General features: G+C 32.7%; 3 protein-coding genes across 5 annotated transcripts; 2 read left to right on the top strand and 1 right to left on the bottom strand.

Annotated features, from left to right (window-relative positions):
• Nucleotides 1–6,217: 6,217 nt before the first annotated feature.
• LOC143231889 (ceramide synthase 1-like) lies at nucleotides 6,218–47,887 on the bottom strand. Of its 2 annotated transcripts, none has more exons than XM_076466665.1 (7): nucleotides 47,607–47,887; nucleotides 23,525–23,687; nucleotides 21,812–21,992; nucleotides 18,722–18,883; nucleotides 17,393–17,540; nucleotides 15,536–15,660; nucleotides 6,218–7,601 (listed from the first exon to the last, which is right to left on the bottom strand). In XM_076466665.1, the coding sequence occupies exons 1-7, from the start codon at nucleotides 47,859–47,861 to the stop codon at nucleotides 7,487–7,489; spliced, it is 1,149 nt and encodes a 382-aa protein (XP_076322780.1). In that variant the 5' UTR covers nucleotides 47,862–47,887; the 3' UTR covers nucleotides 6,218–7,486. The 2 variants fall into 2 exon arrangements, with proteins under 2 accessions (XP_076322780.1, XP_076322781.1); XM_076466666.1 differs by lacking the exon at nucleotides 47,607–47,887 and adding an exon at nucleotides 39,833–39,855.
• Nucleotides 47,888–57,096: 9,209 nt separating this feature from the next.
• On the top strand, nucleotides 57,097–93,101 carry LOC143231330 (zinc finger MYM-type protein 1-like). Its single transcript, XM_076465878.1, has 4 exons — nucleotides 57,097–57,384; nucleotides 89,524–90,369; nucleotides 90,542–91,075; nucleotides 93,021–93,101. Exons 1-4 carry the CDS (start codon nucleotides 57,097–57,099, stop codon nucleotides 93,099–93,101), a joined length of 1,749 nt encoding a protein of 582 aa, XP_076321993.1.
• Nucleotides 64,583–119,931, top strand: LOC143231890 (CTD small phosphatase-like protein 2-B). 2 transcript variants are annotated; one of them, XM_076466668.1, is made up of 13 exons: nucleotides 64,618–64,705; nucleotides 73,771–73,867; nucleotides 93,857–94,104; nucleotides 101,716–101,860; nucleotides 102,628–102,705; nucleotides 103,514–103,624; nucleotides 105,688–105,850; nucleotides 108,275–108,386; nucleotides 110,596–110,682; nucleotides 111,790–111,932; nucleotides 114,952–115,078; nucleotides 115,990–116,085; nucleotides 116,777–119,931. In XM_076466668.1, exons 3-13 carry the CDS (start codon nucleotides 93,904–93,906, stop codon nucleotides 116,840–116,842), a joined length of 1,329 nt encoding a protein of 442 aa, XP_076322783.1. In that variant the 5' UTR covers nucleotides 64,618–64,705; nucleotides 73,771–73,867; nucleotides 93,857–93,903; the 3' UTR covers nucleotides 116,843–119,931. The 2 variants fall into 2 exon arrangements, with proteins under 2 accessions (XP_076322782.1, XP_076322783.1); XM_076466667.1 differs by lacking the exon at nucleotides 73,771–73,867 and having other exon boundaries at nucleotides 64,583–64,705.
• The last annotated feature ends 1,965 nt before the right edge of the window (nucleotides 119,932–121,896 follow it).

Consider the following 121,896-nt stretch of genomic DNA (forward strand, 5'->3'; position numbering starts at 1 on the left):
GTAACACCTGCTAAAGAACAGGAAAATATGTTACTTTTACAGAAAATGAAATACAACCATCTCAAGAAGAGAACAAGTAAGACAGTTTATTTAAAAGTTACTAATAAAATAAGAGTCTAGCCACATTTATAAAGGAATAAAACAATATTGTCCTAATCCTGCTATTGTAATCGTCTAGCGAAAAAAACGTTGTAAGCAACTATCTGGTTAACAAAGAAAATCATGTTTTAGAAACTGTGCTACAAAACTAACTAGAATTATCAAGCTGTTTGTCCAGTAACTAACACTGAACTGTCTGAGATAACTGAAATAGGATTACTATTATAATAATAATGCAATGTTATTTTAAATTTTAAAAACATTTAATCATACACAAAAGTAACCATCAACCTGTTTTAAACTGGCAGTGGAGAAGGGAAAGGGGGAAGTCCATCTGGTGGTCAATTGAACTTTACTTTTTCAATTATGAAAATACAGATTCATTAAAATACGAACATTCTTTCCTAATACACTATTAGAAATGTCTGAGGAAGCCCACCACCAGGAGGCACTCTGCATTACTGCAAACATAATTCAAAGATAATTTACAGATATATCATTAAACTTATTTAATTATAGTAAAAGCTATTAAAGCAAATATTTTATCCACATATTCAACTAAGCCATTTAAAGCTACACAAGCTAAGGGAAATTAACAGCAGAATGAAAAAAAAAGTCTTAAACCAAATTACAACATTAAACCTATCCAATAACATGAACATATTGTCCAAACAAGACAATATTATGAGACAAAAAAAGAATGGATTAAAATAGGAAAAAAATAAAATATATTATTGTGTGGTAGAATGTTGATGTTACAGACATTATCACAAATTATTTATCCAGTTAGTGATAAATAACAGGTTATGTATCAGTAAAAATGTTTTAGTGGCATGTAGATACATTTATTCAGTATTGAACACAATATTTATATGCATTGGTCCCAAAGTTGGATTAGTTTATATGGACAGAATTGTTTTCACAGTGTACTAAACTCCAACAACAAAATTACTTCTTTGCTTTGCATACTGATGACAAAAGGTAGAAAACATCTGTAGACAGAGAGGTAAGCATATTTTTAAAGACTGTTTTTCAAAGATACCTGTTTTTATTTTAAAAATAACAATTACAAGTAATCAGTGTACTAGCAACATCCACCAAAAGTAAACAGATAATTCAGACTTCAATACTGATGCTGTAAAAGTATCAGGTAAACATTCTTGTGCAAGTTGTGGACCAGATGAACATCTCTTCACACGATACATTGATATTTTTACATCCTTGTCAGTATATAGTATAAAAATATATTTATTTTTAATTTTGTGTGTCCTCACCTTAGAATTAAGTTTAAACAAAACAACATTTCAACCATAATTCTTATACAAATTTTTTAAAACTAATCAGCTTATTAAAAATTCCAATTGCATGAATGTTTCTCTTGGTAACATCAGAGAGCCAACAAGTGCTTTGCTTTTCAGTTTACAGCTTACACAAGTCTTTCAATATGTAAAACATAAAAGTGAATGACACACCAAGTGTACATGGTCAAGTCAAAGCTCTGAAGTGCAGTTACAGCTGACCCCTCATTTTGAACAACTGACCAGAAGAAAGATGCCCAGAAGCATCCAATACCATACTGGTTATGCCCACTTCTTTGAAAATCAAGTAACACGACTGACAGTCACTTCCATAATGCAACCAGAGCTGAAAGTATGGAGAAGTATCAGCAGTTTCAGATATCGAAACACAGACTGACCATGGCCCAGTCAAGCATTTAATGTATTACACATTTATTTAAAAACTGAGTACTTGTTACAAGCTAAAAATATGAAATTTCACACAGCAGCACAATAAAATATTGAATGTTTAATTAGTTATGTATTTAGCTCTAATAACAGTCAATTTTCTAGCAACCTAACTTAACTCATTTAGCATAGTTTGAAATTAAATACATCTATGAAGAACTTTTAAACAAATAAATTAAAAAAAACAACAGAATAAATAAGAAAAACGATTTACATATAAAATCATGAGAAAGATTGTTTATCAGCCTAAAACCAAGTTTGGCTGAAAATGTTTCTCGAAATATAGCAGAAAATCAACCAGTGAAGCGTAAACCAACTGCACATTTGAAGTGGTGTTAATAAGTTAGAATATATCAGAATAGTTTCATACTTAACACTGAAGACCAATAAAAAAATATTCATGCATCTTGTACAAGTGTTTGCACGTTACTAAACACTAAATTCATGTGATATTAACCATTATTACGAGAAAATAGTTATTTGTAATATTGCTTAGATTGGAAATTATTATTCTTCAGAATTTCCCATGTGCACATGCCTGTTCAAATAATATAAAAATAATTATGGTTTATAAAGACTTCCTTACCATGTTGAAGCAATTTGTGGAAATTTTTCATCAGAAAAAAATGTTTGTTTATAGGCAAAGTTATTCACAATCTGTCTGCGCATAGTGAACATTGAAATTCACTCAGCATGCTTTTTGAGTACTCACTGCCTCAAAAGTATATAGCATGTTCATCTAAAGGCCATCAACCACAAGCCCTTTGCATGGCATACCAATCACTAGATCATTCTTATAAAATAAAACACTGTATTTTTGTCAGTGACTTAATGAATAATTAAAAGTATAACACATTTTGTAAATTTATGAAGATACATAATATGGGAACCATATTTCTGAGGGAAAAAAAAACAAACACTTGGTACATTACAGAAAAGTGAAAAAAAGGTCATGAAAAAAATGAATGGGAACTTTAAAAAATACTTCTTACAAAGCATATTTACATGATTTACTTGTTAAAGAATTTATCTCAAACTCAGAAGTCATCAAATTTATATTATGTTGGAGCATCTTTAAATTCAGTGCACAGAAGTCAGGTTATGAAAAAATAATGGAACTCACACCTTTTACATTCATTTCCACCACATTAGCTCAAGAATACCTCAATTTTGTCTTCATTAGGCCACTCATGATGTATGTATAAACATACTTCAATATAACAACATTTAATTTATAAACTTTGAGTTAAATAGCTCTTTACTGTTTTAAGTCACAATGACTTTTAGGCTAGTAATTGACATTTTCTGGTTTCTACGTGTTTTTTTATATTGTTAATAAATGAAATATTAGACAAGATAAATATAATAGTTAATTGTTACTAGAGACACAAGGAATTGTAATTTCTACCAATATAATCTAACTCGTATTTTTCACCATAATACTGTAGCAACATTAAAGATGTGTGAACTTAAGAATAAACTTGAAACAAAATACGTCCACATTATAAAAAAAACTGGATGTGGGAATGGGATGTACATATTACTCTCTGAGCTTTCTCTCTGAATTATTAAAAATTATTATATTAAAGAAGTGTTTTACACTTGAATTCTGCCTGTTGAACAAGGGTACATAATGTATCGGTCTCAGTGTCGAGAATTTCCTTCACTTCAGGTAAATTCAATCAATTAAACCTTCAAGTCCAGTACAGTTTGTTCTGTCTATAGCTCCTTTATCAAAAGAAGTTAATATAAAAGTTAACATTGCTTTTATTTTGAATATTTGTTTGACCAAACCAAGTATCACAATGATTCAATTCACTCACAGTATCAGTTAGCAGAAGTCCATTATAAAATATTATTTAAGTTTAAACTTCCTAGCACTTAACACTTAAAAAAAGAAAATTACTTTTCAATCAATAAATGATGACTTCACCAAAGTTAAAAACCAATTTTAAAAAATAATTAATAATAATTAAAAACCTCAAAAAATTTAAAATATTTTAGGAAAAACTGATATTTGATATTTACTTAATCAGAAATTGCCTTTTATAACTTATGAATGGAATTATAAAAAAACCTAAAATTTAATGGCATTTTTTTACATGAAAGTTCCTTAAACTGCAAACATTTCTATTTATGAAATACCCAATGTTTCAAGACCTTAAAAGCTCTTCAGTTTATATTTTTGTTATCCCTCTAATAAAAAACAACTAACCCATCTTAATTTTGCCAAAATTAGTAGTAAAACTTTAAAACTATTCAATGCTTGTGTGGAAAAATAAAAATACAAAAATAGGAAAAAAAACACTTCAGATTAATATGAAATATAAATGGTGGTGAAACTGTTGAATCTATTAAGCATATTATACAATTACTGAATGAGTTGCAGCATTCAATGTTATTAAATACAAAAACTTCCATTATTCAAACAGAGTCAATACAAATTTAAGAAAAAAAGTTCACCAAAACCCAAAAAGATTATTTAATATGGATTTTTTTTATTCCATTGTAAACATAAGCTAATTTATTTTTTATATATGTAAAAACGGCTTGTTTGGGTTGAGAAAATTTTTTTACATAGAGGAGCAAACAACATTTCGACCTTCTTGGTCATCGTCAGGTTCACAAAGAAAGAGAGAGGTAACTGACCAGAAGCTGACCACATGTTTGAAAGGGGTTGTGTAACTGAGTGTTGGAATGTAGAGGGCGGGCTAATATGTTTGAATATATAATTTTACATTATTTTATTATTATTATTTTAATTTTTAATATAGATATAAAGGTGTTCCTTTGTATTGGTTTATTTTGGGCTCAAGTTGTTCTATAAGTAAGGATTCTTTAATTTTGCATTTATGTTTGTTTCTTTATTTAGTATTTGAGTGTTTTATATGGTTATGTTGTGTTTATTTGACTTGCAGTGTTCGAAAACATGTGAAGGTGACTTATGTTCTTTAAATCTGGTTTCCATTTTTCTACTTGTTTCTCCAATACAGAAATCGTGGCAGTTATCACATTGTATTTTATAAATAATGTTGGTGTGATGTTTGTCAGTGTCGTTTTTGCATAATATAGGCCTTAGTTTTATACCTGTATTTGAATAAATTTGGTATTAACTGGAATGTCATATTTTGATACTAGTTTTTGCCAAATGTTGGTTATTTTTCTGCTGATGTCGGGAATATATGGTTTCGTGATTTTTTGATTCGTGAGATATATTTACTTTTGTTGGTTGATTTTGCTTTATGTCTAGGTGTGTGCGTATAATGTTTTCTACAGTTTGTGGAGGAAACTTATTGATGTTGATGAAGTATTGTTTTATTTTGTCTAATTCATTGTTAATTTTATCTGGTGAGCATAGTTTTATGGCTGTGTTTATTTGGTTTCTTAGTATGTTGAGTTTTTGTTTTGTTTCATGTGCTGAGTCCCAAGGAATGTATAGTCCAGTATGGGTGATTTTTCGGTGGATTTCTGTTTTGAACTGTGTGTCGGTTCTTGTAATTTTGAGGTTAAGAAATGATATTTGATTGCTTTCTTCCTGTTCACATGTGAAGTTAATGTTGGGATGTATAGAGTTAATGTGATTGAAAAAATTAGTATGTGTTCTGTAGATTTGAATCCATAACCGTGTCATCTACATATCTGTACCAGTATAGTGGTGGATGTAATGCTGTGTTAATTGCTTGTGTTTCAACTTGTGTCATAAAAAATAGCAGCAAGAACTAGTGATACTGGGTTGCCCATGCTTAGGCCATTTGTTTGTATATAGTTTTGGTTGTTGAACATGAAGTTTGTCTTTATCGTGGTGAATTCTATGAGGGTTGCTAACTTGTTACTGGGAATTTCTATAGTTGGGTTAGGGTCTCGGATATAGAGTTCTAAGGCTATCTTGCAGGCTTCAGTGGTTGGAAGTTCCAATATTTTTATGACACAAGTTGAAACACAAGCAATTAACACAGCATTACATCCACCACTATACTGGTACAGATATGTAGATGAAACGGCAAAACATTTGGCAAAAACTAGTAACAAAATATGACATTCCAGTTAATACCAAATTTATTCAAAAACCAGGCACAAAACTGAGGTCTATACTATGTAAAATCTACACTGACCAACACCACACCAATTGTATTACAAAATACAATGTGATAACTGCCACGATTTCTATATTGGAGAAACAAGTAGAAAAATGGAAACCAGATTTAAAGAACATAAAAAGTCACCTTCACATGTTTTCGAACACTGCAAGTCAAATAAACACAACATAACCATAGAAAACACTCAAATACTAAATAAAGAAACAAATGCAAAATTATAGAATCCTTACTTATACAACAACTTAAGCCCACAATAAACCAATACAAAGGAACACCTTTATACCTATATTAAAATACAATAAATAATAATAATAAAATTATATATTCAAACATCTAACACTGCCCTCTACATTCCGACACTCAGTTACACAATCCCTTTCAAACATATGGTCAGCTTCCGGTCAGTTACCTCTCTCTTCCTTTGTGAACCTGATGATGACCAAAGCAGGTCAAAACGTTGTTCATTCCTCTACGTAAAAAATTTTCTCAATCCAAACGAGCCGTTTTTGCATATATATTTCTCTACAAGTGGGTTTTCTCGACATCACTGATGATAATTTATTTTTTCGTGACACAGTTTCATCAGTTAAAAATACAAGCATGTTAACAAACACACACATATATATACACACATCTCAGCATATTAATTATATATGTATTTAACTAAAAACTATCAACTTTTGAATAACAGTATAAATTCCTTTATCGTATGTGATCTTGCTTTTTAGTGGCAGGATATTAGGGTAAATTACAGAAACTACAAAAAATAAAACAGCACCATCAATGCTCAAAAAGATAAAGACAATAATGGCATGCCTTCAGGACAGACATAAGATTCCATGCAAATTTGCTGTAAATGCATGACAATGTTATAAACACACACACACAATACTCACTCCAAAGTTCGCAAGTGTATACATACAAATGGTAAAATAACACCACACAAAAGTTTTGGGTAAATGATATGGTCAAGTTTTACACAATATCTTTACTGGTACTTGAAGACAGAGTATTATTTTTGACTGAACACATCAAATAAGCTGCATTAAGACACACAGCTACATTAATGTATATAGGTTGGCTGGTTTCACTCACTTTCACACAGCATAAACTGCTGGAATTTGTTGTTTTTAACCTGCTGTTGAAAGTAATTACAAAAACCAAACAGACAAGGAGTTAAAAAAAAAAAACAACGAAAAAATTCATCCAATATTGTTGTTAGTATCCAAAATAAGCAATCACACAAAACAAATTATACACACACAACTGCTTTATAAACTAAACACAATGATAATAATAACTGTTGAATTATTCAGATAAACAAGGGTAAATTTAAAACAGAATTTATCACCATTACTGGATTCCATGTTTGTATAATCTCATTTTATGCAAATTTTTTTAAAAATCTAAAAATGATACATTGCTTGTATTTTGCATACAAAAAAAACAAGATGCGAAAAACTGACTTGGTCTCACTTATTAGTTCACTGGAACTTGAGAAAAGTCAAAACAGTAATAATGTCAATAATAACAGGCCAGGAACATTTAATTTTCTACTTCTAACAGCTTTCCATTAGTGACTGCTTTTGCTTGCTTGGGCTTTCGTGAACGTACAGAAGGATTGAAACTGGTGTCCAACTGACCATTATGGTAGGTATTCCTAATACAAGAAATAAAAAAGGTTACTTCACTCACAGAACAAGTGCAATGTTTAGGTATACATAAACTGAAACTATATTATTATTAGTATTCATAACTGTTCTGTTAAAAGTTTTAAGGCAAAATGAAAATATTAAATTTTTTAAGTATTTTTTAAAACCCAGTTAACAGTTTTAACCTAAATCTTACATCACAAGTTACTTAAGTCTAGGATACAAATCACTGTCGTTGTTTTTTTCAATGGTATAATTAAATGTAACCATTAACAATCTACAATGCAAAATACTCTGAAGCTTATTCTTAAAATATGTTTGAGCTTGTCCACTTGCAACTGACAGTACAAAGATATACTTCTAATTTAAAGAAATGGGACTGTAAATATGTTGCATCAGGCATGCCTTTGAACTACACTTTAAAACATGATCATTCTTTCATATCTTGACATCAGAACAAAATTACTCAACAAACAGTCGCAGAACTTGAAAGAATGAGAGTAAATTAATCTACAGTACATTTTCTTTTTATGAATTTTACTTTTGTAAGCCAGTAATACCAAGCATGAGGTGTGCATACACCCAATTTGATTTCATTACTCATCATGATCTCAACCAGCCTGCCCTCAAAACGATGTTATTAGAGACAGTATTAAATTAAATTAATCTATGAGACCTTGGGTGTGGTCTTTCAAAAGTTGAGGTATGGTTGCCAGTTGTCACTTGAAAGCTTTTGCTAAAATTTCCTTTAGTACAAATAATATACTGTATTGTTGTTGGACTTATGATTCTTCCACAGTAGGTGTCTGTGAGTTGCTGGTGATAAATTCAAAGATAAATGAACAGCAAGCTCTCTGCTTGTTTTAAAATAATATGTATATATGTATACATATATTTGAAGTAGTTAAATGTATGTACAATAAATTCTATATACTCTAGGGATCATAGGTATATCATAAACACTATATTGTTCACTTCTTGTTGTCAAAATTCCACTTAGGTCAATTCAATTGTTTTAGAATTTCAGTTGAAAAGCCAAACTACTTTTCTCTATTCCTACTGCATTAGTTTTCTGTCTGTAATTCACTTACAATGTTGCTGAGTTACCACAGTCCCATAATGCCTTTCCCGTAATTGTCTGGTTGTCATACCTTAGACACCATTTGTTCCTTTTGATAAAGTGCACTTTGGTTAGTCCAATTACTTTAGAACTCACTATGATGGAATGAACTATACTTCTTACTTCTTTTAAAACTGTTAGTTTTCCTCTAAGACATTAGACTTATCACTTCTATCTCAGTTAATTTTGTCCCAAAATTTCCTTGGCCATGACTTTACTCTCTTCTACTATTGTCTTTGCCTGTGTGCTGTTTTCCACTCATCTCATACAATTTATGTTTATTAATAACTCATCTGCTCACTATATTCTCAATAAGTTACAAACACAATTTCCAATAATTATCTGCTTTAAATTCTCTTATGATTAAAAAAAAACTAAATAATCATACAATATTCATTTGCAAAATAAACTAAACAATATCTATACTAAACAATCTGTTATATCATGACATTTATCATAAAAGAGTTTGACCTTGAGTCCAAAACTGCAATCAGATCTCAAACTGGAACTAAAAGTTTGTATTTAAAGAAAAGCAAAAACTCAGAGCTGTTCTACAAGCTGCTGTGTTGTGGCTAAAAAATTATTAAAAATAACACTAATTATTATATCGCACATTAAGAACAAATTAATTAATTGAAAAAAAAATAACTTATTTAATTTTATACCTTTTTCTTCTTAAATGTTATTTCAGCAAACTTCTATTAAAATTATTAGTTTTTGTAAATTTCCCAAATGCTTTCTGAATATATAATACAAAATTTGATTGTCATGGATAGATGCAATTGTCCGTATCTCAGCAATGAAAAGTAATAGACTAGTTATCTAAACGCATAATGAAAGCTCTTTCTGTTCTTTTGAACTTCATAAGCCAACATGGTCTCAAGTTCCTAATAAATTTTGGAAGAAGCCAGAACAAAATGATAAAAGCTTAGTGTTGTTTCTAGAAGTAAAGATGTCTGTAAAGCATTTTTCACCATATTTACAGTCCTTAAGACAAACTTCACAGCTTAAGACAACTTGCTTTATCATTTTATTCTTTAATTGAACTAGTATGTTGCAGCACAGTATGGGTAAACATGTTTTTAATAGAAAAACATGAGGAAAGCTTAGTTAAATCATTCTTCATTCAACAATATCAAGTTTAGCTTCACCAACAAGACTAAAGTGTTAGGCCTTCTTTGTACTATAGCATATTGGCCTAAGTAACTGTTTGAATGAAAAAATTAAATCACTAACAAGAAATGTAGAGAAAAGATACATATGAATATGGAATGTGTTTAAAACTTATTGCATATAATGAATAAAATTAACAATTACAAAAACAGTATTTACTAATAATTTTGATAATTAAAAACGAGTTTTCCTTGTACACCTGTGATCATAAACAGTGAAATTGCATATGTCATTTTTCAAATCAAAACAAAGTTCACAGTTTTATAAAATAAAAATTACATCGAAAGTTTTTACAAGAATGTAGAAAGACAGGCAAAAGCAGAAATTGAAATTTAGAAAAAAAAAAAAAAAAAAATGGAATATTTTCAAATTTATGAATTTAAACAAATCTAAACAAAATAAAGTATTTCCAGGAACAACATAAACTACAAAAGACTCTTGAAGTTTCAATCTATTTATCCACTGTTGTTTTTTTTTGCTGCTGAATTCAATGAGAAGCTGAATTTTAAAAAATGGACATGAAGTTAAGGTTTAGTGATTCATTATTTGATAAAACAGTATTATAAACAGAAATTATCTTCTCACAATGAAAATAGATATTTAATACATACTTAACTTTTCTCACACAATAACTTTCCTTGATTTTCCATTGCTTTCTAAAGCATTGAAAAGAAATTTTTCTCCTTTGATGCAATAGCCTTTATTCCCCATAAGTACAGGCTGCTAATTCAACATGCACAGAGTATAGGACAACCTTCCACCAATACAACATATTCACCGAGAACAAATGGCTCCCTCTGTAGTATTTTATGTAAACTGCACTTTTGAGATTAGGCCCACAAAAAACAGTAGAGCACTGGAAATGCATAGGAAGAGTGAGAAGTATCTACTGGAAATTTATTTTTCATGTAAGAAAATGATAATTTCTAATACAATACATACACTGCTAGCCAAAATCTTAAGGCCAACAAACATAAAGGAAAAACATGCATTTTGCATTGTTGGACTCAATCACTTATTTGAGTAGAACTTCGAAAGATGAAAATAAGAAATGGGAAAATAAAAATAAAAACCTTTTTAGCATTTAATAGGGAAAATGTGAACACTATGAAACTAGCCTAAATACTAGCTGCTCAAAAGTTTAAACCATACTGAAACAAAGTGTTAATCAGTAAACACGTAATGAAATTTAGTCATTTGTGTTCAAGCATTAGCGTTGTCAACATCTCCTGTGTTACATTGGGTAAAAACATGGCAAAGGTGAAAAAATTGACAGAGATTGAATGTGGCAGAATTCTTGAGCTTTAAAAGCAAGGTCTCTCTAAACTTGTCAATGCTGGTGAGGTTGGGCATAGTAAAACTATTGTTGAAAATTTCTTAAAAGACCCTGAGGGATACATAACAAGAATTTCAAGTGGTCTGCCCAAGACAATTTTGCCGGTTTTGAGCAGGAGGAATCGACAGATTGTCTGGCAAGACACCAGCCGATCGTCAAACCAGATTAAGGTCTTACAGACGCAGACTGCAGCTCAAGAACAATAAGACGGCATCTACGAGAGAAAGGCCTTAAAAACTAAACGTCTTCAAAGGCCACACCTCCCTCCACACCACAAAACAGCTCAGTTAAACTTTACTTAGAAGCACCTAATGTGGGACGTAGAAAAGTAGACAAAGGTTTTGTTCTCTGATGAGAAAAAATTTAAGTTAGATGGTCCAGATGGCTTCCAACTGGGGACATTTTCTACACGACACAGTGGTGGAAGTTTCATTATGATCTGGGGTACTTTCTCCTTCTATGGAACAATGGGTCTTCAGGTTATACAGGGAGAGTCAAACAGCAGCTGGCTACATTGGCATGTTGGAGAGAGCATCCTTATTGACTGAAGGCCCTCACGTGTGTGGAAATGACTGGATCTTTCAGCAGGACAATGCTGCAATCCACAATGACTGCAGGACAAAGGACATTTTCATGGTGAATAATGTGATTCTTTTGGACCATTCAGCGTGTTTGCCCGAACTGAACCCCACTGAAAATGTTTGGGAGTTGATGGCAAGGGAAGTATATAGAAATGGACGTCAATTCCAAACAGTGCATGATCTTCGTGATATCTTCGTGAAAGTTAACACTGTTTCTGTCCATCCACCAAGCAAGGTCAGCCTGAAGGGAACGAAGAAGGACAACAGAGTGGTCCAAAGGATCCAAACTGAAGGCTCATTGATCATGGAATTCCCACTGGAGGAGTGTGCATTAGCAGGACCAAGGGGCTCGTAACAAGAGCCTCTAAGGAAGTCAACTTCTCTAAAAGAGATGGAACATCTTGAGCAACAAGAATGAAAATACAGGGCCATGATGAACAACGCTCCATATCCCAAAGGTGTAATGAAAAAACCTGGACTCAAATGAAGTGCAAGTTGAAGAAAAAAACTCCAGAGTGAATTAGATACTGTGTAGGAGGAAAGGTGGACTTCTCTAGCTTGATTAATCAACTCACACAAGCTGCCTCCTCCAGGAACAAACAGGAAGAAGTTGCACTGAAACCTGGCCTAATAGGACTTTAAACCACTGTGTAGACACCTATAAAATTGATGTTTTTGACAGGCAGGAGAAAACAAGGATAAGAATATCAAAATGTGAGTGAAGGATGAGGAATAACACCAGAAGCTATGGAGGAGGAGGGTGTGAAAAACAACAATCAAGAAAAGATAGTTAAGTACACAACCAATCCAAACCAACGAGACACCAATGAACCAGGATGGACTCTAAAAACAGCATCCTGCAAAACAGGGCCACCCTGAAGTCCCTGTAGGAAAACAGAGGGAGAAGAATCCCCACAAGCTGCATGTCTCTCTCTCTCAACAAGTTGCAACAACAAAGCATCAAGGTAAGCAGGAAAATGGCTTATGAAGAAAAGCCTCTCTGAAGTCATTAACAGAAAAGATCTTAAGTCCTCCACGAAAATCATCGGGAGAAGGGCAAAAGGCCTCAAACAAAATAGTCTGAAACTTGAACAGGTCAAAGCATAGTAACCCTTGACCTTGACAAAAATCTTTGTCAAAGAACCTCCACGTCAGGTGAAGGTGAAAACATCAAATTGTCCAAATTAGGTATCTACCACAAGAGAAGAGGAGAAGCACTATAGAAAAGAGAAAAAACATTTAAAATGTGACAATTCTGTGTAATTAATGGAAAGGAAAGAATTAGAAGGATGAACCTCCTCTACAAAGAGCAGAACATGGCCTTATGCAAAATGAAGGAGCAAGAAAAAGACAGTCTAAATCATGATCATCCTGAAGAGATGCTGGCCATTGTAGAGAAGAAGGTCCTACTTCATGTAAAAACCTAACTCCTGATATACCAAGGTTTGCAACTCCTTTATCAGTAACATCAATCCTGAGGTCCAGGTAACAGAAGTTCTTGTGTATCCAGTACTTTAGAAGCTGTAGCAGTAATTATGGTAAAACATAAATTTATAATTCACAATAACCTGTGTGAAAATAGATTATGGTCAGTAAAAGAAAATGGAGGTACAAGCTAAGCAAACTTATTTAAAAAAATAAAAATAAATATGAAGAAAGTCTGAAACATCTAGGAAAAAAATTATGGCAAACTGAAAGCAAGCATGAACGAGACCAATACATGTTACAACAATCCAGAAAGTGTGGTTCATGTAATGTAGTAAAGAGGGAGCCAGCTACTCTAGGAGGGTGTGTCATGCCCCTAATGGTAAAGGGTTGTCACATGAGGGCAATGGAAAATTGAGAAAACGTATTGTGAGAGAGTATGTTTTTTATCAAATTAAGCCTTTATTGATTTGTGTGTCTGTTTTTTTTATATAGTATCATATATTTCATAATATTGAAAACTTCTGATTTTCTATAATGAACAAGTATTTCATTAATACTGTCTTAACATATACAAGTAAATGTATCTCAGAACAGCTGGTATGGGTATTTACATTTTTACCGATAAGCAAAGAACAATGTTTTGACCTTTCTAGGTCATATTCTGGTTAACAGAGTTTGTACCTGGCCATTGATTGTAGTGGGCATTGTAGGTGGACGTTAGCTTATTAATTAGTATAGGTATAAAGTATAATGATACATTTTTATTTCAAGTGGGTTTCTCGTCATCAAGAATATACAACTAAACATACAGACATGCTCAACTATAATACATGTATGTATGAACAGCAGCAATGCATCTTTCCAGAACTTTCAACAGTATTTCATATTTGCATCAAAAACTTCTGATTACATTTTACCGTTTTTAATCTCAAAATAGATTATTGCTGGATACTTAGAAAGTAAGTGTATTCAATAAACAAATAATTTAATTACTTTGATTATTCTCATTGACAAAATAATTACACGAGTCAAAATATCCAATCATCATTCAAACTGATGTCATTAAAACTAATAATATCATAAACTGTGCCAAAGTTAATCAAAACTAATTATAATTGTAGACAGAAAAATAAGAGAACTAGATCTGGAATGCAAACGTGGCTAAAGTAAAATGTTTTTCAGAGTATATCTATTGATAGGTTTGTTTGTCTGTTTGTTTTGAATTTCACACATAGCTGCACGAGAGCTATTCATCCCTAATTTGACAGTGTAAGGTTAGAGGGAAGGCAGCTAATCATCACCACCCACCACCAACTCTTCAACTACTCTTTAATCAACAAATAGTGGTATTGGACCATTACATTATGCATAACACCCCATAGCTGAAAAGGTGAGCATGTTTGGTGTAATGGCAATTTGAATCTGTGACCCTGAGATTATGAGTTGAGTGCCCTAACCATCTGGCCATGCCAGGCCTATATTGGTAGAATTAACCAAATAATGAGGTTAAAAAACAGTACATTAATTAACTATAGTGGTTAGAAAATTACAAAAAAAAAACAAAAAAACTGAAGTCACCAATGTTAGATTTAATACCACAAAATGAGGACAAAATCTGAAATTCTTATATTTTGAAATAAAAACTTTTGTGTAAAAACAAAATTGTATGGTGTTGATAAAAGATAACTGAAGCACATATGATGACATAGAGACTAATTGTAAAGTTGTAAACCGGTGAAACAAGTATTGGCAGGTTACTACACAGCAGTAACAATGTAGTAAGTGTAGATTTTTTACAAAAAAATTTAATCATTCACACTTCCAAGTGCTGAAACAATGAGTCTGTGAAGAATATTTAGTCAATAATATTACAATGATGAAAAGAAAAAATAAAAGAGGTTTGGAAATCTGACATCATCAGAAATATTGTCCACCAACAACAGCACGACAGAAAGAACAAGATAATTTGGTTCTTCCATACATAGCTTTTGCAATATTTGATATAATTAACACATCTTGGAAAATGGTTTGGTTTGAATTTTGCACAAAGCACGAGGGCTATCCGCACTAGCCGTCCCTAATTTTGCAGCATAAGACTAGAGAGAACATAGGTTTGAACCCATAACCATTGGATTACGAGTCAAGTGCCTTAACCACCTGGACATGCCACTAGGCCCTTGGAAAATGATTCAGAAGACATTATCATTAGCAAGTAACCTTCAGTGAACATTGCAACTAACATATTAAGACAGATAAAAATAAGAAATGTCAGTACCCAGTACATAATTAAAAAGAAATCCCTACCCATTTTGTAACTTGGAATGCTGGGCAACTTTTTTCTCAATCTTCTCAAGGACGTCATATTCCCTTGTGTCATCGACCTCTTGCATCTGTCCTGTAGCCACTCTGAACAGGAAACCAAGCACAAGCTAAAAGAATTGAAGAGACACTGTTGACACTACAGAAATATATGTACATTTATACAATGTAAGCAGAGGACACAGCAGACATAGCATGGTTGATACACATTGCTATACTTTCTTATTTGCTTTCATACACAACTTCTTACAATAGCTAATACGCAGGCAGAAAACATGGGCAAGACATTGGCAAGAACACTTTTTAATGGTACGTTTATTCTTGATTTAAAATTGTACAATTTTAAATTTTCAAAATAATGTTAGTTTCTTTATGCATTTTGCAGGAAATGTACAAAATTAATGACCTTCGTGACTTTCCACTCATATCTCAAAAGTACGAAAAAAATGCTAATTTTTAACCAGTTGTAAAAAAATATGAATATTCAACTTGAAAACTCACCTTTACTTTAACTTGTTTGAAAATATTTATTTCTAAAAATAACAATGTGATGCCCTATAACAACTTTACTGATATTTAAAAAGCACATCTTATAATTATCACTAAACAAGCCAATTAGACATTTTACAAAATTAAAAACTAGTCTTAAGAAATGGAGGCAAATATGTTCTGTTACTCTAAAGAAAACAGACTTGCACACGTGAGCTTGGAATTCTGAATATGAAAAGAAATATACTGCAACAAAAATTCTTGTTCTATTAAAATATGTATTGTTATTATCAGACATACTTCTACAAGGTCCCCAAAAAGTGTTCTGTTTCAAAAGTAAATAAAATCAAAATTAAGAGTAATAAATATTTTTATTTCTTGTTTTTCAAATTAATGTTAAGCTTTCATAGCTTACTGAGTGCATAATTCTTCTTGTGATTCATGGCTTGTGCATGTTTTACTAACACAACGGTACAAATCACAACATTAATCAGTGATGTTGAGAACCTGACGATGACCGAAGGTCGAAACATTATTCGTTCCTCATCGCAAAATATTTTCTCAACCCAAACGAGCCATTTTTACATACATGAATCACAACATTAATCATGTGGCATCATTTTAGTGTCTACTGACTAACTAACAGTACACTATTGTACAAGTGGTTGTGAGTGACTAAACCAAGTGACTCCTCAAGAAATTTTCAGCTCCCTTTCGAGGATTTATTACTGTTATTTTTTTAATTCATATATATAAATGTAAAGCAATGTACAGTGAAGTTATAAGCAAATTTATTAAAGTGTCATCAAAAACACCTCACAGGTAGACTGTCTATTTTAATCCTACATTGTCTTGTATCTATAAATATTTCACAATATAAAATTAACACTTTTCAATTGGTTTTAGAACTTGAAGTGCATGCTGTAGGGATTTATACATTTTAGTAATAAAATAATGAAAACATTTCGTCTACTTTCCATGTCATAACAAAACAACACCTGCCATTGTAATTTCATCAGAGCTAATAATACAAGACATGAAAGAGTTCTTGTAGAACTTGTTTCTCAAGAGGTCACAATGGCAAAATGTTGGTTGAAATCTGTTTGTTTGTAGTTAAGCACAAAATTACACAATGGGCTTTCTGCACTGTGCCCTCTACAAGTACTGGAAACAAAGTTTGCTGACATATCTACTGAGTCACTGGAGGGGCTGGTTGAAAAAAAAAAAGTTGTTTTTTTTATTATCATTACCTAAAGACTGATAACTTTTTCTGACTTTATTGATAAAACGAATACAAATATTTTTATATAAAAATATGTATGACAACCTTCACGTACAATGACACTGACTTACCATGAACCAATAGATATTCATAGCCAAGAGAACCCATGTGAGAAAATTAAGAAATGTTGAGAATGGAATTGATAATTTCCTTTTTACTAGGTTTTCAGATGACGCATAAAGAGCTTTAAGTGGGAACCAATACAGTCGTGAAACAAACCTGAAATATTTAAAGGCCATTTATTAGAAGCAAATTTCACTGCTGTTCAAAATACTGTTTATAAATCTAAACATTATGTAATTAATAATATATATTCTAAACACTATCATGTTTAGGATATAAATTATTAAACCAAACTTCCAGGAATTTTTTTCTATTGAAATCAAAAATGGACATAACTAGGATAATCTAATAATAACATAATTGGAGAAAAACATGTCTTATCACTGGAGCTGAACTTAATTAAGCCAATTTTTTCTCATGACCAGCTTTAATTAGCTCTTTTCAAGGGTTATAATAATCTGATTGGTTATGCATTTATGCTCTTGAAGGTGCAAACATTGAAATTGTCTCTTGTGAGGAAATTCTGTGAATAATGTTTCTCAATATAAATTAAATAACCCTTAATTTTTGACCAGAGTTTGATTTATCACAACATTATATATTTTGTTGAATTTTGACACATTCTAATAGAATAACAATGTGTGAAAATGGACGTTTGTCTGTCATTGTGCATGAATAAATAAAAAGTTAAACGTGTAGGTGTAAGGTCTACTAAGAGTAATTTATGGATGCAAGTCAAGTTCTTTGTTACATACTGTTAAAATTTAACAAAAACCTTTTTATTACTGCAAAATTTATGTAATTTTGTAACACCAAAATTATGTTATAGAGTTTCATACTATTGTATTTATCATTTTACACTAATATGAAATATGCTAAATTTTTATATTTTAAAGAAAATACATATGAATTAAGCATGTTCCAACGTGTTTTCATTTGAGTTTCAGATAGATCTGGTGTGTAACTTTCTATAGTCTTAAATACCTAACTCACACTACTCAAGGAGTAGTTATATAATTATTCTGCTATTAACAACTGGACAACTAATTAAAACCTATGTAGGTGGGGTGCAAACTCACCGTCTCAACATTACTGTTTTAAAATAACGTTAGAAAGAACATACCTTAGCAACTAAATATTTGATTTTCTGTGATTAGATAAAAATGTGAACTGATGAAATACCATAATTATATATTTTGTTGCATTTATATATACTCTACTAACATATAACTAATGTAAGAAAACACCATTAATATCTTGAATTAAAATTCAAAACAAACTTTTTATTCCTTTTATAATACTTAAAAATTTTATTTGTTACTGAAATATTAACTTACCATGTCACAGCAAAAACAAAAAATGATATATTTGCAACATATTCATGATGTCTCTTCAGCTGGCCACCTTGATATTTAAAATATACATTCAGTTTAGTAAACTCCAACTGGACATCACAAATGTCATGAAGAAGAAGCACCAGGATACCAATGTTTTGATACCTAATATTAATTCAAATAATAATTAAGAACATCTGAACTAAATAATATACATGTACATAAAATTATATGTTGCTGACAGAAACGTATACAAAGGTGTTGAAACTTGAACAAAGCTTCAAATTGATATTAAAATCAGTATCGTATTTTTCTTTTAGACTTTTTTTTTCACATATGGATGTGGTACATCACAAAAACTGTAAATGTTTACGATTCATTATCTCACCCTTGAATAACTAAAGAATTGTAACTTGAGCATTACAAACAGAATTTTATTGCAAAGATAAAAAAGCACATACTTTTTAGTACCAGTTATTTTGTCCTGCACATGAAGAACATAACTATTAAGAACAGCAAATGCCAAGTATGAATGAATAACAGTTGTATTAAATTAAACATACGAGGTTTCTGATAGACAACCAAAGAGTATAATGTGATTTCAAGCAATAAAAGTAACATAGTATCATTTGTCATCTCAATTATGAATGAGAATATGCAAATTATAAAAGAATGAATCAGAGTAATAAAATAATCAAGTTAAGAAATCAATATGAATGTTAATCCTTGTAATACGACAAGCTGAGGACAGAGATGATTACAAGTCATATGAAACCCTTGACCAGTCTTTATAATGGCAATTCTGATTTGTCAAATGCCATTTAAGAGAAAATTAGGAACATAAATTCTTATTTGGAATAATGAGACAGGAAAGTAAAAAATAACCACTTGAGTTTCATTAAAGAGTACTCAAACTAATTACTTAATTATTGGGTGGATAAAAATTAAGGTAATGTCAAGAAAAATAATCACACAATTTTTTTTTCACATTTCAGCTTTAAATAGGGAATATATAAATTTCAACTAAAACAAAATGTAAATTAATTAATTATAATTAATTATTCTTATCTATAGGAATAGCCTCTGACGATAAAAACCGTGTACAACTACACAACTAAGTTAAGCCCACATTGTTCTTGTTACGTACACTCCTGAAAGCAAACTGCAGTGACACAGAGTAAAAAAATAAAAACATTAGTTGGCCCATTTAACTTAACACAGCTAATAATTTTCATTCTCAGTAAGTCAAACTGTAGAAACTTGATGATCAACCAGACGAATAAGACAGGAAATAAGTGACAACTTCTCGTTACTCACAATAACACAGCTGAAACACTACAGTTAATCATTTCCATAACTGCTTAATAAAAAATGAAAAAAAGAGTGCAAACTCAGATACACACAAAAAGTGTCAATATTTCTAAACAAAACAAAATGGATACTTGATAACAAAAAGAAGCAACAAGATATTAAGTTTTGAATGCATTTAATTTTGTTATAACAAGAACAAAATATGAGAAAAAATGATATATAAATGTAAAAGGGCTACAAGTCAATGTTTACAGCTCATTATGGGCAGACCTGTAAAATTACCAAAATCTTTGCAGTTAAGTCCCGTAACCTAAAGACCCTATCTTAATTTCTAGGGTTGGGAGATGTATACACCTTACTTCATATTAAATAAAACAAGCTTTAGTTTAACTTTATGCTTACAATATATATTATCTAATCAAAACATATTACTAAACAAAATAATTATTTTTATATAAATATTTGTTTTACCATACTCTGTATGGATAGAGGGATTTTGCAAATTGATAACTTTGTTTAAAATAGTTTCTATATGAGAAGCAGTAGTCTCTACACATTTTTGGAAAACCAAATAAACGGTAGGAATAAAGAAGTATAAGGCTTAAGAAACTTTGTTCACCGAATAATGATGGTAAATTAATATTCATGGTGTTTTATTTAAAAGTAGAAATGATGATTTCTGAAAAGTCTGTTTGATAAGGTATTTTCCTTATTCTAATCTTTAATGTTGTTTTATTAACTTGTTTTCAATGAAAATGAATGTTAAAAATATAAATATTTTTGTATTGTGTGCATAATATTTCTGTAGCACTGATTAGGTATCACATAAGCCTTGCCAATCCCAGTATTGGAATTCAGTCAATGGAAACGATTAGAAATAGTAGCACATTATCAAGAGATATTCATGCTTCATTCAGTTCTCTGTCTTGCATTTTACACAGATAAATAAATTTTCTAATTTTAACACAAGCATTCGACCATAAGAACTGGATGACTTCTGCAGTCAATACTGTGGGCTTTATAAAATGTCCAGATTCCACATATTTTTACTCACAGAACTACAACTAGTTTCACATTTAATTAAAAGCTACTCAATTTAAAATGATTAAATTTTCTGGTTGTTTTCATGCTTAACTTATTTTTAATCTAAATAACTCAATCTGTAATATTTATTGTATTTTATAACGTCACCACTTTCAGTCACCATTCCTGTGTTTGAAACAATCCTAAAAATATTTCTAGAAAAAAAAGAAGTTAAAGATGCTCTCTATATAAACTAGAATATTGTTTGTGCTTGTAATTATTAATGTTTCCACTAGCACTTCAATAAAACTAAGTAGATTTCTATATTTTAAGGAAAGCTTTGTCCATCTTTGAACAACAAGCTACCATATCATGGATGCTTATCTAAATGATCCAAAGATTAACAATCATCGACTAATGTTCTGTAGGAACATTCTTTTAAAAATTACAAGTTAAAAAAACAGTTTAATCATCTAGAAACTTCTTCACAACATAATAAGCAGTGATTTTCTCAACATGCTGTGTGTAATTTCTAAACCCAAGAAAAACAAGACAAATTATTCTAGATTAAGAAAAATTCACATTTGTGTGAAATTAACATGTATATCCATACACAGCCAAAACATTTTTCTATAGAAATTGACTTAATAAATTTTCTCATGACAAGAGAGTACTTGATACCACATTGCACACATGAAAACCTTACTTCTACATGTCAAGTACGCAGAAAAAAAAACAGTCTATCCAAAAATTACTGACCGGCAGGCAAGAGAACCAGACACAAGGACAAGAGTGATCAAATGATGAAGGAGAAGAACAACTGAATCTTTCCGCCATGTGTCCAGGAACAGCGTGGCATACAAAGAATGCAAGTAAAAGCTGCACTGTATAACATAGAGGATGTAAATGTCTGTTGGTATCGGACTGTTAATATTCCAATCTGAAAACAAAACAAGTACCGGTTTAAAACTTTAACAAGTTAAAACACTTCTACTGAGTATAATAATAATTTATTAGTATTCTCTTTATTGTGGGTTTTTCCTACTTTCAAAAAATAAAATCTTCTTAGGGTCCCATTGGTTGTGAAAAAAACTTTAAATTACAGGAACTTTACATTTAACACACTAAATACATACAAGCACAAATATTGTAACGTTTACAAGTGCCTCACATGTAAGCTTTTAAGAACTATGAAATGCATAAAAAGTAATTTAAGAAATTTGCTATTGTATATTTATATAGGTTTAAGAATACTAACAAGTATTTTATCTTGGACAGACACCAAAAATTTTCGAGATATGTTTTTAGAACTATTTTTTTAACAATGTTATCCTCACTTTACAAGACTTTTTCTTTCATGCATTAAAGATTGATGACTTCTTTTAATCAGTTCAAATACATTTGCAAAATACCAATATAGGACTTACAAATTTAATTTTTTTCTTTTCTGATAGTTCACTTTTAATGTTAGTTTTAAACTTAATCTGATTTTATATGATACCTTTTCACAACATTAACAGTTATCAATCTTAATTTCAAAGCCATTGAAGTGATTGACACTTAACCAATATTATTACCAAAAAGTTTAGCTGATGTAGTTTAACCTTTTGACTGCCAAGTATTTCAGCTGCTACAATACAACTCTAATGTTTCTTCATTTTATAACTTTTTTGTGATGCCATTTTGGATCGAAAGTGAAACAATTTTTAAGTAGGTCAAATGCATGTATGATGCTGACATCTAGCATTAAAGTTCAGTATCATCGAGAATGAATTAACTCATCCGTGGCACTGTGTTACCGATCGGCTTGGACAAGTTATCTCATCTACGGCACTGAACAGGTTAATTGGATGATTGGCTATTGATCTTACAAGGTTACTACACTTAGTGATTAATAAACAAATATAACTCAAATAATGCAGAATAAATTTATTTAAACTTTTTTTGTTGTTGTGAAGTTAAATTTACTGTTCATGGAACTGATTCATATTGCTAGGTAACATGCAAACAGAATAGTTCGTTATCATGATCACTTAGAAATTATCTTTGCTGGCACAAAGTTCTTGGAATGCGATACTTTTAAAACTGTCAGAAGTAACAACTGTAATAGCGATTTTAAGACAAAGTGGACAAGGGAATATGGTATACTGTATGGCACACGCATTGGGATAATAAAACTTTAACACGCAGATAACGGTTCAAGGCAGTGGAGGATGGAAATACATGAATATGGGAACTGACAGTCCTATTACACTGAAATTTGTAAAATTACATGTTTCTTTATGGTAAATCACATTTTGAAGTTATATTTTGTAGACATTTCACATTATGGAAATATTTTGTTTTGTATCTGTTTTCCCAAAGACGACCTAGCTTAAGTAACATTACCACTTTTCCTACTAACTTGATAAGAAATTTATGGATGATTTTTTTAAATACAAAAACAACATTTAAAACAAAAGTATTACTTACTATCCCACACAGTGCTAGGTCTCTGGAAGAACTGATACTTTCCAGAAAAGACCACCACATAAAGTGTACTCGTCCATGCAAAAGAGCTATAAAGAAACTTCCATGCACTTTCAGGCATTTTGGTTTGATTTAGAGAAGAAAGAGCACACCATCTTCCAACTGGCTGTAAAATATAAAGTTGCATCGAACATAGATCAAAATTGTGTATTTGTATCACAAAAACAAAAAGTTACTCATCAACTCACCCACCCAAAAAACATGAACTGGTTTCAAGTCATAAATTAACATTTTCCTAAACTGAAAAATGTATTTCCAATAATACTTTCCTCCACTGACAATATAGTTATTTCTTGGTCTCCAGGGTTTCCAGTCTCTGCCCATCTTAACACAGGAAATGCTGGCTCCAGTCTTTCAATTCAAATACAGTAGACAAATCGTAATTTGCAAAAATCTCCATCAACTTCAATGCACTCTCTATCTAGGTACCATATAGAAGCCCCTCATCCTAATAATACAATCACATTTTGAGATATAAACTAGCTTTTAGTAGGGAGGTAAAGTGGGAGTGTATCAGCTGAGGTAAATATTATTGAAAATACATTTTCAAGTTAGGAAAATTTTAGCTTCCAAAACATATTTACCTGTGCTTACAATACAGCCAGAATCCCACACTGAGAAGATGAAGGAGCCAGTGCCAGCATGATCCATACAAAGAGCATCTGTATAGGACAGATGTGTACCGAGATAAAAATGGTACAATAATGGGGAAGCTACACTACATCCAGAACAGGTGTGCCTTTCACCTGAATTTAGCTCCAATATCAAAGGTGAATAGAACATGAGTAATTGTCAATATAAACCAGCCCTAACCAGATAGCTGAGGTTCCACAACTTGAGATTGGAATTAAGGGGTCGTGGTACCTATATCCTACGTAGGATGGCTAGGGCTATTGAGCCACAATGTTACATACACACACACACACGTCCACTATTGATTGGATCCAAACCTGTAATCATCAGAATCATGACAAGAAAGAATGTAACATATAAGTGGACAGTCTTTTTCTTCCACCTGAAAAAATCCAGAAGTCAACACATCAGGCTCAGAATAACAGAACCACAAATGCCACACTCAATCAAAGGAGCAGAATGCATTTGGTCTGCAGTTATGAACATTCATCCTCCCTACTCAACCAAGTGGATTTATGGAGAGGATGTGGAACCAGTGCTTGACCAAGAGCATAGGATTGGACATAAATAACATAACACCAATGTTTACATCTAGTCTACAATGTCAAGAGAAAAACTACAGTAATTCAAGTTGTAAAGGACTTTCTGTAGCATAACGGTAATTATCACAACTCACCAGGAAAACTAACAGGTAAATACAAAAACCACCATCAGTCACCTGAAGTTGGCCTTTCCAGTTCTGGTTCCAAGTTATTTGATGTTATGGCCATTTTCAAAAAAGGAAAGTAATAAAAAGGTTTTAAGAGATGTGTAGCAAAATTATAATAACAGCTCACCAGGATGACTAACGGGTAGTTCAAACAGCAGCGTTAGTGACCTGAAGTTGGTCTTTCTAGTTCTGGTTTCAAGTTATTTAATGTTACGGCCAGTTTCTAATTTCAAATTGAACTAGATGAACTGTGATTTTTAAAAGGGAGCCACATTAAAAAGGTGTCTACTGTGACAACTAAAGGGTCCTATGCCTGCTCAAGGGATGCCTGCATTTCAAAAACAGAGAACCATCTGCACAGCAGAAGAAGGAGGCTAAGGAGTTGGTTAAGCATGACTTTAACGTGTATTGAAAAAACACACCCATATGGACAAGATATTACATACGTGAAAAAACAGATTTTTACAGTCTAAATGGGAAGCCTACTTTTGTGGCTTCTGAAAGAAGAATCTGATAGTTCTGTTCTGTTAATTGATGGGATGGAGCCAGAAAGAGCCAGTCACTTATATAAAGATGTGTGCACAGGCCCAAGGAATGCAGGTGACAAGGAAAGGCTCAAACAACTCTACAGAAAACATAAGATGCTGTTCCAAGACCAAAAGGTAGTCATGAACTGTAAAATTTGCCCCTTGTGCACAAACTTCAAAAACCTCCAGAAAGATTCTGCTATGGGAATATGGTGATAAGTATTGGTAACATCAAACTTTGTCATCCAGAGCCCTGGAGCAAAGTTTCATCACATGTTTTAAAAAAAGATTCCACTGTAAAGCAAGGAGGATCTAAAAAATGCTTCAGACAAACTGGTGACTAGACACCAATCTTCTGTCTCCTTGGGTACAACAAACAAATGGGAATAAGCTTCTCTACTGACTTTCTGACTATCACCTCTCTGATGGCTTGAAAACAGAACTCCACTCACCGTGAATCTGATGGAGATGAAAAGGCAAAAGATTGAGTAGACAATGATGGAAGTGATGTAAAGTGAATAACTAGCCTGAAGCCAGAACAAGAAATACCCATGAATCCCTAGTGAAAGAACTCCAAATGTACAAGAAGTGATGTACTCATGTTTCCACTGCTCCCCTGCTGATATGATAGTCACATCGTTGTTGTCAGTTCACTTGAACTGAATATACTTAAGAATACTGAAGACTATTATGAGAACCATACGAGGAGATCAGGACACACTGCAGGCTGATACTCTCAAATTAGTGCCAGGAAGGCAAGAAGCTAATGACAGTAAATAAGAATGTAAATGGACTGTATCAATTTGGGATTCTAACATCTCTGGAACTCCAGCAAATAACATGGGATGGAAAAAAAGGAGTTTTCCACAACTCCCTGAAGGAAGAAATTGGTAAACAATCCAACAAAGCATCTCTACTCAATAAATCCCAAGAACAACAAACCAGCCAGGAACCCAAAGAAAGAACTGAAGAAGAAAAATCTGGCTGAAGTATATGTTTGCAAAATTCCCAACACATCCCCAAGTTGCTAAAGGAAATGTTGATAGGCTTCAGACAAAAATTGGATTGAAGATACACACCTAAGTACAGTCATGAGAGTAAGATAAATCTCAGAAAATTGTGTTCTGTTTAAAGTGATCACAGGTTCCAATCTAGACACCCACAGATCCAAAACATGGCCTTTCATTGAGAAATTAAATAGACCTCCTCCTGGCAGGTGATGAGCCAAAGTATGTTGATATAATAAATGTGGGGGATACGGCATAGCTATCCCATCCTGTAACTGAGTGGAAACTGTCCCAGCATGAACAGCAATTTCAGGAAGATGAGGAAAATCCAAGTGTTCACGTGCTGTCCTTTTTGCTTAAGAGGAAGGAGTCAACTGCAATAAAAGAAACCTCATACCCCAAGTAACCAACTGAAGGTGTTTAATCAAACTGATTCTCTGTTGAGGCCAACCTAGTAAAAGAAGGAGCCAAAAAAAGCAGGTCTACATTCTTGCCGGTTGTTCCTGGATTATTTGCAAAAGCTGCCTTCAAACCCCCTGAGAAACATCCTAGGTTGCATATATGTCTCCATCTCAAATGGATCACATCAGAAGCAGCTTTGACTGAGAGTGACCCCATCCCTTGAATGTTGACAAATGTCAAGTAGCAGAGGTGGCCCAGAAGAGGTCTAGTTGAACTCTGTAAGAGAAACATTAATTCAGGAATTCATACGTGTCAGTAGGCAATTTTTTTGTAAAGTAATTTATAAACATAAATGAAAAGATTACTGCAGAAACACTAATCACATCTAAAGTCACAACATAAATAGTGCATAATCACAACAACTCCTATTGATAGAAACCCTTGTTGAATGGTTTGTCATGAAAAAATGGTTACTTTGTCAGAATGAGGCGCTTAAATACAGTACCTACATAGAAAGCACATTGAAGATGGTTGAAAATTTTGTATATTGAAATTTGCCTAGGGCATTTGAGTCCGGTATAAAAGACTGGAACAAGTGTTTTCAATGCTTAGACAGACAAAAAGTGAAAACCCTGAATATTGAGAATTACCTACCTTATCAATAGAGGTAGATATGTTTTGGAAGATATGGAATCCAAAGATGTTTCCTGTGAACGGAATTATTTAATTTCTATTGTGCATATTGGTGTATAAAGACATTAGAATAATGGGCAAAAAGTGGAAACCCTGAATATTGAGAAATACCTGTATTATCAATAGAAGTAAACATGCTTTGGAAGATATGGAATCCAAAGACATTTCTTGCATATAGAATTATTTAATTTCTATAGTGCATATTGGTGTATAAAAAGACATTTCAATACTAGCAATAAAAGACCTTATAACAACAAAACAAAAATAAATCTGGAATTACTTCTGCAGTACTTTCAAAGAATGAAGTGGGAAATAACAAAAGTAGACAAACACACAAACACTTACATATCTGTACAGCACTGTACGAAACAAGTGGATACTATTAATCATTTGTAAAATTAAACAAACTCAATTTATTTGATAGATTTAATTGGCAAAGTATCCATGATGAAATTTAGTTGAATGGATGGCAGCTGCCTATTGTAGAAACATAAATACAGAAGAGGACATTTCAAAAGTCTTCACCTTTCATCTTCAGAGTGCCCTCAGCTTATTGTAGAAATATGAGTTGATAACCAATTTAAAACAATTACCCAATGTACCTAAATTACCTAAATTTGGGGTTGTATGCATTACCAACATTTGAATTACTCGTCTGATAAGCAAACAACAACACTAGTAAACAGGCATTCTTTTTTTTTAATTTCAAAACCATTGAATAATGGTCCATTGTTCAATAATTATGTGGCATGAGACTGGTATAAAAAATTTTACAAAGTATCAGGTACATGCACTTAAAAACCACTGAGACCTTCAGTAAACAGAATATTAAAATATCTATAAAAAAGCATTATGAAGTAAATATGCAAACAACTTTTATACATAATGTATAAAGTAAATTTACATGTAAGTATGTTCTTCTACCATAAGAGCCTAAATAGAATCTGTCCTTGAAAAGTGGTTCAACAGAAAGAATAGGTTAGTACCACTACTACTACAGTTACTTCATGTACATGTTAGGTAAATATAAATATTTACGTTAAGGAGTTTATATCTAACAATTTATGCTTTTCATTGGTGGTAAAACTGGTTTGATAGTTTTACAAGAAATAAATATACATTTTTGTCATTCAAGAATTTGAGAAAAGAACAAAAAAACATAACAGGTATTAACAGCAATGACACAGTTTGGTGATTATACATTCCAAACTAGATAATGCAAGTTGTCTTTTTTCAATACCAACTTTCAACTGTTTTGTAGAAGTACTTACCCTTATTACCTCTTTCAACCAATGAACTTACAGATGTTAGAGGGAAAAGGTACATGAAAAGCAAACAGTTAATAAAGTAATCATTTCATTTAAACTACGATAAGAAATTTTCCTCATATATAATACTGCCGAAAGATATGTTTACTCTTAAGTCTTGCAAATTAGCTATAAATGATATAATAATGTCATAAAAGTACTTTAGGTTAGCTATTATGGCCTCTACATTAATAAAAAGCTACATAATATACAAGGTTGTAGTACACAAATTAGAGCTTAGCTTATAATGTTACGTGTTTACTAGCTAATCAATAACCCCATTCATTTTATTACTGCTTCATTATTGACATTTTAATATTTGAGACTTAAGCATAGTGACAACAGTGACATAACAGACAAGATGATCACTTTGAACAAACAGAAAAGTAGCAAACTAAAGAGTACAGACACTTAACTTGACAACAGTGACATAACAGACAAGATGATCACTTTGAACAAACAGAAAAGTAGCAAACTAAAGAGTACAGACACTTAACTTTTCATCATCCCAGTGATTATTGACCAAAAATATTTCAGAACATGAACATTCTAAATGAGAGATTAAAGAGAACAGATTTCCTCTGAATTAGTGTGTTTTGACTTCATTGCATTTGACGATATATAACATGCCTTAATGTTTATCATATGTTGGAGCATAACTAGGTCAGGAGCAGTACCTAGAGCTATGGGCATCATATTTGATAGGTACAAAATGACCTATTTTGGTCATTTTGTTACCTATCATTGCCATGGCTCTATACTAATTGCCTGTTCCTGACAACATATGATAAACATTAAGGCATGTTATATATCGTCAAATGCAATGAAGGTATGGTACTTTAAAATAAATACAGAAATTAGTCAAATGGAAATAGACTGAGGCTTTTAGATTTGAAAATAAAGATAAAACTTCATACTTTATAAAAGCTATATCTTTGTAATATCAGTTTTTATAGGCTTTCTTTTAGGTTACGTGATGGAAGAGTTTTTTTTGTTATTACACACAAATAAAACTCCTGTTATCTTTCTACACATTGATATTTTACACCTCATTTAAAATCCCAAATATGAAGGGATATTAACTGGCTTTAAAAGCATATAAAGCTGCCAAACAATTCTGAAATTAATACAAGACATGCAGACACCATAATCAAGAAAGTTTTGAAACCACAGTTTGATGAACATGGCAATTGTTTCTTCTGGTATCAACTGACAAAAAATTGTTGCTTGTAGACGACTATAAGTAACGGTAACACTCACATTGCACCATTCAAGAGCAACAGAACTAAGAATCTTCCCCAAATAAACAGCTTCACATTCTACTGTGGAAATATATAACACCATTTAGAAACGAAACTACTAAAATTGACTCAACTGCATACTGTTATTGAACAAATACCAGTGTTAAAACTTAAGATACAAAATAAATATTCATGTGCTAAAAAATGTTTTGGCATGGCTATAAAGAATAGAAATATTTATATATTACTAGTATTTGATATCTTTCTATGCTTCCCATTTTCTAGTGCTACATGAAGGACAATGTTGTTGTTGGTTTTGTTTCTTGTTGCTGTTTTTGTTTTGGTGGGGGGGGGGTAATATTTTAGAAAAGTTCTGCTCATGTACTTGTGTAAATTTTAAAAAATCTTAGTTATGTTACAAAATGTTACCAAAAACAACAACAATGTACTCTACCACTGTGGATAAATTACACTAAACAAACAGAGAGAATGATATGATATGCAAATTGAAAAGAGGGAAGGAAAACAAATGTCTCACTTACATATACAGTGAGACTACTACTAAACAAATATGTCTCACTTACATATACAGTGAGACTACTACTAAACAAATATGTCTCACTTACATATACAGTGAGACTACTACTAAACAAATATGTCTCACTTACATATACAGTGAGACTACTACTAAACAAATATGTCTCACTTACATATACAGTGAGACTACTACTAAATAAATGTCTCACTTACATATACAGTGAGACTACTACTAAACAAATATGTCTCACTTACATATACAGTGAGACTACTACTAAACAAATATGTCTCACTTACATATACAGTGAGACTACTACTAAACAAATATGTCTCACTTACATATACAGTGAGACTACTACTAAACAAATATGTCTCACTTACATATACAGTGAGACTACTACTAAACAAATATGTCTCACTTACATATACAGTGAGACTACTACTAAACAAATATGTCTCACTTACATATACAGTGAGACTACTACTAAACAAATATGTCTCACTTACATATACAGTGAGACTACAACTAAACAAATATGTCTCACTTACATATACAGTGAGACTACAACTAAACAAATATGTCTCACTTACATATACAGTGAGACTACTACTAAACAAATATGTCTCACTTACATATACAGTGAGACTACTACTAAACAAATATGTCTCACTTACATATACAGTGAGACTACTACTAAACAAATATGTCTCACTTACATATACAGTGAGACTACTACTAAACAAATATGTCTCACTTACATATACAGTGAGACTACTACTAAACAAATATGTCTCTCACTTACATATACAGTGAGACTACTACTAAACAAATATGTCTCACTTACATATACAGTGAGACTACTACTAAACAAATATGTCTCACTTACATATACAGTGAGACTACTACTAAACAAATATGTCTCACTTACATATACAGTGAGACTACTACTAAACAAATATGTCTCACTTACATATACAGTGAGACTACTACTAAACAAATATGTCTCACTTACATATACAGTGAGACTACTACTAAACAAATATGTCTCACTTACATATACAGTGAGACTACTACTAAACAAATATGTCTCACTTACATATACAGTGAGACTACTACTAAACAAATATGTCTCACTTACATATACAGTGAGACTACTACTAAACAAATATGTCTCACTTACATATACAGTGAGACTACTACTAAACAAATATGTCTCACTTACATATACAGTGAGACTACTACTAAACAAATATGTCTCACTTACATATACAGTGAGACTACTACTAAACAAATATGTCTCACTTACATATACAGTGAGACTACTACTAAACAAATATGTCTCACTTACATATACAGTGAGACTACTACAAATATGACTAACTCTCACTTACATATACAGTGAGACTACTACTAAACAAATATGTCTCACTTACATATACAGTGAGACTACTACTAACAAATATGTCTCACTTACATATACAGTGAGACTACTACTAAACAAATATGTCTCACTTACATATACAGTGAGACTACTACTAAACAAATATGTCTCACTTACATATACAGTGAGACTACTACTAAACAAATATGTCTCACTTACATATACAGTGAGACTACTACTAAACAAATATGTCTCACTTACATATACAGTGAGACTACTACTAAAAACAAATATGTCTACTACTTACATATACAGTGAGACTACTACTAAACAAATATGTCTCACTTACATATACAGTGAGACTACTACTAAACAAATATGTCTCACTTACATATACAGTGAGACTACTACTAAACAAATATGTCTCACTTACATATACAGTGAGACTACTACTAAACAAATATGTCTCACTTACATATACAGTGAGACTACTACTAAACAAATATGTCTCACTTACATATACAGTGAGACTACTACTAAACAAATATGTCTCACTTACATATACAGTGAGACTACTACTAAACAAATATGTCTCACTTACATATACAGTGAGACTACTACTAAACAAATATGTCTCACTTACATATACAGTGAGACTACTACTAAACAAATATGTCTCACTTACATATACAGTGAGACTACTACTAAACAAATATGTCTCACTTACATATACAGTGAGACTACTACTAAACAAATATGTCTCACTTACATATACAGTGAGACTACTACTAAACAAATATGTCTCACTTACATATACAGTGAGACTACTACTAACAAATATGTCTCACTTACATATACAGTGAGACTACTACTAAACAAATATGTCTCACTTACATATACAGTGAGACTACTACTAAACAAATATGTCTCACTTACATATACAGTGAGACTACTACTAAACAAATATGTCTCACTTACATATACAGTGAGACTACTACTAAACAAATATGTCTCACTTACATATACAGTGAGACTACTACTAAACAAATATGTCTCACTTACATATACAGTGAGACTACTACTAAACAAATATGTCTCACTTACATATACAGTGAGACTACTACTAAACAAATATGTCTCACTTACATATACAGTGAGACTACTACTAAACAAATATGTCTCACTTACATATACAGTGAGACTACTACTAACAAATATGTCTCACTTACATATACAGTGAGACTACTACTAAACAAATATGTCTCACTTACATATACAGTGAGACTACTACTAAACAAATATGTCTCACTTACATATACAGTGAGACTACTACTAAACAAATATGTCTCACTTACATATACAGTGAGACTACTACTAAACAAATATGTCTACATATACAGTTACATATACAGTGAGACTACTACTAAACAAATATGTCTCACTTACATATACAGTGAGACTACTACTAAACAAATATGTCTCACTTACATATACAGTGAGACTACTACTAAACAAATATGTCTCACTTACATATACAGTGAGACTACTACTAAACAAATATGTCTCACTTACATATACAGTGAGACTACTACTAAACAAATATGTCTCACTTACATATACAGTGAGACTACTACTAAACAAATATGTCTCACTTACATATACAGTGAGACTACTACTAAACAAATATGTCTCACTTACATATACAGTGAGACTACTACTAAACAAATATGTCTCACTTACATATACAGTGAGACTACTACTAAACAAATATGTCTCACTTACATATACAGTGAGACTACTACTAAACAAATATGTCTCACTTACATATACAGTGAGACTACTACTAAACAAATATGTCTCACTTACATATACAGTGAGACTACTACTAAACAAATATGTCTCACTTACATATACAGTGAGACTACTACTAAACAAATATGTCTCACTTACATATACAGTGAGACTACTACTAAACAAATATGTCTCACTTACATATACAGTGAGACTACTACTAAACAAATATGTCTCACTTACATATACAGTGAGACTACTACTAAACAAATATGTCTCACTTACATATACAGTGAGACTACTACTAAACAAATATGTCTCACTTACATATACAGTGAGACTACTACTAAACAAATATGTCTCACTTACATATACAGTGAGACTACTACTAAACAAATATGTCTCACTTACATATACAGTGAGACTACTACTAAACAAATATGTCTCACTTACATATACAGTGAGACTACTACTAAACAAATATGTCTCACTTACATATACAGTGAGACTACTACTAACAAATATGTCTCACTTACATATACAGTGAGACTACTACTAAACAAATATGTCTCACTTACATATACAGTGAGACTACTACTAAACAAATATGTCTCACTTACATATACAGTGAGACTACTACTAAACAAATATGTCTCACCTTACATATACAGTGAGACTACTACTAAACAAATATGTCTCACTTACATATACAGTGAGACTACTAAACAAATATGTCTCACTTACATATACAGTGAGACTACTACTAAACAAATATGTCTCACTTACATATACAGTGAGACTACTACTAAACAAATATGTCTCACTTACATATACAGTGAGACTACTACTAAACAAATATGTCTCACTTACATATACAGTGAGACTACTACTAAACAAATATGTCTCACTTACATATACAGTGAGACTACTACTAAACAAATATGTCTCACTTACATATACAGTGAGACTACTACTAAACAAATATGTCTACAGTGAGACTTACATATACAGTGAGACTACTACTAAACAAATATGTCTCACTTACATATACAGTGAGACTACTACTAAACAAATATGTCTCACTTACATATACAGTGAGACTACTACTAACAAATATGTCTCACTTACATATACAGTGAGACTACTACTAAACAAATATGTCTCACTTACATATACAGTGAGACTACTACTAAACAATGTCTCATATGTCTCACTTAAATACATACAGTGAGACTACAACTAAACAAATATGTCTCACTTACATATACAGTGAGACTACTACTAAACAAATATGTCTCACTTACATATACAGTGAGACTACTACTAAACAAATATGTCTCACTTACATATACAGTGAGACTACTACTAAACAAATATGTCTCACTTACATATACAGTGAGACTACTACTAAACAAATATGTCTCACTTACATATACAGTGAGACTACTACTAAACAAATATGTCTCACTTACATATACAGTGAGACTACTACTAAACAAATATGTCTCACTTACATATACAGTGAGACTACTACTAAACAAATATGTCTCACTTACATATACAGTGAGACTACTACTAAACAAATATGTCTCACTTACATATACAGTGAGACTACTACTAAACAAATATGTCTCACTTACATATACAGTGAGACTACTACTAAACAAATATGTCTCACTTACATATACAGTGAGACTACTACTAAACAAATATGTCTCACTTACATATACAGTGAGACTACTACTAAACAAATATGTCTCACTTACATATACAGTGAGACTACTACTAAACAAATATGTCTCACTTACATATACAGTGAGACTACTACTAAACAAATATGTCTCACTTACATATACAGTGAGACTACTACTAAACAAATATGTCTCACTTACATATACAGTGAGACTACTACTATAACAAATATGTCTCACTTACATATACAGTGAGACTACTACTAAACAAATATGTCTCACTTACATATACAGTGAGACTACTACTAAACAAATATGTCTCACTTACATATACAGTGAGACTACTACTAAACAAATATGTCTCACTTACATATACAGTGAGACTACTACTAAACAAATATGTCTCACTTACATATACAGTGAGACTACTACTAACAAATATGTCTCACTTACATATACAGTGAGACTACTACTAAACAAATATGTCTCACTTACATATACAGTGAGACTACTACTAAACAAATATGTCTCACTTACATATACAGTGAGACTACTACTAAACAAATATGTCTCACTTACATATACAGTGAGACTACTACTAAACAAATATGTCTCACTTACATATACAGTGAGACTACTACTAAACAAATATGTCTCACTTACATATACAGTGAGACTACTACTAAACAAATATGTCTCACTTACATATACAGTGAGACTACTACTAAACAAATATGTCTCACTTACATATACAGTGAGACTACTACTAAACAAATATGTCTCACTTACATATACAGTGAGACTACTACTAAACAAATATGTCTCACTTACATATACAGTGAGACTACTACTAAACAAATATGTCTCACTTACATATACAGTGAGACTACTACTAAACAAATATGTCTCACTTACATATACAGTGAGACTACTACTAACAAATATGTCTCACTTACATATACAGTGAGACTACTACTAAACAAATATGTCTCACTTACATATACAGTGAGACTACTACTAAACAAATATGTCTCACTTACATATACAGTGAGACTACTACTAAACAAATATGTCTCACTTACATATACAGTGAGACTACTACTAAACAAATATGTCTCACTTACATATACAGTGAGACTACTACTAAACAAATATGTCTCACTTACATATACAGTGAGACTACTACTAAACAAATATGTCTCACTTACATATACAGTGAGACTACTACTAAACAAATATGTCTCACTTACATATACAGTGAGACTACTACTAAACAAATATGTCTCACTTACATATACAGTGAGACTACTACTAAACAAATATGTCTCACTTACATATACAGTGAGACTACTACTAAACAAATATGTCTCACTTACATATACAGTGAGACTACTACTAAACAAATATGTCTCACTTACATATACAGTGAGACTACTACTAAACAAATATGTCTCACTTACATATACAGTGAGACTACTACTAAACAAATATGTCTCACTTACATATACAGTGAGACTACTACTAAACAAATATGTCTCACTTACATATACAGTGAGACTACTACTAAACAAATATGTCTCACTTACATATACAGTGAGACTACTACTAAACAAATATGTCTCACTTACATATACAGTGAGACTACTACTAAACAAATATGTCTCACTTACATATACAGTGAGACTACTACTAAACAAATATGTCTCAATAGTGAGACTACTACATGTCTTACATATACAGTGAGACTACTACTAAACAAATATGTCTCACTTACATATACAGTGAGACTACTACTAAACAAATAACAAATATGAGACTACTACTAAACAAATATGTCTACATACATATACAGTGAGACTACTACTAAACAAATATGTCTCACTTACATATACAGTGAGACTACTACTAAACAAATATGTCTCACTTACATATACAGTGAGACTACTACTAAACAAATATGTCTCACTTACATATACAGTGAGACTACTACTAAACAAATATGTCTCACTTACATATACAGTGAGACTACTACTAAACAAATATGTCTCACTTACATATACAGTGAGACTACTACTAACAAATATGTCTCACTTACATATACAGTGAGACTACTACTAAACAAATATGTCTCACTTACATATACAGTGAGACTACTACTAAACAAAACAAATATGTCTACACTTACAAATATACATATACAGTGAGACTACTACTAAACAAATATGTCTCACTTACATATACAGTGAGACTACTACTAAACAAATATGTCTCACTTACATATACAGTGAGACTACTACTAAACAAATATGTCTCACTTACATATACAGTGAGACTACTACTAAACAAATATGTCTCACTTACATATACAGTGAGACTACTACTAAACAAATATGTCTCACTTACATATACAGTGAGACTACTACTAAACAAATATGTCTCACTTACATATACAGTGAGACTACTACTAAACAAATATGTCTCACTTACATATACAGTGAGACTACTACTAAACAAATATGTCTCACTTACATATACAGTGAGACTACTACTAAACAAATATGTCTCACTTACATATACAGTGAGACTACTACTAAACAAATATGTCTCACTTACATATACAGTGAGACTACTACTAAACAAATATGTCTCACTTACATATACAGTGAGACTACTACTAAACAAATATGTCTCACTTACATATACAGTGAGACTACTACTAAACAAATATGTCTCACTTACATATACAGTGAGACTACTACTAAACAAATATGTCTCACTTACATATACAGTGAGACTACTACTAAACAAATATGTCTCACTTACATATACAGTGAGACTACTACTAAACAAATATGTCTCACTTACATATACAGTGAGACTACTACTAAACAAATATGTCTCACTTACATATACAGTGAGACTACTACTAAACAAATATGTCTCACTTACATATACAGTGAGACTACTACTAAACAAATATGTCTCACTTACATATACAGTGAGACTACTACTTATATATACAGTGAGACTACTACTAAACAAATATGTCTCACTTACATATACAGTGAGACTACTACTAAACAAATATGTCTCACTTACATATACAGTGAGACTACTACTAAATAAATATGTCTCACTTACATATACAGTGAGACTACTACTACTACTGAGATAATAAGCCACACTTCTAATTAGAATATACTTGCATTAAAGTTTTAAAACTTTTCAAGAAATGTATCGGACTTCTAATAACCACATTTAAAGATAGCACCAACTAAATTCTCTTTCAATACTTCAGCAACAATACATTGTTTTGAAATTACAGTAATTATTCACATCATCTTACAAGCCATGACTTAAACACAAGCTTCCTAAGAACAAAGATTAATTAAGTATTTTAAAATACTGTTCTCCCTTCAGCAAATGAGTTGAAAAAAAAACATATAATATTTATCAGAAATAACAAATAAGCGATGAAATGCAAAACTGTTGAAAATCATTGTTTTAGACTTTGCATTTTTTTTCCCAAACGTGGAAAACAAAAACGCTTTATGGCAGATGCAGCAGAGGGAAAATAATATTTTATTTTAAAGTTAGCCCAAATACTGAGAAGAGTTAATCAATTTTAGGCTTTGAATTTCAAAAAAAGGGTAAGAAAATAAATGAAACATGCATTTCTAAAGTCCTTTAATACATCAAGGAACTTTTCCATTATTAGTTAACACATGGCACTAAATACAGATCAGTTTCATTTCTAAATACTAGTAAATCCCTGCAAACAGTAAGATTACAAAATTAAATGAATTTTCTTAGTGGTACAATAAAAAAAAGGTTGAATTCAGTCTTAAAGTATTAAAATTTTATTAAATATAATTAAAAATCTGCACCATCTGCTCAGTTCAAATTCTCTCTGTTTCCATTTGTCACTTGATAAACATATCATGTACATGTAAATACACGAGTGAATTACAAAAAAAAATAGTCAAAATTCCAATACGTTTATTCACCCGTCTATTTCTTGATGAGGGTGTCTCACACACACAAAACACGTTAATGGGTGAAGAAAAATTTGTGTGATTTTTCTCTTACAGGCTTACAAGGTCCTCCTTATAAATCAAACCGTGCAAAACACTAGGAAAAATATTTTATTTCACTTCCCAAACCTTTGATCACACAATCACTTTAGGCTTTCTCACTTTCACACATAGACAAGTTTAACTAACAGAGCACATACCAGCTAAATCTAACAAGCTCACTAAATAAAAAGATAATTTGATAATTACATGGTGACATCTTTCAAGAAATATTTACATACAGTCTTTAAGGCTTACCGTGCAAAATATCCTATTTATGGAACAGCTGTAACAAATAGAAATAATCTAATAGTTGAGAATAATTTTATTCAATCTACACCCATCATGAAGAAAGGGTGCCCACAATCTCTACAGTAGCATCACTTTCTCTTTTTATTTTCCACAAGTCACAAGAATAAACTTCATTATAAACACAAGATCTCCAGTTAAACTTCATGAACCAAATTTAGGTCAACATCCTACACTTACAGTTTATTTCTTCACCCTGGGAAGACACACGTACACTTTTATGTAAGGACATAGATGATGGTACTTAATCACTTTAAAAAGATACAAGTTATGAAACTGAACAAATCAAGATCTATTTTGCTTGTTTACCACTATACAGATGAAAAGTTTTTCGATGAATGAAACAATGTATCATTATGGAATAGAATGGAATGGCATAGATTCATGATCAACACAACCATATTATCTTACGTCTATGTACATGTACAATGTATTAAATATACATACATCTACCTAATTAAAAAAACACTACCTCCTATTATTGCTTTAGATTACTATGAAATATAAAGGTCACAATAAAAAACTTAAGTCAAAAATAAGTGAAGTAATTCATACAAACTAGCTGAACTTTATCAGGGTACACTTAAAAATACAATGCATAATAATCATATATACAACAGTAACAAGATGCCTTTATGTCTAGACCATAAGAATGCAAACCAGCTACAAAAATACGTACCAGCTTAGCTACACGTATATGCAGCACTTACAATGAATTGTAAATGGTTCTTTTCTTTAAAAAAAACAACAAAAAACCTACAAAATTATTCAGTTTACTAGTATTTTTTTCTAAACAGTTTTTAGTATAATCTCCATGCACTCATTACAGGCACAGTGTATTATTCTTAGCTTCTTTACTAGGGTATATTGTTTCTTAATGATACTTTTCATGAACTGATTCAACCAATATTATTCCAATGAAAGTAAGTAAACTAAACTCCTGTAGGTGCCTTACACCCACAATGTGAAGCCACATGAAAACACAAGATCTATAAAAACTTATACATCTGGCTATTTTACAAAAATAATGCTATATATTTACAATCTAGTCATCTTTTTACATCACACTTACATACACACACACACACCAAAAAATATACAGATGTATCTTACAATACATATTTATAATATACATTTACCTATATATGTCAGACATGTACATTTAGTACATATGCCTACACATCTTATGTATACATATTACATGAACAAACCTCATAAAATGTTTTTGTTGGTTTTTTTTTTAATTAAATTTCTTCCCCGTTTACTATATATATTTATAAAAGCACATATATAGGTACAGCAGAAATGTAAAACTACTAACACAGTGACCCTCAAAAGTAAAGGGTGTTCGGAAAGTCACTGTGCACTTATATATGTATATGATTACAAAGCTGCACAGTGACTTTCCGAACACCCTGTACAATGAAGCCCTGAAATAAAGACAAAAAAAGCAAACAAGAAACACATCTCAAAAGAATTCAAATCATAACACAAAAGTACATATTTGTAGAAAACTTTCTTACCCCAAAAAATGCTAAGTAAAATGTTAAAAAAATTAAGAGATTTGTTTTCATATAAGCCTACAAGTTTCTAATACCCCATTTACTGATTTTTAATTACTAACTATTCTAACCACTAGAGATAGTTTTAATGCATTTTTAAATCTGATTAAACATTATGTGCTTTTCATGTGAGAAAAAAAACAACATGCAAGTCTCATTTATTTAAAAAAGTATATTATTTTCATTTCATTACTTTCAAACATCCCTTTCCACAATGACAGAAATTTGTAAATAATTGTAAGATAACAACAAAAGAGTAATAGAGGTTGTCAACAGCAACCTGAACTTTCAGTAGATACTCATATTTCCCAAGATTTATATTTGTGTGCTCCTAATAACAGCTCATAAAAATTCCTTCTCAATAACAACTTGATTCACTTGAATAAACAGTGTTTCAAAAGATCAAGCTGTGTCACATAATACTATTCCAACTTATAAATAAACACAGAGGTGTAACATTTGAAATTTATATTTGGAGAAAGGAAATTGAGAGAATTTGTCTCTCGTGAGACAAACAAAAACAAACTCTTGTGCTTCATTAAAAGAACTTATGATGTAGGTACGCTTACCAACTAATAAAACTACAAGTAGCGTAAAACCTTCGCTCCAATGTTTAGTTGTGGGAAGCAGTTCTTTGAAACTATATATAAATGAATTTTATGGTAAGAAAGTGTTGTCTCTCTGTATAAAACTACAGTGACACCATAAAACAATACCTAACTTTAACAAACAGATCCATGAGGATTAGTACTTTCAATTACTTGAACAATTTTGTACATTTTAATAAGGTCACCTCTTATCCCTCTTTTATTATTGTAAGAAATAAGAAATGTTAAACTGTTACCATGAGATAACCTTTAAATCCTCAGGAACCCATTCTAATAAGTTAATATCCTTTCTTAAATAAAGAAACTAAAACTCTACACGATATTCTAAATAAGGCATAACTAGTAATTTGTATGAAAATTACCTATTTTGAAAACTCAGCCATCTCAATAGAAACCTTCCGACTAGCATCCTTAAAGTCCTTGCTTTAATATACAGGCTGTGCAGTTTTGTAATCATATTTTATTCAGTCTATTTCAAGCCAGCAACTGATAGCGGTGTTTAAAAACAAAATAAGAAAGATCCATGCCTGTATTGATGCCAATGGGGTCACTTTCAACATTGTTTATAATTGTCATTCATATTTACCTCCTGTATTCTATATTGAAACATGTCTGTTAAGTGCACAGTGACTTTCTGAACACCCTGTATATTGCTTACTTAAAGAATGCTAAAATCTTTATTGTTCTGACAAATATCAGCTGTTTCTGACAAGTGTTTCAATGTTTTATCTTTTTTAAACAAATCCCTATAGTTCTATAAACCCACAATCCTATTTTTCAATTAAAACTTTTGGTACTTGCCTCCAGTTTTCTTCATTTCCTTAGTACACAAATTAATTTTATATTATTTATCCATTTTTTTCTGTTTCCTTAAGATTGTGTATCTTAAATTAAAAGTAACTTTTCTCTTCCTAAATCTGTCCTACACTCTACCTCATTACTGCATTTCATTGAACATAGAGCTAGGCCCATTGCTTCAAAATTGGCTTTGTGAAACTAGAAAATAAAACTTCACATAATTTCATCCACACATTTAGCCAGATGTTAAACCTAATTATGCAACAATCACTCTTCCTCAAGTGTTCTCCTACTTTAACTTTTATAACAGTATCACTATTTGTGGCAAAACTAATAGAAAATGGATCCTTCTGTGGTTGGTTCCATGCCTATATGACATAAAACCAATCTGAACCATTTCAAAAAACTTCTATTATATTTTAAACAATCTCAATCAATCTGTACAGGTCTCTCATGACTATAACATCAGTATCCTAATTTGTAAGAACTCAATAACATGATTTCTTATTAAAACACTGTCTGTTCAGGTGGCCTGTAACAAAAACCTTCTACTCATAAAACCTCTGACTGTAACCAGAATAAATCTATATTTACCATTTCTTTTCTTTAGTACAAACAGGCTATAGTTTATCTGTTCTCTTATATAGAATGTAATTTCACTTTTTTGTTTAAGTCTTATATTTGTTAAATAACTTACAATCTGAAATTTCAAAGTAACTCAATTATCAAATGTTATCTAAATCCAATCATATTTTGTTTACATGTATGTTTGAATGTTATTAAATACATTGAAGGCATTTACTTAATGAAATGAGTCTGATACATATACAACAATTATTTGTGCAGTGGCTGTTTTCAACATAGAAAGTAAAACTTATTAAGTTTAGTATTTTTAATAATAAAAACTTTTCAATAACTTATAAAGCCAATAAACATGTTTTTGGTATATATTTTAACTAAATATAAAAACTGAATTTTAGAACAAATCATAAAAAAATGTTCTGCTGAAGGTTATTTAGAATTTTTCCTTTGTATTAAAACAAATAGAAGAATAAGTGCAAATTTCATAAGCTTATCTTGTATTGCATTTTACATATAAACCTGTATATACTCTTAGTATTTTGTCAGATTCAATATTAATTTCAAATAGTAATTGCAATTATCTTTCAGCACAAAAAATCAGCTTGATTTATTCATGATCACTGAGTACATGACTAGTATACATGTAACAACTAAACACATATTGTGTTACTTATTATGTGCTGTATGCATTCTGAATGGAGATTTTTGCCATGGCCAACCAGATGCAAATATATTATTGGCTAATACAATTCATGAACTTGCAACATTTATACTATGAAACTTAATCTTGTCTGAAAAAAAACAAAAACTATGTAATATTAGTTAAACATCACGAAAACATTATGCAGTGAATAAAATTAGTCCTAAAGTAATCACTAAATCTCCAGAATAAGATACACAGGTAGGTTAGTGTTAACAAGTCAGAACAAATTTAGAATTATAACATAAGAAAAATATAACAATAAATCCTAAATTATTAGAAAGTCAAAGAAAGCGAGAGTCAGTAAATCTTGTGAAATGAAAATATACTTCTAGAGTAAGATAAAAAAGATGAACAAATTAGATCATTAGTTTGAATCACAAGTCTGTAACCCAAACAATATTCAACATACTGGATCTTACTATCATGAGATTCTTCCATTCACATTTTAACACACATTTAACTGCTATGTAAAAATGTGAACATAACAGAAATGATAATTTAAAAGTTTATTTCACATAAAGAAAACTTTACAACTGCTTCAATATTTTGGTATTTTCTTAAACATCTCTCACAAAGATGAGCAGAAAGTATCTTCTTGAATAAAAGATCACTTACAAGTAGACACTACTTATGTGTCACAAAGATGAGCAGAAAGTATCTTCTTGAATAAAAGATCACTTACAAGTAGACACTACTTATGTGTCACAAAGATGAGCAGAAAGTATCTTCTTGAATAAAAGATCACTTACAAGTAGACACTACTTATGTGTCACAAAGATGAGCAGAAAGTATCTTCTTGAATAAAAGATCACTTACAAGTAGACACTACTTATGTGTTTCACTTGAAAATTTTGTTTTTTTCAGTATATCATACTTTCATTCCAAAACTATATCACATTAGCATTTTTGTTACTCTCAATATGCTTAATGCAGCTAAAATTTTATTTCAACATACAGTCAAGGCTACCAATGAGTGCTACCACTTGCAGTGAATTCAAATTAGGTGTTTATAAATACATCTGTTGTGGCATTACACTGAATATTTTGTTGTTTATAAAATTAAGCTAGAACTTTGACAAGAGTAGTTCTCACACCTGTCAAAATGGGCAAAAATTTAAACAATTGAGATTTTAACATTTCCATAGCACTTAAGTTCTAAGGTAATAAAAATTTAACTAAAATTAAAAAGGAACAAAACTAACAAAAAACCGACCAAGTAATGATTCAGAAAATAATTACATTTATTTTACATAATGCACATCTTAATCTTCAGAGGAATGTTCAGATTAACATGATATTAATTATATTTAAGTAACACCAGCAAACTACACTATATACAAACAAAAAGTCCTGTCAACATTTATCCAACACTACATCATTAAAATTACTCTATTCTACATTTTCAATTACTTAAACTAATTTAAAGCATTTTAGCAAAATACAAATCCTTTACCATTAAAATATATTTCAATAAGCAACCTTAATATAACGCCATGAACAAAAATATCCATTAAGAACTTAAAACATGATTTTGAATTTTCAAACTAAAGCATTTAAGCTTACACACTGAGCATATTTTTTGTGACAAATTTAAATTTGCTGTAAAATTATAATTCCTTCATACAATGCCTTTCAAAAATACAACTTTTTTTTTTAAAGTATACAAGGCAAAATAACAAACATGATAGTACAAATACCCTTAAGGTGAAACAAGCTAATGTTGTGTTTATTCAGTGTATTTTAATTATATCAATAAAGAAATGACTATAAGATTGAAATTTTAAAATGAGCTGTTCTAGGTTAAAAGAAAATAAACAAATTTGGTCATTTTCCTCATACTACTATTACTACAGTATCTTTACATGAAAAACATACAGCAATACATGAAGTGTATCTGGCTATTGGATTTAGTGTTAGCTCCAGGATTTTTTTACATCCAGTGTGAACTATCTTGTGGTTGTGCAGATTTAAAAAGAAGCAGCTTTCAAGGATGTCATTAATATATTTTTTTCTATCTCCCCCACATGACAATACTATGTTCAGTTAATAACACAACTTTTTAAAGAATCATTTTAATGCGAAAGAAAAAGACTTACTGTTGAGCTACAATGTAACACATGCTAACTAGGTACCTTACACAATTCAAGTAAAAAAAAAAAAGAAGAAAAATACCCAATATTATAATATGTTTAATGAATCTGAATAATATTAAGCAGTCAATCAGTGCACCACTTGTATGTGGCAATACCACTGCTTTAAAGTTAAACCACCTGGCAAATGAAAATCAGACCATTATTAAAATTTCAGTTACAGTTTTTGAACATGATGGTATAATGGTGAACTGTGAAGCTATCTGGCTGATATTTTTCACAACAAAACATTGTGAAGATTCTTTATGGATTCTCAAATGTATTAGAAATATACTTGTCTTCAGAAAAACAATGGGTTGAAAAGAAGACAATGTATTACAGATACATTGTGTGTTTGTTCATCTTCACATTCCCTCTACAGTTTTAGAGCTGGCAGGACCAAACTTGACAGATGTACCCAGAGTGATTTCAGGTAACTTATCTAAATGTTGCAAACAGAAGATCACTAAGAAATGACAGGCTTAGGTGTAGGTTTTCAGAGTCACTGAACCTCTTTCTGGCATCAGGTATTATGCTCCTGTCCTCCTCCCAAGTCCTAGGAGCAACATATTTAAAACTAACCTGATCAAATTTGGCACACATGCTTGGGTACCATAAGATGCCCAACACCTCTCACTATTGTTTTATTTGAAGAGGAGTAACCCCTCTTGGGGTAGCAAATGGAAGCAATTCGAGATGATAAAAGAACTTCATCAGTACACTTGAGCCTCTATAAATAATCCCAGAACCTATGAACCCCACAGCAAGCCATAGGTATTTCATGCTAGTATGTATCTAACACTGAAATATATACATATATAGTTGTAAAATACATACTGAAATGTTCAGTTATTACTATCTTCAAAGTTCTCACATCTACAGCAAACATAATTTTTAAGCTTCCTTACAGTATCAAAATGTAAAAATACTATTGAGTAGGAAATATAAACTCTCCACTCATTTATAATAAAATAGATTATTAGTAATTATATTAAACTTAAGACTTAATCTTTAAAATCTCAGCTACGTGTTTAAAATAACAAAAATCTATCACTGTTACATTTAGTTTTACTTTTGTCCGATGTCAGACGCATATAGAAACATCTGATGTAGTGTTATATTTATTTACACATTTGTACATCAGTTATGTATATAAATCATAATTCGTAAAGATTAGAAAAACTTCCCTGTCTGCACTGATTTGTAGGAATCTTTACCACAGAATTTGTTCACAAGTAATACTAATAGTATCAAATAATTTCCCAGAAAAATATATTTATTACCTAAAATAAAAAAAGTTTTGTATCAGTAGCGTCACTAACTCTACACTATTGTAATCACCTTAAACATCAACTCGGTGCATATGTGGCGAACCAAGGTCCATGCTATTGCCAGAAGCAAAATCGTTAAGACACATGACAAATTAAAATGCCAGTAATTCTTGATGTCACGCCATGTCCCCACTGGAAAGTTATAATTTGGGTCTTTCAGTTGCTTATAACTTTCAATAATATAACTGTAAATACCAATAACAAACTCATAATAAGAAGGAATGCGTTCCCACTCAACCAGCTCTAACCCACAATCTGAAGCCATCTTTCATTACATTGTGAGCGCCCTCTTTCGACAGGTATTATTATCTTTATAAACCGAGGTAACAACAACATAAAACCAAGGCCATGAACTTCTTTTCGTCGCCTGAAGGGGATGGCTGAACTCGTCAAGTAGCTACCAAATTATTATTAAAGTTATATGGTGTTTCTTCAAATACTGGTAATGTGTACAACAAATAATATTTTAGATTTTCATATACAAATTCTTAATAAATGTTTTCTTAAATTAAGATTATGTGAATAGTTTTAAATATTTTTAGTAGTTTATATTGGCAAAAACCTAGATACAATATTAATTTAATGCATATGATAAGAATATGACTATTAACTTGATGGGTTTTACATCACTTGTAAAAATGTCGTGAAATAGCTACATGGTTATCAGATAGCAATGGTTTCAATATCCCCAAGCAATGTATTAACACGGTTATATATCACCAGGGATCAGTAACTTCACTACCTTAAAAAAAAACTATTAATGTTGAAATTAGTATTTGAAACACTAAATTGAAACACACATTGGTATGTTGTACATATTTAAAGAGGTCAAAACTGGTCCTTATTCAAACAAAACTTCTAATTAATAGTAAACTTTTGTAAGATGTGCCCACATAATTTACTAACAATATGCAGTTTTGAAACAGCTATTTGTGGGATAATAGAATTATTTCTGTACAACATTTTGCCTTAAACAGTGAAAAATGATCACGTATGACATTTAGGGTACGAAGTAAATTTATTTATCACCAAATTGATAAAAAACATACAATATAATGCAAAGTTAATTTAGATTTTGAATTAAATCCGTTGCTCACAGTTTATGATAGAAATAGATAAATCTCAAATATAATAGAAAATACCCGATTACAGAAGGGAAAATATTTCATTTTGAAAATGTTTAGTTAATAAACTTATTCTTTTTCACTTTGAGAACGTATACGCCTAGCGGTTGTCGTGCTCGTTCTGTGAAATGAGAGTTCGTGGCCTGTTGCCACAAAAACACCCTTTGCACCTTTGGTCATAAGAGAATTGTTGTTGTTTGTAATTAATCGCAAAGATATACAATAGGCTATCTGTGCTCTGTCCAGCACGGGTATCGAAATCCGGATTATAACGTTGTAAGTCCGTAGACATACCGCTGTGCCACTGGTGAGCTCTTGAGAGAGTCCCAAGAGTGAAAAATAAACATTATTTGTTCAGACAAGAGTTAGTGAGTGATAGACGATGTTGACTAACTGTTTCTTGTTGTTTGGTTTTTCTTCAAGTTCAACTATCAGGAGAAAACAAATAAAAGAAACTTCTCAAATAAATTCATTAGTAAATGCTTTCAAATTTTTACTAATTCTCAATTTTGTTCTAAATAGTAATGTAAAAACAAGTTTGACAAAGAATATATGTGTATTAGAAAACATATATCACGAGATTCGATAAATTTTCTGAATCTTACAGAAGGAAAAGTTATATTTTGATATTTATAAATATATAGTGTTTATACGGATTTTTTTGGGGAAAAAACTAGGCCAAAATGTTAATTTTTTTCTGACCATATTTTTCTCATACATAGTTATTTTATCTAAAGGATCTTTTACAATCATACACAGTTTGTTGTATTTGTGATAAAGAGCACGTACCGTACGAGCTACATGTTCATGCACGCGCACTTGGTTTTAACGGATCGAAACAAAAGTCTAATGTAGATACACTTTAGCAGATATTTTCTACCAAAAATATATTAAGAGCTATTTTTAATTATTGAGTATAACAAGTGGCAGTAGAATACCATTATAAGTGTATTTATTAATAGCATTAAGTACGGTAAAGTTTAGCTCTAACCAAGGCTGATGAGTGAGTCAAGAGGACAGCTGCCTGGGGCCTGGTATCTGTTAAGGGGCCGGCAATGGGATATCCAAAGCTTATTACAAATGCATACTACTTAATAAGTTAAAATGGCTACTGTTTTTTCGTGCATTCAGGAAGAAATTTGTCACAAAAATTTCTTTTATGAGAATCAGCAAAAGTTAATAAATAGGTTGAAAAGGAGGTGGTGGTGATGTTACTGACCCTGGGGCCTGGGCTGGCTCTCGATACCACTGGCTTTAATTAAAATAAAACCAAATATGACACTATATTAATTTGTAATTTTATCAAATGTAGGCCATGTTTAAGGCTTAACTAATGTTAGGCATAAGACAAGCGTCTGCGATTAGAATTATTTTGTATCATTTTAGAATTAGTATAAATCCTAAAGAAGTTTTATTGTAAGAAAAATATTAATTTAACCGTGTATGTTTTACGGGTATATGCTATTTTCTAAAATGTCCTGCAGAAAATATAGTTTGTTGATTTTTATTTAGCATTAAAATATTAATGAATCTGTTTTACTTTTATTGTTCTCAGTTTAGTATTTTCCGTTTTGTTTGATTGTTTATTATTAAGCACAAACATAAACAATTGTCTATCTGTGTTCTACCTATTGCAGATGTTGAAACTCAGTTTATGGCTTAATAAACCCTTAGTTATCGCATAACCACAGTCTGTTTATAATAAAGTTTTAATATTAAAAATTTTGTTCCTTGTTTTCCGAAGAAAAACTTTTCGAGAAAATAAATTGAGAATCGATTTGGAATATATTTTTGGATAAGAAATTGTGGTTCATATAGCGATATGGATTAATTCATTTCTTCAATAAATGTTTGTTACAACCACGTTCATTTGTAGATATAATATCGTAAATAAACTTTTCAATATAAACTACAAAACAAAAGTAGGCCTAGCTTCAAACGCTACGCTTTAAGGGAAATTCTGAGGCTAATAGTACATAGGTTTGATTTATTTACCTAACGTAATAGAAGATAAACAAGTGAAATCATCGAATAACTGAATAACAGAAAAGACGCGATAACTCTCCCTTCTAACACTGAACTAATTACTCATATTCATATATCGTGTTCTAGTTTTCACATACTCCACGTTTATAACAATAAACTCTGGATTTCTACAACCATGGTGCGTACAGCACAGATAATCTATTGTATGGCTTTGTGCTTAACACCAAACAAGTAAAAAAAAAAAAAATTATAATGCACGAAATTTCTAGATTCTAGAGGAAACTTAAATTTCAAGAACATTCTGGATATACTTTATCGTAATCATGATTACTCCTTTTCAGTAAAACATTCAAGTTGAAACGTTGAAAATAGAGCTCACAACAATATATTTTTCATTTCTATGTAATTTCCAATTACAGGTGAGAGTTGATAATCTCAGAATATGTTTTTTTTAAACACTCAGTGATATTTCTGGATAAATTTACTGAAACTAATGAAGTTATAACTGTTTTATAGCGCGAAGTTACGCAATGGTCTATTTTCAGCAAATAATCGAACCCCGGATTTTAGTTCATAATTTATTTTTGCGACAATCCTATCAGGTAACAACCGTCATAATGAGGAAAGTTAAATACTCTTGAACCATTTCACAAAATATGATATACGAACTTTATTTTATTGAATTTTTCATATCTTATGCGTCCCAGCATGGCCAGGTGGTTAAGGCACTCGACTCGTCTTACACTGCTAAATTAGGGACGGCTAGCGCAGATAGCCCTCGAGTAGCTTTTTGCGAAATTCAAAAACAAACAAACAAATCGAGACATAAAATTGTTTCATAATAATAATTTTTAAACTTGAAATGTAAATTTTTAAGGATGCTAATTTTGAATTTCTTATCCACATTTGAAATAAAAAAGAATTTTAAATGAAATTACCACACCTCAGTCTCCTTACGATATTTTGCATGAAGTGTTTAATCATAATATAGAAAACGTAAAGGTTTACCCTTTTTAACCACAGTGTGTGTATATACATGATTTCCTCAAAATTAAAATCCACAGTCTAATTTGTGAATAAATAGATTTACGTCTAATACCGTATTAAACTTATGTCAAACATAGATATCGAGTCTTAACAATAAATTTATTTTCAAAATAATGAAAAGCTCTATAAATACAATACTTATGTTTGCTGTACGCCCGTGTAACTATTTCACAGGGAGTGGATGGATATTCACCAAAATTGGTATGGTGGCTTATTAGGTTCGTGCGAGAGTACTTAAAAAAAATTCAGTTTTGGAGTCTGTTTGTTTTTTGACGTTTTCGCACTATTTCACCGCTACCCCATCCATGGATGGGTCTTCCCCAAATGTGGCATAAAGGTTTTTTTATTAGGTCCATCAGAGATATATGCAAATCTGTGACTTCTCGTTTTGCGTTCAGTATTTTTTATTAGCTTCTTTTTTTTTTCTTTTACAATTACATATGAGGGAAGCAACTTATGTCATAAAATGACCTTTCATTATTAATAACGAATGTACATAATTTCCGTCCAGGGGACGAGTACTCAAATTACTTCCTAATGTGTACCCTCCCGGGACAGTGGTAAGTCTCCGGATCTACAATGCTAAAATCAAGGGTTTGATTCCCTTCGCTCGACACAGCAGATAGCCCAAAATGGCTTTGCTATAAGAAACACACATATCTCTAATGTATGTATTTCGTTCAAAAGTATAAGCTTTCAGAAATTACTTCATAAGTTATTCACCCATAGAATTATAGATGGAATCCTTTGGCTGTTCAAACACTTTTTTTTTCTAAATCATTTAAACACAAAATTGGTTGTCGGTGCGTGACTTTGTTTATTATATAACAATTATAGTGAATATTGCATATTCTTTATAACACATAAGTCGTAAAAAACTCTAAATAAAAACCGTTAATATTTTACTAATCATTGTGAGGTTTACTGTGTATTTTACAAAGACATTGTATTATTTCACTTACTGTTGGTCAGTTTTTTTACACCGAATATTGTAATAGGCATAAATATTAATTACTCAATATTATGTAATACTAACTAATAATGAGTAATATATATATATGCATAAACAACATGGTAGTTTTAGGTTCAAAAATATATTAAGAAAGTCATGAATTCCTATTTATATAAGAACCGAGAGCTGCAAAATAACGTTTTAAAATATATAGTTTTTAGTGCTTTTTTATCGAAATAAAATGCATTGTGGTCCTCAGTATCGCTTGTTTCACCAGTTAAAAAATAATAGGCAGTTGTTACTTCGGTTGCTGCACCATGTCCTATGTCTACAATCCATAACAATAGCCCCTCAGTATAACAGTGGAATATCTGCGGAATTATACTGCTTAAAACCGGGTTTCAATACACGTGGTGAGCGCAGTACACATAACCCTCGTGTAGCTTTGCGCATAACAAAATAAACGAACAAACAAGCATGAAAATAAGTTTGATTGATTTTAATTTCGCGTAAAGTTACACGAGGGCTATCTGCGCTAGCCGTCCCGAAGTTAGCAGTATAAGACTATAGGGAAAACAGCTAGTCATCACCACCCACCGCCAACTCTTGGACTACTCTTTTACCAACGAATAGTGGGATTGACCGTCACATTATAACGCCCTCAGGTCTGAAAGGGCGAGCATGTTTGGTGCGACCAGGATTCGAACCCGCGACCCTCGGATTACCAGTCAAACGCCTTAACCCACCTGGCCATGCCGGTCCGCTTGAAAAGAAAGTATGCCAAAAACTGTAGACAAGTAAAACCAGAGTGACATAAGCTGTGAGTAGTTAAATATTCATATACTTTTACATTGCGATTGTGATTAAGAGAGAAATATATGCATATTTTTCAAAGGTTAAAAAAAGCATTCAGATGAAAAGTTTATATTGTTTCTTTGTTTTATATTTGATACTAGTGCCCTCTAGGATCCTGTATTAATATTTAGAATTAATTATTCATATCAAATAATACTCCATGAACGTAATAAGAGGTCACTATCTTTACACTTCTTTAGGGTAACTTTGAAGATATATATAAAAATATGGGATTTGAAATATCGTTATTGAACAACTTTAGCTACAATCAAAATCATGCAAATTTTTAGCTTCTGTCAAGTTAAGACAAATAAGACAAAAGCTTTCTAGAAATCAGCTTGGAAAGACTGAACAATTTAAGAATACCTAACATATATATTAGCAGTTCAGAATGATGCAAACGATTTATATGACTAGAACTCATATATGACAAATGAACATCCCATTCCGAATACCTGAAGTAATCGTGACTAGCAGCTGATTCATTCTAGGATTCCTACACTTCCACATGATGTTGAAAGGTTAATTAAATCAGAACAATATATTTATGTACCAGCCGGAGTACCTGTCGCCTTGGCGGAAATGATTTAAATACATAACTAATAAAAGGTTATCTTAGAACATAACAAGCTCTTATATGTAATCCTAAAAACTGCCTACAAAAACTGCAAAATACAAAACGTGGCCTGGCATGGCCAGATGGGTTAAGGCTTTCTTCTCGTAATCCGAGGGTCGCGGGTTCTAATCCTGGTCGTATCAAACATGCTCACCCTTTCAGCCGTGAAGGCGTTATAATGTCACGATCAATCCCCCTGTGGGGTCGCGAAGCCGTGGCAGGGGAGTCGCGTAACCTGGTTAGAAGTAGCTTGGGATAACAGTAATTTTATTTCATCAATTACATCTTCATGCTCTTACTTTTTTTTTTTTTTCGGTGCAAAGCAAAACGTGTGCTACGTTAGTTCAATGTCATCAGGTGATATTATGGATGTATGTATGCGTGCCTGTGATTGAATGTGCCTGTGTGAATGTGTATGTGTCTGCAACTGTATGTATGTGTGTACCAGTGAGTAGCGAGTATGTGAGTGCACGCGCATGTACGTATGCTTGTGTGTTTGTTTAGCTGTGATTAAGTGTGTGTGTGCTCGCTGTCGACACGTGAGTCACATGTCCGTTGCTAATTAGTGGATGACGAATCGCGCGACTGGCCACGCTCCCTTCCCTCCCAATACTTACCCCATCATTACTCTACCTGCACCCCCCACAAGTAGTCAGTGTAAGATCTACAGTTGCCAAAGCGTTCATTATTCAACATTTTTATTTTATTTTAACAAGGAGTTAAGTAAGCAGTAAAGGTGAGTTGTGTCCATGGCTAAACGGCGCAGATACTCAGAATGCTACCTCAACATTGGCTTCGCCACTGTGCTCGCCAACGACGGCATCGAGAAACCACAGTGTGTTTTGTGTCATGCTGTCCTGAGTGCAGAGTCAATGAAACCATCAAAACTCAAGCGTCATCTCGAGACGAAACATCCAGAACACGCAAAGAAAGGTTTGGATTTCTTCAAACGGCATGAACGGTGTCTTAAAAGCCAAAGAATCGATAGACGTGGGTCGTTTCAGCAGCAGAGTGCAGCCGTAGTGGAAGCTTCATATGAGATTGCATTCGAAATTGCTAAACAAAAAAAGCCTCACACGATTGGAGAAACACTTCTTAAACCCTGCATGATGAAAGCAGTAAATCTTATTCTTGGAGAAACCAGTGCAAAGAAGATGCAGCAAGTATCCCTGTCAAATAATACTATACAGAGGCGCATTTCTAAAATGTCTATGGATGTGAAGGAACAGGTTTTGACTGAAATCAAGGGTCCCCCTTTGTTCTCCTTTCAGCTCGACGAGTCAACAGATGTAAGTTCATGTTCTCAGTTGCTTGTCTTCGTGAGATACATTAATTCAGGTGACATCAAAGACGAATTCTTATTCTGCAGTGCACTTGAAACCACAACAAAAGCTGATGATGTCATGGAAAAAGTTTCAACTTTTTTTTCAAGACGAAGATCTTCAATGGGAAAACGTGTGTGGGGTTTGTACGGATGGGGCACCGGCTATGCTGGGATCGAAATCAGGATTCCAGTCGAGAGTGAAGAAGCTAGCACCTCAAGCAAATCATCCACTGCATGATTCACCGATATGCTCTCACCAGTAAGACTCTCCCTGCCTCTCTGCAGGAAGTGCTTGAATCTGTAATCAAAATTGTAAATTATGTGAAGACTCAAGCACTCAACACTCGCCTATTCAAAGAACTATGCAAAGACATGAATGCTGACCACGAAGTCCTTCTCTTCTACACAGCAGTGCGTTGGTTGTCGAAAGGAAACGTTATTAATCGTGTCTTTGAAATGGAAGATGAAATAAAGCTATTCCTGGAGACTCAAGAAAGTAAAGATCTTATAGCTCACTTCGAAGATGAAGCATGGAATAAAAGGGTTGCGTACCTAGCCGACATTTTTGACCAGCTGAACAAGCTCAATTTGAAGCTTCAAGGAAGGGAAACACATGTTCTCCTTTTTCAAGATAGTCTTCGGGCCTTTGTTTCCAAACTGCAGAACTGGCGTCGGAAAACCAATCTTGGAAACATCGCTATGTTTGAAAAACTTTGTGGAGTGACGGATGAGTCTCAGATCCAACTGGATCAGTTCCTCAAGGATGAGATTACCGAACATCTTCAATCTCTAGAAAAGGAAGTCGAGCGTTACTTTCCTGAACTATCACAGGAACAGGAGGCCCTGGTAAGGAACCCATTTTGTACTGAACTTGATGTATCCAGCATCCCAGATGATATCCAAGATGAATTTCTGGATCTAAGGAACGACTCTTCAGCTCGTGATCTCTTCAAGGTGAAATCCGTGACTCAGTTCTGGTGCGCTATGTATCAGTCATACTTCAAAGTCAGCATGATAGCTTTACGTGTCCTTGTTCCATTTGCTTCTACCTACTTGTGTGAGGCAGGATTTTCCACTCTTGTCAATATAAAAACAAAGAATAGGAACAGATTGGATGTTGGAGATGACATGAGACTGGCTCTAACAAACGCTCGGCCACGAATTTCAAAGCTTGCTGTTGAAATGCAACATCAGGCATCTCACTAGCTGGGTTGGATAGCTGTTCAAACCTATGTTAATATTATTTTAAGAAATATATGTTCTTTTTGTGAATACAGGTTAGACCAATGTGATTTAATTTGCTAATAAATAATTACAAAATTTTTAAATATTTTTTTTAGATGTTTCTTTCCCTCTCCTTCACAGAAAATAAAAGAAAAATTAAGCTGCTGATAGTAAGCCCTAAGTAGGGGGTCACATGGGTTTCAAACTTTTAGGTAAGGGGTCGCGAGTACCAAAAGGTTGGGAACCCCTGCTCTAGTCTTACACTGCTAAATTAGGGACGGCTGACGCAGATAGCCCTTGAGTAGCCTTGTGCGAAATTTAAAGCAAATAAACAAACAAAATGTGAGACCGCCAATTTGTATGCATTGTCCTATGAAGCCAATGAACCTCTATACCAAATTTGGTGGAAATCCATCTACAGGAGGTGACGTAGCTGTACTAAATGCCCATAGAATCGCAAAATGTAAAATTGAAATTTTAATGGACCCAACAAACATCCATACCAAATCTAGCGAAGGTCCGTCCACAGAGTACGAAGTCGTGGTAAAAATGCCAATAAAATCCACAATAAGAAAAACTGAAAACTTTACACACCCTTACATGAACTCAATGAATCTTCTTGTGAAGATCCACATCCTACGGCCCCCCGCTAGTATAACGGTATGTCTACGGATTTACAACGCTAAAATTAGGGGTTCGATTCCCCTCGGTGGGCTCAGCAGATAGCCCGATGTGGCTTTGCTTGAAGAATACACACACACTCTACGGGCCTCCAGTGGCACAGTAACATGTCTGTGGACTCACACTACTAGAATTCGGGTGTCAATACCCGTAGTGGGCAGAACATAGATAGTCCATTGTGTAGCTTGTGCTTAATCCCCCAAAACAACCCACACCTTGGGAAGTAGTTACATAGACAGAAAAGAGACAGAACTGTTATATTTATGAAGATTTATACAACTTTTGTACGTTAACTGGTAACAGACTAGGCAAGACGTCGTGTTTGGATATCGAGATACATCAAGGGGTTCGAAATCTTAGACAGTCTTTCCTGTTATTTGATTCAGCGAACTCGGTAAATCTCTTGTGGCGGTGTGTGGTTTTGGGTAACTATCTTCCGTTTCATCAGCAGTTTAAAATTAATAACGATTATACTTAAGTGTATGAAGTCTCTGAAGTAACCATTGAGCTCAGTGCTTCTCAACCTGTACCAATATGACTCATCCTTGTAAGTTTTTCGTAGTAGCTCACTAAGCCTAGTTCGAAAAAATAAAAAAACTATTAAATTAGTATCCACAATTATTTATTATGACTTAATTATACATCAGACAACAACTACATTAAATAATAATAGCTAATGACCTTTTGCTCTTGAATTTGTTGTATAATTGATAACACTCATTCTGAATACCTTTAAGAATCGTAATCTGAGGGACGCGGGTTCGAATCCCCGTCGCACCAAACATGCTCACCCTATCAGTCGTGGTGGCGTTATAATGTGACGGTCAATCCCACTATTCTTTGGTAAAAGGGTAGCCCAAGAGTTGGAGGTAGGTGGTGATGACTAGCTGCGTTCCCTCTAGTCTTACGTTGCTAAATTAGCGACGGCTAGTGCAGACATGTCTCGTGTAGCTTTACGCGAAATTCAAACAATTATTAGGCTAAAAAATCAAGTTTCCAATGCCCGTGTTAGGTACAACACAGACAGTTCTTTGGAGACTTTGTCTTTAACAAAAGATATCAAGATAAACTATATTATAATTTCGCTCGTAATTTAAATTGTTCGGATGTTATTTTTTTTTCTCGAAACTGTAAACTTTGAAAGATATTTTACTCAACAATGATATGAACATAGACTAAGTAAGACGCCTTTAAAATCGACTTAATCTTTAACTAAAGGTGATATTTATCTGGTCCATAGTTAAAGAACTATGTCTTTGATGAAAAACGTAAACATTAACCACAATAATAACTTCAAGAGGGTAGAAAACAACAACAAAATGAATCATAAGAAAACCAATATTTGGTACTAGCACTAACATTTTTAATCCAAACGACACCTTATATTACACAAGCACTGAAAGGGCAAGTTGGATATTTTAAGATTCAAGGATAATCACTCGTAATACAGAAGTTCTGAGCAAAGAGGAAGAACAGTCAATCAAATCCATTCACTGATTACTTTTGCCGAATATTGAAATTGACTGTCGAAATTATAATTCTCCTTCACGTTTGAAAATGTATATTTGACAATTTATTACCTTTCATATTTTCGTCAAAGCCTTATAATATTATTTTTATTTGACTTTGTTTCACGAAACTATCAAACACTTTGAAAATAAGCGAAATTCTAACACTATTCTAATTTTTGAAATAGTTTAGGTTAGCCAACAGCTAAAATATTTAACACATATATCAAGAGATGACGCTAAAGTCAAAGGAAAGGAAGCTATATTTAATTACAGTTATTTTTTAGAGTAGAAATTTTAGAAGTGATATGCTATGTTTTATTATTACAAATTTATGAACAGGTGGTAATGAAGTTGTGGATTTGAATATATGCGGTTTCAGACTTGTTTAATTGAGAAAACTTCTTACAGTAAAAGTAAATGGATTTTATGTAACAGTAAGATCAAATGAAGAATACAACTAAAATACACGTCTGAATATGTGATAAACAAAGACAGCTTTATAAGCCTTATCATAAGATATTTGCCATAATGATGATACGGTTTCAACAAAATTTTCTTAAAATGAGTGAAGACATTCAATAAACGCTTTTTACAATTGTTTTACACTAATGTTTACTTGTAAAATTTGCGCCCACATTAGAAATTATTTCTTTTTTAGAAAATTAACAGAAAACCTTGTTTGTTTGTTTTTTGAATTTCGCGCAGAGCAACACGAGGGCTATCCATGCTAGCTATCCCTTACTTAGCAGTGTAAGACTAGAAGAAGACAGCTAGTCATCACCACCCACCGCCAACTCTTGGGCTACTCATTTACCAATGAATAGTGGAATTGACCGTAACATTATAACGCCCAACGGCTGAAAGGGCGACCATGTTTAGTATGACGGGAATGCGAATCCGTGGCCCTCAGATTGCGAGTCGCACACCTTAACCCGCCTGACCATGCCGGACCAACAGTAAAGTCATCAGGCCTAATTGAATATCCGCCTTTGCTTGTTTTTAAAACGTAATTAAATTATTAAATTTATTTTTTAAAAATCGTTCTCTTGGACTATGGTGTAGTCTTGGTTACCTAATATGGTGTATTTTAATACACATGAAAGTACATCAGACATTTACCAGTCAAAAACAAATTCATGTTCAAAACTGGGCACGCACTAGTAGTAGTTACAAGTATCGATTAAATATACCGCAGTCTTTCTTACCTACCACATAAATTAAAATCAAAACTAAAGGTTTCTAGTACTTTCAACGGGCGAATCTGTTTTCTTTATTCTTTTTAACCTCTGAAAAAGACAGGTATACTTCTCAAAACTTTATTTTTGTGTCATTTTATGCTTTCTGTGTCATGAACTGTTTTCCTACCACATCCAAACATGTTCGCCCTTTCAGCCGTGGGGGCGTTATAATGTGACGGTCAATCCCACTATTCGTTGGTAAAAGAGTAGCCCAAGAGTTGGCGGTGGGTGGTGATGACTAGCCGCCTTCCCTCTAGTCTTACACTGCTAAATTAAGTACGGCTAGCACAGATAGCCCTCGAGTAGCTTTGTGCGAAATTCAAAAACAAACAAACAAATCCTACCACATGTCGGTTATAAAACATGATGTTAAATAAAATTCGTTCAAAATAATACACTCATGAACAATATCTTCCCTGAAGTAACTGAAAAATTGCAGCTAAATATTTCATTATTTTTCCACTTAAACTTAATTTAAAAAATATCGAAACATATATATAGAAAAATAAATTTTAATCGTGTTGTAGAATATTTATTAAAAATGCAACCCAATGTCAAAATATTCAAATATTTTATGAGACAATGGTATAGACAATATTAAATCCTATTTTTTTAACTTTAACTTAATTTATCAACATTACCATACCTTTCATTCTATAAAAGTTCAAAATTTTCGTGTCAATGTAATTTGTATCTTGGCCAGGCATGGCCAAGCGCGTAAGGCGTGCGACTCGTAATCCGAGGGTCGCGGGTTTGCACCCGCGTCGCGCTAAACATGCTCGCCCTCCTAGCCGTGGGGGCGTATAATGTGAGGGTCAATCCCACTATTCGTTGGTAAAAGAGTATCCTAAGAGTTGGCGGTGGGTGGTGATGACTAGCTGCCTTTCTTCTAGTCTTACACTGCTAAATTAGGGACGGCTAGCACAGATAGTCCTCGAGTAGCTTTGTGCGAAATTCCAAAACAAACCAAAACAAGTTGGTGTCTTGAGTTATTTCTAGGCCTAACCAAAACTTATCTTCCTCTTTCACTGTTTTCACATTCTTAAGTTTCGTATGCAAAACTACAATAATAACCATATATATTACAAATATCTTTTCTTTGAAGTGAGGTGAAAATGGTTCTAAATCCCATAGATTAGAAACATTTCATGGTTTTTACAAACTTTGAATCGTGAATAATTGGTTTTTATTCACCTGTTTTAGACGTTATATCACAACTAGAAAATTGGCAGTAATCACTTAAATTTGAATTAGTAGGTTTAGGGCTAGCATGGCCAAGTGGTTAGGGCACTCGATTTACAATCTGAGAGCCGTGGATTCGAATAACTGCTCATCAAATATGCTCGCCTTTTCAGCTGTGAGGGCGTTATAATAAATCGACGAATTCCACTATTTGGAGTTGGTGTTGGGTGGTTATAACTTCCCTTTAATCTTACCCTGTTAAATTAGGGATGGCTCTTGTAGCTTTGCGGCAAATTCAAAAAACAAACAAAGAGTGACTGTGATTTGTGTAGATGTACATATTATTAAGAACCCAATGCAACTTGACCTGACTTGACTACTTTTCTCATGACGCGCTGCTCCCCGCTAGTACAGCGGTTAGTCTACGGATTTACAATGCTAAAATCAGGGGTTCAGTTCCCCTCGGTGGGCACAGCAAAGAGCCAGATGTGGCTTTGCTATAAGAAAAAACACAAATACAATATACAAATACTCGTGACACGTATAATTACGACTTAGTTACAGCTTTGATTAACTTTTTCATTTGTTCTAGCGGACATTAAATTTTTAAAGTGGCATTTTCAGTATTAATCTTTGAACTTGTTTGTTCGTAGTTTAAACATAAAGCCTTATCTTTTAATTGTCAACCATTTCTAGAGATTTCAACGCTAATATCAGAGATTCGATTCCCCTCGGTAGTCACATTAGACAGCCCGATGTAGCTTTGCTCAAAGAAAAGATTAGGCCTAAGGTATAATTTGATAAAGGTGGAAGTCTATTTCTTTCTAAATTACTGTTGTTCAGACGGTGCGTTTAATCATTCGTAAATATCTTCAGCCGTTGATAGATTTTGGTTTAATGGTATATTGACTCCGTTTATTTGTTGTTTTTGAATAAAACTGGTTATAATTGCAAAATAAAAAATCGACATTCAGACACTACTCGTATCATTAATTTTTATATATTTTTGCACGATTTTATTTCGTAAACTGATTTCGTTTTCATAACATGGCGTTTTTTTTTTTAAAGTAACATACAGTGATATAAGATATGAGACAACATACAATCTTATCACAATTTATTTGTTCAGAAGCAGTCAAAACTTCTACCTGTGTGTATGTGTTATTGCAGGACTAAAATTAAATATTTCTTACTTCTACATAAAGTTAATTAGTTTAAAAATAACGTGTATTATAGCATCAACCATAGAAAGGTATTAATGTTAGACCAGTAAGTCTACTGGGTTTTAAAGCATTTGCAGTTTGCCTGCAAAAGTTTGTTAGGCCTTTTGCGTTATTTATTGTTGATTGTACAATTATTTCGAAGATCAATGTAAGCTGTGTCAACGACTCCGTAGATAGGTCTAATATTCCATGATGCATATTTAATTCCAAGTGAAGGTGAGAGGTAAAAATAAACGTGTGTAGGAGGCCATTGTCGATTTGTTGAATTTCACGCAAGCTACTCGGGGACAAAATGTGGTAGCTGTCCCTAATTTAGAAGTGATAGACTATAAATAAAGCAGTTTGTCAGTAATAACCACCGCCAATTCTTGGATTTCTCTAATCCAATAGTGGGATTGATCGTATCATATAACGTCCCCACAGCTGAAAAGGCAAGCACCTTTTTCACAACGGTGTTCCAATTCGAAGATTGCAGATTACGAGCCAATGTCCTAACCGCCAGGTCATGCCAGAGCATGAAAAAAAAGAGATTTGCTTTGGTGGATCGGAAATGAGTTATTTTCCAACATGATAATGCACATTTTTCAGAAAAATTAAAGAGCTTGATTGGGAGAAACTACCTTATTCCTCTTTTATCCAGATCTTGTTTCTTCAGATAACTATCCTTTCAGAAGCTTGAAACATCTTCTGAAAGGAAAAAAAACAAACAGTTTACTTCAATTGATGAATTAAAAATAAACTTTGTAACTTTTGTTTGTGTCAAACCATCTGATTTTTATAAGCGTGGAATTGAAAAGCTTTTGAGACGTTGGTAGACTGTTATTGAAAGTGATGGAAAATACGTAGTTGATTAAAGTTGTTATTTGAGTTATTTTCTCTCCTCTTAAATCTTAGTGTTATAAACGACATTAGTTATGGGATGACCTGATGCAATGGGCTCTCTGTGCTCTGTTCACCATGGGTATCGAAACCCGGTTTCACGTTGCAAATCTGCAGATATACAGCTGTGTGAAACTGGGGGGCCTTGTTAACATCAATGATAATCATACAAAAATGTTACTGTCTGATAATATACGTAGTATACAAGAGATGTTTGAAAGCTTAAAAACTATAAATAAAATTTACTCTAGTAAATGGGATTTTATTGCTAACACTTTTACTCGCACGGTAGCAACGTAAGAATAAACTGTTTTTCAATAAAGCCATCCAGAACTTGACTTGTTTCCAAAACTGCAAAGAAACAGGTTAAAGCACATAAACATACACACACACATATAATAACAACTTGAAAATGAGAAATGGATAAAATATCCTTAAAATATTTATTTAACAAAATTATGTGCTCCCCGATGGAACAGCAGTAAGTCTACGGATTTCAACTCGGCTTTGCTCTAAAACAAGTTAATGACCGAAATTATGTTACGTTTCTATCATATCTACATGAAATTGGTTTTAACTAGTAAAGTGGAAGGTTATATTTTATACAAATAACGTGTGAGTGTTTTTCTTATAGCAAAGCCACCATGGGCTATCTGCTGAGTCTACAGAGAGGAATCAAACCCCTGATTTTAGCATTGTAAATCCGTATACTTACCGCTGTACCAGCGTGTGCCATGTAATTAGTCAAAACAATCAAACAAGTTACCCCATACGTGTATGTAGGGAGGGTGCGATTGTATGCCCTGATTGCACCCGTATATGTATTAAATATATTCAAGTAAAATGTGTAAAAACAGGTTTAGATACCATCAAAATGCACCATTTTCAGTGAAAATTGTAAAATTTTGACGAGAGTACATGCCCCAATATAGTTTCGCCATTCATTTTTTTTTTTCCTTAAAAATTAGCACCCTTTTCCACATTTTTACCTACAACTAAGTACAAAAAGTAAGATAACATTTCGAAACCTAGATTATTTTATAGAAAACATCGATCGAAACGTGAATGATTCAAGCTGAGAATTCGTCTGGTTGCGACTTTACCGTGAAAAGAGCATGCGCAAACGAGATATTATGTCTATCATGGCCATCCGGGTTTTCTTCACGCTGGGCGGGAAAGCAACGTTACATATGGTTCGACAGCAAAAATGGAGGTGTACCTACTTGTACAGGAGTATTTCGTCATTAATTTCTCTCACATAACGAAGGTAAGATTGCTGTCCTTTTGTTTGTGTAAAACATTTTAAATGTTATGTTACAGAAAAAAACTGATACAAAAACTTTAAAAGTTTGGCTTCAAATTGTTATGTTTCTACCGCCAAAACTATTCCAGATTGCGTCAGCGCTTAAATAGTAAATATTCTATTTCAGTACTGCCAAATAGGGCTGCGGTTTCCATGGGCACGCGCGACTATGTTGTCGATATGTACATTAAAGTACGAGATTCGAGCTAGAATTAACTTGTTTATTTAATATATTCCTTCTTTTTATTGAATCAAATTATATTCGGTGCTGATTAACGAATATGCTCATTTTCTTTGTCTAAACATACAGTTTTGACATCAGTTTGACACCAAATTTCCAATACTCTAGTCCTACTCCTCGTTTTATGCGTAATGAAATTGGCTAAGTGCCATAACTTTGTTTATGATGGCAAAAGCCTAAGCCTAAAAAAGAATAATGTTAAAAATAAAATTCAAATAGTTTTGTTTGTTTTGTAAATTTCGCGCAAAGCTACACGTAGGCTATCTGCGCTAGCCGCCCCTAATTTAGTAGTGTAAGACTAGAGGGAAGGCAGTTAGTCATCACCACCCACCGCCAACTCTTGGGCTACTCCTTTACCAACGAATAGTGGGATTGATCGTTACTTTGTAACACCCCCGCAGCTGAAATGGCGAACATGTTTGGTGTGACGTGGATTCGAACCCATGAACCTCAGAGTATGAGTCGAACGCCTTAATCCAAATGGTGTAACACATTAGCAGGAAAATATTAACTCTGTGTGTGTGTAACATTTGGTGTCATATAGTTTATATTTATGACTATACCATTAAAAATATCACACTAATTTTCATTAAACTACAAGTATAGTTATTTTTTTTCATTTGTGTTTTTGTAAGTGTAATGATTTTAATAATTTCAACTGAAAATTTAATATTTATAGTTAATTTTGATAGATTGTAAAAGACTGCAACTGAATTAGAAAACATCTAATAATAGTTTTAGTATTTTCCACAAGAGGGGTTCATCAAATGTAATGGCTTTGTTTGAAATCTTCCACTGTCATTTTTCCTATAAACAAAACAACTACTGACAGTTTACATTTTATCATGGATAGAAAGTCAAAATGATCTCTCTTTCAAACAAATTAATATTCCACAACTAATATATTCTTGAATATATTTGATAAATATTAGACTGATTAAAAATATTTGTAGTCAAACCTAATGTAGTAATTTAAACACACAAGATGTAACTTGCTACTTTATTAAACAAAATTAAAAAAAAAAGTAGGTTTCAGTAAGTTCTCCTAACCCTTTTACACATGTTTTAAATTTAAAATAATATGGCAACAAAAATTAACCAAGTTATAGTTGGAATAATTTCCTATGTATTTAAGTGTGATTTGTTTATTATTATTTTTTATTCAAGTATACCTACTCAGCTACAACAACAAAACTGGAAAGATTTGATAGTGTTATTATGTTGCTATTGTCTATATTATTTTCTTCAACTTGTAAAGTTTACGGTGGTTCTTTGGGACATGTTGATACATTCAGTTTCACAAATAGATATATATGCTGCTTTTATGTTAAAATTATCACTCTGATATGCCTTGCACCTGTGTAAAGATGTGTGAACCAAATCGTATGAAAGTGTTCATTAAAATTATAAAAGCTTGTATGAATTCAGTTGATGTAAAATAGTAATATTTTTTATGATAAGTCTTGTGACAAAAAGAATCTAGCATCACCAACTCAGGCTTTTAAATTTACAGTGTTGTGAAAAGAACTTTTAATAACAGACTTAAGTTTTTCAGTGATTTGTATGTTAGGACAGGTTTATATCAAGGTTTTTTAAATAAAATGTCTAAAGTAAACTTAGCTTTAAAAGTATAAACTTTTGCTTGCATTCTGTGAAATGTTTGATAATATTAATAATACTTGCTCTTTCTTCTAATAATAACAATACAGATTTTCTTGGGAGTTTATGCACTTTGCTACAGTTAGTGTATCTTGACCTTTCTGGGACTGGTTTGAGTCTGTACACAGGAGATATTTAGAACAGTTTTACTTTATTCATGTAGAATGACTTGCTTGATCTGTCAAGACTGGTCAATTATTTTATGTTTCTTTAATGATTTGTACATTATTACACTGATGTGTTATTACTGTTTTTAATGATTTGTACATTATTATACTGATGTGTTATTACTGTTTTTAATGATTTGTACATTATTATACTGATGTGTTATTACTGTTTTTAATGATTTGTACATTATTATACTGATGTGTTATTACTGTTTTTAATGATTTTGTACAAAACACTTCTTAAACAAATGATCTGTAACTTTGAACAACAGCAGAAATGATAGGTACTTTGTTGGAAGCATATTTGGTATTTAGTTTGGTTTGGGATTTTTTAATCTACAGGCATATATGTTATTTTATGAGGAATCCAGAGTTTTATATCAACCTGTATAACTGGATAACATCCAAAGAAGTTATTATTGTTTTTTGTGAGTAGAGTTGTGGAATTTCTTTACCTAACTTTGGACAATAATTATGGTGGCCCAACAATGCCAGGGGCTAGAGTGCTCAACTCATAATCTGGTTTCCCACTGGTACAGCAGTATGTCTATGGATTTGCAATGCTAAAATCAGAGGTTTGATTCCACCTTGGTGGACTCAGCAGATAGCCTGATGTGGCTTTGCTGTAAGAAAATGCACACACTCATAATCTGAGGGTCACGAGTTCAAATCCCAGTCACATCAAACATGCTTGCCATTTTCGTCATGGGGACATTATAATGTGATGGTCAATTTCACTATTCATTGACAAAAGATTAGTCCAAGAGTTGGTGATGGGTCTTGATGACTAGCTGCATTCCTTCTGGTCTTACACTGCTAAATTAGGGATGGCTATTGCAGATAGCCCTTGTTTAGCTTTGCTCAAAATTAAAAAACAAACAGTGGTCACGGTATCGTTGTAACACATTGTTTGTGTAACTTTCACAGTTTTCAACATTCTTGTAAAGCTTGTGAGGAACTGCTATGACAGGTTCTCTGAGTTTGTTGAGATGGAAATGAAGTCACATTGAAAGATAACCTACAAATTTCAATGGGCAAACTGTCTGAATTCTTACAAGTGTAACAGGTGTGTGTATGATTAAGATGACATACCAGTTGCTCATAAAGTTAACCATGAAAAAAGATGAGAAAAGTCTCAGTAGTGTTGTTTTCCAGCTCCCATGGAAAGGTATGTGTGTCTCCAGGAGCTTTGAACTTAAAGATGTATTTGAAGTTTTACCCTCAAGCGTGAATGAAAATAATTGAAGACTGGGTAAAGGACGGAAAATATTATGTCTTTCCCATGTGAAGTGTAAAAATATTACAAGGATAAGGCGAGAGTATTAAAATAATGATGAAATTTTGTAACTATAGCATGTGGATGGTCCACTTTGGAAGATAGAAACATGTTAATGGCTACTTTGGTCATTTTTTATTTAGCTATGCACCTCACTATTAGTCTTCAGGATTTTTGGGTCTGATTAGATCATCTACCATCTACCTAAATAGTCAGATTTGTTGCTGTTGAGTCAGGGATTGCATGTCAAATATTTTTTCAGATGTTCTTTGATGTATTTAAAACATTCTTGACCCATTAGAATGAGTAAATGTTTTGCAATGTATTTTTGGTTCTCGCTAAGAACCAGCATTTATGGGGTCACTTTTGGACCTTAGGAGTCCTGATTAACTTGGGTATTATATTATTATTAATATATGTTTTGTCTTCAAATATTTCTGTTAAGATTTTGTAATGTTGTCTGATATAGTTATTTTCATTGGTTTTAATACAAGTATAAACAGAATTCTTTTACAATTCTTTAATTCAAGTTACAATGTTTGAAAATTGTAATTTGAATTCCTTGTATAGTGTAATAACATTTTTTTCCCAAATAAAAACCGAGTTATTGACTGGTATGTCTGACGGTGTTTTGTGATACTTTACGTAAAGATACATTTTCTTTTTGATAAATATTAGGCCTAACCTTTAAAAAAAAAACTGATTCATTTGTAGATTCTTTCTTCTTACCATTCAAACTGTTATGGACTATGATTTAGGAATTATTTTATAATCTTTCACTCCAAATTAATATTATATATATATTTTTAATGTATTTCCTGTTAACTTCACAATATTCACAAAACTTTAGTCTTCTGCTCAGCAAATGTTAAGCCTTCATTTTCAACAATGTTTTGACATCTGGTGATTTTCTCTTTCTTCTAATGCAGCTGTGTATCATTAAATTTAACATATTCTGATGGTTGAACTAGAGAATTTAAAACAAAGTGACCTGGCAGTTTAAAATGATGGTAAAGGAAGTTAATATGTTCCATTTTGACATAAAATCTGTCTGTGCATTCATCCATATAGACATTGAGAAGTTTTCGCCATCTACTGCACCATATGTTGTCAATGTTTTAGTGTGTTACAATTTTCTTTTTTTTTTTTTGCCACAGAGTAGGGTGGTAAATTTTGGTTATGAACCTGTAAAGTTGTATTTGTGAGGTAACTAGCGAACTTGGTTTTTAGCAGAAAATATTGCAAAATGTCAGGCAGTTGCTATGAATATATTGTTGGATTAGTGGTATGGCTGTGATACTACTCCAGGTGAAGACTTGAAATGCTGCCAGAATTGTAGATGTTGTAACTAAAACTAAAGTTAATTTCCTTGACTGAAACCATGTTTCATACAACATTCAGCTGGTCATTGCACATCCCTTTGTGTTGTCTGATTGGTTTGAACATAGGGATTACTGACACTAGTCGTGGACGTTATATATAAACAATTTTCTGATGCTTACGATTTTCTGTGTAAAATAATGAAGTGGGCTCTCTTACTAAAACTTAAATACAGATTAGAAACTACTATTCTATATATTCACTTCTTGCAAACTTGTATCGTGCAGAATGTTATTTAAATTATGTTTGTATCTTAACAAACTATTTACTAGAAATGTTTAAATGAACCAACACATGTGTGAAGAAGTCTCCAGTAATGTGTTAAATATCCACTTAAGGTTAAGCTCTTTACCAATTGATGTTTCCAGTATTCTGAATTTGGATAAACTGCCATCTAGTGGAAAGTTCATCCTATAAATATTGTTGAAATTGTATCTATTTTTTTTTAAATCCTGACTTGGTACTACATTATGCTTTTTAACTCGAATCAGACCAACTTGTCATTAATGTTATATTCATATTCGTACGCATCCTTTCAGAAAAATATAGTAATAAATATCAGAGTTTAGTGTTGAAGGTTTGACTTGAATCATCGAATACCTTAAAACAAATAAATGTTTTAAATAGCTTGACATGTAAAAGTTAGTGACCATTTAACAGATAATTTAGTGTTGAATTAGGAAGAATATGATAAGAACTCATTGATTACTGAAATACTCCATCAGGTATTGAAGGCAGAAATATATTTATCCATGATAAACTTTAAAGGAGTTGTACATTAAGGAAGACTATATAGTAGATAGAGAGAAAAAGATAGTCTTATATAACTAATGATTAATGAAAAATGAGGTTGCAGAAACAAGAGATTGCAAAAAACAGCTTTATGTGAACGATTATATTTTCTGTAACAAATATATATATACACCACCTTTAAGGAGGGCAGCTAGTCATCACCACCCACCGCCAACTCTTGGGCTACTCTTTTACCAACGAAGTGGGATTGACCGTAACATTGTAACGTTCCCATAGCTGAAAGGGCGAGCATGTTTGGTGCGACCGGGATTCGAACCCTCGACCCTTGGATTACGAGTCGAACCCCTTAACCCACCTGGCCAAATAGTTTTGTGATACATGTGCAAGTCACACAGAATGAATTAAGTAACTACGGTATGCTGTATCAGAATGTCAAGTGCAGAAAGTTGTTTTTTAATATTTTACAAATAATATTAAAACCGTTAAAGAACAGTTACTGTGTAGCAGCTGTTTCATAAGGTTTAAAAACAAAACGGGGCTTTCAGGGCATTAGTTTTGTGAGTCTTACTCAAAAACTTGAAGACTTTTAGAATATTGTATGTTAAATGTTTTGTAAGTTATAATAGAATACCACACTGCACGTTCCAATCAGATCGTTTGGACTGGATATCTTTCTCTTTACGATTTACTTCGCTTTTCTTACTACGTGTGTGTGAAATGTTGGCTGGGACAAGCTTAGACGTGTTACGAACAGTACCGATAGGTTCGGAATGTTCTGAAGTTATGACAACGCCTCGCTACGCCGACTACGAAGGCCCGGTTATTCACGAGATCGTTACAATTAAACTACGATGGTTCGTAAGGCGCCTTAAAATTTTAATGTTGTGCCAAAATTTGAGTTAAAAACCACTACATATTCTGGTAATGTAGGATTGATTGGAAACTTATATATATATATATAAGGGATATTTGGGGCGTATAATGCAACGTGTCCAATAATATAAGCGTTGAATAGAGTTTTTGAAAATATCTACATTTGTTTTGTCCATAAAAAATTCACGTTATATGAAAACAGTGGTTTTATGTGAAAACGTACTTTAAGTGTATTTCAAAAGTCAACTTTGAATGAAAGTAACATTCATTAATATCGAAACAAATCATTTATTTACCAGTTAATTGGTTATTGTACAGTCACTTACTAAAAGTCCAACAAACTAAATTCAGAGCATTAGCTGGGATATTGTCTTTTTTTTTTTTTTTATGCCACTGACATTCAATGATAAATGTTTGCAAAGAAAGATCCATACAGATTTTGAATTTGACATGGAATAAATATGCCACGTGCCGTGCTCTACAGATTTTGTTCTATTTCCGGATAGCATTGCTTATACATGTCTGATAACATATTCGAGCTGTGCACTTGGCAGAATCTACGAGCGAACTCTGAACGGTTTGTTGTTGTCATGAGAGAACCGTTATTATATTTTTTGAACTCAGAGGGCGCTAGCTTTTCATAAAATTATCTAAAATATGAAGAAAATACAAGTTTTATATAACTTTATTATTATAAAACGATTTATTAAAGTAACGAAATTTTATTCCTAGTATAAAACTTGTTTGTTTTTTTTTTACCAAAAGTAGTGTAAATAAGTTTGTAAAAGGTTCAAGGATTTTATTTCAATAATTTAATTGCTTTGTTGTTTTGCTTTTTTTTAATTTCGCACAAAGCTACTCGAGGGCTATCTGTGCTAGCCGTCCCTAATTTAGCAGTGTAAGACAAGAGGGAAGGCAGCTAGTCATCACCACCCACCGCCAACTCTTGGCTACTCTTTTACCAACGAATAGTGGGATTGACCGTAACATTATAATGCCCCCACGGCTGAAAGGGCGAGCATGTTTGGCGCGACGGGGTTGCGAACCCGCGATCCTCAGATTAAGAGTCGCACGCCTTAACGCGCTTGGCCATGCAGGGGCCGTTCAATAATTTAAACAGATTGATTTTTTTTTTACATTTTCTCAATACATTACCCTTTTCTTTTATGTGTGTGTGTCTGTTAATTATTAGGGATGTAAATATTACAAAGGTATTGGAAGGTCAGAGACTGTTTGCTCTTCGATAAATCGGCCCGGCATGGTAAAAAGTTATGAGCGATTGCAAAGAATGTTATAATATAGCAACCATACTGTCGTATCCAGTGCTGACGGTATTTTTCACCTAAACACACCAGAGCTCACGAGGCCCAGGTTATCTTCGAGGAATAAAATCTGAGGCATAAAATGGCTCAAAATGATACGATAAGACATTTAAAAATTGAAAATGGCTCAGTTTTTTTGTTGATGACTCAGATGACAAAGTGGCTCAGATATGCTATATTTATAAGACCTTTACTGGTTACTCAGGTGATTAGTAGAATATTAGAAAGTATTTAACCATATTTATTCTTAACCAGAACTTTTCTGTCGCAACATATTCAGCTCTGATTGGCTGTTGGGAGTTGATAGTTTTAATTTTTCCTAAGACTCACTTCTTTGTGTTAGATAGATTACTGAAAAATTATTTGTTGTATTCGAAATGTAATTAACTTAAAGATGCAGAAACAAACATAATTTATCCGCATAATAAGGTAAACAAAGTAAGTATACATAAACATACTCTTTACTGTCTTATTTTTACCTGTATTATTTACTTCTGTAAACCCGGAGACAAACGTGCTCGCCTTTTCAACCACGTGGACGTTATAAACTACAGCCAATTCCACTATTCTTTGTTAAAAATAGTAGTTTAAAAGTTGGCAGTGGGTATATTTCCCTCTAGTTTTCTCTATGGTCGTCAGTTCAAGATTACAGACGCTACCAGATAGCCCTAGTAGCTTTACCATAAACTAAAGCAATCTATTGAATACAGTGATTTAGTAACATCTACCGATGACCAAAGACAAAGGCGGAAACAAATTATGTTTTACATGAAGGTATATGTGGCAAGTTCGCATGCACATGACGTTGCTTGCAAATCGTATGGAATTTTGATCTTAAATTTTATATTTATTTTATTGCAATCAAAAGTGAGTTAACTAACTTACAAACTTACAACCGATACGTAATAACCGTATTGAAGTTTATCTACCTGTTATTTATCCTTTATTCTTATTTGTTTTCAATTCGACCGAAAGATTTGGGCTGGCGTGGCCAAGTGGTTAAGACATTTGACTCACAATCTGACGGTCGCGGGTTCAAATCCCTGTCACACCAAACATGCTCGCCCCTTTTAGCCGTGGGGGCGTTATAATGTTACAGTCAATTCCACTATTCGTTGGTAAAAGAATAGCCCAAGAGCTGGCGGTAGGTGGTGATGACTAGCTGTCGTCCCTTTGGTCTTACACTACTAAATTAGGGACAGCTAGCGCAGATAGCCCTCGAGTAGCTTTGCGCGAAATTCAAACCAAAAGATTGGCTTTGTATGCAATGTTAAAATAAGTTTAACAGTTTCTATACAGATATTTTATTTTCTAGTTACTAAATTGAAACACTACAAACTGTTTTTTTTTGTTTTTAGGAATGCTAATTACAAAAGAACTTCATATGATCCCATGTTTTATCCTGTTCTTATGGATGTACAATACAAGTGTGTTATATATGTTGATTTTCATCTGGTATGTAGCAACGGTGACCAGAGAGTGTGTTTGTACTTATGCATTTTGGGGGAGATGAAAAAATCGAAATAGATTTATGTTAGTTGAATGTTTTCTTTGTTTGGTTACCCCAAACTTTTCCGTTTCAGTCAAAAATTATTTAAATAATTTACGTTTCTTATTTCAGGGTTAATTTTTACTTAAATTTATTAAAAATTAGGACATTCAAGGTTCTCTGTTTAGCGGATTTTGTTTGCCAACAAACAAACAGCATCAAAACTAGTCTCATGTTTTATCTTTCCTGTAATTTTTAACTGTAGGAATACCAATATAAATACATCCACAGTGTTAAATGACGGGTGTTATAGGAGAACTGTAAGTTGCCTTACTGGTTTCTGAAAGTGAAATATTTCTTATTGTATATGTGAAGCTACCCCTTGTTATAAGAATGGTATCTACTCAACTATGATTGGCACCAGTACCGGTAGTTCAATCAAGTCCGCGTCTCACGTGCGTGCATGTTATGGATATAAGCAGACGTAGTGTTGTTGAGATAATATAACGCATTTTTTTTTCCTTTGCTTTCTTATAGAATTATTGAAGTATTTTTTTTCCCGTTGACGCTCTGGTCACGTGATCGGCTTCGGGAACCAGGAGACCAACTTACTGATTCGCCATGACTTTTGAATGACAGTATAATTAATTAAAAGTAGTGGTAAACATAATAAATAAGATAAAAATTGTTTTAAATGTGAAGAACATTAAAAAAATTAGATTATTAATTATTGTCCAAAAATCTGATTTGGACTCAAATTAAATTTGTAATAATTCCAATTCACTGGTGTCTTATTCATCACAGTGAGACAGTTTTGTTTATTATAACCGGTGATGTGTATAGCCTAGATTACTGTTACGTCTGTCACATCCCAGTCGGCCTGTTGAACGGTGATGTCAAGCAAAAGACATTGTAGCAGATACAGGGTGGTTAACATGTAATGTACTCTTTGTTGTTTTCACTTGTGGGCTTTAACATTACTAATGAGTACAGAGTGGAATTCTAAACGTTTGGGGGTTAGTGGATATCTGATATAACAAGCTAGTAGTGCGCTCCAACTTTCGAAAGGAAACTGAGCAAAAGCCATATTTTAGTCTAATGCTTTTTGTTCATACCTGCCAGAGTCATGGCATTTTCTTACCACTAGATGGGGTGGGTGGTACATCTAGCATCCTGTGATTTGGAAAGCGTAATGCTTCTATGTTAAAGTTTTAAATATGTCTTTATCTCTCTCAAACTTAATGAAACGTCTGACATTGTGTTGACTCTGTGTGTGTATTATTCTTTCTCAAAGTAGGAACATACTACTTGTATAGTAATATTGCTATTATTAAAAGTGTAATAATATATTAATAATTGGTCATTCTAATAAATTATTACGCCCCTAAGAAGCGAATTCACACTTCACAGGTAGTTTGTATTGTACTGAGATGTTACACTCTCTTATAAATTATTTCTTCTCACGTGACCGTTAGAACTTTCACACAGTTTACCATTGAAACAGCTCACATGTAATAAACGTCTTCATTATTTCACTTGCTGACACTTTCAGAGACCATGACTTATATCAGTGGTCCTCAGGTATTTTCCTCAGCTATTAAGTAACACATTATTCAGCAAACACAATTTTGCTTACTTTTAGAGTATTGATCAAACTCTCTCTTTGTTAACCTGAAGATGACCTAGGAAGGTCGAAACGTTGTTCTCTGCTTATCAACGGAAGTGTTAATACCCATACCAGCCGTTCTGAGACTAGTGGGTTTCTCTTTATCAAAGATATTGATCATAGAGTAGACCACGAATTAATTTTTCGAGGACCAATTTGGAACCATAGCTTTGTATTTTTGCTTTTTCAATGTCTGAACATTTATATACTTTACATTGTTGGTAAAGTTTCGTTTCTGTGTAAATATTATTATTACACATGCTTTAGTTATTTTTAACCAACTCGGGTCCGGTCATCAAGTCGGAAAAAGTTTGGTTGGACTGATGTTGTTCAGTCATACAAATCGGTATATTCTTAAAATATAAGAACAAAGGAATTTTATGCTTCATGGTAATGTGGTGCTAAACATTAAAGTACCGAAACTAAACCAAAATGTATCAAAGATGTGACGTCACCATCAGAGTAAAGATATCTTATTCGAAAGCTAATTTCTATGTTTACTAGCCCAGTTTTAAATAAACAAACATGATCCGTCATGACCAGGTGGGTTAAGGCGTTCGACTCGTAATCTCAGGGTCGTGGGTTCGAATGCCAATAACACCAAACATGCTCGTCGTTTCAGCCGTGGGGGCTTTATAATGTGACGGTCAATCCCACTATTCGTTGGTAAAAGAGTAGCCCAAGAGTTGGCGGTGGGTGGTGATGACTAGCTGCCCTCCTTCCAGTCTTACACTGTTGAAATAGGGACGGATAGTGCAGATAGCCCTCGTGTAGCTTTGCGCGAAATTCAAAAAAAAACAAACAAACAAACAAATAAACGCAGCACTAAGTATTGGAGACTACTCGAAATAGCACCAAACTGAATACGCATATATTCGTAAGAGGAAAAACGGAACTCAGCTTCGTTTTAAATTAAGCAACATGGGAAAAGGTAAACAAGAACTGTATACCAAATTCAAAATCACTAACATTAAAACAAGTTTTAAAATCGGATATCCAATTAACTTGTTATCGTTTTAACTGCATTACAGTATTAAAAACCTTAGCTGTTATAATGCCTTACATAACGTGATAACCTTGATAACGTGAATAACTAAAAGAAAAGACAATCATTGTACCATAGGTTCGTAATAAGCATTTCAAACGTGTGTGTGGTTTAAATACACAATATAATTGTGAAATTCAGTTTTATTAAGTGCTTTAGTACCATATTCGTGTGTCTCAACAAACACATGACGTATAGCAAAGGCAAAAACGAACAAAAGAGACTTGTTTTTCGCTCTGTCACATGCTCTTTAGCAATTACGTTCGCATTGTGTCTAACACCAGTTCCGGAGGGAGAGTAGCAGTGTGTTTGCTGGGCAGGCCGAGAACTCTAATATTTTACACAGAAAATCACACACAGATAGTTATGAAAGACATTGTTAGGAGTAAATTGAGTAAATAATTTTTGTTCACATATAACAAGTTCACGTGCAGAAGCAGTGCATCAGTGTACTCTTAACAGCACTACACCGATGATAACACTGCACAACAAAGTTTTGTTTCTTTAACACTGTTGGGTGTTACTTATAGATTTTGGCTGCTGATCAAGAAAATCACATCCAAATTTGCCCATCACGTACCGTTTCATCGAAATCTTCAGTTTTACTAGGACATTGCTACAATGGAAAAACGATATCAGGGCAACTGGAATCTGTCAATGTTTACTGACTACTGTTGAACACTGTAACGTGATGCACCGGTCATTGAATACAAACGAAAATCAGGAGCAAAACACTTTTAATTATGTTTAACTTAATAGCGTATTATAAACGTAAACGCAATTAAATACGTTATTGTCGGTAAACAGTTAACTGTCTATTTCTCAGAGTTCCTGATGAAGCAAAACCAAAACTATATTTGTGCATACCCACCAGGTACCTGTCACAATCAGCAAACACTTTTCAGGAAGCAAAATTTTTCAAAAAAAATTGCTGTGCAGTGTAATTGTATGTAAGGGCGATGTTTTTGACGTGTTAGTATGAGGCAAATTGGTCACTTAAAAACGGATATTCCTCAGCGGGACAGTGGTAAGTCAACGGACTTACAACGATAAAGTTTGGGTTCAGTTCTGCACCGTGAACACGGCAAATGTCCAATCTGGCTTTGCTCGAAAATAAATAATACGAAGGAGCTGTGAGGCCTTCTACATTCAACTAGGCAAGCGAATATGCTATTTATGGTGCACTATTCCCATTAGTTATATGTTTATTATTAATTATGCATTTGTAATTTATTTTTTATAAATTATATATTTGTCACGTTTTATACTCATCATGATTAAAATATTATTACTTGAGAATATATAATTAGTAATAAAATTAAAGAAACTAATAGACATGTTAATTACTATATTTAACATTGTTGTTATTTCGTTATATACCAAATCTCTCAGGAGGGAAACAAAAAAAAAACTCATGAGTAGGCGTAGAAGAGTTATTGTTTTGGGCCACATATTTACTTTAAGTGTGTACTCTTAATAAAAGCCTTTCGGCATGACCAGGTGGTTAAGGCGTTCGACTCGCAATCCGAGGGTCGCGGGTTCGAATCCCCGTCACGCCAAACATGCTCACTTTTTTAGCCGTGGAGACGTTATACTGTGAGGGTCAGTCCTACTATTCGTTGGTAAAAGAGTGGCTGGTGTTGACTAGATGCCTTCCCTTTAGTCTTTCACTGCTAAATTAGGGACGGCTAGCGCAGATAGCCCTCGAGTGGCTTTGCGCGAAATTAAAAAACAAACAAACCTTTCGGCAGTTTGCAATTATAAAACATATGGAACAGATTTTGTTTTGTGTGTATACTGCTGACATAGTGTAGTTTTCCTTTACGTGTCAAATGAATTCAAATACCAATTGGTTATGTGATATAACTGGCGAACGTAGGTGTGTATGAAGTCAATAGTGTAAGTTTCCTTCTTTATTGACTACCTTACAATAGGCTAATGTCTTTCTATATGTCTGCCTGTACATCCATATGTGTATCTGCACGTTTCTTGATAAATATGTTCAGTTATCTGTTCCTTCGCCTTTCTATTTCTTTATATCCACGTGTTCCTTCGTCAGTTAAAAGTTGAACAGTTAAAGGCAATGATGAGAAAATGGGTTTTATTTTTGTGTTTACATGATGTATCTGATATGCGGGATAAACAAATAGTAATAGCATAATCTATTAATGAAAAATGTTTATCTCCTTTACATGATCCGTGGGTGGTATATAGTATACTTGTATATGTAGAAGATACACTCGCTGAAAAATGTCACGTCACGAGCGTTGAGGGGGGAGGGCATGAACCAAGTTGGATCAGTTGTTCGAGAGACGCGCCTATCACAAGTCAAGCACGTGCACATACTTAACGAGGGTCGAGATAGAGATAAGCAATAGAAGAAATCTTGAACTGGAGATTAAGACAAATCTGCCTGGTGGTAGTTTACAGACAACACAAAACAGAAGTCGATATTTTACCCCATGTGATTTTACGAACGCTTTGTTTTATTCAGTCGCCTCGTTTAATAAGTTATTACATGGGTTTTAGTCGCATCATAAATGTGAATGTGTATAAAAGAAAATATCAAAGGAACACTAGCACAGCATAAATAATCGATTCATGTGTCACTTTGATATATATAACACAGAAAAATATAAGTTAACTAAAAATATGATAATTTCACGTGTAGGCCCCGGCATGGCCAGGGGGGTTAAGGCGTTCGACTTCCAATATGAGCGTCGCGGGTTCGAATCCCGATCGCACCAAACATGCTCGTTCTTTCAGCCGTGGGGTCGTTATAAAGTGACGGTCAATCTCATTATTCGTTGGTTAAAGAGTAGCCCAATAGTTAGTGGTGGGTGTTGATGACTAGCTGCTCTCCCTCTAGTTTTACACTGCTGAATTAGGGACGGCTAGCGCAGATAGCCCTCGTGTAGCTTTGCGCGAAATTAAAAAAACAAACAACAAACAATTTCACGTGTTTTACAAAAGTTTCTCACCTGGCAACAGGCAGAAATGAAACAAAGTCGATATTTAAGTACCAAGAAAATGAGCTAAACGGTAGAGTAGAGGAGGAGTAGTGTGATGGACCATCAGATGTTGACGACACGTGTATGTATGAGGTGTGGCTTCAGCGCTTAGTTTGTAGTTAATCACAAAGCTACACAAAGAGCTGTCTGTGCTCTGCCCACCATGGGTATCGAAAAGCGATTTCTAGCATTAAAAGTCCGCAAAAATGGCGCTGTATCATTGGAGAGTGGGCCTTACTCATAACTTTTCTACATAACGTTGTTCAAAGTATCATTTTATTTGTATACAGTGGAACCCCTCTAAAGCAGCCACCTTCGGGACTGAGACAAACTGGCCTGATTAGAGGGGTTCCACTGTACATAATTAGGGATTATGTAAACAAAAACAGGTACTGTGATTGAATGACCGCTTTCAAGGAGTGACCGTATCTGAGGAGTGGCCGCTTAGAGGGATTCCACTGTACTTTAATCGTAAGATTTATATTTTACAATTATAATGTACCAAATGAGTGTTTTATTGTCTGTTATTCTGTTATATGTAGATTCACAAATCTTTTTTTTCTGTCCCCCGCTGTTGCAGTGTAATCTACGAACTTACAACGCTAAAATCAGGGGTTTGATTCCCCTCGGTGGACGCAGCAGATAACTCGAAATGGCTCTGCTTTAAGAAAGCACACACGCATACAATTTTTTTTTTTTTGTAAAGAATCTTTGACAGAACATTGGCACGATTCTTTGAGTAGACAACTAGCGTGTTTTGTTTTTATGATTTTCTTATATTTCTATAAGTTTCACCAGTTTTTGCTGTTAGATGTGAAAATTGCGTGTTATTGCAAATACCACAACACATACTTTATAAGCATATATACGTGGCATATATTGATAAGCTGCATGGCTCACTAGGGCACATGTGTTTATATGCTTTGTGAGTAATTATTTATTTCACTTTCATTTGTTTCACTAAATCTTATTGTTTATAATTCTTGAACTGATTTTGCAGTTGGTTTATCTAAATAATACGAACCTAGGATTACCTTAATCTAAGTTAGTCGAACTTTGCGAGATATCGTTGGGGTTACGGCCAAAAATATTTTATCGTCAAAAGTGTTTGGTCCATTATCGAGTTAAAACCATTCCGCAGATTTTAGTTTTCAGGTATATGGATTTATGCGCTGAACTCGCTAAGTATATCCAGCTATGAACGCCCTATAAAAGTGGCAAACAGGTTCCGTTTTTTTTTTTTTATTTGTGTATGTGTGCTGGTTTTTCTGCTTCCCACTTGTTTGCGGTTCAGATTATGAATACTTATGTCGAAGTAAGGGAATCTTTGACCTGGCTGTATAGTCCATTTGTCGTTCAGGTTGAAAAATACCAAATATATGGTAATTTATAATATCCAGATACTTCTAACTAGTTTGTGATATAGAAGCAGTTTCACTAGTTTATATTTACTTCTGATTTAAATAACTTTCTTTGCTCAAAAGTTAGTATATATTTATTATTATTATAAAAATACTGTAGAGAAATAACTGGTGAAATACCTCATTTTGTCAATTTGTATATCAAAAGTTTAGTAGTAGTAGTACATTATTTATTTATGTCGAAATCCATAGTATCGTGCGAAATAAAACGACACATAGTTGGCTAAATGTTAAAGACGTTCTTAAGATGTCTGTCTCTTAAAATATATGGAGAACATTTTGGTAGCCTTGAAATATTATGGCCACGCCTTCAAATATCTCTCACCTACTTATTAAATTACTGTCCTTGAGCATTTGTACTTTAGTACTATAAAACTCTTCGTAGTCACGGTTTGGTTTAATAGTTACATAATAATACTGCAATCAAAGACAGTATTATTGTTTTCACCACGCACTAAAGGTAAAACATGAATCTACACCAGTATTTCAGACTGACATTATTTCTTAGTTTGCGTTTCGCACAACCTTACACCAGGCCTATCTGCGCTAGCCGTCCCTTAATTTAGCAGTGTAAGACTAGAGGGAAAACAGCTAGTCACCGCCACACACCGCCAACTTTCACTAACGAATAATGAGATAGAACGTAACATTATAACGCTCCCATGGCTGAAAAGGTGAGCATGTTTGGTGTGAGTGGGATTCGAACCTGCGACCCTCAGATTATGAGTCGAACGCTCCTAACCACTTGGCCATGCCGGGCCTACTGAACCGAATAATGGTGATAATTACTTAACTGTCTTTTTTTTAATTTTACTACTATTTAAACCACGTTTCTCCCCCACAAAAAATCGTCATGAATTCTTAGTATTTTTTTTATCTACATATACATAATGTTTATATTTTAATTAAGCACTTTGAAGAATAAGATAGCTAATTAAATATAACTGCCTTGTAAGAAGAGGTAGTGGCCTGAGACAAAAACTTAAGACGATTAGAAAGCATTAGTTCATTATTTGTACACCTTTGCTGTTATCGGTATTACTAGCCGAAATTACATTAATTTATCAGAAGCGCAGTGAAAGAGAGTTGTTGCATAGTAATTTTACATTGTATGATATTATTGGTAATAAATGAATAAACGTAGAGTAAATAAATGAAGTACACACCCAGGCACAAATATAAACAGTTCTTTCATCATTTGCTGTACAAATTTCGACGACATGAAGCGGCCATTTTCGATCTGTTTAACATATATGCAGTGCTGAGAAAACAACATAGTTTCTCAACTGTACAGTTTCATTTTTTAGATATTTCATAGTCTTTTTATGCCGTAGTTTTGTGGTAGACGAATGTTTGGACTGTGTCACGAAAACTTTGGTCTGTCATCATGACCGAGGTGTCAAGTCATTGTTCTACACCCTAAAAGTCCATAGTTGGTGGCAGCACCTAACATTTGCCTTGTCTAAAATTCTGATAACATAATTTAAGACGAATCATTATAAGCTTTCCCTCTATATGTATTCCTCAATCCAGGTAAACAGTTCATGACCATAATTTTGTTCATGCTGGCTGAAAAGTGACGTCATTCTTCATGTCACTGTTTTCCTGCTTTTTATCGTATCATTCTGATAGCAATTTAAACCTGTCACATTTCGTGTAGGGGCCCTGCATGGCCAGGTGGTTAAGGCAATCAACTTGAAATCCGAGGGTCGCGGGTTCGAATTCCTGTCACACCAAACATGCTCGCCCTTTCAGCCATGGGGGCGTTATAATGTGACGGTCAATCCCATTATTCGTTGGTAAAAGAGTAGCCCAAGAGTTGGCGGTGGGTGGTGATTTCTAGCTGCCTTCCCTTTAGTCTTACACTACTAAATTAGAGACGGCCAGCGCAGATAGCCCTCGAGTAGCTTTACGCGAAATTCAAAAAAACCAAACCGAACCACTTCGTGTGAGTATTCGCGTTGCAAAATGTCCCTTGTCAATAAGACACGAGAGTACATTTGATAAATAAAAACAACAGTAAAAAGACTGTCTCATCTAAGGATGAAACAGGATATTTTACTACTGTGAGTTGCATCAGCAAGTCCTAACAATCGAAGTGTTGAAGTGTATTTATTATGTGGTTATCAAAAGGTTTTGTGTAGAAAAAAATGACACGTGTTCTAAGCTTTCGGCAATGTTGTGAAATTCGGAAAACGTCTGGTTCTTCAATACCAACATAAGCGAACGAAGGTGGTAAATATTATCTGTTGTTTTATTTTACTGTTTCTTTTATATTAGACATTAGGCTATATTCTAGTCGTTTAGGGAGTCGTATGCTTCCAGAGTTTGATCAGGACTGACGTAAAAGCTTGCTTTCAAATTGTTAATCAGCTGAAAATTGACGACCCCATTTAGAGAAAAGTAAAGGCAGAGGATGATAACCATTCTATAAGTCGAATTTTTATTTTTTTCTGAAATCGTGTTACTTTTATTGTTCATATATATTTTGGTATTATAGTGTCCAAAAAGTTTCAAAAAAGTTTATTTCCAAATTTATTAGGAACATACAGATATCAACATTGAAAACAAAGTATTCTTATAGAATACGTCGCACTCTTAAATCTGCTACAGCCACCTGGTGTGTGATATATTATTATTTAGTACTCCTCATGTAAAGTAGTAAAGTATTTGCCGTTTTTTAAATATATTTTTTAATTTAATTATAAAGCGACAAACATAGAAACGACATTTTGGATACAAACCTGTAAATTCTAATGGGTAGACATTTGTCTTTACTCCATCCCCAGTGGCTTATGTCAAAAACTGGGTTTCGATACCCATGATGATCAAAGCATATATAGCTCCTTTTGGGCCCGCCATGGCGAAGTGGTTAGGGGCGTTTCACTCGCAATCTGAGGGTTGCGATTTCGAATCCCCGTTCCGCCAAACATGTACACCCTTTCAGCCGTTGTTAATCTCACTTTTCATTGGTAAGAGAGGAGCCCAAAAGTTGGCGGTGAGTGGTGATGACTAGTTGTCTTCCCTCTTGTCTTGCATTGCTAAATTAGTGACGGCCAACGCAGATAGCCCTCGTGTAGCTTTGCGCTAAATTAAAACATAAATAAAAGCTGCTTGTGTAGCTCTGTGCTGAACAACAGACAAACGTGACAGCGTGTCTTTGGACCACGAGTTCAGTTGTTGCTACAAAGTTAAGGCGCTCATCACGTGAGATGTGTTACTGAAATTGACTTAGTCTGATTGCTTGTGCTGTGCATTAAACAATTTTTAACTGTTTTTTTTTTCTATCTCTCTACCTCAGGTTGTTTGGAAAGTCACTGTGCAGTTTTGTAATTATTTTAACATTGTTTATAATTGCCTTTCATATTTACCTCCTGTGTTCTATATTGAAACATGTCTGTTAATAAATATATAAGTGCACAGTGACTTTCCGAACACCCTGTACTTCTCTATCAGCAGAAATTTCTATTTATTTATTGATTATTTACCAGAAAGGGAACATGAATACAATTTCAAAACGCTTACTTCGACTTTTTTGTGTGATTGTAATGTAGTACAAATGTTTTAATTTTTCATATATATATAATAAAATGATTTTTCACTGTAAATATATGTATATTAAAAGTAACAAAATTAAAATTTAAGTAAGGATAATAACAAAATAAAACTATTTTATTACGCTTTTTTTAAATACTTTGTATGATAATGAAAACCTCTATGAAACCAAGCTTTGCAGTGGTTACAAAATAACAATGTGACTGCCTTGGAACTCGCCAAAACAGATCTTGCAACTTTAATTTAAATATTCCTCAGTGCCTCCCAGTGGCATAGCGGCATGTTTGTGGACTTACAACGCTAGAATCCGGGTTTCATTGAGGAAAGTACAGACGACCCCGCATAGCCAGGTGATTAAGTTGCTCAACTAGTTGCCTTCCCTCTAGTCTTACACCTCTAAATTAGAGATGGCTAGCGCAGATAGCCATCGTGTAGCTTTGCGCGAAATTCAAACACAAACAAACCAACAGAACACAGATAGCCCAGGGCCCTTTACATAATTAAGTATTATATACATATTACAATACACGTACGATTCTTACTCCCACAAATATTTATTTCATGTTCCACCTCAACCTACCAATGCTTCGTTAAAATATGGTTATAACGACAATAACGAATAAAGTTCCTCCTATACAAAAATGTGTACACCACCTCAAATCTTTGAATGTACTAAATAAACACTTTCACTTCTAGGTTCAGTGGTCTACATCATCTTACATTTCAGACTAACTGAAGAAATAATAGATAGTTTTAACAAAAAAACCGAAAACAATGTACTGTCGCCTGCTTTCTTGACGTTGAGAAAGCATTTGACACTGTATGACGCAATGGTCTACGGTTCCGTATGAATGAAATGAGACTACCGCGTGGAATTATTCGCTGGTTATCTAAGTTCTTGGAAAATAGAAAATGTAGAGTGAATGTAAAGGGTACCTATTCCGAGTACTTTACTCCAGAAGCTGGTGTCCCTCAGGGAGGGGTGGTCAGCCCTATACTCTTCATCATGTATGTAAACAATATGCCACTGAAGGATCCTAATCATGGATTCTCCTCACAGTTCGCTGATGTGGTAATTTGGAAAAGTGCCACATCACCAACAATAGCGGCTATAAACATACAACCACAACTAAATAGAATAAGCGAATACTGTCAAAAATACAGAATAAAAATAAATACAGCAAAAATACAACCTGTCTTTACAAAATTGACAAAATAGAAAAAACTACAGCCTGAAATATATATGAATGGAACACTACTTCAGACTGCCACGTCGGCAAAATTTTTAGGTCTAACCTATGACTCAAAATTAACATGGATTAACCATGTATGTAAAATTAAAAGTAAAGTCTGGTGAAGAACCAACTATGCTAGGAGTCTAACTGGCAAGAATAGTAGAGCATCGATAGACAACATACAAAAAAATTTACAAAACATACATTAGATCAGTAACTGACACGGCAGCTCCAACAAGGATAACTGTAAGTGACAAAATGACTAAAACCAAACTACAAACAATCCAAAACACACTCGTCACAACAGCATACAGAGTTCCCAGAGCAACATTATCCAAATTTATACATAAATATTCAAACATACCAATCATACCAGATAGACTCCTACATAGCACAATAACGTATTTTGATAAAAACTGGATGAAAAATGAATTATTATGCGAACTAGACAGGCAGGCACCTCATGCATGATGAAGATAGTCCTAAACACCGCGACCCTTGGATTACGAGTCTAACGCCTTAACCCATCTAACCATGCCGGGCACTACGGTATGTTTTAATTGTCCGATTGAGGTCGATAATGTTATCAGTATGGCCACCCAGTATAACCTAACAAATTAACAATTGTAAAGACCTATGTTTGCGTTTTGCTTATAATTGAAACGACAGGATTTATCAAAAACAGTAAATTGAATATATACTTTTTGCAAGTGATCAAGAGTTGACGTGCTTGTTTTATAGCTCCAAATAACTTGGGCCCGGCATGGCCAAGTGTGTTAAGGCGTTCGCGGGTTCGAATCGCGGTCGCACCAAATATGCTCGCCCTTTCAGCCGTGGGGGGCGTTATACTGTGACGGTCAATCCCACTATTCGTTGGTAAAAGATTAGCCCAAGAGTTGGCGGTGGGTGGTGATGACTAGCTGCCTTCCCTCTAGTCTTACACTGCTAAATTAGGGACGGCTGGCGTAGTTACCCCTCGAGTAGTTTTGCGCGAAATTAAAAAAAAACAAACAAAACAAAACTAAATAACTTAAATATTAGGCTTGAGTGGAAATTTAGGACGAATAAAGCATTATAGGCGGTGTAATTCTTTTCCATTAACAGGATAATTAAGGATATCACAGGATCTCAAAATTTAATTTCAAATAACTTGCACAGTGTATTTGAGGATTTGGCCTTTCATGTGGTCTGACGATTTAAGATAAATCTAGAAATATTGTTTAAGACGCGTATTAACTTATTCGCTGTATAAGTACTCCACGAACATATACGTAATTAAATTTAAAATCAGACGTAGGAAGGAAACGGAGATGCGATTTAATGAAGTAATTTCACTGTCACTCTGTGGATGTATATACTACCTATCGTAGTTGCCATGGTTACAGCGCATGTTAGACGTAAAGACAGTTTCGCTCGTGAACGTCGTAACCGTTGTCTTTAAATTATTTGTCTTGTAGTGGTTTCTCGTTAGTTTTCGTTACAAAAAGGAAAAAAAAGCATATGTGTTGTAAAATAATATATTGTATCTTTTTTATTTTTAAAGGAAAAAAAACTGTTCAAGGATTGCCTATTAAATGGCATATAAATAATTACGAAACTTTAGCACTGACAGATGGCGTAACAGCCGCGTAGGTGCGAGCTCAAACAATTTTCAAATTTATATTTTGCACACGAATATGATAGCTAATAACCAAAAATTTGTAATTGTTATTCCAGCCATTATTTTCTTTAATTTGTGTTTAATTTACGTATTAACTAAAACGCATCGTGTTGTGAAAAAAGAAATCCTTGATTTATGCGTATCTAAGTACTTACGATAATAGAGTTGCCATAGTTAGCAGCTCGGGTAGAAGTTAATAACAATTTTGTTTGTATTCATAATTAGGTACAAAGAATCAGCAACTAATTAATATTCAGAATAATATTTACGAGTTCTTTAAGCAACGAACTGGAGTGTAGGTTGACCCTGAATTTCAGGAGAGCCAGATTCAAGTCCAGTGGCGGCGCCAAAGGGGGGCTTGGGGGGACTTGAACCCCCCTAATGAGTCAAGCCCCACTCAGCCCCCCAATATTGTTACCTACATATATTCATAAAATATGGGATACACAATCGTCGTTGTTGCTTAAGAATTAACATCAAAGAGACATAGATCTGTAGAATTAAACGTCTTCATTAAGACGGAAGTATGTGTCATGCGTCCCATAGCAACGTACTGAATGCACTGAAACTCATGCACTGTATTGCCGCTCTCTGTGTAATGCCATTCTATCTTGAGCTTTGACGAAGATTAGACAACCACGTTGATTTCAAGTTACAACAGATCATCAGGGATTTTACTTGATAAACCAAAGGTTTCACAAGTATTTACCCATTAATTTCATTTATCTTTTATTGAAAAGTAAAACATAGCATGCATGTATAAGTGTATTGTGTATAGGTCGAAACTATGAAGCATTTAGCCGGTGTCGTGTCGTCTGTGAGATCATTTTGTGTATCAACCATCCAAAATTGTACTGATGATTGTGGCATACACTTAAAATTGTGACTTACAATCCAACTAATGTTATACTTATGTTTAGATAATAACCTTACATGCTGACCAAATAATATTTCTAAACAATTCTAGAATGAATTTTGAAATTGTCATTGGGCTATTTAGAAGTGCCTCATTTAATGTACTGTAGTAGTTACATTATTGTAACAGGTGCTTGTCACACTTATGATAATAAGAACAATATCACAATCACAGTTTGGCCTGTATGAATAATGTGAACTTATGAAGAAACCAGCCTTTTTTGTGAAGGTCAACTGAAATTTAGACATTTTGTTTTGGTGCTACTATGACCATTCAATATCCAGGTCGCGGGTTTGCTTTGTTCGAGCGCGCGATTCCCGCCGCCTCGAACGCCTTAAGCGTATGATCACCGAGCCGCTGACCATGGTGTACGCTCTGCGTATGGCTAACGATCGGCTCAGACCGATCGAGATCCAGATGCCAGCCGCACGCCACCCCCCCCCCCCGCTCACTCCCATTAGCTGCCCACAGTTTTACAACATGCCCTATCAAAGCTGTATTTGTGTTCTCTAATTAGCCCTATAATTTTACATTATCACTACCCTCTAATTAAGTACTTGTGCTATATGGTTAAAGATAAACACTTTCTCTAACAGTATTTCACAGATATGTTCTGGATTTTCATGTGCTATTAATATAATTTGGTGATTTCAATGCCGCAGAGCAGTTGCTTGTAATGTTGAACTATGTTTAGTTGTCGTTTATGAAATGACCCAATAGTATGTATGTTATATCTTTTTCCTCAGATTTCGATGTTTAAAATGAATATCCTTTGTAAGCCCTAATGCCAATATAAGGAGAGAAATTCCCATTCGTTTCATATAAACTAACACAACTTGGAAGTAAGAAGAGGTACTAGCAGTCAGCCAGCTCAGGGGTCACTTTGACGTTCGCGCACTCTGTATAAAAGGGAGTTATGTTTGTTTACATGGCTCTCGCTCTCTCTGGTACTCGGCCCCACACTGGAACACACATTCAGTTTGGATTAATAAAAGGAAATCAAAATCAGTGACTCGTTTTTTAACAAGGACACCAACACACAAGACAAGAGCCAGACATCACTCACCAAAACATAAACCAGTCATACTATACATAGGGTTGATTATGTAACAGTACCTGCTACCCAAGAAGAGGCAACAAGTAGATGGTCCTACAAACACATGTGGTGCAAATGAGGAGGACAGTGGTGATCGTGATGGTGAGAATGCGGACATGACTAGTGTGGGACCCCAGCCGCAAGAAGGCACCACTCACACCTATGGTGAAAAACTACCACCAGGACCCAAGGACCTGAGCCAGCTTCCAGGCTTGAAGATATACCTGGCCATAGAATACAGTGGCCAGTCAAGGTCATTCAACAAGAATTGGCATGATCAGCACTCGTGGTTGGAGTACTCTGTGACCCAAGATGCTGTATTCTGCTTCGCTTGTCGTCTTTTCAGTCACACACACTTCAGTAAAACTGAGAAGCCCTTCACCCATGAAAGTTTCTGGAACTGGAAGAAGGTGACCACATCACTGAAGTCCCACGATAACTCTGCAGGACACACGTTTGCCATGCAAGCTTGGGCAGAGTTTAAATTGCAGAAAACAAAGGGCGCAAGGATCCAACATGCTCTCGATGCAAGTCATGCTGAAACTGTGGAGGAAAACCGACATTACATAAGAGCCGTGATAGATGCACTGCTCTACACAGCCTGCCAGAATGAAGCCCAGAGAGGTCACAGGGAAGGTAGTCAGTCAGATAACAGGGGCAATTTCCTTGAACTTCTTGACATGATTTCCAGGTATGATGAAATCGTGAAGAACAAGCCGAGTGGTCCTGGCAATGCCAAGTACACGCACCATGATATCCAAAATGAACTGCTTGACATCATAGCTGGAATGATCAGGAAGGATATCAACAAAGAGGTCATGGAAGCTGGGCATTTTGCTCTAATGGTGGATGAAACAAAGGATGTGAGCAAACAAGAACAGCTGTCCATTGTGGTAAGGTACCTCCACCAACAGAGCCTTCACGAGGAGTTCCTGGACTTCACAGCTGCTGAGGGTCTGGATGCAGATTCATTGCTTAAGAAAATCATGGAGACTGGCTAAATGTGGTATTGACCATAATGCCTGCATTGGCCAGTGCTATGCTGGAGCTGTAGTCATGTCAGGGCACAACAGTGGTGTACAGGAGAGGTTCAGGAGAGAGGTGTCTCAGGCTGTGTATGTCCACTGCTACGCACACAGGCTCAACTTTGTGCTAGTTGATTGTGTGCACAACATCCAGGCTGCAGCAGAGTTCTTTGTGACAATTCAGAAGCTGTACAAATTCTTCTCTACATCGGTTGTGTATGAAGAATTTCTGAAGGTACAGAAGGAGCTTGAACCCGTGAACCAGCACATAGAGTTGAAGCGACTGTCAGATACAAGATGGGCCTGCCAACATGCTGCTTGTCTGGCTGTGAAAAGAACCCTCCCTGCCATTGTGACAACCCTAAAACGTTTTGTGGAAGGGGACAATGTCCACAGAGCCACTGAATCTAAGGGCCTGTGCATCCTCCTAGATCAGCAGTTCGTAACCAGTCTAGTGGCCATAGAAAAACTACTGCTGATGATAAAACAGCTATCAGACCATCTCCAGTCACCTGACCTGCAGTTGGACCCTGCAGAGGACCTAGTACAATCTGTCATCTCTGCTCTTTCAGAAATGAGAACTGAAGCAGCATGGAAAGACTTGGAAGAGTCTGCTGAGGATATATGTAAGAAAGTGGGAATATGCACTGAGACGGTGCATCAAGGTGGACAGCGATCTGCTCCCAGACACCTGGACAAATTCATAATCACATCTAGTACTGGCCAAAGAGATGAACTAACACCAGATGCCAGGAGACACACCTTCTATGCCATCATAGACAGGATGCTCAATGAGCTGAGTAGAAGATTCTCCCCTGATGCCTGTAGTATTCTGATGGGTGCAACTGCATTGAACCCCAAACACTCCACATTTCTGAACAAGCAAGCACTCTTAGGAATGGCAGCAAACTATGGTGTGGCAGAGGATGACCTTGAAGTGGAGGTCCACCAGTTGAACCAGCTAATTGCCAGGAAGAATGACAAGAGGCAGGAAGTATCCACACCATTGGAGCTTGCAACCATGCTGGAGCCATACAAGGATGTCTTCACGGATCTCCACAGACTTGTATGCATCGCTGTGACCCTGCCTGTGAGAGAAGTTTCTGTGAGAGCACAACAGCAGTGGTAACAGCTTCACAGACATACTTTTGTGTCATATCAACAGTGGTCCAGGAGGGCACCAACAACTGAATATTGATACTGTTATAGACACATTTGCTGCCAATCACCAGAACAGGTGCATTGTTTTGAAGTAATATTGACTATAAACACAACGTGATGAAAGACAGTTAGCCTGATAGTGATCTTACTTTTCCTCAGAGTGTATTAACTTCACATGGGATAATTCGTTTCTGCTATGTAAACTCTGTCTTTATGTTATATTTCTTTTGATTTATAGCTTTACTCTTAATGGTATATTAAATGTTCAATCTAAGCTAATCTTGATTTTCTTTATTATTATGTATTACCTTGGGTGGAATTTAGGTGAGCTTCCTCTTTTACATATACACATATTTTCATAAACAGATTATTTCTAATTTCTAATAATGAATTATTAATCAGAGTATGAGTTTCCAATGAAAACTGCATTGAAAATGCAGTTCAAAATAGCACACCTTTCTGAGATGTACCTTGGTATTTATATTATTATAATTTACCATCTGTACTTCATATTGATGGCATTTCGGGAAGCCTTCCCCCCAACGAAAATATCCTGGCACCGCCACTAAAACTGTCGCAGTAGCTCTGCCATATATACAAAATATAAGGCTACTAGCCATGACAATAATAATTGCATGTAACAAACCAAGAATAAATTAACATTAGAACACAAAATAGCTCTTGTGGAAAGCTATGCTGTGGGTTATAGATTCCTGCCGAGTAAAATATAATTGAGTAGTCTGAAAAATTATCTAATCTTTCATATTATATTCATATTATATTATATTATATTCATATTAAAATTGTGAAAAATTCTGGATGAATCTTTTATTTTAACAATGATTAAATATAATGTACATTTCTTGTTTGCTTGAAAAATACTTACAATTTTGTAACTGCTGTGGTTAGGATAGTTGAACGGGTAATGAAACATTGTATATTTACAATAAAGTTTTCTTCGTTATCCTTTCAAACCATCTTCAGATTGATACTTCTTTGGCATTTTCTTGTTTACCAAAATATGTTACAAAATAGAAATGCACTTTACATGTTGGTGAATAAGTAACATACAAAACCACTATGGTTAGAGAACTAAAAAAACTAGCTTTACATGAAAGATAGAAGTCATTCTGATCAAAAGTGCTTTTGAACTCCAGAAACATAGTTCAGTATATACTAATTCTTGTAATATGCGGGTAAAACTCAAACACATTAATGGAAGAAATCCACTATATTCTTTTAGCTGTCTCTCAACAAACGGTTTTTTAGATTACATATATTCTTCAATTCAATATGTTAGTTTTTTAGTTTTTTCATCTTCTTTGCAGAAGTTTAAAGGTTATGAAAACTACTTTACAAACGTCTTTCTAATTCTTGTCCATCTTATAGCATGTCAAAGTGTGCAATAATGTGTTAATTCTATACCATGTCAAAGTGTGCAATAATGTGTTAATTCTATAGCATGTCAGTGTGCAATAATGTGTTAATTCTATACTATGTCAAAGTGTGCAATAATGTGTTAATTCTATACTATGTCAAAGTGTGCAATAATGTGTTAATTTTATAGCATGTCAAAGTGTGTAATAATGTGTTAATTCTATACTATGTCAAAGTGTGCAATAATGTGTTAATTCTATAGCATGTCAATGTGTGCAATAATGTGTTAATTCTATAGCATGTCGAAGTGTGCAATAATGTGTTAATTCTATACTATATCAAAGTGTGCAATAATGTGTTAATTTTATAGCATGTCAAAGTGTGCAATAATGTGTTAATTTTATAGCATGTCAAAGTGTGTAATAATGTGTTAATTCTATACTATGTCATAGTGTGCAATAATGTGTTAATTTTATAGCATGTCAAAGTGTGCAATAATGTGTTAATTTTATAGCATGTCAAAGTGTGCAATAATGTGTTAATTCTATAGCATGTCAAAGTGTGCAATTATGTGTTAATTTTATATCATGTCAAAGTGTGCAATAATGTGTTAATTTTATAGCATGTCAAAGTGTGCAATAATGTGTTAATTCTATAGCATGTCAAAATGTGCAATAATGTGTTAATTCACATTACTAGTGCTTATTGGTGAAAGTCTCACTTATAGTGATTATTATTTTTCATTTAAAATATAAAATTTATCATAACAATTTTTCATATTCTACAGTGAAGTTCAACTGTCAAGAGACGACAGTGGCTCATTTGACCTGAGGGATGCCAGTGAGACGACGACCAAGAGGAAGACGCTGGAGAAAAGCTATAAAACTGGTTAAACCCAACAGATTTGATAGATGGAGTTATCCATGGCTTGTTGAGATATTGACAGAAAAAGATGTTGATTATAATATTGAACACTGTTTAACGTCTTTTAGATTATCAGGACACAGTAGACGCTTGATCAGAGTGCCAAAGAAGGTAACACATATTTATCTGGTATGACTTACAGGAATGTTGTATATGGTTTGTACGCGTGCACATTACTTGACAATAACTGTCAATATCTTTGTTTCAAAAATTATGTTCACGTGTGATAATTATTTTAACAGTATATCTTACACTAGATTAGAAACAAACTTTGATGTAAAATTAATTTGAACATAAATGACACCTTGAAATATGTAGAAATTTTAAGGAATTATTAGTGAGAGCAAGTGAAAATTTTCAACCACACTACATCTGCAGTATCTAATACTGACTTAAGATAGTGAAATGGTTTTTCCTTGTGTTACTAAAATCATTAAAGGACAGTAGATATTGGATGGTTAATGGAAAATATGTTTACCATTACTTTTTGATAGTTACAAGTTTGAGAATTTTGTTGTTGTTGTAATTCTGAATAAGTTCATAGACTGGATTTGTGGTAAGAGCACATTTATATTACACTTTATATTTAAACTGATATGACAACGTAAGGCACACCTATGATGGTCATCATTTTATCTGTCAGGTAGACTTTAATTAAAATAAAATTCTTTAGGTAGGTGGTCAGAATACTTTACTTGTAATGTACCTAACGTGCTAAACAAATGTGTGTCGGGTATTTCAGTTTTTAAAGTTTGGTTAGCAAAAGCATTTTACAGAGATCTGTTACAAATAGTTGAGCTACACATATGTAAACCATTTTACAACTAGATAGATCTTAAGAGAGATGTAGGTACTATCCTACATGTATTTTAATTTTTATGGGTGAGTCCCCATTAGGATGGGGATTAATTTTACTTTTGTGATGTTTTTCCTTCTTTTCAGTTGGAAATTTAAGCCTAGTAATAAGAGCAACTATGCAAAGTATATCTGAACATTCTTTACAGGGGTTTCTAAAGTAGGATCCATGTACACTGACATTTTCCTCTCTTTTACCACTTTACAGTTATAATAATAATTTGTTAAAATAACATAGAATTAACTTTTTTTCTTTGTAAAGATGTATTGTTTTGGCACAGATCCAAATGTATATCATGTGATGATACACATTTATTTAAATATGTTTCTTAGTTACTGATATGGTTAGTTGGTTATTAATGGAAAAGTTATTCTTGAAATGCTGTTTTGCAGTTTTTAAAGCAAAGCGAGTCGGAAAATTCTAACAAATAGACACAGGATGTTTCTTCCGATTTGCCCCTTAAGTTTACGTGCTTTACAAAATGCCCCCAGTTGGCACAGCAGTATATCTGTGGACTTAGGCTGCTAGAAACCAGGTTTTGATACCCATAGTGGGCAGAGCACAGATAGCTTGTTGTGTAGCTTTTTGCTTAATAACAAACAACTTTACAAAAAAAGGAACCACAAAACAATACATTTATTTTAAAAGAGTACGAGAAACATATTTCTGCTACATTTTCCAACTGATTAATTATAAAGTTTGATAATAGCTCAACTATTTCCACATCGGTTTTTAAGTTGTTCAGATTGAATGTTTGAAAATTTCCAAAGTACATTATCAAATAGTTAATTCAGTTGGAAATGAACAATTTGAAATAACAGCTATTAACTCATTTATATTGTTCTGTTTTCACTTGTGGCTAGCTAAAACAAAGTATGAGACAAACTTGAAGCTTCATGAATAAGTTCTATGTTGTTCATTTCATTTCTTTTGTAATCATGGTGGGATTGATGTGGTATCTGTAATATAATATTTAAAAATCCCTCTTTGAAGTAATAATATTGTATGGCTAGCTCAGTACATTAAAATGGTCATTTTATGTTTAAAATAAAATAAATAAACATTCAGGCTGCTTTGGAATTGATTATGTATTGTAAATTCTGTTTATGTAGATTAAGCTTCTTTGACTGAGAAGGTGAAACAAATACCTTATTTGATAGGCAGAGGCACTTTTAAATAAAACTGGGCAAATAGTGCAATTTGCTAATTAATTAATCATTGGTTCCTTAAATTAATTAATTGATCATTCTCACACGAGATATCTGTAGTGATTGAAAATAGCAATAAGCAGAAATACTAATTTCAATATTTAATTATTTTAATTTTTATCACTAAAGCTATAGAGCAAACAACACTTCTTAATGCCAGTAAACACCTTTGGACTAACATATTTATCACTAAAGCTATAGAGCAAGCAACACTTCTTAATACGTGTAAACACCTTTGGACTAACATATTTATCACTAAAGCTACAGAGCAAACAACACTTCTTAATACCAGTAAACACCTTCGGACTAACATATTTATCACTAAAGCTATAGAGCAAACAACACTTCTTAATACCAGTAAACACCTTTGGACTAACATATTTATCACTAAAGCTATAGAGCAAGCAACACTTCTTAATACCAGTAAACACTTTTGGACTAACATATTTATCACTAAAGCTATAGAGCAAACAACACTTCTTAATACGTGTAAACACCTTTGGACTAACATATTTATCACTAAAGCTACAGAGCAAACAACACTTCTTAATACCAGTAAACACCTTTGGACTAACATATTTATCACTAAAGCTATAGAGCAAGCAACACTTCTTAATACCAGTAAACACCTTTGGACTAACATATTTATCACTAAAGCTATAGAGCAAGCAACACTTCTTAATGCCAGTAAACACCTTTGGACTAACATATTTATCACTAAAGCTATAGAGCAAACAACACTTCTTAATACGTGTAAACACCTTTGGACTAACATATTTATCACTAAAGCTACAGAGCAAACAACACTTCTTAATACCAGTAAACACCTTTGGACTAACATATTTATCACTAAAGCTATAGAGCAAGCAACACTTCTTAATACCAGTAAACACCTTTGGACTAACATATTTATCACTAAAGCTATAGAGCAAACAACACTTCTTAATACCAGTAAACACCTTTGGACTAACATATTTATCACTAAAGCTACAGAGCAAACAACACTTCTTAATACCAGTAAACACCTTTGGACTAACATATTTATCACTAAAGCTATAGAGCAAGCAACACTTCTTAATGCCAGTAAACACCTTTGGACTAACATATTTATCACTAAAGCTATAGAGCAAACAACACTTCTTAATACCAGTAAACACCTTTGGACTAACATATTTATCACTAAAGCTATAGAGCAAGCAACACTTCTTAATACCAGTAAACACCTTTGGACTAACATATTTATCACTAAAGCTATAGAGCAAGCAACACTTCTTAATACCAGTAAACACCTTTGGACTAACATATTTATCACTAAAGCTATAGAGCAAGCAACACTTCTTAATGCCAGTAAACACCTTTGGACTAACATATTTATCACTAAAGCTATAGAGCAAACAACACTTCTTAATACCAGTAAACACCTTTGGACTAACATATTTATCACTAAAGCTATAGAGCAAGCAACACTTCTTAATGCCAGTAAACATCTTTGGACTAACATATTTATCACTAAAGCTATAGAGCAAGCAACACTTCTTAATACCAGTAAACACCTTTGGACTAACATATTTATCACTAAAGCTATAGAGCAAGCAACACTTCTTAATGCCAGTAAACACCTTTGGACTAACATATTTATCACTAAAGCTATAGAGCAAACAACACTTCTTAATACCAGTAAACACCTTTGGACTAACATATTTATCACTAAAGCTATAGAGCAAGCAACACTTCTTAATGCCAGTAAACACCTTTGGACTAACATATTTATCACTAAAGCTATAGAGCAAACAACACTTCTTAATACCAGTAAACACCTTTGGACTAACATATTTATCACTAAAGCTATAGAGCAAACAACACTTCTTAATGCCAGTAAACACCTTCGGACTAACATATTTATTACTAAAGCTATAGAGCAAACAACACTTAATACGTGTAAACACCTTTGGACTAACATATTTATCACTAAAGCTATAGAGCAAACAACACTTCCTAATACCAGTAAACACCTTTGGACTAACATATTTATCACTAAAGTTATAGAGCAAGCAACACTTCTTAATACCAGTAAACACCTTTGGACTAACATATTTATCACTAAAGCTATAGAGCAAGCAACACTTCTTAATGCCAGTAAACACCTTCGGACTAACATATTTATCACTAAAGCTATAGAGCAAACAACACTTCTTAATACGTGTAAACACCTTTGGACTAACATATTTATCACTAAAGCTATAGAGCAAACAACACTTCTTAATACCAGTAAACACCTTTGGACTAACATATTTATCACTAAAGCTATAGAGCAAACAACACTTCTTAATACCAGTAAACACCTTTGGACTAACATATTTATCACTAAAGCTATAGAGCAAACAACACTTCTTAATACCAGTAAACACCTTTGGACTAACATATTTATCACTAAAGCTATAGAGCAAACAACACTTCCTAATACCAGTAAACACCTTCGGACTAACATATTTATCACTAAAGCTACAGAGCAAACAACACTTCTAATACCAGTAAACACCTTTGGACTAACATATTTATCACTAAAGCTATAGAGCAAACAACACTTCTTAATACCAGTAAACACCTTTGGACTAACATATTTATCACTAAAGCTATAGAGCAAACAACACTTCTTAATACCAGTAAACACCTTTGGACTAACATATTTATCACTAAAGCTATAGAGCAAACAACACTTCCTAATACCAGTAAACACCTTTGGACTAACATATTTATCACTAAAGCTATAGAGCAAGCAACACTTCTTAATACCAGTAAACACCTTTGGACTAACATATTTATTACTAAAGCTATAGAGCAAACAACACTTCTTAATGCCAGTAAACACCTTTGGACTAACATATTTATCACTAAAGCTATAGAGCAAACAACACTTCTTAATACCAGTAAACACCTTTGGACTAACATATTTATCACTAAAGCTATAGAGCAAACAACACTTCTTAATACCAGTAAACACCTTTGGACTAACATATTTATTACTAAAGCTATAGAGCAAACAACACTTCTTAATACCAGTAAACACCTTTGGACTAACATATTTATCACTAAAGCTATAGAGCAAACAACACTTCTTAATACCAGTAAACACCTTTGGACTAACATATTTATCACTAAAGCTATAGAGCAAACAACACTTCTTAATGCCAGTAAACACCTTTGGACTAACATATTTATCACTAAAGCTATAGAGCAAACAACACTTCTTAATACCAGTAAACACCTTTGGACTAACATATTTATCACTAAAGCTATAGAGCAAACAACACTTCTTAATACCAGTAAACACCTTTGGACTAACATATTTATCACTAAAGCTATAGAGCAAACAACACTTCTTAATACCAGTAAACACTAACATATTTATCACTAAAGCTATAGAGCAAACAACACTTAATACGTGTAAACACCTTTGGACTAACATATTTATCACTAAAGCTATAGAGCAAACAACACTTCCTAATACCAGTAAACACCTTCGGACTAACATATTTATCACTAAAGCTATAGAGCAAACAACACTTCCTAATACCAGTAAACACCTTCGGACTAACATATTTATCACTAAAGCTATAGAGCAAACAACACTTCTTAATACCAGTAAACACCTTTGGACTAACATATTTATTACTAAAGCTATAGAGCAAACAACACTTCTTAATACCAGTAAACACCTTTGGACTAACATATTTATCACTAAAGCTATAGAGCAAACAACACTTCCTAATACCAGTAAACACCTTTGGACTAACATATTTATCACTAAAGCTATAGAGCAAACAACACTTCTTAATACCAGTAAACACCTTTGGACTAACATATTTATTACTAAAGCTATAGAGCAAACAACACTTCTTAATACCAGTAAACACCTTTGGACTAACATATTTATCACTAAAGCTATAGAGCAAACAACACTTCTTAATACCAGTAAACACCTTTGGACTAACATATTTATCACTAAAGCTATAGAGCAAACAACACTTCTTAATACCAGTAAACACCTTTGGACTAACATATTTATTACTAAAGCTATAGAGCAAACAACACTTCTTAATACCAGTAAACACCTTTGGACTAACATATTTATCACTAAAGCTATAGAGCAAACAACACTTCTTAATACCAGTAAACACCTTTGGACTAACATATTTATTACTAAAGCTATAGAGCAAGCAACACTTCTTAATGCCAGTAAACACCTTTGGACTAACATATTTATCACTAAAGCTATAGAGCAAACAACACTTCTTAATACCAGTAAACACCTTTGGACTAACATATTTATCACTAAAGCTATAGAGCAAGCAACACTTCTTAATACCTGTAAACACCTTTGGATTAACATATTTATCACTAAAGCTATAGAGCAAACAACACTTCTTAATACCTGTAAACCATTACATCTTTATGTAATACAATTTCTATTTCTATCTACAATTTCTAAAATTATTAATTAAGCTTGATCTTATGAATCAAATTTCAGAATAATAATCAACTTTTTAATGGTAACATTTATGAATGATATTTCTATTTTGTTTCTATGATTTTAACTTTACATGTTATACAGCTTCCTGTAATGTTTCTATAAAGACAGATAAAAGAATGGTTTATCTTAAAATGGAGCATCTCAATATTTCTGCTTCAGACAGTTAAGTAGACGTTAATTTTAACACTTTTGTATATGTTCTTTGTATTACTTTAGCACCTCTGATTCTCTGAACAAGCACATAAATGTCACAAATGATTCTTTGTTTCTTTGAATTTTTTTTCTGTGTTTACATGTGGTTGAATCAAAGAGAGATATAGTTTAAAATATATCTTGTTTTTATCTTTGTATAATGTCTTTGATTTAGACTTGTACTAAGTCAATGTTTATAAATATACCTTACACAGAAAGACAGTTTAAAACTTTCTTATCCATACGTGCTGGCTTGCAGATGTCAACTACCTAGCTTTCTTGGCTGAATAAATATACATTTGTTATCATCTTGCTCTGTTGCAGGACTTGTTTTGTAACAGTCATCATAGCTCAGTACTCTGGTACATATACAAGGCTTAGCATCAAGCAAGTTGTACAAGATTAGTAGCCTAAGGCTTTAGAAGTCAATATCCTAGTAATTTTTTTTATTGTGTGCACTGTGTAGCATATATCTTGCAAGTATCATTTGCATACAAACAGGGAAAGTTTAAGCTAACCAGAGTTTAGCTGTATAAATCTACAAAGATAATACAGCAAGATACATAATGCCCTTACACCACCTGCATGGCTGAAATTAAATTAGAAAAGTAGTATAGTGTTTGAAAGTGAAAGTGACTAACGTAAATGTTCTGGAACTGAGAGTCAACACCATACAAGATAAACTAATGTTAAGAAAATATACTGATGTTTTAATAATTTCAAAACTCTAGGTTACTTAAGTTTGTTCGTATGTCCGTATTTGTGTAAAATGTATTGTTTAATATTAATAAAAAAGCAGTTTTTCATTTGAAAAACAGTTTGTATTTTTAAAAGGTAATTAACATTTATCTTCTGTAAAACAAACTTACCGGACACCTAAGATATTAGCATTGACAGATTTAGGAGTATTTGACTCATGTAATTTACTTATATAGCACAACAAGAAGCAGATGCTCAAAAAACAAGAAGAAAGAGCAAACTTGCATTGGAACAACAAGCAAGAAAACATATGCTTCGATAATAAACTTATATCAAATATAGATAAAGAACATGTAACAGAAAGAGAGTCCATTATAAAGGGTGCGTATCTTAAAAGCTTTGATTTGTATTTTTTTTATACTGCTATTTCTAACTTTTGCACTTGTTTGTTTTTTCAACTGAAAGACTAGTTTTGAAAGTTCATATAAAAATAATATAATATAATATAATATAATAAAAAAATATATAATAAGTTATGTAAAAATAATACTTGTAAATGATAACACTTAGAGATCTCTAAAAGTGTGCATGTGTAGTGTGAAAATCATACTTATATGTTAACAGATTTTAGTTTGTTTATATGGAACATAATTCTTTCTGGTCAGCACAATTTTTGCAAATAAAAAATTATTAATTTCTATTAGATAAGTTTTAAGGTCTTTAGTGACTGTTTTTATTAATTATTAGAAGGAAATAATCATGTATTTTAATGACTCGTTTATCGCTGTTAGTTTATTGTAAACTAAAATTACATATAACAGAGTGTACAACATTGATGTAAAATAATTTATTTGAAACATACAAGAAGAAACACTCAAACATGTAGATTCTATGGAAAAATATTGTTAAACCTGATAGAAAATGTTTAAGACATATTGGTGTTTACATTTGTATATAAATATGTTTTTATGCTTTTGTATTTCATTTTTAAAATTATTCATTTTGGCCACTTCTTATGTAGTCTAATTAGGCTATAAACTTACTGAATACTAAAGTTATTTCATGTTTCCTTTAATTGGATAATTATTGTGTCAATTTTTTTGTGAAAGAGATGTGCAAAAATATGATTTTATGATGTGTCTTTTCAGAAACACTTTTGAATAATGAAATTGAGACACCAGATCCAGCAAGTGCACTGTTTTCACCCGTGTACCAGCTGCTGCAAGGTATAAAACGCTTAGTTTTCAAAAGCTTGCTGGTCTAAAATAATGTGAATTTTATGAAATACTCATTGAAGTCTATATAAATTACTTTTATCTAGTTCTTGATTGGGGTACACCTTCTGAACACAAAACCATCAACTTAACAAAGCTTTTCAAGTGTCACAGACTGTTCATTTAGGATGTACAGACAATGTAAAAATCTAAAGCATTTCTTAATGTTTATCTTTTTGGTTTTGAAATAAAATCTTGTAGGTTGAGTTAATATGAATTTTTGATTCATTCTGCAAGATGACAGTGGTACGTGGAAATTTCAATCCTTTGTTAAATGTATCTACAGAGAAAAAAAAAGATCAGTGTTCTTTTATTCAAGTTCTGTAAAATGATGTGATTATCTCTTTGTTCTTTTATTTAGATTCTGTAAATTGGTGTGATTACCTCTTCTTTTATTCAGATTTGGTAAATTGATGTGGTTACCTCTTTGTTCTTGTTCAGATTCTGAAAATTGATGTGATTACCTCTTTGTTCTTTTATTCAGATTCTGTAAATTGATGTGGTTACCTTTTTGTTCTTTTATTTATATTCTGTAAAATGATGTGGTTACCTCTTTGTTCTTTTATTCAGATTCTGTAAATTGATGTGGTTACCTTTTTGTTCTTTTATTCAGATTCTGTAAATTGATGTGGTTACCTTTTTGTTCTTTTATTTAGATTCTGTAAAATGATGTGGTTACCTCTTTGTTCTTTTATTCAGATTCAATTTACATGGATAAGAAACTGATTGAGTTTCGTAATAAAAACAATTCATGTTTCAGATTGCGAGGGAGACCTGGAGAAACCCAATATTACTTCATTAGAAGCTGCAGCTGTATCCAATGATGTTGAGTGTGTTGTGGATAGATCACCTTTTCCCTCGCACACAACAGGTGTGATTTATTTTTCCTTTCATGATTTTACTTCACAGATTTTTCTAATAATATAAAATAGAATAATAGTATTGTCATAGACACTTTTTCTTCTGTTACATTATTTTAACGTAAGATTATTAAAAGAAAACAATAAATACAATCGTGGTAGATGCTTGTATATACGCTGTATTTTGTACCAAAGCATATTAGCATATTTATTTGTGAATATTCTTATGGCTAAATAGCCATTAAATGACAATATATACTATAAAGTAACACAAATATGTATAGAATTCATACATCTGTAATATATTGTAATACGCTGTATTTTGTACCAAAGCATATTAGCATATTTATTTGTGAATATTCTTATGGCTAAATAGCCATTAAATGACAATATATACTATAAAGTAACACAAATATGTATAGAATTCATACATCTGTAATATATTGTAATTTTTGTCAATTTTAATTTTTGTTGTTGATGTTTAATGTTCTGTTAGATCTACATGTTTATAAACACATTTGTTTGTTCAATAAGGATTTACCTAATTTTGTTAAAAAAAATTGAGATATATCTTGACATTTGCTTTCTAAAATGCATAACATAGTTAAATGATATGTAGAACTATACACAGATGTTTCTCTACATTGTTGTACATTGAAGGCTCCAGTAAGAGGGCAAAAACCTCGCAAATAGTATATTCTAACATGGAAGCAAGTCTGTATGTGATGCTACATTTTAGTTGGTTTTATTTTTACCAGGCTTATTGTGTATTACTTTATGGTTAAATTTCTTTTTTTTTTACCAGTGTCCAACAATTATGTGATTATATAGCAAAATAAGCTTTGAAGTTGATAAAATAAGGCTTAGCATACTGGAAATGTTTTGTGGAATTTTAATGTCATGGTTTTGTACTTTTTAAGTCCAAGTTGATGTAGGTGCATTTTTTTCTTTTATTCAGAGTCAGTAAATTGATGTGTTTACCTTTTTGGTTTTTTATTCAGTCAGTAAATTGATGTGTTTACCTTTTTGTTTTTTATTCAAAGTCAGTAAATTGATGTATTTACCTTTTTGTTTTTTATTTAGAGTCAGTAAATTTATGTTTACCTTTTTGTTTTTTATTTAGAGTCAGTGAATTTATGTGTTCACCTTTTTGTTTTTTTATTCAGAGTCAGTAAATTTAAGTATTTAACTTTTTGTTTTTTTTATTCAGTCAGTAAATTGATGTATTTACCTTTTTGATTTTTTATTCAGAGTCAGTAAATTGATGTATTTACCTTTTTGTTTTTTTATTCAGAGTCAGTAAATTGATGTATTTAACTTTTTGTTTTTTTTATTCAGAGTCAGTAAATTAATGTAGATTCCTCTTTGTTCCTGTTTTAAAATTTGGTGAATTCATTTATTATGCTTTAAAGATTCACAATTATTATAACATATTTTTTTTTATTTTACAAGTACTAACCCCCCCCACATGCACACATCAACAGAGCTTCCTTTTTGAAAAGAGACAAGTTAATTCACAATTAATAATGTTACTATGAACTATTTCTGCATTGAAGTGATTTTGGCTAATGTTCTTAAGAAATTGTTTTGTTTGTATTGTGTTTGGCTATTAGGAAACATATTTTAGCCATGCCTGCAAACACTTATGACATTTACAATTTAATAAACTACTTTTCAGTCGATACACAATCAAGTGTTTTTTACATTGAATATAATTAATTAGTAGTTGCAGATAGCTATCACTTGTATAGTACATAGAAGATTATACAAATACAGACATAAATTGCACTGTAACTCTTTATGCCTAGTTTTGTAATGCTTTAGTTTGTTCATATGGTGTTAAGGCATGGTTCATTAGGCTTGTAATAAAGTTAAGTGTATAATATTTAACGTTCTTTTATAACTGAATAAAAGATAGAATATAATCTTTTTTTTTAAAATAAATACTTTTTAAGTCTAGGATATAAAGAAAATAGTAAATTGCAGCTGGTTTACTGTTTTATAATAAATATAATCATATAATCTTTGGTATATAAAAAAAGTTTCTGATGTCAAGTGTTCCTTTTATTCACAGTTTTGGAAATGCCTTGCGAGATCTCTGAAACCGAGGATGTTTCTTCAGCTAGAGTTTGCCATCCTGAGACATCACAGTATGATGTGCAAATATCAGTTTACAGTGCTGATTATTCTTCACCTCAGGAAACTGAAGTGGTTGATGAATGGGAGACGTTTGACCCGTGGGTTTTTAAAATATATATTAATAAGAATTCTTGTAATAAATAAATAATTGTTCACCTAAATGTATTAATGCTTTTGTCATTGGAAAACTGTTATTGAAAATGAGCCAAGTAACACATTTTGAGCCTCACAACATACTTATAGTCCATGTTTCCACATTCAGTCTTGCTTTATATGATGGCTGTGTTTCTTGATGATAACCCTGCAGTGGTCCTTGTATTCATGGATTTTTTTACATGCTACAAGACTTTGCTTACCATGGCTGGGGTATGACTTTTTGCAGGTCTCTATTACAATTTCCATGGTATCCCATGTTGATCAATACTCCTTTGTTTTCCAGTGTCATAGTGCTGATGAATAACCTCACACGAGATCCGTCTCCAGTATCACACTACTTAAAATATCCATACAAAGTCAGAACGTAAATCTGATACATACTATTTCACCCTAACTTTATATCAGATTGTTACATATGAAATGTCAGATTTTCAAGTGCAAATTTGAAATTCAGTCTCTAGTGGTGTTAAGAGAAGCATTATTATAAGTTTGTCAGGATAATATAGTATATTGTCTTATTCATTTCAAACTCAATTTATTATTTCAGAAACTAAATATTTATATTGATTTTTATCAGTGTGGATACAATTGATATTTTTTGTAATTTTCTTCTTCAAATTCAAGCTTACTCACAGTGTGGGGACAGCAGCTTGTAATATCAACCATGCATTCGATGATGGCACAGTTAATTGGTGCACAGCACATTGTTAGTTTAGGAGATTTTGCTCTGGTGTTACAAGCTCTGAAAAAGGGACTGTGGAACTATTTTCAGACATCTGTTACTGAGGAAGAATTGAAGGCCTTAGTTGAATCAGATACATGCCAAACCATGAGACAATTTGCTGAGAAACTAATGTTCATTATTGAACAGTCTTCAGACATCTTGAAACAATTGATATGGTGAAAAAGGTCAATAATTGGGTACCTCACGTGTTGACTGAAAACCATCAAACAAGACAAGTTGAAATCTGTTCTCTTCTTACTCACAACAAAAACAACCCATTTCTCCATGGAATTGTCACCTGTGATGAAAAATGGATTTTTTACGACAATCTACGATGATCCAGACAGTAGGTTGACTATGAAGAAGCTCTAAAACATGCCAAAACCAGTTGTTAATCCTAAGAAGCTTATGGTCATTAGGTGTGATCCATTATTCATTCTTAAATCCAGGATAAACAATTGCAGAAGAGAAATATTGTTGTAAACTTGAACTTATGCATCAGACATTGTCACCAAAACGTCCAGCAATGGTCAGTTGCAGTGGACCCATACTGCTTCATGACAATGCGTGACCTCATGTCTCTTGCATGTATTCAGTATGAAACTTTACCTCATTCACCATATTCACCACATCTTTCCCCTGCAGACTATCGCTTTAAACACTTGGACATTTTTTAAAGGAAAAAAACGTTTTCAAACCAAAAGTCAGTTGAAAGTGCCTTCTGAGACTTCATTGCACCAAAGGACATCAAATTCATTAAAGATAGCATTTATAAACTTACAGCTCATTAGTAGAAGTATATTGAGTCTAAACGAGCTTGGATTGATTAAATAAATTAAACAATATAAAGATGTACAAATTTCATATTTTCCTCTAAAAATCTGACATTTTGTATGTAACAGCCTGATATCAGCTGGGGCTCTCTCATAATTTCTGACTTGCTAATTCAAAATAATATAATATACTCATCTCTCCATGTTTAAAATTGATGCAAAAAGAAATGTTGAATGAGAACTAAACTAATTTATAGTTTGTTTGTTTTTAAGAATGTATTATAAATAATTAAATAGTTGTAAACTTTGAGAAAAAAAACAGTAAAAAAGATTAACTTGCATTTCAGAGAGTAAGTTGAGTACATTATAAGAATATAAATTAAACAAGGCATATTTATTACCCAAATTGAAGAAGATAAAAAACAAAAATTAAAACTGTGTTAAGCATTTTTATGGATAAAAAAACAAACAAGGAATTATTTTATTACTGATTGAGTCAGTAGTTCTAAAACCTTGAACCTTGTATATTTGTTATTTCTTAACCAAAATATGGTTAAATTGCAACTTCTATTGGATTTATTTTGTCAAACTTTATAATGTGTACATGGAACTGTCTGTTTTTCTAGTTGTTACTGTTCTACCATAATTCAGTTTTATAATGGTAATTCTACTAAATTCAGTTTATTAAGTTTTTCTGTGTATGTGTGAGCTTGTGTGTTTTCAGTTTTCAGAAAGAAGTTAGAAAATGTAATTGTGTGTTTTTGTATATAAAGTTATTGAACATTGTTTTGGGTGGAAAACCACATTTCATATGATGTACTTCATACAATTTCAGCTGTTTTCATTTTTCTATTTATCAAATTCTTCAGATATTACTTTATCAAACATCTGCCTCCACTTACCTCAGAAATGCTTGCCAGATGTCCAGCCTTGCCACTGAAAACTAGAAGTAGCCCTGAATTTTCTCTAGTGTTAGACTTGGTATGTAGCCCAAAGAAAGTCTCAGATAAGTAATCAACATTACGGTCTGCTATGTGATTTAATATATTTTCACAATTAACCTTTAATTACTTAAATAATATTTTGCTTTTTTTATTATTATTTGCATGTCTTCATAATTCTGAACACAAGTGTATAAACTACTTGCCACCCAGTGATTCAGCAACATATCTCTGGATTTACAATACTAGGTCAGCAACATATCTCTGGATTTACAATACTAGGTCAGCAACATATCTCTGGATTTACAATACTAGGTCAGCAACATATCTCTGGATTTACAATACTAGGTTTCTCATATAGGTTTAAATATTAGTACCTGTTATTTCTCTGTTATCGTTTTTGCTAATTTATTATTAACCAAACTTCTAAGTAATTTTTTTCCATTTTGTACTAGAATTATTTGAACTCAAAAATAACATATTTCATGACATTTTTATCTTTTCCTGGTTAAAAGTTTACCACCAGATTATCTTTTGTGGTTTCATTAAGTGCATCCACCTTCAATTATTTCAAAGGCCCCATTATACTTTGTCTTTAGGGTAAAATATTTTGGCTCAGCATGCACAGAGTTGGTTCAATGGAGACAGAATGTTGTTTGTAATTCGAAATTTACCACACACATCTACATGAAATGTGGCAAGTTTATATTTAGTTGTACGAGTCTATTGTACACGGAAAATTGGATGTGTTACAAAGGAATTTGTAGTTGAGATACGTGCATGAGTTGATTTCATCAGTCTGTATATTCACAGACTGTGGTAAGTTAAGAGTGTTTGCATGAAGACTAAATATGTTTCTCTCCACCATACAGTTTGTATATTTTGTTTTTGTAACATCCAAGATTTTAGAAATGTATACCTACAGTGTATTTCAGTATTCTAGTGTACTGTATCTGGTACAAACTCTTTTTTCTAACATGAACTTTTCCTAAATGAATAGTTTAGGGTAAAATGAATAACTGATAAATCTGATATCAAACACATAATACTGTGTTGAATGTAAAATTATGCAAATTTCATGACATACACTTTGACCCTCACATGTACGCTTATACAGTTACGACAGAAAGTGTTTGAACCCCTGCGTCGTGAGTAGTTTTTTCCTCGTAACGTAAAAAGTATCATGATTAGGATAATGAAAGTATAGTATATTATAAATATTATACTAACACACATCTGCATAAATTTTTGTTTAAATTGAACGACAAATAAACTGTTTATAAACAAATAACCAAACATAAGAGAGGCAGAAAGTGTTCGTGCGTCTACTTTAATGATCAGTTGTATAGCTTTTCAGGTGAATTACTTGGCACAATCTCTTCTCATAGCCCTCCATGATTGTTTGACAGTACTCGACTGGTATTTTCTTCCATTCTTCTTTACAGAAGGCCTTTAACTCTTGCAAGTTTTTCGGATAACACTCATGAACCCTGGTCTTCAACTCGTGCCACATGTTTTCAATTGGGTTGAGATCAGGTGACTGCGATGGCCACTCCAGAACGCTTATATGGTTCCTCTGCAACAAGGATGGAGCATATTTTGATGTGTGCTTAGGGTCACTGTCGTGCTGGCAGATCCAACAACGCCCATTAGAATACTTATATTTTAAAATTAATCCATATACTTGTAATCTTTATGAAATGATTCCATCAACACAGTCCAATCTTCCTAATTATAGCAATCCATAACTAAATATATGGACTGGGTGCAGCAAGTGGTTAACATGCTGGACTGTGGATGTGAGGACTTTAGTTTATGTCTTTTTGCCTTAGAGTTGTGCTCTGCTTTTCATTGCTGTAGTGCATTATAAGAGTGATGGACAAATCCACTGTTCTGTTGAAGTAACACAAGAGTTGACAGTGGATACCATAGAGTATTGGCTAGTTGCTTTCCATTTATTCCATAAGTTTAAGATTAGGCATGGCTGGTATCGATGGTCAACGTGTAGTAGTCTTGCACAGGTATTTGAAGAAAAACAAAAAAGTGCAAACGTTTTATTTAATATCATTTTTTCCAGTGATTTTCGTTTTTGTTAACTTCATCAGATATGTCATCTGGTTAAAAAAATGTTTAATTTTATATATATATACTGTATTAAGTACAAATTGTGTCATATGATTTCAAATTGCTGCACATACATATTACATTGAAGTGTTATAAGTTCTATTATGGTTCATGTATAATTTCAGGATGAGACATTGGTCCATTGCAGCCTAACGGAACTTGAAGATGCCACTTTTACGTTTCCTGTTACCTTCCAGGAGGTTGATTATAAGGTCAGTTTTGTGTTAACCACTGTTTTCACCTGTTCTTTTGTATTTTTATGGTGTCTGAATAGTTACTGATGCATGAGATAATTATATCTTCAGTCTGTTTTATATCCATTTAGTAGTCTACTGTTGTTTGATAGAAAGTTTAGAAAAAAGATAGCGTTAAAAGTGTTGTGTTATTGATTGATTTGAAAATCGCACGGAATGTGAGATATTTACTGTGATCTTTAATTTTGTATTCAGAACATTTTCAAATGTATGTGATTATTTTACTCTAAAATTAGCTATTTTTAAAGCAAATATTTATTCATAAGAGATAGAACAGCTGTGATCTGGCAAAAGTACTTGAACCACCCACTTGGAACTTGTGGAGTTTTTCTTTCACTTATGATGTAAAAGGGAGAAGTGTTATGATATTGAATCATGTTTATTTAGAGTGGATAACCTGTTCACAGACTTTATATTCTGAATTAAATTATCATTTTGTCAGAATACTAGTCCATCATATATATATAAACTGTTTAGTCTGCCCATCAGTATTACATCCTTATCACATAAACTCTAGTAAATTGTGTTTTTATTTTATTTCTATAATATTGTTGAACAATTCATAATGAATAAAGACACCTATATTTTGCAATCTGTAATAATTTTAGGGTAAATAGAATTTCAGTTCAGGCTAGCAACATTTCTGATGTCTGCTTGTCTGTACACTTTTGAACTGGCTCAAGGTCTTTCTTATGTTTCATGCATTAAGTTTCATTACAGTTTAGTAAAACACAGCTTAAGATAATAAATTATACAGATGCATTAAGTTTTATACAAATATACCTGTATGATGTAAAGTTCAGTTGTATTTATTCTTAGCCTCTTATGGGAGGAAGATGGGTGAATTGATTGCCACATCACCAGTGAAATACTAAGAGATTTATATATATTTGTGTAACTATTTAATTTCTAAATGATATAAATTGTTAGTTGTAGTAACGTTACTTTGATCCAATACATGTATTGTCTTTAGTTTTTTTTCCATTTGATTATAATTGATAGATTTTTGTTTGACCGAATATGTCACCTACTAATAAAATGTGTAATTTCTCTCCATTTTCTAAGGTTTATGTGCGTACTAGACCATTTTTTCGGGAGTTTTTGGAGCATGTTTCCAAGATATTTGAAGTGATTTTATTCACAGCATCCAAAAAAGTTTATGCTGACAAGCTGTTAAATTTACTAGACCCTGGCAGAAAATTAATAAAGTAAGGAAACATAGTTGTACAAAACTTTAGAACTCTCGTCTTTTTCATGTCTATATTGAAAGTTTAAGATCTTCTTAGATGGAATTATTAATCCTGTATCAGGTATTTGATTTTGTGTTTTAAAAACACAGTTTAAAAGGTAATCAGAACATCAGATAGAAATTAAAGTTTTATGTAATGTACACTTAAAGGTTTTGAACACTGAATGAATAAATTATATGAAAAAGAACTTATAAAAAGGTTTTTTTTCCCATATGAAATTCACAGGAAAACCTTTTGAAAAAAGTAACCATATTTCAAAAAAAATATTTTTGATGTGTTAGTTTACTGCTAAAATGACAGTAAAGTTATGAACAGTTTCTTACAGGGATTTTACACTTAAATGGAAATGTTCTTTTATTTACCTCGAAACACAACGTTTTGATGTATTTGGATTGAAAATGACTGCTGAACGAATAATAAGTGATTGATTTGTTTTTTATTTAACCAGTAGAAAATTAAGTATTATCTAGTAATCTTTAACAATTTCTTTTATTTAGCTCATTTGAGAAATAATAAAAAAAACTAACTTCAATAACTTGACATTTGTTTTTATCTATAAATTATGGAAAATACATAAGTAATTAACATCAAAGTTTTCAAAACACAGGTGGTAGACACATGAACTTGGAAATAATTGAGGTACTGATGAATAACCAGAAAGCACTTGCTGTACTAGGTTTTCAAATAACAAAAAAGATTGTTACTAAGTTTACCAGTTCTAATGTAAACAGAAATGACTAATATTGTTAGTAATGGCACTAAAGTTACTTTTTCTATTCAACATTTCCTTCTTTCCATTTTCCATTGGTCGATCATATAGAAATTTTGATATTTTGGTGGAAACTTCAAGTAAGTGAAAAGAAACATCTGTACAAATTTCTCATATAAAATTTGATATAAGTTTTAGAGTTTTTCCTCTGACTTCATAAAATGGAATGAAACTTTTTTTTTTAATACATTGTTGAAAAGTTTCCCCAAAGCAAGGCTACTTTCACTCTGGGCCACTTCTTTATTTTCACAGAGAGAATGGTTTACAACATGATAATAACATCTAGGATGCTGTGCTCACATTGTAGAAAAAAACTAACTGTTCTTCAACTAGTTCTTATAACTTGTTGGTTGAGGTCTGAAAGTCATGTCTGTCAAACAATGAAGAATGTAAGATAGCAAAAGTGAGAGAAACACAGTATCTTACAAATCATTGTTTTTCTACCTGTTATTAAGAACAATGCATCATATTCTTACTTTCCTTCTTGTTTAAAGATTCTTCTCATTTATTTGGGTTCTCACATTTTTAGTCAATTATTCTGATTATTTTAACGGGAACAGCTGAGCAACCTTCCTATGACTTCATCCCAAGTACTTGGATATCAACAACCATCACATCTATCCTAACTTTGCACTTGACACTGAGACTAGGGTAAACATGGTTTTCAGACATTCTTCCAGATTCACATATCTTTTTCAAGAGTCTCAGATTGTTAGGGTCTAACTTTCAGAGTCTCAGTGAGATTTTCAAGGATCCCGAACTAACTTTCAAGAGTCTCAGTGAGATTTTCAAGGATCCCAAACTAACTTTCAAGAGTCTCAGTGAGATTTTCAAGGATCCTGAACTAGACTTTCAGGAGAGACTCTCAGTGAGATTTTCATCCTGTGACTCTCAGTGATTTTCAAGGATCCTGAACTAACTCTCAAGAGTCTCAAGGAGTGAGATTTTCAAGGATCCTGAACTCAAGACTTTCAAGAGTGAACTAACTTTCAAGAGTCTCAGTGAGATTTTCAAGGATCCTGAACTGACTCTCAAGAGTCTCAGTGAGATTTTCAAGGATCCTGAACTGACTTTCAAGAGTCTCAGTGAGATTTTCAAGGATCCTGAACTGACTCTCAAGAGTCTCAGTGAGATTTTCAAGGATCCTGAACTAACTCTCAAGAGTCTCAGTGAGATTTTCAAGGATCCTGAACTAACTCTCAAGAGTTCCATAAGAAGAATTTAATAAACTCAAAAGAAAGCAGGTCAATGTAAATGAACAACTTTATTTTACTTTACCTAAAAGATCTCAAATTTAACCTTTTAGTTACTTTTATAATAATAATAAGTAAAGTGCACAAATGAAAAACAACAAATAAAGTACTTACTTGGGCTTTTTTTTGTTCCTGCACTGTTTATTAAACTTAACCCTACATCTTTTTTTTTATATTAATGGTGCTATTGCATTAGATAATTTCAATGCAATTAAATATTGTGCAATAGAACACAGAATAATAACACTCAAATAGGAAACAATGTTCCATAACTATCAGATTTTTTTTCTGTTTTCTTATTTTTAACTGTGGGGCAAAACCTTTAAAAATTCAACTAAGTTTGTTGTCAGTGTATTTCCTACGGAAATAAAGTTTGAATTGGAAGGAAAATAAACAGTTCTTTCAACAGAAAATGTAATGTAATTTGTTCTTTGATAGAGAAAAACTATATGCTGTTTAGTTTGTTATGGTACAAAGGTCAAAGCAAAGTATGCTTGCCTTGCACATGTGGCATTTAATGGCATGTTTTGGGTATCTGGTGGGGTCAAATCTCATGCATCCTCACACATTTTCATGTGTATGGGACCTGGAAGTTTGGGTTAGCTAGATCCCAATGTTTGTTGAGTTGGTTATCACTTAAAACAAGTCTTATAAAGGAAACTTGACAAATGGCAATGCGCTTTCACCAAAATCTTGACACAAACGAAGAATTTATTTTCAAATGAATATTCCTTTGTGATAGGTGAACCAATTAGAACAACAGTTGTATTCTTAAAAAGCTCTAATACTAATTAAATAATGATTGAAAAGTAATTTTAATATTTTTTTATCATTTGCCAAATAGTAGGATGTTCAGAATAGTCACTAATTTCTTAATGATAAACTTACAATTTTAAGGTTAAATTGCAAAACCAAAACTTATTGTGGTAAGCTTATTTTACTTTCTGAATAACAGGTTTAGACTCTTCAGGGAACACTGTGTGTTCATTAGTGGAAACTATATCAAAGATCTGAGCATTCTAGGTCGTGATCTCTCCAAGACTGTCATTGTGGATAATTCACCCCAAGCCTTTGGCTATCAGGTACGAATCAGAATATTAGGTCAAATACTAAAATGTAAAGTACTGAAAACTAAAACAAAGTTTTTCTTTTGTATTTATGTTCCCAAGAAAATACATATGCTTGTAAAATGCAACAACAGGTAGACCCAACAGAAATGTTTTCTATTTAATACTTTTACAGAACTTTATAAAGAGAGTTATAATAATGCTTGCAGTTAATTGTGTATACATTGCTCAAAAAGACTTAGACTTAGTGTCACCCTATCCTACTTCTGTTGTAATAGGATGTCTTACAGGTATTAACTTGTTTCTCTGTAATAATATGTTACAGTATATTCATTCTTGGTCAGCCAAGAATTGGTTTCTGGTGATGTTCTTTAGTTCCTTCCTTCTAGTTTGCCAATTCATAATTATGATGGCTATAAACATATACCTTAAGATAAAATTTATGATACTATCAGTTATTAACAGTTTTTCTCACGTCATCGAGGGGCCGTGAAAAACAGAAGTCTGAGAAGAAAAGTGATTATTTCTGGCATCTAATCCAATTGACAGAGATATTAAAATGGCAAATTAAACATACATTTAATGAAATTGGTTGATCCGTAATGTTACTGTAAACATATAAATGTGAAATCTATTCTAACGCACTGAAATAACTTTGAAGGGAAATAATGAAAAAATGGTAAAAAAACATTTGCCAGTGGAAGAAACAATTATCTGAACTCAAGAATTAACATACTTATCAAACACAGTTAGCCAATAATGTTTTGTATATATATATATAAAAAAGTATTGAATAACAAACTTTGTATACACAAAATTAGCTTTTCTTATTAAAATCTTTAGTACAAGCCAGTTTTTAAAGTAAAAATTATCCTGATATTTCTGTCAGTTTTATCAAATCAAGAATATTGTTATTTCTTTTCTAGCTTGAAAATGGCATCCCAATAGAAAGCTGGTTCGTTGACAGAAACGACAAAGAGTTGTTGAAGTTGATACCATTTTTAGAGAGTCTTGTAGCTATGGTAACTAACTTGATTTCGTATAAGCTTCAGCTGTGTGCAAGCTATGGTTCAAGTATTAATATTGTATTTTATATATTCCATTTGGAAAGATTATTTCTTTTAGTATTCTTTGATGCAAGTCGATAACAAGTTTTGTGGGAAAAGTGTCATAAATTTCATTTTAAGTAGTTTTTGCTTCATGAAAAAGACTAGCATACAGTAGTACTTGAAAGTAACTTAACTAAACTCACCTGTTGCATTTACTGCTATCATTTATGTAAATTTTCAACCATGCATTGATTGTAACATGTAGGTTTGATAACTTGAATGGACTGCAGTGGAAAGAAACAATATTCTAACTTCTGTTATTACTGTCTTTCATCATGACGGATGAGTGAACCACTTATTTCTATATGCCTGCTAACTAATATTTTCATTTACTCTGTTAAGATGTTGCTTTGACATACGGTCATTGTAACACATGCTTATTTGTGTATTCCTGGGTTTTGAATGTGTTTAAGGTCTGTGTATTTTGGATAGCTATTTTCAAGCAATAATGTATCTTGAGTTAGTCATTTGCAGGATTTATAAGCCTAGTGACGAACCTTTCTTCATAACTGTGAAAATCAGACATGTAAATAAACATTGGATAAGTCTTGCCTTAAAGTATCTTAAAACACTTCTGAATAAGGTTTTTTGTTGTTTCTTTCAGAATCAAGATGTTCGGCCACATATCTGTAACAAATACCATTTAGCTAGCTTTCTTCCGACCGATTAACCCACCCATAACCAGAAGCCCACTGTTCACAAGAGAATATCATCGCACTGTATTGGAATCAATATTGTCTGTTTCGTTTTGTCAGTAGATCAAGGGTGCTTTCTGTTGAATAGTGTTAAAAATCTTTGTTTTCATTCATATATCTTTAAATGCATATGTATTTAGGATCATGTGGCACTGTTTGAATTTCATTTTGTCTTAGACGAATTGCACAAACGAAAGAGTTTATATATGAAATGGACCTTCTGACATCCTAGCAAAACTGTAGAACAGTAGACATGTGGTAAATCAATCCATTGAAGCAAAAAAAAATGATTTTGTAACACTTGGGCCATTTTTCTGATCAGTCTTTCATCATGGAAAACAGATGGAAAAAATTTGGCTTCTAGAAATGCCTTGTATACATATATATAAGTAAGGTTTATATAAAGGTTTTAGTCATCTGTTTAACCTAATAAAGTTCAGTATAATAACTGATATCATCAGTAGACCAGTTAAGAACTTTACAATCTAGTTGGGGGAATACATGAAACCACACAGACTTTAAATATCACAATGTAGCTTTGAACCTTTGTGTTTTTAAACAATCAAGATGAATGTCCTAATCAGCAAAAGATAGTAAATGTATATAAATTTTAAACTCTTTTTAATCGATGTAGGCTTCTTAATCCCAATGTAATTAAAAAAAAAAATATATATATATATATATACATTATGATACTTACAGTTTCATTATATGAAAATAGTCTTTGTACAAAGTAGATTTTCTTACTGAAAGCTTTTGTACATATACAACTTTGGACTGCAACTAAGCGTGTAATCTCCTTTGACAAATGTTTAGACAGATAGTCAGATGCCAGTCTTTTAATTATTTTTTTTCCACTAAAAGGAGAAAGAGAGGAGGTCCTTTATTGCCATAAGGCATATGTATCTTTATTCATTCTGTAGAAGAGTTTTTATATTGAAATGTACAAATATAAAGTCCTGAGAGAACTCAGTGTTTTGAACTCACAACTGCTCCATTGAAATGTTCAAGTACCCAGTTATAGAAAATATTTTGCTTAAAGACACTAATTAATAGATAACACAAAAATATTTTCTGTGATGTTATGAAGTGAAAAAATAGGACATTCTGTGATTTCAGGTACATTAATAAAGTTTTTCTTTAGTGATAAAGGAAGACATATGCAAGAAGGTTGCTCATTACTCTGACGTGTTAACTGTTGTGTTCATCTATCTCTTGGACGTTTCTATAATTGTCAGAAATAATTTGTTTTTCGAAATTGCATTTAAGTTTGTGAATCACTCATAATTTTAAGAACTGCAAAACCACACATACCTTAAGTCCTGGTAATGTTTATTAAACTTGCAACTAGTTTTGTAATGTGCAGCTAGAATATGTGACTTTTACCTTCCTTCTCAAACTAGCAACAAGAATATTATTTAATAAATACATGACAAATATTTGGCTTCACTCAGTGGGCTACACATAAGCATTACTTTGCTGGACAACTCTGATTTGAAAACAAAAAATTAAGTCTGAAAAAAACCCACAAAAGAACAACTGATCACCTGGTGTGTGTTTTTTTCCCCCTCTGGAAAAAAAACTTTATATGGCCTAAAATTTGAATTCATGTTATCAATTAACAAAGTTATTTTTATTCTTTCATCTTAATATATACATTTCATTCTTAAAACTGACATATTTGTACTGTTTTCTGTACAGATCATCAATATTGATGTGTGTATGGTTTTATTTTATCACTTAAAATCTTTTAATTTATTTAAATGTACTATTTCTTTGGGAAGTATTGCTTATGACACCATCTTCTGTTATTTTATATGACATTTAAAATTTTCTCTTGATTCTGTTTCTTATGATGTATCTGAAATATTTATCATAAACTCATAAAGCATGGTAAAACTCACACCAAACTATATCTACCACCCTGTACTAAGAAACTTCCTCAACAATTCGAACTTCTTATTACTTAGGACCAAAGAAATTTATAAAAGCAACTTATGAAAAATTGTTACTTTTGTTTTTATTTTCACTTAGGTATTAAGTGTATATCAGAATTTTTAATCAAACCTAAAATTCATTTGTTTTACAGAATACTTTAACTACTTTGCATAGTGCATTTGTTTCTTATGTTAAGATGTGAAATGTGGCTCGAAGGTTTAAATATTTCATTTTATATATAAGGTGGTCTTTCAACGTACCACCCACATCTTTATAAGACTTGCTGTTTTATACTTTTGAGCACTAATGGGATCAAAGCAGTCACTGAAAAATATTTTGTTTATCCGTAAAAGCTGCTGTCTTAATTGCTAAAAAATGTTCCTCAGGAAAGTATGGTATTTTAGGGTGAAGAGCTCATAAGAAAGCAATGATTTTTGCCATTATTAAAAGCCTAAATATGTCAATGGATTGATTGTGTGTATGAAATTTACTATTCAGCAATAGACGTATGGCTTGTAGATTTAAAGAACTTTGTGTGTGGACTTACTATTTTAAATATTTAGAATAATTGTTGTATTTTTAGCCATTTAAAGTAATCATAGAAAATTTTTATCCAGATTATTTATATACAGTGTACAACCATGTTGAGTGAGTATGTGGAGATGCATTCTTTGAAAAAGTTACACGAAAACAAACTAAATTACTTTATTCAAGGTAAAAACATATTTTTGTCATATATTGTTCCATCGTAGTAAAGAAGTTAGCATGTTAATAATATTACAAGTTGACAGATTAGCTAGTTTATTAAAAGGCATTTTAGAATAAGTAAGGGAATTAGTGGTTTTGTGTAAAGCCAAGGTATTTGAGCTAATCAATTTTTTTGTAGCATTGGGTTGTAAACAAAAAGGGTAAATGAGCCAATGAAAGCATAGTAATATTCCAACACATACATAATGCAGAATTTAAAGATGGTTTATTTTTGGAACTCTTCTTCTGTAAGCTGCTTAGGGTTCAAAACAAAAATAATCCTTGTGTATAGGTGTGTGTTGATTTTCTCATTGCACAGTGAATTTTATCTGTGTACAAAAACAACATATTTTGCAGAGAAATAAATGTTTGTTGGCAATTGTGACTGGCTGACTTATTTTCAGAAGTAAATTATCAAATTTTAAACTGTGCATCGGTCATAAAAGATGCTAAAATACAAGAACCACTTTTGTGTGAGATATCTAGCATCGTGGCTGGATGTCCATCTTATGTCTCATGACTAATCAGAATTATTCTAACAATGAGTAAAATTATTATAAAAATAATAAACCTTACCATTTTTGTGGACTCTGATAATGGGAAGATAATCCATTGTGAAGTGGGTTCAAATTCCTGTCGCACCAAACATACTTGCCCTTTCAGTCGTGACGGTTAATCCCACTATTCGCTGGTAAATGAGTAGCCCAAGAGTTGGCGGTGGGTGGTGACGACTGGCTGCCTTCCCTCTTGTTTTACACTGCTAAATTAAGGACGGCTAGCACAGATAGCCCTTGAGTACCTTTGTGCAAAATTAAAAGAAAACCAAACACAAAGAAAGTGTTAACCACTGGCAATGACCTAATTTATTCCAAAGTTTTAGGTTAAAATTATCTTTAGAGAGTAGGTCCTGCCAATTAAATAGGCTTCAGAAAACCAAACAAAAAAATCTGAAGTTATATTTTGTCTCCATAATGATACTAATAAATAAACAACCTAGTTCTAGAGTATAACCATTAAATGTATATATATTCAAAGCGATTTGAGACACATATCTGTCTGACTTGATATTTCAACGTAAGATTAAGGACAAGTTAACCCTCAGTTTTTGTGCTGGTCTTTCATCCGTAAGCTAATGATTAAACCAAACAAATGGTTACAATAACAATTTAATGATTTTCTTCATATTGGTTGCTCTCATCTATAACTAAAACTATGTTTTCATTTCTCCAAATATATTTCCACTTCTTTTGAACACCAACATATGCTATAACACATTATGTAAAATGGACAGGGTTCAACGTGTATCTCTTAATTTAAATTTTATGACTATGCAGGCAAATGTTTCACAGGACCATTAGGCACTGCTGCCTGTTGGCGACATAAGTTAAACATTAATTATCATTTCTCTCCATTATTTGTTTTATGTACTGCATAAGTTATTTACAATTTGTATCACATATTTATGGATCCAGCAAAACTTTAAAACCCAAGTCAAATTAAGTACATTATGCATTTCTTGTATGGAAAGAATATTTTATACGAGTTATTCTGAAGAATATTTTTAATCTACTGTTTTTGCCAGAACAGAACTATATGCACATATATGAAAATAAAATAATTTTCGAACCTTTGTTAAGACTACTATACCTGTAGATTAGGCCTTATTATTTATCAAGGTTATGGAATATGTTAATAGAAACATTTATTTTGATATTCCGCTATTTGTTCGCTGTGACACATTTCCCATGAAGCATTTTCAAAATGAGATAAAAAATATTGCAAGATAACTTTTTAAAAACCACTTTGTCATATGTTAAGTATTTTACAATGGCTGATTTCTAGTAATCAAACCACTACAATTTTTGTCTGTCTTTTTGAACAGTTAAATGCCACTTGTAGCAATGACTTGTGCTACCACCTGCTGCTATAACTATTAAAACGAAAAATAAATTGTAAATCACATAAATATATGTGTCTGCGTTTTTCAGATATAAATTAGTAAATACCGTTTTTTATCACCTAGGAGTCATATTTAACTATTTCTTATAAAATGGAGATACAGAATAAAAATTATGTAACTTTGTATCCGATGGCAAAAAAACAATACAGTTTGTTGATGAAGCTTAAATCTTGTCAATTTATAATGTAGTTTGAAACCTATATAATTGTGGAAAGATTACTAATGATAATAGTCCGTAACCCCAATCAAACAAATTAAATTTGATCAAATCGAATTGCTTAATTTTTTGGACCTAACTATGCATTCGAAAAAAAAAAAAGACAAGTTTAATAATAATGTGTGTTTTCTTACAGCAAAACAACACTGGGCTATCTGCTGAATCCA

This window comes from Tachypleus tridentatus, chromosome 11 (genome assembly GCF_004210375.1).
Source record: "Tachypleus tridentatus isolate NWPU-2018 chromosome 11, ASM421037v1, whole genome shotgun sequence".
In the NCBI taxonomy this organism is placed as follows: domain Eukaryota; kingdom Metazoa; phylum Arthropoda; class Merostomata; order Xiphosura; family Limulidae; genus Tachypleus; species Tachypleus tridentatus.

Coding starts and splice junctions, on each gene's coding strand:
- LOC143231889 (XM_076466665.1), bottom strand. CDS start 47,861: ATGGCTTCAGATTGTGGGTTAGAGCTGGTTGAGTGGGAACGCATTCCT. Junction 23,688..47,606: donor GCACCGAGTTGATGTTTAAG/GTGATTACAATA, acceptor TATATTTTACAG/CCAGTTGGAAGATGGTGTGC. Junction 7,602..15,535: donor CATTCCAAGTTACAAAATGG/GTAGGGATTTCT, acceptor TTCTTGTATTAG/GAATACCTACCATAATGGTC.
- LOC143231330 (XM_076465878.1), top strand. CDS start 57,097: ATGAAGCCAATGAACCTCTATACCAAATTTGGTGGAAATCCATCTACA. Junction 57,385..89,523: donor GGCCCCCCGCTAGTATAACG/GTATGTCTACGG, acceptor ATTATGTAACAG/TACCTGCTACCCAAGAAGAG. Junction 91,076..93,020: donor TGGACCCTGCAGAGGACCTA/GTACAATCTGTC, acceptor TCTTCTTTGCAG/AAGTTTAAAGGTTATGAAAA.
- LOC143231890 (XM_076466667.1), top strand. CDS start 93,904: ATGCCAGTGAGACGACGACCAAGAGGAAGACGCTGGAGAAAAGCTATA. Junction 103,625..105,687: donor TTTTCCCTCGCACACAACAG/GTGTGATTTATT, acceptor TTTTATTCACAG/TTTTGGAAATGCCTTGCGAG. Junction 111,933..114,951: donor CCTGGCAGAAAATTAATAAA/GTAAGGAAACAT, acceptor TCTGAATAACAG/GTTTAGACTCTTCAGGGAAC.